Here is a 144,179-nt window from a genome sequence, read left to right on the forward strand (position 1 = left end):
TCTCAAACGATGGTCAAATTTAGTTTTCTAAATTACATGTCAAAAATACCTCCTCAATGAGAAAATGTCTAGGTAATGTCTATGTTTTTCTTTAATTTAATATTTTAATCAATTAGAATTTCAAATTAGCTAAAAAAATCCATTACTTTTGAAAAACAAAATTTCTTGGGTAGTGCCCTTGACAGCTTTGGCTGTCACCGATAGAAATGGACCTGTAGATTTATAGGGTGCATGTTGGCAAGAAAATGACAACAGGGAAGGGGCACTAGGTTCAGGCTCAGAGGGCCAACAAGGCTCCGATGTAGTCTAGGACAACGCCGACATTTTCACCTTACCCAGAGGGCAAGGAGTCTCACCCGAGGCGTGCCACGACCGAAGTTAGAGGGAGCTGGGAGGGGTATCGAGGGAATGTAAAGAACATGTAACAATCACTCATCACTCAATCTTCTTGACTATATAATACTATCATCCCATTCATATCATCATAAGAAACTATCTAGTGATTAACCATTCATTTAACATTTTTAAGAACCCATGAAGAACACATCGATAAAGTATGGGACCCAAACTGCTTCTTTCATTACTTGGAATATAGACGAGTACATGATAGAATACAAAAGGCTTACGGCCTGTTCATCAAATACACAAAGAATAATTTCATAGAATACAACTAACAAGAATGAACATAAGTAGAGCCGAGGGCAGTGCTAGCTCTTCTACAACTGATCTGGCTCTCAGGATCCTACCATGTCTCACCCACATCATTGCCAACCCTCTCTCTTGCTGTCTCTTTCCTTTTATCCTTTATTTCGCATTCCCACTCCCAGTTTTGTTTGGATGACTCCACCCTCAATTGTTTCCCCTGCTTGGCTTCCTCTGTCTTCTTCTACCACCCTTCTGCAACTACCTGTTCATTTCTTGTTCATGTCCCTTTCCTTTGGCTGTCAGCTCCACAACTTAGACCATTGTCCCCACCACCTATTCTTGAATTTTACTCTTGCTAACACTCATAATTCAAAATGAAGACCTCAAAAGACCCCGGCCATAGTTGTTTGACTCATTCCTAAGTCAATCTATTTCCAATGTTGTCGGCTTTATAGCTGCTCCTGGTGGTGTCTCTGTCATCATTGGTTGTTGATGTGTTGATTCCTCCTCTTACAGTGCTGCTGCATCTGCCCCTTACTATGTTGGTCCTGTTTCTCCTACTACACCCTGAACTTCTTTTCCAAACGAAGGCCCCAACTTCTATACTGCAACATTTGTTTCCTCGCGGAAGTGGTTATAATCTTCCAATGTCATTTGCTAGACGCTTGTAACATTTTTTGCTTGTTGGAGAAATTCAGACATTGATATGGAGTTCGATTGCTCAGATTAGGCGTTTTGTAATCTATTCGACTATTCTTCGACCTCATCATATACCTCCTGTAGTGCTCTGACTAGTTTACAGACTAGGGGCCTCAGGTCCCAAATTTTCTTCCTTGTCATAGATGCTTCCTCCCCGATTTGATGTATTCTAGCATCGAGAGAGGCGATCTCATCATCACTTTGTCTCAGTCAACCATTATCCTTGTAGGTCATGCTGTCAGCAATGCATTGTTGGAGATGTTGGTGGAGTGGTTAGACTAGCTAGTTGTTGATGGCCAAGTTGCCTGACCAATCATTGATTTGCTCCATTAGCACATACCCATCTGCCAAGGTATCAGTTAGCACAACTTTTAGGGCAGAGTTAGTGGTTATTTTCTGCTTGATTTCCATGATGTAGCTTGTATTTGGATCAAGAAGTGCTACTCTAGCCATGTCTAAGCTCTTCTTCAGTTCCTTGTTGATGGCCACAAGTTCTGTGCATGTTGTCTGAATATGGTTGCAGCAGTCGACCAAAGTGATTGTTGAAAAATCGTCAGGTGCCTCAATTACCAAATAGGCCACCATTGGCGGAATTTCTCTCAGCTTCGATGTTACCTTTTCAACCTGCGCTTGCAGCTGTTGATTGGTCTATTGAAGCTAATCTCCCTCCACCTTGATAGCGATGATTTGTTGCTTCTTATACTCGTGCTCAACGACTAGGTCATTGTGGACATGCACAACCCTCTAAGCTTCTTATTGGATAAATCAAAAGAGTTGTGCGGAGGACCAATGCTGAAGGTTTTCCAGCTACATTGTTGATGATTCCGGGAAATTGTTTTGTAGTGGTTTGCCACTAGCAATGGATTTTTCTGAGTGGCCTTAGGGGGAAAGTTACAGGTTGGGTGGACTCAAGAAACTGGTGAGTGGGAGGAAGAATGACTACTTCTGAAACAATGAGGAGATTTGAATGAAAATTGGTTTCAAAGGGTTCATTTGTAATTGATTGTGGTTGTGAAGTGATTGGTTAATCGCTCAGGAGTGGGCCCATTCAGAGCAATAGAGATATCGGGGAGGTTTGAACAACAGTATGGCCTTCACCCCTATTCACCTACTGAATGGACTGGATAACTGAGTTGACTTCCATTTCGTCTATGGCTATGCAGGTTCCTAGAGGGATCGCATTAGCCAGGATCAAGGAGGTGGAAGCAGTATGGGGGGAGGGATCCCGTGACTTCGGTGAAACTGTAGAAGTGGATGGTGGGTGTTCTTTAACAATTGTGGAGGCCAATGCTAATTGGAGTCCATCCTTGGTGAGGTCAACTATGGTCACAATAATCACTGTCTTTTGCTTCTTGGCCACTGATGCTTTGGTACATTTAGGTTGCTTGGGTTTGGGGATGAATGGATTGATCTGAGGGTGAGGGTTGCAAGGAGGTATTGCCATAACAAAGGGAGTGGTAATAATAGGATTAAATGAAGTAAACCATTGGAAAAGATTGGACTAGGGAGTCGTACTTGGTGAATCCATGAAGCTGACGATTGTCTACTTAAGGAAGCTCATCCATTGCTCCATTTGATAGACCATTGGATATAGATCCTCCTCTAGCCCCCTCTTCCTTGTGCTCCCCACCATGTCCCCTGTCTGTGGTTGTGGTTGCATGCCCCTGAACATGTATTTTCATTAGTCATATTTAATCTCACAGGAAATCCCTAGCTATGATCTAACCTTCGTGTGGAATGCCCCTTCTGATAACGTGAACCTCTGTGGCCTTATTTGTAATGTCTCTAGATGGAAACACTGTGGCTTGATATAAGTGTGGCCGTGGGTTACCCGAAACCAGATATCCTCCGAGTAGCTATCGAGAAATCCTTTGGGGATTCTCTTCGGTGCCCTTACTATTGCCAAGATCTTCTGGTACCTTTCATTAAAGCACATCTCAATGATTTCTTTGCTGTTGGGGTACCTAGACGTCCTCCATGGCATGTATCTAAGTTCCAGTGGTTGCTCATCTGTGATCTCCTAGTGGGAAAAATTTCCACATCATGAAATTCATAACGAAATATCTGTAAATGAAATTTGTGCTTCTCATGTATACATCCTCGCAAGCTTCAAATAATTAATTAAATAGAAATGTCGACCAATTGAGCACAAATCCTTCACAACCTTGCTCCGCAACAGAAATGGTTTCCAGCGTGCATTCGTTTATCAAGAAGTGTCTCATTACCTTCCCTGCAATGATGTCGTAGGCGAATTTGATGTGGTCCTTGTTTGTCAAATATATTTTGGCACCCTTTCCTCCGCGCTTGGTGTTATACTTAGTGTAATAATCATTATCCCCCTCTTTCTTGGCTCACTTTGACTCAGTCTGGAACATCATGGAGACTACATCTCCTGCTTCTAAGAGTCTAGTGAGTTGCTGAATGTATTCCACATGAATCAGATATTATTTTTCTAACCAAAGTGAGCCACAATACATCCTTCTCACCAGAATTTTAATACACTACATTGCAACAAAAGACGTCTTGAAAATTGGCAGACTCCTCAAGTTGATCAAAGTCGACCGTTGAAGTGATCGAAATGTTCCTTGATCTTTGTTTCCATTGTGCCATCACACTTCGACACTTCCTCTGTATATATTTCTCATTTGAGCACTGGGGACTGGACGCAGTCTGAAAGATTGTTATCTACTAGTGTGTCCTTATCATACTTACCATATAATGATTCTATAACTGTAATCGGGTCATCTAATTTTTCTTCTCGAACTGAGAGTATCTTCGTCATACTTTGTCGTCATTGATATACAACAATTACAGAGGGCCGATAGCTATTTCTTGAGTGACTTTGCTGAGTTTTGAACCAAGACTCGAAGAATTCTATCACCTGAATTTGAAATTCTGAAAATTCTTGCATATGATAATACAGATAGTGGGGTTTTTAGTTGAGGCTTTCCTCGAAGTATTTTCATGTCTATTGTGCATTGATTCTTCTTCTTATGGTTATATTGTTCAACTCAATTGTTCAGCTTGATCTTTAAGCTTCTGCAAAGAAAATTGATAGTAGAAGTAGGTCATAGTATTTTTCTTTGGTATATTGCATTATCGAGTTAATCTACAGTCAGATTTTCTATATGGTCTTAGAGCAAGATTTGTAGAGAATCTGCAGAATTTCTACATGGTATTGGAGCTAGCTGATCTATAAAGAAATTTCTACAATGGACTCTGGGTACCCTGACTCGTAAATGTATTGCAGGAAATTTTTGTCAATGCATCCTTACCATAACTATCCTGAGGTGAAGAGTAAATGTTTGATGGCATACAGAGCCTCGGTTAGCCGCTTGTCACTTCTTTGAATGAAAATCTACTACTGCACTGTTCAGCCAATGTATCCCAGTTGCTAGTTTGCCTCTGAATCTCTTCTTGTATATACCAAGCCCACGGGACTATACCCAGCGTGTGTACAAACATATGTACCTATAGCTCCTTTAGGATCCGTTCCTTATTTCATATGTCTATGCAACGTTCTAGGTGATGTTGGGTTTCAGAGTCCCCCTTGTATTTTACATTTTCTTGTTGTCTGTTCTCTTCCTTCTTAAACATTTCTCTCATGGCCAACCTAACTTTGTCCCAATCATGAAGGGTGTTGCGGTGAGATCCCCACCACCATGTTGGTGTTTCTTGTAGTGAAATGTTGAGCAACTCTACCTTGTGGCTTTCCCTTATGGTTCTATCAACTTTACTTAAAAATATGTCTATCGAATCTATCCCATGGAATGTAGGATAATCACTTACCTCCATCCCAATCTAGTTGATGTGAAATATTGTAGCACAATGTATTGTATTGACTTTGTATCCTCCTTGCTTCCAGGCATCCCACATAGCCTCGGAGTCCACCTCTGAGCTTTGTATACTTCTCCAGCTGACTAACCCCTCCATCATGGGATTAATGTAATCTTCCCTCCTTCTAGTTATTAATCAATATAGATGGTCTAGTGTCCCAGGTTCATCCCAGTTATCTACTAGTTCCATGAACATTAGTCATTGGTACGGATCCAGTGGTTGTATTACCCGCATCCCATCTACTTCAAAGACCATCAACTCCTTATTGATATCAATGATAACATAATTCCCATAGGCCTAGTAGATTCTAGGTAGTGATGGGTAAGGATATTTGTCCCCCATTACATCTATTACTTCAAAGTATGCGTGTGTTTTCACCCCTGTGATGTCTACTTCCACCTCTTCCAGCCTCCTAATGGGAAAAATGTAGTATTGGTTGGACATCTGTAACTGGATTGGTGAATACTCAACTGTGGCTTTCAAAATGCCTCCCATGTTTTCCTGGGAGAAATTTTAATGTTTAAACCCAGGTCCAACATTGTGTCTTTGAACTGGAATCCTGCCACTTGTGCATCAATTCGAAACTCATCTTTTTTTTTGTTTCTTCGAATTCTCCTCTTGTGCTTCTCTAGAAGATTTGTTGAGATTGCTTCTTCCCCCATTTCTTCTTCTTGTAGAAATAATTTCAGACTCCTACATAGCTCTCCTAACATCTGATTGTTGTTGATAATATGCAAGAATAGTTTGAACCATTCTTCAATCAGACGGGATACGATAGGCTTTGCTAAATTCGGTACCTTGTCCTTTTGAGGGTCCACCAAATTTTCAAACATTTTTTCTACCTTTTGATAGTATCGTTTCTGTTGTCCGGGGTTGTATTATTATTTCAAGCAAGCTACTCGAAATACTGGGGGTTACTCTGGTGTGCCTTGATCATCCCCCATATTCTTTCCTCCTTTGGTTACTATATTTATGTTAGATAGAGGGAATTTTTCTGTAGAGCTCGGTTCTGAATTGATCAAGTTAGATCCCCTTTGCCCGGTTCACTCTTCCCATCTTGTGATCAACTTGGGGAAGTCCTCTATTGTGTGTGCATTGAACTGACATTGAGAGAACCAAGGTCTTCTTGGAAGAGGACAATCTCTGGTGACATGTCCCTCCTAGTCGTAGTTGTAGCACCGCACAGGTCCCCTGCCTCCTGTTCTTCCTCTTCTTGTTCCTCCTCCCATTCCTCGCCCTTCGTGAGTGGTCTCATTTATTCTCAATGTCGACCAATCTAGCCTCTATTCTAGATCATCCAATGCTCGACACTATTCGGTGTGGTGAGTCATGGACACACAGAACTCAAAGTAGGTATTGTTCGGTATAGTTGAATATTTTTGAAATATCGGGAACAATCAAGGTGAGTGTCCATAACTCCTACAAACCTCACAGTACTTAGGTTGGCTTTAGCCCTAAAATGCCCCTTGCGATCCTATCACCGCAACCCCAGTTGTTGGCGGAGGCCCCAATGGTCTAGTAGACCCTGATGTAGGATTCGTGCCTCTTATTCTCGATCGTTCAGTTGTAACATGACCTTCAACCAAGTAGTGGGTGCACCATACATTGGGTCTCACTGGGTGGACCAACTGTATGTCTTTCAATTTCTCTATTAAGCTAGCTATCTAGTGCTGGAGTCCCATGATGGATGGATCTTGTGATCCTGCCCCACTGATTTTCATGTGGGTACGCTACCATTGCCTCAATGTGAATTTCTTGTTCCAGATCATTCTGCAAGGTCTCAATCTTTTGTTGTGTTAAGGGAATATAGGTAAGGGGTAGGAGTGCCTTGATAAACCAATCCCTTTGGTGATTGGGATCTATGGGGTAACTTAGCTTTCCGACTGCATCCTTGAACCTATGCATCAATTCCTATGTAGTCTCTCCATCCCATTGTTTTATCTCCCATAATTCTGACAACCCTTGTTGATATGTCTGTGGAAGCTTAAATTCTTGTATAAAGCTCTTCTTGATGTCATCCACCATTGGATTCAGGTTTAGCTCTGCCCATTTGATAAACCATCTCAGGGCTCTCTCCCTAAGGGTGGTCTAGAATTTGATCACCTTCACATTATCTGGCATTTGGTGAGCTCTCCATATCGCTTTGCAGAGGTACCAATGTTGCTCCACATCCTCATTCCCTCGTCCCGAGAACTTTGGATATCTAGTAAAGGATCCTACCATTTTGGCTTGAGTGCATGCTAAAAGCACAAAGCCTTGGGTCCTTGGCTATTGAGATCCTTGTAATCCTAGATTACTAATACTACTATTTCCACTACTACTATAGGTACCAAAATCTGTTTTATATCTAACATGCACACTATGTATCCGTATTTCCTTCAACAACTTAGCAACAAATTATCAAGACTGTTGTAAAGTACTAGGGGAAGGTCATAGTGAATGCTACTTGAGATTTGGGGGGTCAGATGCTTGATTTCATCTCTCATGTTATCCTCCTCAAACAACTATCTCATAACATCACACATCTCATCGTCCATCTCTTCTTCGGGATTATTATGACCACTTCCATTAAACACCTCCCCTGCGACCAAGGAGGGAGGGCTTCTATCATCTTCCATGCTTCCGCCTGGATCATATATCCCTATTCCTTTTTGTGAGTTCTCCATCATCTCGTCTCTTCCTCCTAGACCCTTCGACACCACTCCTGCTTGGTGTGGTCCCTCTACATGCACTTTCATAGCTTGCATGGCCCTTTCCTACCACTTTTCTACTATTAGCGCTCTCCCCTGTGCTCTTACTTCCCTAGCTCTTCATGAGTCTTTTACATCCATCCTTCAGAAGCATCACAATCCCTCATTAAGTGGAATTTCCTCCCTTTTATCCTAACCCATCATTGGGGTTTTACGCTACCATACTCGCTTCTTGGAGATAAATCAAGCTTTCCTCCATCATCAGAACTTTAATGCAAAGGGGCATTTCCTTCAATAACTTTCCCCTCAACCTTGATTTGAACACCGAATCAGCCCTCGAGAAGGACTGATGACTTTCTACTGTGAACTCAACCATGTATCCTTCTAGAGTAGTCTATACCCAAAAATCTATTGCTCTGGTCCGATCGGTGTCTAGATGTTGGAGTATTGAAATATCAGTGGAGCTCCACTCACGATGACATGGTTGTTGTCCATTTGGCTAATCCTTCACTTTCATTCTCCGCAACCAATTATAGAGTTCCTCTAAGAGCTTACACTAGAAGATCTCGTACTGATCTCTTGCAGTTTTTGAATACAAGATCTTTTCGTTCATCTCAGCAAGGGTTCGCCTTCGAAGGACAACTTGTTGCGATACAAACTGGTCCACTTGGTCATCCCACTAGTTTCTTATTTCTTTCTTAAAAATCCTTGATACCATATTTTGAACCCCTCTTTTTTATTTCAGGTCTCAACAATGGAACCATTTTTTGGCAAGAAAATGACAACAGGGAAGGGACCCTAGGTTCAGGCTCAGAGAGCCAACAAGGCTCGGATGTAGTCTAGGATAATGCCAAAATTTTCACCTTACCCAGAGGGCAAGGAGTCTAACCCAAGGAATTCCACGACCGAAGTTAGATGGAGTTGGGAGGGGTATCGAGGGAATGTAAAGAACATGTAACAATAACTCATCACACTCAATCTGCTGGACTATCTAAGACTATCATCCCATTCATATCATCACAAGAAACTATCTAGTGGTTAATCATTCATTTAAAATTTTAAAGAACCCATAAAGAACATTTTGATACAGCATGGGACCCAAATTGCTTCTTTCATTACTTGGAATATAAAAGAGTACATGACATAATACAAAAGGCTTGAGGTCTATTCATCAAATACATAGAGAATACTTTCATAGAATATAACTGATAGGAATGAACATAAGTAGAGCCAAGGCAAGTCCTAGATCTTCCGCAACTAATCTGGCTCTCAAGATCCTGCCATGGCTCATCAACTTCATCACCAACCCTTTCTCCTGCTATCTCTCTTTCATTTTATCCTTTATTTCACATTCCCACTGCCAGTTCCATTCGACTGACTCTTCCCTCGGTTGTTTCCCCTACTCGACTACATTTGTCTTCTTCTGCCGCCTTGCCACAACTGCACGTTCACTCCCCGTTCTTGTCCCTTTCCTTTGGCTACCTACTCTGCAAATTGGACCATTTTCCCCGTCACCTATTCTTGACTTTTCTTCCCACCAACACTCAAAATGCAAAACAAAGGCCCCAACAGTGCACCTTCGTTTGGTGCATGAACCTAATGCACTACTATTTTTGCAGTGTGTTTCATAAATGAATATGCACCAGGAAAAGATGTAAATTTTACATTGGTGTGTACATTTTTAGGTTATGCCTGGTGCGTTTATATTTACCAAATGCACCACAAATGTAATAATTATAAAATATAACTCGGTATGTTCGATAACTTGAACATTCCAGACCGGTGAGAAATGGCTATATGTATACACCGATGCAAAGTTTGAGACACACCATGATGAATATTTAAATATGTGAGCCAATAATGGTGTGTCATACGTATGGATGCACTGTATCTGGTGTAGTTGTGTTTGATAGCGCAATGGAGCTGATGCATTACTGCTTTTTAGGCTCACTAGGGATTGTTTTTTTAATTGAAATTTATTTTTCCATATTTATAAATAAATTTTTAATTTAATAAAGAAAAATGTGTTTTATGTATGAGATTGATGTATTTTATATGTGAATCATGTAGGGTAGGAATTAGTAGAGAGACAGATAACAAGAGTAGGAGAAAATGGCTGACCAATACAATATGGTAAAACCATGGGAGGCCGAACAGAGGGAGATGGATTTATTCCCTCACCCTATTAGCGCAACGACCTGAGCACTCTTGAGGAATGTAGGCCTCCTCATGTACTATGAGTAGGCTACATCCTTGAAGGTGCACTATATCTTATTGCACATATGATCCATCAATGGAGTGTCCAGGTGCAGGGTTTCCATGTCGGTCATGAGGCATGGTATAGGCCTTCTCAAGAGTACATATATTTTATCATTGACCTATCGAATAGAGGGGAGGATTTTCTCGAGTTCCTTGATGTACCCCATTGGGTTGCAGAAAAGATCCAGTTTGCCTACTCTTAGAGATATGTTGGGCCTCATGTAGTGTGTCTAGCATATTTTTAGTTACGTGGTGGACGATTAAAAATTTATTCTTTTGTTTCATAAGAGGTTAGGTTACTTTACTAGTGATAGGTAGTGCATTAGTTTACCTCTTTTATATTATGTTGATTCTTTGATTCAGGCACTAGGATGTATTAGATGGTTTTCCATTTTTTTGAGGCAGTTTCGTATGGCTTTAGATAAATGTCATGCAATGATACATGGGAGGACGAGCTTCCCTTTCACTTCAGAGCCTTTTTGTTTATTTTTGAGGTTTTTGGAGACGAGACCTACATTTGACTATCAACCTACTAGGTTGATGATTTAGGTCTAGAAGTGCATGTGGGGGCATATGATGCCCTAGAGGGGCATGCCGGAGCATTCAGCTAGGATTTCCACCTAGGCATTGGTGCTACTGGCCAGTGAGGATGACCATGTGTTTATATTGTTTTTGTTTTTGTACATAGGTATTGATTGGAGACAGTGTCCCAACACCCTCTTCATAGTGAATGAGCCTGCAAATGATAGAGGTAATATTAGCATTTTCTTTAAATTAGTCCAATTTCATTTTATTGTTTTAATTAATTAGAATAAAATTGATTTTAGCACGTTCTCCAAATTTTTTTATTAAATTTTTTAAAGAAATTGTCTAAGTATTGTTGTGTACTATATATTATGTAAACATCTGCACATTCCATGGGGACATCCCTCCTCCCCCACCGGATGGAGCAGATGAGGAGATGGGCAAGCCCCAAGAGGGTGAGGCATATCCTCATGGGGGCATGGGTGTCTAAGCCTATATGGTCGGTCTAAGATTTTATATGGACTATTATGATAGATTGTCTAGAGTTTTGGTTGAGGAGGGAGTTCACCCTGTGAGGACCTGAGACATCAACATAGATCTCAGGTTTGTGGATCTTTATGGGGAATGTTCACATGAAATGATGTTGCTTATGCATAATATCATTAGAGCAAGTAGGCTATTGGCAGCGACGAGAAATGTGGAGAATGCAATGCCAGATACGTCAGATGAGCCTTCACACAATGATACCCCATTAGCTCATGATGATGAGGGTGGTGATCATGATGCTTCTAGTAGTCCTACCCCATCAGATCATTGTCACAGTGTCGATGACCCTTTTGGTAGTACTACCCCATTGGATCATTGTCAGGGTGTCGATGATCCTTCTGGTAGTACAACTCCTCCTCATTTGCCTGATGATCATATTCTAGAGATAGAGGATGTCCATTATGTTTCTCTTGATAGAGTAAACCAACAACCTCGTCTTCCACCTCAAAGTTTGATGGACATTGAGGCAATAGTTAACCATCCATCATCTTCTACTACAAACCAACCACATCCTCCTCCACATCTGATCCGAGTTGACTCAACTCCCGGATTTAACCAAGATCTTTTACCTCTGTGATGCTATTAGAATTACATTAAAAAGAGCATACATGAACATGTATGTATGATGTAAAGAAGAGGAAACATGACAAGAATCAGCAACATAAAGCACAAGACATTGATAACGGAGTTCGTCCAGGAGGGACTACATCTCTGGGCCCCGGTGTCAAGATGGTGTAGGCTGTCGCATTAAGTGCTGGAAAGAGTGATGATGTACATGAATGTTTTTTCTCTATCATGTAAGGAATATTCCCTCACACAGGAGTGGCTCCAAGAGATGTTCCGTTGTAGGAACACTCATTCAAAAAAGGACTCCTATCAGCATGACATAATTTCACGTATGTTAATAATGAGAAACTACCCCAACATGGAATCAAAGGGATCTCAATTCAAACATACATGGCAACACATGAGTATCCCGTCAACATGATGACAAAGGGATCTCAATCGAAACATGACAATAAGCACATCTCACATCAAGAACAAAACAAGATCCCACATCGACATGAAACAAGGATCTTCACAACACAACGCATCTCAAGCAAAGGGACAAAGAAGTACATGATCACACTGCATATACCTCACAACAAGGAGTTATCTAAAGAAGAGGATGAAAAACTATTGGATCTGGTTGTACCATCAATTTCATGGCGTCAAATATCATGGAAATCACTGCTCGCACATTGAATGCTGACACCTGCACTCCACTTTGAAAAGTCGTCGAAAAATGGAAAGATCAAATGGAAAATCTAATTACACCATTAGATTCGTGGCATCAAATAGTGTAAAATCACCTGTCAAATTTTTGAATTCTTACAAACTAAAAATCTGGGGCTACAAGAATCTTTTATATTCCCCCCAGATTCCTCAAATATTCCCTCCTCCACATCATCTGAAGATCCGTTGCTCAAATCAACAAACTGATTTTTCCATTGAGATCCTTGCGAAATTTTGAGAAGAATGAGTATAAAGATGGTTGCATTCTAGATTTGGGAAAATTTAGCGTTCAAGGAATCTAAAAGATTCCCTCAAGATTCTTGAAGATTCTCCTCTGCTGCGAATCTGCAAATCTGCTGCTCAAAAGGTGAATCCAACCTTGCCATTGTGTTTCCTACAAAAATCTTAGAAAAATGTCTGTAAACTTGATTACATTCTCATAAAATGTATTTTTACCTCCCTGGAGAATCTTTGGGCATCAAAGAATATTTTGCCTCAAAATACATTTAAATCATGGTTTTGCCTCAACACTACAAATCATGGTTATGTTGTATGAAAATTTGTTCACAGCACCTTCGTTCCATTGGGTCTTTCCCCGTTCTATTCTCCATTCTCCCCGTGCAAATGAATGGCGGGTTCATATATTAAAATGTTGGTGGAGTTATCAACAAAGGCCGTTTGGCTGGTTGGTTAGGGCAGATGGTTTGAGGCAGGGACGTCGTGGGATCAAATCCTGACCCCTCCAAATATATGCATAGTTTTATTTTTTGGGGGCACTGTTTGTTTTGGACATAGATTTTTTGATGTTGTATATCCATTTAAATATGGTGGTGTTGATTGTGGGGCCACCGTGTAGGTGGGGTCGGAGGACCTGTTGGCCGTGGGTTCAACTCCCACCACGTCCGCTAACATATAACACATAACGTATGCTGAGGTTGGGTGTGAGCGGGGTCCACCGGTGGTGACCTCCCCACCCTGTAATGTTTATAATGTATGTTTGTTGGGGTAGTTGGATGGTCCAGCGGGGCCATGGCTGTCGGCCCATTAATTTATTTTTTTAAATGCGGTTGGGCCAGTGGGGGTCATGACCTGTCAGGCTTTTTTAATTAACGTTTTGTTTTAATGTTATGGTTTGGGATGGTAGTGGGGGTCATGGATCCCCACCTCATTCATATTTATTTTTTATTTTTTTATAACAATAATGTCTTTTTGGATCTTATCTAATATAAGGGATATTAGACAAATTAAGTACCCAACAAATCCGCTCGCTCCTCGGGTGCCATATTCCATGTTCGAGACTCACTCAATTTGTAGGACAATTAAGCCTAACCCACTGCCCAACGTTGACCGAAACTTTGACTGGGTCTATCTCCCTCATAATAGCTCGTATTTGAGTGTCATTCGCACTATTGGAATTAGGGTGACGAGCACTTAGATATGGTGCTAGTTTGCAAGCTATCTGGCAACTTTGAATTTTGACCCTTTCTGAGTCCTCCAGGACTTATGCATGTGTCTAGAGCCACTTGGATCAATCGTCCCCACTGAGGAGATTTTGGTCCTCCAAAATCATGAAAAATAATTTGCAACTTCTTGTACCTTATCTGCACTTGCAAGTATTTGATATGTCACCCTTCCTTCTCCTTCACCTTTGTCCTTCAGATCCATAAGTGATGAGCCGACACCAGCAACCTATGCAAACGTGTAGTACATCTCTAGAAATTACCTGCTTAGTTCACATGACCAAACAATGACCCAAGCATCCCATACTTGCCATGAGTTGATAAAACATACTCGGTGGTCAAGTTTACATCAAAATGGAAACAATAACCTAGCTATGAAAATAAGGCGAACATATCATTGTTGCTTCAACAAGTGATGGAAAACACATCATCACGACAACACATGATTTACAAAAATAAGGCCAAACACTATTGTTGCTTTGACAGGTCATGGAAACACATCACTTTCACATTTTAAAATGCATCACAAAATAATGACCAAACATCAATGTTGCTTAATAAGTGATGGAAAACATATCATCGCTTTTACATTTTAAAATGCAACAAATTATTTACGAAAGCACAACCATGACAACTAACATATTTAGAAACCATTTTTCACTTATTGATGTGAATGGGTCATCTGCCTATGGTGGTTTTTCTTGTTGAATGACTGTTTCACCTGGTTCACGCATGGATGCTTTGTCCTTGCGATGTTGTTCTGGATGGAGCCTCCAACATGTGCCTCTGATGGCCACCTCTGTTGTAATGACTACAATAAGTCTTTTTCGTCTAAATATGCTTTACCTTCTTCTTTTCCTATTGGTGAGAGGGTGTTTCACGCCTCATCCTTTTGTGTACTGCTATTCGTTTCCAACACTCAACAAATGTATGGTTATGTAATCCACAAAAAGTACATTTTTTTTTTATTCCATGATTTACATTCATATTTAACAACATTATTATAATTGAAATGAAAATTCGAATATCGAGACAAGTTATACCTTTCCTTGTTGTATTTGGTGTAATTATGGCAATGAGAGCTTGCCTCAGCTCTTTCCCTGCAATCGACACTGCCATGGGATGATGATGATGTGTTCCCATCATTCTCTTCCCTTGATGATTTCAACGATGTCTCGGAAGCATTTGACACCTTTGAGCATTCTCCTTCGGTGTATCTCAAGCCTGCAAATCGAGGTCTCTACACAACCTCCAATGTCTGAGTTATGCCTTGGTTATTAACACCAATTTCTTCTCCTTCCTTGTACCTCATCTTGGTAAGGAGCCTCATGTTTGTCCCTATAATTGGTATCTCCACATTTCCAACAGAAATCATACTCTGTGAAGATGAAACTTAAGGGAAATCAACAACTTTTACCTCCACTGTCAACTTGGAAAGAACTGATGAGGGTTTCTCATCATTTGTTGTTGGTGGTTTGCTAGCTATCTCAGAGCATTCCCCAACTTCCTTTCCAACATACCCAAGTCCTGCCTGACGGGGTAATTCCTCTACTTTGATGGGGTTTACAATCCCCTGGCCATTAATGCCCAAGCTTTTTTCTTCATATCCCATTTGCCTCAATAGTTTGGAACCAATTCCTGTGGTATGATTTTCAAAAACGGCAAAATCATCATTAGGACACATACATGAATTCGGAGAATTACTTTTTACCTCACATGGGTCACGCTGTAGCTTTTCCAAGGCCTTGTCCTTAGCTTGCAGCTGTTGTAGCAAACTATGTTTCTCCTCTTTCTCTTCTTGTAGAAGCACCTTCAATTCAATGTTATCTACTTGAAGACTCTGGTTCTTGTGCTTCAATTCTTCCAGGGCCTCTTTCGTGGTTCGCAACTGAAGCTACAATTGCTGCTCTTCCTCTATCTCTTTTTGTAAAGCTTCATACATTATTTCCATATTTTGGGACACTCTGAGCATAGTATCATACATCTCTTTGTCATCCTCCATCATTGCACGTTACATTATTCATGCTCATAATTCACATCCATGTGAAGACTGCTCTGATACAAAACTTGATCCGAGTTCACTCAACTCCCAGATTTAACTAAGATATTTTACTTCTGTGATGTTGTTAGAATTGCATTTAAAAGGGAATACAGGAACACATATGCATGTCGTAAAGAAGAGGGAACATGACAAGAATAAAAAACATAAAGCACAAGATGTTTGTAATGCCCCACTTAAATCTTATCCTACAAATTTTGTTAATATTTACATTATCTGAAAATATTGAGAAATATTGGTCTAATATAAAATTCATGATTTCCATTATTCAAATTCCCCACTTACCTTCTCAAATTGAATATTAGGTAGGATATGGTCTCCTTCCATTATTTTAAAATATATGTATTCATTTCACATTACCCAATGTACCCTCACATTTACTAAGGAGAAGACATGGTCCTCTCCATGTAATTACATCTCACATTCCCCAATGTACCCTCACATTTACTTGGGAGAAGACATAGTCCTCTCCATTTAATTATCAAAATATATATATTCACCTCACATTCCCAAATGTACTTTTCAGATTTACTTGGGAGAAGACATGATCCTTTCCCATTAAATTCTAAATTTTATATTCATGTCACATTTCCAAATGTACTCCTAGCTTACTTGGGAGAAGAGAAGTCAACTGTAAGGATGGATGAGAAATTAATGACTTTAATGAGAGGTGGTTGAGATGGAGAAGGGAAGGAGGGTATAAAAAGGGAAGGGTGAAGGAAGAAAGGGGGGTTGGGGGTCTTTCTTATGATTGTGGGGGTTGGTTGTGATTGTTTGGACTTGTTATGATTTTTGGGAGACCTTGGAAACCTATGGAGGTTTCTTGGGTTTGAGAAGAGGAAAGTATTGTTATCTGGTTTTGCACATTCTTCTTGAGGACACACTATATCTGGTTGGACTTGGGCATGGAGGGCTAGGGAACCTGTGGAGGTTTCCTGGGCTAGGAATTTATTTCCTAGTTGGCTGGGAGGTAAATCGGTTGGGTCGGTGAGAAGGAGCGTTCAACGGGAGCTATAAGACAAAGGTATCATCATCAACCATCGGAACAGGTATTTTTCCATGGACTACTCTTGTTAAGTTGATATCAATGGAATGCTCACCTTAATTTATGTTGCTTATGATAAAATGATAAGATGTTAAATGTTTAAAGCTATGTAAGAAGGTCAGTAAGCTCCTTTTATTACTTTTAAATTAGTAGGAAAATAGATCTGTTAGTGTATAATAGATTGAGGCTCTAATAATAGGAATCAGGCCCTTACACATGGTATCAAAGCTTTGGTTCAAAATCTGGACCCAAAGCCCACTAAACCCCAAAGACCGCTAGAAGGAGGGCTTGAACCTCCGACCTTGTAGCTGTTAAGCTGTTGTGATTAACAGCCTTTACCCATCAGCATCATCGCCATGGCCTTCTTTTCAACACATAGTGCTATCAATTTGACTGCACAAGTTATGATGGTTGTGAGAAATTCGCATTGCCTTACTCAAAATGACTTCAAAAAAAACTTAGCGCAGGGATCAACTCGGCCCACAAATTAGAATCTCTTTCTAGATTTTATGGATTGGTCGGATAATGGCCTATCCTGAAACTCGATCTTTCAAATGAAAATCTTGATCTCCTTCGAAAACTAATCAATTTGGCCTTTTACGATTCAATTCCTCGTTCAACTCACCACAGTTAATAGCTACTACAGTGACATGATTCCACTCTTGGCTTTCAATCAACGCGACCCTGGTGAACACGAGTATTCAGTAGTTTGATCAGCGATATGAACTCAACATGGCTTTAATGCTCAATTTTAGTTCTCGATTTAGTGCCACATCGACTTTTACGCTGATCTGATCAAGTCCTTACGCATGCACTTATTTCACACACCCAATTTATCACTACTAGCTATCAGTGATACATCTGTACAACAGTCTCTGGATGCCATAAACGACCATGATCTAATGCGACCACTATTTCCTTCAGCTCCGACTCTGTGTAGGTCGGTTCATGCCCAGCTTCTGATCACACGATCCAGGGGAATCAATGCGGCCCATCAAATATGCCTGCAGCTTCATGTACTCTCTGATCTGTTATATTGACTAGTCTGTAATATAAATTACCCGGTTATGAAATTCTGATCTAGACAACTTCCAACAATTTGTTTGGTTGATGGTTAATTCCTTTTTTCAGACGTCCCAGGTTGCCAGGAAATTGACAAGCCCATATGATCCCCTTAAGATCACTCAAATTTGGCCAAGAATCTACTTCAGAACATCTAGATTCAGTGTAACATGTTCGCACGCAGATCTTCTACATATTAGACTCCATATGTAGAATCTCGGTCTTAAAAAAAAAAACCTGTTACTTTGTCTTGGCTTGGTTGTGAATGCTAGTTTTGAGAGTGCACATATTCTAGTGGTCTCAGCTTTTAGAGAAAAATGGGCTCATTTTCCATGAATATAGCTGTTAGAAATGGATGGTTGGGGGATGAAATTGCGCCTTTTTATTAGTCTTGCCCTACTATTTTAAAGGGGGCTAAAGGATTGCGTGCCGTGGTTCATTTTTCTGAAAGAGCTGGTGGCTGGTTTCTTTTGAAGTGCACCCTTGAGGATGAGATTTCTGCTATGTGTTCACTATCGAATATGAAACTTCGTCAGTATGGGTTATGGAGTTCTCTTATTTTGGTAAAATTGTTATATTATGTTAAAAAAAAAAAAAAGAGGGACTCTCACGAGAAGCAATTCCTCGGCTGCATTTTCTCTGAGTTACGGTGAAAAATCACGTTTGAAAGGTTTCTTAATAGTTTTATAACTTATTTTCCTGCCCACTGTGGCAAGGGAATGTGAAGAAGATTTTGAGTGTGCTCAATAATCAAGGGAAGAATTGTACTCTGTTTGGATATCTCAACAAATGCACTATTTCTTTGGCCCCTAGAGTGATTTCCCTCAGCAAAATCTAGATCCATTCATCCTCATCTTAAATAAGGCACTGGTATCCTTTCTTCTCAACCATTTCCATTCTTCTAGCTTGTTTTTCAGGGGTAGAAGAATTGAGCCTGACTTGGTAAACACATCTTGAGTTTGCTACCCCATTGTGCCCAGTGCACAGCCCTTTACATGGTAACATAAATTGGGGCACTGGTTGGCACTAATAAGACCATACTTTTGCCATGTGCCTGGTCACATAAATTTATTTTGAGTGCCGAAGTATGTATGAAGGGGATATATGCTTGCATTTTGTCTTCCATTTGAGGTGGACTTGCTCGGCATTGTTATCCCTGCAACTAGGGTGCCTTAGGTGACTAGACTAGGGTGAGGGTCTGAGTCATCTTGAGCACTGATGCATGTGATCAGATACATTGTATCTTCCCTCTTCTTCTATTCTGTAAAGGAGATGCGAGTTGCACCACCATGTTGGTTAGTGAGTTTTTCGTTTGGAGCTGTTGCAATGTATTTACTTCTTTCAGTATTTGATAGAAGATAGATGTAATTGAGAGTTTAGATGTGTATTCAATGTTTGAATATTCAGCAGTATGTGTTTATAGTTTAGCATGCATGGATTTGCTATTTTCATCAAAGCTTTCAAGTTGGAGTTAGGTTATTCTTTCCAATTGCAGAATCTGATTTTCATGGTCTGGAAATTAACATGGTATAGATTTAGATCCTTGGAAACAACATCCTTAGCATTGTGCAGTTGGCCAGCCTCATGTAGCAACTCCAACACTCTCCTCATAGATGGTCGATCGATGGGAAAAGCACTGGTACAGAGAAGAGCCACTTTGAGGACTGCAGCCATTTCTTCCCTGAAGCAATCTACCATTACTCTAGAATCCAGTATGTCCTATAACCAATCATTTTTCTTCTCAATTCTAGTGCGCACCCACATTACAGGGTCTTTACTCTCCCCAAAATCCTGAATTACTGGTTGCTTCCTGTCACTAGCTCCAGAAGCACCACTCCAAAACTGTAGATGTCACTTTTCTCATTCACCTTGAGAGTGTAAGCATATTCTGAACCAAACGACAAAGTGATTAATTTTGGGTTTTGAGATAAAAACTCTAATTATAAATTATCTATTTCATTTGAATGACTTCACAACTCTAAGTTGCTTTAGGGTACTACAGATTTTACACAAGAGATTCGGTTTTCCAAGTTTGTATGTCCAAACCCTATCTAGCTCCCTCAAGGATCTAACATCAAATGTAAGAAAATTTCCCAGAGTGAAGGTCCAAACCCCCCAATGGATGCCTATGTAATTTGAAAATTTTATTTATGTGAAATACTTGAGAATAGAGAAAAATGATCCTCATTAATTCCCCAAATAATAATGACCACGTGGGTGCCAAAAATGGTGATGATTTCAGAATCTGATATCAGCAAGGTATTCATATAGGAAAACTGTAAAATAAAAAGAAAAAAAAGAAGAAAAAAAGAAAAAAAGAAAAAAAGAAAAAAAACAAACAAACAAACAAACAAACAAACATTCAACCACGAGAATGCTATTTGAATGTTGCAGATTTGTAATGTCAACAAGAGAAATGTTAATTTCACCAAATTTCATTCTGTTGGACCACAAGTGTATGCAATACAAGACGTGGAGATGATTTTGAATTTTAAATCTACTGTGAGAGTGTGCCTATGAACAGTACATATAACATAAAGTTGTTCATTTAACAAGAATTAATCCATAGTAAGCCAAGTTTGAAACATTCCACATGCAAATCATAGGACAAGGGGACCAACATCATATAAAATTGCTGCAGAAAGAGATGAATAAAGTGCTGTAGATGCTTCACTAAGAAAAACTCGCTGAAATGCCTCAAAGAATTCAAAATTCCATGACCATATTTAAATCATTTGCGACATGACAGTCCATGTATATTGTTTATTGGCTTATATCCACAGAAAAATTTAGTTCTAACATTTAGCTTGTAGGTAGGGCATACCAATGCCACTTTGGCAGCAACATTCAAGTATCAGACTTCAGTTATTGCAGTGCCGTTGTGGCACTAATTAAACCATTTAAACATTCAGTTAACTTCGACTTGAACCAATGAGCATTTTTTTTTCCAACAGGTGAAGCTTCACATATTGAACTGAACAACTGCATGCATTTCTTTCTGCAGTTTTTTTCTACTCGACTTGTTTGCAAAAATAACCAATCTAAAAATTCCTGCATGTTGAGATCATCTTCCTAGCCTTCCTATTTTCATGTAAAGAACTGATGTTCCTTCGCATGAGTCTCTGCAATCCTTCCAGGACCCTGCTCATGTGTCTCATTGTACCTATTTAGAAATATATTTAATCCAAAGAAATATCATGAAAAAAAAAAATCATCTGCTACTGTAGGCTATTTCACCTTGTCTATGTAGCAAGATCAAAATTAAATTTGTTGGTAGGGAAATCGATATTGACATGCTTTTCAAGCTCATAAGTGATTCCTTGAGTTCTCAACTATTAACTGTCCATGAACTATCTTTTCGAACTGTTACAATTAACCCTTACAGGGGTTAGTTCTGGTAGTTGGTTAGATTTCAGATTTATTATTGAGCTTTTGGCTTGCTTCGAGATTTTGAATCTGGCTATGGGAAGGTCTGAATAGCTAAAACTAGTATTGCTACCAATAATTACAATTCTTTGTATTTCTTGACTATGACTACTCTTGTAGCTAGACTCTGTCCTTGAAACAGAGTATGATCATACACATCATATATGTAGTTGTAGCAATATGAAGACTAATGAGTTACAAGTAGTTTGTAACTAAACTCAGAGATATGCCAAGCCACTTTTCTGCAATTTATTAAAAAATGTGTAATTCTTCTCGTCATGAACCTTATATGGATAGTATTGTCTATAGGAGAAGATCAGAAATGTGTTACTCATCCTTGTTCACTAAAATAAACACAGTAACTTTTATGACTGACCCAACTAAGGTTTTACTTTCTACTGTGGTTCAGGAAATATACCTATATATATATATATGTATATCTATATTGAAGATAGACTAAGTTCTAGTAGATCGCAAATTGTTGGTCAGCATGTACAGATAATTACAAATAAGAGTTAGAATTCTGTTATGGTTCTGGTCTATCCAGTGGATTAGTTTGTTGGATATAAAAACATTGTTTGCAAGAAATAAACCTTGTGTGCACTGGTTGGGTTGTCTATCGTACCCCATGTGTAACATCTTGGTGTTCAAAATTACTGTCAGAGTTGTGAGAGATTACAAAGTACTAGTAAAGTTGATCTAGGCATTTGCTAGTCACATGCAGCAAATACTAATCTAGAGTCATAGCAAACTTCTGGCTAGTTTATTGAGTAATGAGATCCCATTGAAGTAAATGTTGCTGGGTTTATTAATACCGCCTCAGGGTTAGGGTTTCCTTTGACATACCTTTCCAGGGCATTCTGCTTGTTGGTCAATGGTTGGGTTAAATCTGCTTGGTTGTCCATTAGGGAAAGTTGAAGGTTAAGGGGAATATCTTCACCTACTTGCTTGTATGCCATCAACTAAATTACATCTTGAGATATATGTATATGTATACAGAAAAGGAAAAGTATCCCAAGGGTAGGTTGTTACAAGTGGTATCATGGGCAAGGGAAAAGTCCTATCCTGGTCACTCAAACTCATATTAGGGGCAATGGTCCTAAGCTACAAACCTTTGTGGTGAAGGAAAACTGCTCAGATTCATAACAATTCCATTAAAACCAGGGGAGAGAGACCCACACAATCTTATAAAATTGACTTAATCAGATTTGAATGAGAAGGCTGCAAACATCAATAATAGAGATCGATACACAAAACAGATAGGAAATCTGTAGACCAGGTGCCCAACCTTCATTCATTATCCATGCCTTTTGATGATTACAAGTAAAACATATGTTGAATATCAAAGACAAAGATCAACTCTTTGCAAATCCAACCCCAACGCAGTCTGTTTTCCCTGTGTAAGTAAGTTCTCTAGATAATGATGGATAAAGACAAATCCACAATAGGGAGCCTGCCTGAGAGTGGTTGATCACTTGGTGTTTATGTTTACAATATACGAGTCATTGAATGGAATTAGGCATAGAAACTTATCAAATTCAATTTTGTTAATATCCAGTTAAAGTCTTACTCAATCTGACATACATTTTGTTTGTTGATATTCAGCAGTCTAGACTCTTAACAGACCTCTGTTGTGAGTTTTATATTGCATTTATAGACATAGATAAATGAAATCTAATTATTTTAATGTCCACCAACGACCAAAGCAGTAGGTCAATAGACAATAAAGATGTACACGGTGAATCTAATGGTGATGAACTAGATAAAGTAGATGACGACAACACTCCCTTGTCTCCTATAAATAAAACACCAAGGAATTCAGGCAAATCACACTACCCACATCTTAACCTAGAATCTGCCAAAGAATTTGGGTAAGTCTGTATTAGAAACGATAGTTGTCACTCCAAAATCACTACAACCTAAACCAGGAATAGTAGGCATAGATGACAAGGATATGGAAATGGCAGCGTTGTGTTGGACCTGAGCATTAGCATTATTCAACATGGCAGTAGAAATGTTATGACACCAGCACTGGCCAATACTATATCGGCATGAACTGTTACACAGTCTGGCATCTGCATCGTATTGACAGAGTTGTTACCTATGTAGAGGAGGCCCAAGCCATTACTATTCGAAGGAAATCTTGCGTTAGTCTCCAGGCCTGTGTGGAATGTTACATAGATACCAATAAGTACTTACATAATTCCATTGATAATCTTGAGGCAGAGGAATGCATAGTTAAGAGTTACGATGAGTTACATAACCTTCCAAATAAGCGAATCTAGAATGCTTGCAAAAGTCAGGCTGCAACATGTGTTACGTAATTTGCACACTAAGAATGGGGCAGTTACAAGAATAAAGAATTCAAGGTGTACAAACCTGGGCATATTGCTAGGGAATCAACAACACAAGTTAGAAGATACCAGAGCTATGCATCGTTGTTAAAATTAGACCTCCTTTTCGAGAACAGTATGCATTAAGATCCAGAGTAGAGAATTTGAAATATATCAATTCAATTCAATAATAATAGCATTCATGGACACTATCCATATAATTGATTAAGAGTCCGAGGGAAACCATGCAATATCAAGAAAAGAGAAGTTAACAATAACGAAAGTTGTTCCAGGCAGTACAATGACAGAAATGGAATATCATGGATCTAGTAGTGAAAATCCATCAAGGTGACGCCCGAGAGCACACAGATATGTATATATCACTTGAGAATAAAAATCAATGATAGTATTGATAATGAGTAGAACAGACATATTGACTCAAAGAGTAGAGTACACCAAATCAAAACCCTAGGTTGGGACAATAAGATACACAGTGCTAACTTGAGAGATGTGATCCGAGAGAAAGGAAATCACCTGGATACAAAGCAACTCAAGGAGAATTAAGACCCAGGCAGAAAAATCATGTGAAACCTAGAAAATTGGTACATTAAGGTGGGCATGGAGATTTGTAATATCCACTGAGTGATCTTACTTGAATAGAATAACAATGGAGGAAGGAAAAATTCCTAGGAACAAGATAACGAATCAACGATGGTCTTTCAATTATCAGAAATTATGATCATGTATTAGACATGTGGAAATTGAAGCTCAGGTGTTGAAGGTGCTGTTCTCAGACAAAAAAAATCAATGGGGCAACATGAGAGTTGGTGGAGACAATCCTGGAGGATATCATTATGTTGAGCACAGGACTAAGCTGGAGAAGACCCGTCCTAAGTCTCAACCTGACAGAGACTCATAACCTGATTGGTGTTATGATTGAGTTGATAAATGCTAAATATTTTTATCAATAGTTGTTTGATGTTAGTTGTAGAGACAAAGAAATAACTGAATCAAACTCTTTCAAGGAATATTTTATGTTAATTCTTATTCTTGTCTAGTCAATATTTGAAAAGGTTGCTCATGTGGATAAGACACCATTGTTGGCCAGGAAAGGATAAAACACTAAACCAAGAATGCCAAGGACCGCTTCATTATGCTACTATTTGCGAGGGGGAGGACAATGGTGTAGGAATTTACAGGGTAAGTTCCCTAGACAGAACACCAAAGGACACCGCTCACAACCAGATCGCAGATCAATACACCAGTATTTTGACGTGGTTAAAACCCTCAAAGAGGGAAACAGTCCACGGCCTGAGCCAACGCGGCCACTTCAGGCAATTTATTAATAAAATAATGAAAATTTACATATGTTTCTCTCATGCACGGATTACCCTACAAATGACCCTCCATGCGCTTTAAATAGAAATCATGGACCAATCGGGTGTCAAGCCACGGATCAAGTGTCGGTAATACCGATGAGAGAATGAACCGTCGGATCACTACATATCGTGACCGTCGGATTGTAAGTTACAAAATGTACAACTGTAAAGAAACACACTTTACCTAACTCTATACCTAAGTCTATAGTTGACCAAGTTGTACTTAACTATTTCCTATGTGTCGGAATATCCTAACATCCCCCCTTAAGAACAACTTGGTGTTATAGACATTTTTGTGCCTCGCAGCATGGAGCATGAAATGTCAATAATTACAGGGATCCTCAGTCCCTAAACATGTTGTTCTTACCCCTAGAAGAACAAGGTCAGCAAACCACAGCACTTCCCATCAGTTCTCCACCTGAAAAAACACTCAAAACAGGCTATTTTTGGATCATGTCAGCTGCTCCACTGAGCAACTGCGCTGAATGTCAACTGCTCCTCCTTGTACCTGCGCTGAAAGTCAAAACCAATGAAGGCTACCTGCGCTGGGCGAGATTGGCCAAGTGGCACAGTCATTCTGCAAGGTGTCAACTGCCCAGGAAGCTTCCAAACTGACACTTGGTTCAAGGAATTCACCCTGTGATGAGTAAGAGGTACTTGATCTCCATGTGTAAGCAAGGATCTCCAAGTGGACTCAAGAACTGAAGTTTAACTAAAGTGGGAGAGGACACTAGTCAGCTTTATGCCAGCCTCAAGCTGACTCATCCTTTCTCCAAATCTCCTATATATAGAGCTCTTCTATGAGGTCTAAGGAGGCTGGAATTTTGTGCAAAGCAAGGAAGTGCTGTTGGTTTACAGTTAGAGCTATTGGGTGATTGCTTTTATAGAGGTGAAGAGGAGATTTCTTGCTGCTGGGGAGATGCTGCTGGATTGGAGCCATTGATGGTTGTAATCTCCTCAGAACCCTTTTACTTCTATCAATAAAGCTTTGAATGTTCTCCTATATACTTGTATTGCATTGATGTATTGTATTTACTTGTATATCTGATTCACTCTAATCCATGCATCAGTTATGAGTACATGTTTCTTGTAGTTTCCCTCTCTTGTTTGTGCAAGATCTGTGTGTAGCTGGGCCGGCAAAGAGAGCAAGGAGCTGGGAACAAGAGACAAAGAGAGAGGACAGGATCGACAAAAGCAAAAGATACCGGTTGGTTAATCTTTTCTTCCTTCTCTGTACTTTCATAAAGGAAAATACCAAAGCTTTACTTTCAGTTGTTGCTAAGGACTGTCACCCTTAGAGTAGGGATAGGGTCATCCGAGTCGGATACTTTTCCCCACAACAAACTGGCGACTCCACTGGGGAGCCTAGTATCTTGTTGGTGTTTGTAGTATCTTTGCTATTCATTTCCTGAAGAAAAGAGTACCAAATCGAAAAGCTTTTGACTATATCAAAAGCGAAGTAGAGGGGCTGCTACTCTTGCTCATTTTCTGAGCAGATTCATGATTTGAAGAGCTGATCTACAAAAGACTCTTGTACTCTTTGTGATATCTTTTCATCCTCTTGATCATCCCTTAGCCTGTACTTGACCTATAGCTTTTTATTTCAGCAAAAACAGTGCATTTTTGAGCTTTTTATGACCCGGAAATCCTTGTGAACGCAACTCTCGTGTCTCAGTGCAGGCTGTCCACAGGCAGTCTGCATTTCAGCGCAGGTACTCCCTTCGGGAACTACGCTGAGAGTCAATTTGACAGACCAGAGCCTGCGCTGACCCAGTTAGGCTATGTCTTCCTGAGGTTTCCCACTGTGTCTTAGCCCTGTTTTCACTGTTATTTTGCTGCTGATTGCTTATCATTTGTACTTGCTGTAAACCAACTTTCCTTGACATTATTCCGCCTTAGTTGTGTGATGAAACTGTGAGTGTTCTTTCAGTATTTCTTGCTTCAGTTACAGTTTCGCATTGTGAAAAGCGAACCAGTATAGCAGTGACCTCTTAGATCCTGAACTGTAAAAAGTGTCTTTGTGATCTTAAGAGCTAGTTTTATTACTGTTCATGGCTGTTTGAGTTTTTTTGTTTTTCATTTTATGGTTTGAATCTATACATTTCCAGTGTCTAAACAAGTCGATATTAAGGTGTCTTTTGATTTTGGACAAACTTGTTTATTTTTCGCTTGAAATTAGATTCAAAAGTCATACAACAGTTTTCCTTTCTGTCTTACATCAACATTAAGGATAACGAAAAGAAATACATGCATTGTGCATATTTGCATTTGACTGTGTGCTTGACGATTTAGGAAAATTTGCATTTTAGTGTGTGTTCTATGATCTGTGTGAAAAGTTGTGTCTTTCTTTTCCCTCAGTAGATTAAGGTTTTCAAAGTTGAAAGATTGAAAAGTTTTGCTTCTCATCTTAGATTGCATTTAGGAAGTTGTATATATACATCTCGTGGTGATCCTTAAAGGCAAACTGCTAAGCAAGATCAACATTAAAATAAATCCAATTTACATAACAACGCTTTGTAACATAACGCAAACATCTAGAGGTCTAGGTAGAGACGTGTTCCGGCGTCGTTAAACGTAGTGACTGTCGATCTCTACGAAGGTGGGTGATTCCTCCTGAGAGTCGGTGGCACTAATACGGACTTGTGCTCCCGCGTACCGTCGCGTATATTGGGAGACCCCTATAGGCATTTATCCTTTATCCTTAGGAAGCCGTGTCGGCCGCCCTACTGATCGCGATGCAGTGAACACAGCATTCACGAAGATCGACCACCCGTACTGTAAAACGTATTCTGTGGTTTCGCGAAAGGTTTGGCACACCCTCTGCCTAGATCTCCAGAGCAGTTTCTTTTGGCCTTTTTCAAACTCTATAACTGAAAAAGTCCAACCGAGCATTTGTCACTTCGGGCTCGTTAATACATCGAAGTCGACTAGAGTCATCTTTAGCTTTTTCTCGACTCTTAAAACATGAAAAAGCAAGTTTGTGTCTAAAAGCGTCATTAATAAAATTTATTTTAAGTGGAACATAATCACCTGTTATTCCCACGTTGATCTTTCAGTTGAAAAGTATGGAGCCCACCAACCAAGGAAGTAACCTTGGCGGAAGTCCAAATCCCTTCTCCTCTTGGGGAGATATTGGTGCGCCTCATATGGCAACATTGTCACTTCCAGGATTGACAATCGGCCTACCTGTATGGCTCTTTTCAACTAATGTAGTCCAGATCGCCACTAATCCTGAGCAGTCGAATCAACAGTCAGAACAATCTAGAACTACCCACCAGCCTTCCACTTCTTACGATACTTCCTTTGATCCTTCATCTTCGCAAGGTAGAGCTGGCAAGAGTCAGCCTCCCAAGGAGAAGAAGGAAAAGAAGAAGAAAGAAAAGAAGCAGAAGGAGCCTCTGGCGAAGGCGACTGGGGGCAAGCAGAAGAAAGCTGACAAAAACCCACACACTGCACCGACCGGGCCTAAATCGCCATGTGTCATTTGCAAAGGGATCCACTTCCATCGTGATTGTCCTTGTATTCCCCGGATACTAAGGGACTGGTCCCCAAGGTTGCACAATCCGGTAGCATCAACCTCTGGTTGTCATGTTGATTGCAGTCCGTCAACTAACGAGAGTGAAGGACGAAGAAGGGGACCAAGATCACCCTGTCTATTGTGTGAAGGCAATCATGCCATCCCCAAATGTCCATTCTTAGATGAGGCAAAGAGAGTTTTGGAAGATCGCCCGGTTTCACCGTTGCAACTTCCTCCTGGATACCAAAAACTCGCGCCTAATCCCTCGATAATTGAAAATCCAGTTGACCCGCTCAAGTGGTCAGCTGAAGTGTCGGTCATTGAGAATGAACCTACTGAATCCAGACCAGACGAAAGTCTAAAGGTTGAAACGGCAGTTGACCCGGTTCTTCCTTCAGAGGTTTCATCGTCCAATGACTCCGTCATTGAAGACCCGTCTTCAAATGACACCGTCGCCGAAGAGTCAGCTTCATGCGACACCCTCACTGAAGAGAATAAGGATGACACCATCCAGGTTCTTTTCATCAGCACCGACTCTGATGAGCGTCAGGGCAATACGCCCATTCCTTTATCGCAGGAAGGAACATCATCAGGGTCATACCCGGCCGTATATTCGGTCCCACCACCAAGCAACCTGGTTGTATCCTTTGATTGGAATCAACTAGGCAGACCCCGGTTACCAGCCAGTATACCATTCAGAATCATTGTCCAGATCTATAGAATGATTATGGCTGGTACTATCATTGATGAGGGGCGTCTGTGAGTATCCTTTCCTCTGTTGCTTGGAAAGCACTGGGTTCCCCGGCACTTTTACCTGAGTTAAGAAATCTCTCAGGTTTTGATAAAGGAACCAGTCGACCATTAGGGATCCTCCCCAATGTGCCTGTTACATTGAAAGGGAAGACCGTCAATTTGAACGTGATGGTCGTCCAGGGACCCTTGGATTATAACCTACTCCTTGGACGTGACTATATTTATTGCATGGGAGCGATAGTCTCCTCACTCTTTAGAGTAATGTGTTTTCCACACGAAGGAAGGGTGGTCAAGCTCGTAGACCAACTTTCGTTTCCGGGATCTCGCATCGCAAATAGTCAAATACCATTCCTAAATGGTCTGTTCACTCAGGATTCGCCTCCACCCCCAGTCCTCCTTCCCGATGAGTGCGAGTGATTCGGGAAGAAAGACTGGAACCCAGGGGGCATGCACCCTGGTCTGCTTCGGGCAGAAGAAACCCTGGGTATAAGGTAGAATTTCCGCAGAAGAATGGACTAGTCCGTACCCCGTCCGGCGGTGGAAGAGGGGTTGTTCTAGAATAATATTCTTTTGTCAAAGTTATGCGAGTGAGATAATCAGCTTCTCGCTCCCCTTGTCTAGATAATCAGGATACCGAGGAAGGGGACCATTTGCGGTAGCAAGTAGTAACCATCTTTGAAGACAAGCCTCACCCATTAAAACATATGTTTTGAAGGGTAAGTAGGGGCAGCCTCCAAAGAAAAAGATTCTATTGCTGCAACAGGTGGTCGCCATCTTTAGTAACCTGATGATAGACATCGCCGAAGAAAGAGATTGATTTGCAGCAGCAAATAGAACCCTCTTCGGATAATAAGAAAGAGGCAAGCCTCCCTCAATAATACCAATGTTTTGTCTTTGAGTAGTGTTCTTCTCTTGTCACAAATAGCTGTTCGTTAAAAGTTGGGCCGACGGGAAGCCTGAGTACCGCGTAAGACCCCTTAAAATAACGAGAAGACTAGTATCGTTAACATTAGATTGGCAAGATGACAAGTAGCTCTGAACACCCAAAGAGAAGCAGAGGTAGGGGAGAGGAGGGGCAGCCTCGAAATTTTATCCTATGTCTGGGGGCATGCGAACTTTTGGAATGTGAGCAAGGGACGACTATTTATTTTTTTAAATTTTTAGGTCCTCCCTTTAAACCTGTAGGTCTAACCCTTTAAACTCATAGGATTAGCCGATTCCGACCTTGCATGAAGAAAGTCTGTGGGGCAAAGGTAAAAACTTGCCAAAATTGGAGCATAGCTTCGTGAGATAAAGCTCCTTAAAAAAATAGCTATCTCACAGGAGGCGTTCTTATTCTATGACTGGTATATCGAGCAGTTTTAGCACATAGTTCATGCTCGTTAAAAAATAAATGCAAGATCCGAGCAGTTTTAGCGCATAGTTCATGCTCGTTAAAAAATAAACATAAGTTTATGAGCAGGCTTTCCTTTAGAGTTCAAGCTCATTCAGAAAAAATGAACCGGTAAATACCCTTCTGAGATCGTAAATTCATCAGCCATAAAAGCCTTGGTCGTGTATGTGCACCGTCACCTCCACCGTCATTTGGCCGATCATTCACTTCCATTTGTGTGTTTACCCTTTTTGAGGAACATCTGCGAAGAGTGATTTCACTTAGCCATCCTTGTGACACTGCCGTGATTGGAATATTCCAACTTGTACCTGGAATCAGTTGCTATCCCTGTTTATCACTCGTTCCTCAAAAGACGAGTCTTCTTTGAGCTCTTTTCACTGACTCGTAAAATATGAAAAGTTTGCCGAGTTTGGGCCTTCCAGCTCGTTAAAGCGACCGGAAGAGCTATCCCTCCTCTAGATTTTAATCTTTTTGGACCTGAGGGATTATTGCACAAAAAGATCGAGCGTTTGTTTTGTTCGGCTCGTTAAAGCAATCGAAAATTCATCCCTTTTGTATTGTTTTATACTTTTTCGGACTTAAGGGATTAGATGACGAAAAAGGAATTTTGGAGTTGACTTTATGTACCTTTTCAGACTCTCTAAAAATGAAAAAGACCGAGTTATCCTTGTCGTTAGACTCGTTAAATTCGTTAAATAGCGACAAACTTGTCTTTAGACGAGAACGAGTTTCCCTATCGCTAAGCTCGTTAAATCATAGCGATGGGCTTGCCCGAAGGGCAGGTTATAGAACAAGCATATGTTATCCTCCTCAAGCTTGACAAAAATAAAGAGGTACTGGTCAGAAATGACTGGGGAAAAATTGGGAGAACATCAAAGCTTAACGGTAGCAAGTCGCTCTTGAACATGACACTTTTCTTCCGTACCATCGGGTTGGGTTGTTTCATTCACCGGTCTCATCACCATGGTCTTCGCCAAACCATCCACATTTTGGGGTAATGCTACTGATCCATCGCATCAGTGTCGTTATACGTTCAAGAGAGGTCATTCTGAAAGTGTCAACCGTGTCCCATCCACTGCCATACATTATCCTTCATCCATTCATGATCGCCACCCTGAATCATATGTCACAGTTTGTTTTCACCTCCACTAAAATCATTAGCTCCGTTCCGTGTCATTGATGTGGGATTCATTAAGGCCCTCCTTTGACGGATCGCTTCTTGTCGACTTCAGCTCATTATCCAAGGAGTTGATCTAGGAACAACCCCATCAGTACTTTGAAGCTTGCATGCCTCAATGGCAAGTTTCTCACTTCCGGCGACAGGTATACATCAATGACCTTCGACCAGAAGATTTTGCGTGGCGTTCGACACCAAGTCCTTTATTCACGCCACGTGAATTGTACTGCGGTACCTTGAGGGTCATTATCATTATCGGTGATTCCTCTCGCGCTTGTTAACGGTTTTCATCATTGACCGGTAATCAAGCGATGTCTTTCCATGTTCGACTTCAGCGAAATTCTCACATGGATCGACTTGTACTTAGAGTGAAGATCGAACGAGTTTGAAGACCCCGGATCTAGTTTCATCCATCCGGGCTGCGATACATATTCAGGAAATATAAAAGCATTTGTCATGTACATCATTGCAGCAGATGATCATCCTACTCAAAGGATGATAATTCCAGCAGAGAATTATCGGTCTACCATCAGACGATCATCTGTTCTATGTACCAAAATGTATTTATAAAGCTGAGCATGGGAATTCCCGCCTCAGCTAGATCATGAAAACAGAATGAAAAATAATGTATTGTATTGTATTGTATTACAGGGCGCCCCCTCAGCACTGGAATGAACTTCGGACCCTCTAGATAAAGCATTTCACCCGATAAACGGCCTCATACTTTAGGGGGCAACTGTTATAGACATTTTTGTGCCTCGCAGCATGGAGCATGAAATGTCAATAATTACAGGGATCCTCAGTCCCTAAACATGTTGTTCTTACCCCTAGAAGAACAAGGTCAGCAAACCACAGCACTTCCCATCAGTTCTCCACCTGAAAAAACACTCAAAACAGGCTATTTTTGGATCATGTCAGCTGCTCCACTGAGCAACTGCGCTGAATGTCAACTGCTCCTCCTTGTACCTGCGCTGAAAGTCAAAACCAATGAAGGCTACCTGCGCTGGGCGAGATTGGCCAAGTGGCACAGTCATTCTGCAAGGTGTCAACTGCCCAGGAAGCTTCCAAACTGACACTTGGTTCAAGGAATTCACCCTGTGATGAGTAAGAGGTACTTGATCTCCATGTGTAAGCAAGGATCTCCAAGTGGACTCAAGAACTGAAGTTTAACTAAAGTGGGAGAGGACACTAGTCAGCTTTATGCTAGCCTCAAGCTGACTCATCCTTTCTCCAAATCTCCTATATATAGAGCTCTTCTATGAGGTCTAAGGAGGCTGGAATTTTGTGCAAAGCAAGGAAGTGCTGTTGGTTTACAATTAGAGCTATTGGGTGATTGCTTTTATAGAGGTGAAGAGGAGATTTCTTGCTGCTGGGGAGGTGCTGCTGGATTGGAGCCATTGATGGTTGTAATCTCCTCAGAACCCTTTTACTTCTATCAATAAAGCTTTGAATGTTCTCCTATATACTTGTATTGCATTGATGTATTGTATTTACTTGTATATCTGATTCACTCTAATCCATGCATCAGTTATGAGTACATGTTTCTTGTAGTTTCCCTCTCTTGTTTGTGCAGGATCTGTGTGTAGCTGGGCCGGCAAAGAGAGCAAGGAGCTGGGAACAAGAGACAAAGAGAGAGGACAGGATCGACAAAAGTGAAAGATACCGGTTGGTTAATCTTTTCTTCCTTCTCTGTACTTTCATAAAGGAAAATACCAAAGCTTTACTTTCAGTTGTTGCTAAGGACTGTCACCCTTAGAGTAGGGATAGGGTCATCCGAGTCAGATACTTTTCCCCACAACACTTGGGATAGGATTGAAGGATTTACAAATATGACAGAATAGGAGAAGGAAGGAGGCACTAGAGCCTATCCCTCCTTAGTGACAACTTCCTGAACTCCAACCATAAATTGAAGTTTAGTGAACTTCACCTCTGTGAGAGCCTGTGTGAAGATGTCTGCAACTTGATCATCTGTTGAACAATATTGCACTTCAAGAACATGGTTGTGAATGAGCTTTCTCATGAAGTGCATGTGCAGTTCAATGTGTTTGCTGCACTGATGTTGGACTGGATCTTTGCATAGCTGAATGGCACTTTGATTATCACACCAAAGTGTAGTCGGATGCTGCTGCTTAAAGCCAAACTCTGACAGGATCTGACGAAGCCACAAGGCTTCCTTACTAGCCTCTATGGCACCACGATACTCTGCTTCTGCCGATGAAAGAGAAATGGCACCTTGTTTCTTGCAAGCCCATGTAATAGGTCCTGAACCAAGAGTGAACACATAACCGGCAGTAGACTTCCAATCATCAGGGTCACCAGCCCAATCGGAATCAGTGAAACCAACCAATAGAGGAGATGCTTCGGCACTGTAATGAATCCCAAACTGAACTGTACCTCGAACATAACGAAGTATTCTTTTAGCTGCTTTCCAATGACTTTCACGGGGGTTTTGCTTGAACCGAGCAACAAGGCCAACAGCAAAGGAAAGGTCAGGACGAGTATGGGTTAGATACAAAAGTTTTCCTACAAGTTGATAGTATAAGGTAGCATCAACTTCAGGAGAAGTACAAGTGACTGAAAGTTTGACTCCAGACTGAAAGGGAGAAGGGGCTGGCTTACAGTCTTCCATGTGAAGATGACGTAGAATATCACAAGCATACTTGGACTGGGAAAGGCAAATACCTTCCTTGGTTTACAAGACTTGAAGACCGAGAAAATAATGTAAGTGTCCTAAGTCTGTCATTTCAAATTTCCTTTTAAGGCTGGACTTCACATGGTTTATAAGGTTGGGATCACTACCAGTAAGGATAAGATCATGAACATAAAGAACAAGGATAATAAGGGAGTTGCCCACTTTCTTGGTGTAGACAGTATTGTCAGAATGACACCTAGAAAATCCATATTCTAAAAGAAAGCTATCCATTTTGGCATACCAAGCCCGAGGAGCTTGCTTGAGACCATAAAGGGATTTCTTAAGCCGACATACAAGGCTGGAGTCTGTTTTTATGAAGCCAATGGGTTGTTCCATGTAGATTTCTTCATGCAAGTCCCCATGCAAGAAGGCAGATTTAACATCCATCTGATGGAATTCCCATTTGAACAAGGCAGCAAGGGAAAGAACAAGGCGGATAGAGTTCATTTTGGCAACAGGGGAGAAGGTTTCAGTGTAGTTAATGCCTTCAACCTATGAAAAACCTTTAGCAACAAGACGAGCTTTATGTTTATCAACTTTCCCATCTGGTCCATACTTGGTTCTGTAAACCCATTTGCATCTAACAAGTTTGCGTCCCTTTGGTATCGGAGCTATTTGAGGGCCACGTCCGTTGGTGATCCAAATCTAAAGCCGGTAGAACTGCATCCGACTGCCGTCTCCTAGATCTACTGTTTCTGACTGCTTTCGGGCCGAGAGGACTACTCTGTTGTGTTGGGAGCATCTGTTCCAGTGAGGAACCCCTTTCGTTTCACGCGAAAAGGTTTCCGGTAGCCCTAGCTGCGTCATTTTTAAGATATAGAGGTATACAGTGTTTATTTGCAGTTTACAGTTATTTTCTCTCTGTTTATTTCAGTTTCGGTTTATTTAGCCTTTTTTTATTACCGGATCTATACCTTTCATTTCTGCGTATGCTCTTTGCCCTGCGACTCTGTGTGATCTAGGCAAATCAGAAATATAAAGGAAGGATTTTTTTTCTCATGCGTATGCTCTTTTCCTTGCGCCTTAGTGTGATCTCGGAAAATCAGAAACATTGAGAAAAATATTTAGTTTCCGGCTAAAGCTAACTTTGATCTGCAAGGTTCATTTTTGAAAATATTTGGTTTTTCGGCTAAAGCTAACTTCGAGCCGTAAGGTTCATTTTCTTTGCATGTCCGTGTTGGGTTTTGTGTTTTTTGTTTTGTAGGGAAAAAGAGCTTTCTCAAAGCAAGCATGCAACCCAAAGCACCCCCCCCCTCTCTCTTTCTCTCTCTCAAATTTTTTGTATAGCTCAATTGGTTCAAAGTTATTTTAAGAGAGTAGAGGTCTTGGGCTCAAGTTTCCATTTTGTGGGGGCGAACTTTTTCATTTCCGCACATTCCCGCACTTCGTCGGCAACTTCAACAACTTTTTTTCAAAAAGCCATAACTTCTTCATCCGGAAGCCGTTTTCAGAGCCGTTTTTTTTAAATCAGCCTAATTTTTCGAGATCTATCCATTGGAACACTTATTTTCAGCATATTTAGCTTCAGTTTCCGTTGAAATGGAAAGTCAATACCAAGTTACCCTTGACAGCACCAACTACTTCCAATGGTTGGCCTACATTGAAGATTTACTTAGAAGTAAAGGTCTCTACAGAATAGCCTCAGGCCAAGAAAAGAAACCGAAGGATGAAGATAAAGCTGCTAAATGGGAAAATAGGCAAGATCAAGCACGTGGATTGATAGGAATGTCTATTTCTCCAGATCTTAGATTCCATATTGCAGAACTTGATACTCCTGATGAAGCAATGAAACAAATCAATAAAGTTTTTGGGATTAAAAATGAACTTAGAGCCCATCAACTTGAAAATGAGTTGCTTACATTGGACCTTAATAATTTTTCTTGCATTGAAGATTTCTTGTCCAAGTTCAAGACTCTTAGATATCTCTTGGAAGGTGTTAAAGTTAAGAAAGAAGATAGTAACCTTATCTATTCCATTCTTACTAAGTTGGGACCAGCCTACTCTGTGTTTGTTTCCACCTTCCATTCTACAAGAGAAGCCTTCATTTCTCAAGGAACAGACTACAAGTCCCCTTCCTTTGACTCTTTTTGTGATTCTTTAATAAGAGAACAAGAAAAACTCTTACACCTTGGTCTTCTTAATCTTGGAAACTCTTCCAAGAAAGCGTTAGCCGCCCAGCAGCAACCAAATTCAAAGAATCCTAAGAAGTCATATCCTAAAAAGAATGGTCCTAAACCAAACAAGGGTCCTAAGCAATCTCAGCCTCAAAATGAAAAATCATTTCAACAAAATGATCAGACAAATAAAAACAAATGGAAGAAGACTGATAGACATTGCAACTTTTGTAATCGAGATGGCCACTTAGAATCAAAATGCTTTAAGAAGATGGAAACCTTGGAAGCAACAATGAAGAAGCATAATACCATTTGGGGCAATCTTCAACTTCAACTTCATCTTCAGGAATGGCACTTTCTGCATGTGGTTGTCAAGCATCTCGGTCTGGCTATGCATTAAATGTATCTTCTTCTTCTCATTCTCATGAGTGGCTCATTGATTCTGGAGCTTCTTATCACATGGCCAAAAAAAAAGCCATGTTTTCTTCTTTAAATGATTGTAACACCAAAAATATATATGTTGTTGATGATAGATCTCTTAGTGTTGTAGGGACTGGAACTGTTCATCTAGACAATGGTCAGTTTAATGATGTATTATGTGTTCCAACCTTATCCTGCAACCTTCTATCTGTATATCAGATAACTCATTCAGGTGAAGGTAAAATCGTTGAATTTTCGCCTCATGATGTTGTAATCAAGGACCTAAGAGATCCTAAATAGATTTTGGCTACTGGCATTGCTGATGATTCTACAAGGTTGTATAAGTTTCACAACTTTGGGTCATCAAATCTTCCCTCAGTATTTGTTGCTCATAACGATGAAGTGAGCAAACTTTGGCATGAGCGATTTGGTCACTTAAACTATCGCTCCCTTCAGCATCTATGTAAAGAAAATATGGTGACAGGTCTTCCTATGGTATCTTGCAGAGATGGTGTTTGTTCCGGATGTGTACTCGGAAAACATCATCGGGACAGTTTTGAAAAACGTGCCTCTTGGCACGCCTCAGCCCCTTTACAGCTTGTGCATAGTGATTTATGTGGTCCACTTCCTGTTGCTTCATTCTCTGGCTGCAAGTATTTCTTAACTTTCATTGATGATTTCTCCAGACGCACTTGGGTATACTTCTTAAAACTCAAGAGTGAAGTATTTAACACATTTTTGGCCTTGAAGGCCTTTGTTGAAAAACAATCTGGACATCAAATTCTTAAGCTAAGATCTGATAATGGCGGAGAATATGTTAAAAACACATTCATCAACTTTTGCACTGAGAATGGAATTCAAATGCAACATACTGTTCCATATACTCCACAACAAAATGGTGTAGCTGAAAGGAAGAATCGCACCTTAAAGGAAATGGCTAATTGTATGCTACAATCTAAAGGACTTGGTCTTATTTTTTGGGTAGAAGCAATTAACTGTGCAAATTACATAATAAATCGCACTCCTACCAAGGCTTTAAAGAATATCACTCCAGAAGAAGCATGGAACTCAATCAAACCAGATGTAAGTCACTTTCGTGTTTTTGGAAGTGAAGCATGGGCCCATATTCCAGATGAAAAGCATAAAGCTTTACAACCTAAGAGTGAAAAATGTACTTTTGTTGGATATTCTAAAGATGTCAAAGGCTATAGACTTATTCCATTTAAGTCCAAAAATGTTATCATTAGAAGAGATGTAAAATTTGATGAAAATATATCGGCCTGCGAGGCTAGTCCGGCGGATGTGCCACCTCTCCCTATCTCTTCTACTTTTGAAAACATTTCTTATTCAGATGATGAAAGTGAGGATGACAATCCTCCCCCGCCATCTCAGGATCCTCCTTCAGCTCCTCAGCTTCCAAAATGGGTTCGTGCTACAGGGTAAGTTCCTCAGACAGAACACCAAAGGACACCGCTCACAACCAGATCGCAGATCAATACACCAGTATTTTTGACGTGGTTAAAACCCTCAAAGAGGGAAATAGTCCACGGCATGAGCCAACGTGGCCACTTCAGGCAATTTATTAATAAAAGAATGAAAATTTACATATGTTTCTCTCATGCACGGATTACCCTACAAATGACCCTCCATGCGCTTTAAATAGAAATCATGGACCAATCGGGTGTCAAGCCATGGATCAAGTGTCGGTAATACCGAGGAGAGAATGAACCATCAGATCACTACATATCGTGACCGTCGGATTGTAAGTTACAAAATGTACAATGGTAAAGAAACACACTTTACCTAACTCTATACCTAACTCTATACTAGACCAAGTTGTACTTAACTATTTCCTATGTGTCGGAATATCCTAACATCCCCCCTTAAGAACAACTTGGGATAGGATTGAAGGATTTACAAATATGACAGAATAGGAGAAGGAAGGAGGCACTAGAGCCTATCCCCCCTTAGTGACAACTTCCTGAACTTCAACCATAATTCGAAGTTTAGTGAACTTCGCCTCTGTGAGAGCCTTTGTGAAGATGTCTGCAACTTGATCATCTATTGAACAATATTGCACTTCAAGAACATGGTCGTGGATGAGCTTTCTGATGAAGTGCATGTGCAGTTCAATGTGTTTGCTGCGCTGATGTTGGACTGGATCTTTGCATAGTTGAATGGCACTTTGATTATCACACCAAAGTGTAGTCGGATGCTGCTGCTTAAAGCCAAACTCTGACAGGATCTGACGAAGCCACAAGGCTTCCTTACTAGCTTCTACGGCACCACAATACTCTGCTTCTGCTGATGAAAGAGAAATGGCACCTTGTTTCTTGCAAGCCCATGTAATAGGTCCTAAACCAAGAGTGAACACATAACCGGCAGTAGACTTCCGATCATCAGGGTCACCAGCCCAATCGGAATCAGTGAAACCAACCAATAGAGGAGATGCTTCGGCACTGTAATGAATCCCAAACTGAACTGTACCTCGAACATAACAAAGTATTCTTTTAGCTGCTTTCCAATGACTTTCACGGGGGTTTTGCATGAACCGAGCAACAAGGCCAATAGCAAAGGAAAGGTCAGGATGAGTATGGGTTAGATACAAAAGTTTTCCTACAAGTTGACGGTATAAGGTAGCATCAACTTCAGGAGAAGTACAAGTGACTGAAAGTTTGACTCCAGACTGAAAGGGAGAAGGGGCTGGCTTACAGTCTTCCATGTGAAAATGGCGTAGAATATCACAGGCATACTTGGACTGGGAAAGAGAAATACCCTCCTTGGATTGCAAGACTTGAAGACCGAGAAAATAGTGTAAGTGTCCTAAGTCTGTCATTTCAAATTTCATTTTAAGGCTAGACTTCACATGGTTTATAAGGTTGGGGTCAATACCAGTAAGGATAAGATCATCAACATAAAGAACAAGGATAATAAGGGAGTTGCCCACTTTCTTGGTGTAGACAGTATTGTCAGAATGACACCTAGAAAAGCCAGATGCTAAAAGAAAGCTATCCATTTTGGCATACCAAGCCCGAGGAGCTTGCTTGAGACCATAAAGGGATTTCTTAAGCCGACATACAAGGCTGGAGTCTGTTTGTATGAAGCCAATGGTTGTTCCATATAGACTTCTTCATGCAAGTCCCCATGCAAGAAGGCAAATTTAACATCCATCTGATGGACTTCCCATTTGAAAGAGGCAGCAAGGGAAAGAACAAGGCGGATAGAGTTCATTTTGGCAACAGGGGAGAAGGTTTCAGTGTAGTCAATGCCTTCAACCTGTGAAAAACCTTTAGCAACAAGATGAGCTTTATGTTTATCAACTTTCCCATCTGGTCCATACTTGGTTCTGTAAACCCATTTGCATCTAACAAGTTTTCGTCCCTTTGGTAGAGGAACAAGATCCCATGTATCATTTGCCAATAATGAATGATATTCTTCATTCATAGCTGCTTCCCAATCTGGATGGCCTGAAGCTTCTGCAAAGGTGTCAGGATCATAATTTACTGGAGCTTGAGCCAGTAAAGAGGCTCTCTCGAACTAAGAACGTGAATGGCACTTTGATTATCACACCAAAGTGTAGTCGGATGTTGCTGCTCAAAGCCAAACTCTGACAGGATCTGACGAGGCCACAAGGCTTCCTTACTAGCTTCTACGGCACCACGATACTCTGCTTCTGCTGATGAAAGAGAAATGGCACCTTGTTTCTTGCAAGCCCATGTAATAGGTCCTGAACCAAGAGTGAACACATAACCGACAGTAGACTTCCAATCATCAGGGTCACCAGCCCTTTGGTGTTCTGTCTGAGGAAATTATTAGGGTCCAATGTAAGCAACTCATTTCAAGTTGATGGGCTCTAAGTTCATTTTTAATCCCAAAAACTTTATTGATTTGTTTCATTGCTTCATCAGGAGTATCAAGTTCTGCAATATGGAATCTAAGATCTGGAGAAATAGACAGAACACCAGACAGAACACCAAAGGACACCGCTCACAACCAGATCACAGATCAATACACCAGTATTTTGACGTGGTTAAAACCCTCAAAGAGGGAAACAGTCCACGGCCTGAGCCAACGCGGCCACTTCAGGCAATTTATTAATAAAAGAATGAAAATTTACATATGTTTCTCTCATGCACGGATTACCCTTCAAATGACCCTCCATGCGCTTTAAATAGAAATCATGGACCAATCGGGTGTCAAGCCACAGATCAAGTGTCGGTAATACCGAGGAGAGAATGAACTGTCGGATCACTACATATCGTGACTGTCGGATTGTAAGTTACAAAATGTACAACGGTAAAGAAACACACTTTACCTAACTCTATACTAGACCAAGTTGTACTTAACTATTTCCTATGTGTCGGAATATCCTAACAAATGGTCCTTCTTTAAAGGAAAACAATGCTTATGCCTCATAGTTTATGCCCTCACAGTGATATGAAAGAAGAGAAAACGTATTGGTGCATGCAAAGCAAGCTTTCCTCAGCTTGCAAATGATTAAAACTCTTTCAAATACCCATCCAATTATGCCATATTGTTGGGAAATCACAGTCGGAAACAAATGATGATTTGAGGAACCTTCCAAGGATTTGGGATTTTAAAATGGAAGCTTATTTAGTCAATAAAAGAACAGTGAAAATATTAGAACACACTCTTACCCTTATTCTAGTGTTGAATAAAAATGTCGTGAAAAATAATGTGTCTCTAGTTTTGGATAAAAGGACCCTCAACTTTCTTTGCAACTTTTGTGGTCACTGGCCACTTGTGAAAGGAGTAGGAATGTTTAGAGATGTGGTGCCATCTGGAAGGGAAGTACTAATAGTAGTAGGGCAAGGGCAATTATTCCATTCATTTAATTATTTCTCATTTGTCTGGTCATATTGTGAGCTGCATCATATATCATGAAATTGTTTTAGTACTAGTAAACAATGATTAAATATATGATAAATTTGAACCTTTTGGCATTTAGAGGACATTTCTCTCAATTTACAAAAAATAAAGTATGAAAATCATGTTGGAAATAGTTTCTGAAGTTTTGAGTCGTTTATTTCCAAGATTAACTAAATGGGTTTGGAAGATGAAAAAACCATCAAATTGGAAGAGTGGTACTTTTATATTCACTAAGGTTTTAAAGAAATTATATGCATAAAACTTATACTAACACCTTCTAGTGGAATTGATAGTGCACTAATCCGTTGCTTGCCATTATTTTGGTTTGGTACCACCTTATAGGATATCCGGGTTCAAATGCTATTTTCCATGATGGATAGTTGAATCTATTTCAACTCTAATTGTTATTGAAGGGTTCCACAAGGATGTCACATGAGCATTTATGATGCCCCTTTTAACGTAGATAGCCACCTATGTTAAGGTTCTATTTTGCAATTCCATGTTGTTATTTATGAACATTATACACATTTGGTTGGACACGTGAAAATCAATTGATGGATTTGGTATTGATGATGGAAATGTTGGATGTATGACCAAATGTGTGACTTACTTGGTTACAATTTATCTAGTGCATGACTTGTTAGAGTTATTGTTGCATCGTATAGGCTTATATAGATATGATTTATCTAATCAATGACTTAGTGAAATTATGATTTATTTGATGTAAGATTTATTTCCAGTATGAACAACAAAAATTGGCACGTGGACACTGGGCTTAATAAACATGATGTTTAAGATCATGTATCTATATCTATTTTGTGGTTGTATATATGCATGGATGAGAACTAAACTACAGGTTGGAAAGAACCGTATGATAACCAAGATCTACTATTCCATTGGGGAAGGTCGAGACGACCAATGAGGAAAGGTACGATGTACATTGTTATATTACATTTGGTATCTACTTGATATGCACTCTTATGACATGAGTAAAATGCAAATGACAGGTGGAAAGACAACCTAACTGGATTATTCGAGACAAGTCCAACCAGCTCTGTAGTGTGGTCCGTGCTCTGAAGGAGGGGTGGAGGTGTTTCCCACCGTGTATCCTCCGAAACCTGGAATCATGGGGAGGACAGCTGAACGCTCCCCCTAGACATGTGATGACGATTGCCAGATGCTTGCTGGGGAAAGTTTGGTCGAGGCATTCGACGCTCCCACCATGTCGGTTTTATCAGTGGTCAGTATGGCCTTTGCCACTGATAAGGCAACAGAGGACGGATAGGGCGGGAACGGAAGTAGGCCAGGGTGGATAGGAGGATATAGATCAGTTGGAGACTCTTGATGGGAAGAAATGTCATTGTCAGACTTATCCGATTTTATTGCTATAACTCTCTCTGGTTGCTATGCTTTCAAACTCCTTGCATCTTTTCATTCTAACTTCGGGACAAAGTTTTCTGAAGGAGGGGTGTATGTAATGCCCCACTTAAATCTTATCCTACAAATTTTGTTAATATTTACATTATCTGAAAATATTGAGAAATATTGGTCTAATATAAAATTCATGATTTCCATTATTCAAATTCCCCACTTACCTTCTCAAATTGAATATTAGGTAGGATATGGTCTCCTTCCATTATTTCAAAATATATGTATTCATTTCACATTACCCAATGTACCCTCACATTTACTAAGGAGAAGACATGGTCCTCTCCATGTAATTACATCTCACATTCCCCAATGTACCCTCACATTTACTTGGGAGAAGACATAGTCCTCTGCATTTAATTATCAAAATATATATATTCACCTCACATTCCCAAATGTACTTTTCAGATTTACTTGGGAGAAGACATGATCATTTCCCATTAAATTCTCAATTTTATATTCATGTCACATTTCCAAATGTACTCCTAGCTTACTTGGGAGAAGAGAAGTCAACTGTAAGGATGGATGAGAAATTAATGACATTAATGAGAGGTGGTTGAGATGGAGAAGGGAAGGAGGGTATAAAAAGGGAAGGGGGCAGGAAGAAAGGGGGGTTGTGGGTCTTACTTATGATTGTGGGGGTTGGTTGTGATTGTTTGGACTTGTTATGATTTTTGGGAGACCTTGGAAACCTATGGAGGTTTCTTGGGTTTGAGAAGAGGAAAGTATTGTTATCTGGTTTTGCACATTCTTCTTGAGGACACACTATATCTGGTTGGACTTGGGCATGGAGGGCTAGGGAACCTGTGCAGGTTTCCTGGGCTAGGAATTTATTTCCTAGTTGGCTGGGAGGTAAATCCGGTTGGGTCGGTGAGAAGGAGCGTTCAGCGGGAGCTATAAGACAAAGGTATCATTATCAACCACCGGAACAGGTATTTTTCCATGGAATACTCTTGTTAACTTGATATCAATGGAATGCTCACCTTAATTTATGTTGCTTATGATAAAATGATAAGATGCTAAATGTTTAAAGCTATGTAAGAAGGTCAGTAAGCTCCTTTTATTACTTTCAAATCAGCAGGAAAATAGATCTGTTAGTGTATAATAGATTGAGGCTCTAATAATAGGAATCAGGCCCTTACAATGTTGATAATGGAGTTCATCCAGGAGGGACTACGTCTTCGGGACCCGATGTCAAGATGCTGTAGGCTGCTGCATTAAGTGCTGGAAAGAGTGATGATCTACATGAATGTTTTTTCTCTATCATGCAAGGAATATTCCCTCATGCAGGAGTGGCTCCAAGAGATGTTCTGCTGCAAGAACTCTCATTCTAAAAAGGACTCTTATTAGCATGACATAATTTCATGTGTGTTAATAATGAGCATCCTACCAACATGGCATCATAGGGATCTGAATTCAGACATACATGGCGACACATGAGTATCCTGTCAACATGACGACAAAGGGATCTCAATCAAAACATGACAATAAGTACATCTCACATCAAGAACAAAACAAAATCCCACATCAACATCAAACATGGATCTTTACAACACAATGCATCTCAAGCAAAGAGACAAAGTAGTACATGATCCCACTGCATATACCTCACATCAAGGAGTTATCTGAAGAAGAGGATGATAAATTACTAGATCTGGCTATACTCTCAATCTCATGGTGTCAAATATCATTGAAATGACTGCTCACACATTGAACGCTGACACCTGCACTCCACTTTGAAAAGTGGTCAAAAAATGGAATGAGAAAATGGAAAATATGATTACACCATCAGATTCATGGCATCGAATAATGTAAAGTCGACTGTCAAACTTCTAAATTCTGACAAAGTGAAAATCTGGGGCTACAAGAATCTTTTAGATTCCCCCTAGATTCCTCAAAGATTCCCTCCTCCAGGTCATTTGAGGATTTGCTGATCAAATCAGAAAACTAATTTCACCATTGAGATCCTTGTGAAATTCTGAGAAGAATGAGTATAAAGTTGGCTACATTCTAGATTTGGGAAAATTCAACCTCCAAGAATCTGGAAGATTCCCTCAAGATTCTTGAGGATTCTCCTCCACTGCAAATCTGCAAAACTGCTGCTCAAAAGGTGAATCTAGCCGCGCCATTGCATTCCCTACGAAAAATTGAAAAAAATGATTGTAAACTTGATTACATTCCGATAAAAAGAATTTTTACCTCCCTGGAGAATCTTTGGGCATCAAAGAATATTCTGCCTCAAAATATGTGCAAATCATGGTTCCATTGTATGGAAATTATTTCACGGCACCTCCGTTCCGTTGGCTCTCTCCCCATTTTGTTTTGCCTTGGTTCTCCATTGTCCCCGTGCAAATTAATGTTGGGTTCATATATTAAAATGTTGGCAGAGTTATCAACAAAGGCTATTTGGACGGTTGGTTAGGGTGGATGGTTTGATGCAAGGAGGTCGGGGGATCAAATCACGATCCCTCCAAATATATGCGTAGTTTTATTTTTTGGGCACATTGTTTGTTTTGAGTACAAATTTTGGTGTTCTATATCCGTTTGAATGTGGTGGCATTGATTGTGGGGCCGACGCGTGGGCGGGGTCGGCGGACCCGCTGGCCATGGGTTCAACTCCTGTCGGTTCTGCTAACATATAACACATAACGTATGCAGAGGTTGGGTGCGGGTCGGATCCACCAAAGGTGGCCCGCCCACTCCATAATGGTTGTAATGTATGTTTGTTGGGGTAGTTGGACGGTCTGGTGAGGTCATGGCCGCCGGCCCATTAATTTGTTTTTTTTAATGCGGTTGGGCTGACTGTTGACTGATAAGCTTTTTCAACTCCTAATTATCTTCACATTAATTATCATTCCGGGAAAGTCTTTCTATTTCAAGAGTGTACACAGTATGTGCCGACTATTTAACTCACAGAGTAATGCTTCTAAATTACAGTATAGATCTTTTAAATACAAGAATAAACGGATGCAGCAAGCAAATTCTAATTGCAATTAAAAGAAAACTCAATCCTTTAATGAAATCAAATCCTACAACAATTCAGGCAACAACAATATGCAATTCAAGTAACAGCAGTATCAGTTAAGAGTACAACAGTGATAACTCCTCTCTTAGAAACTGATTGAATTTAAATCAAATGCATTACTCTGTAAAATAATGATGATATCAATCTGAGAGCTTAACAACGGTAGTTAATACTCATTACAGTTGATTACATCGAATAGGATATTTATCTAGGAAACTCAATCCAAAGCGAAAGGAAACTAATTGAACAACAATGTTGTAAATTATATAAAACAAAGCTATTCTGTCAACGCAAAGAAATAAGGAACAACAATGAAATAAAATAGTAGAAAGCAATAATATTATCAAACTGTCACACTTGCAATAATTGAAAATATATGACACAGGTGAAGCAGTGAATTCCACCGGAAGCCGGGTCCTTAGCCGCCATCGTAAACTGTTGATTACTTCAGATAAATGAAAAGGAACAACAACTCCTCTTATGTATTAATCATGAAAGAGTATTACAACGTATTTGCGTTCTTCGCTACAGTGAAAGTCTGTAATTAAGAATTACAATAATAATAACAACAGTCATCCCCTTTCTACTTACAATCATTGCCTTTTATAATGAGAAAGGGGTAAAAAGATAAATGATAAAAGCGATCCCTCAGGATCTCTCGATCCTGAGGGATTCACGCAATTTTCTAACTTCAAACATCTTTTGCTTCTCATGCTAATCCTATTGATTTTCTTTTGGACGTATCTAAAACCGTCGTGTTCCTTCCTTAGCCTATCGATGTTTGCTGTCTCTTCACAGGGAACAACATTTGTTCCTTTTGTTGTTTTTCTGTAGAAAGGAAGGTAATAATTAACCAAAGCGTAACTGCATATAATTTCTGTATTTCTTACTGTAATTTCTTAATAGATTAGTGCATTGGGATATAGAAAGGATAAGAATAAAGGAAAAGGATAATAAGTTAACAGTAAATGCATACCTTTTCCATGACCCAACATACTCCCCTGCTTACCCTTTTTCATGTCCTCATGAAAACCACGTAGTTCGTATGCAGAGCAGTCAAGGAATAAGCTAGAGAAGGAATGCCATAAAGCAGTTTGAAACCATGATTCTTGGCCAAGAGCTCAAAGATGTGACTTGTCTGTCCTTTAGGTAGTTCATGTATAGCCTTGTACTCCTCATCAGGATACCAAATAATAGGGCTGCAGAACTGACAGCCTAGCCAATAAGGACCTCCCCTTAAGATGAGATTACTATAAGTGACAAAGCATTCTGCAGCCAGTTTAAAATTTTTATAATTAAATGGCTCTCTATTATGTACATTTTTATTGGAAACTATCCATCTGAACTTCGCTGCGGCCAAGGAGCTTTCTTGAATGGAGAGGAAGTACTCTACTCTCTTTTGGACAATTTATTTCTAAATAGGCCCCAGAATTTTGATTACTCATTCCCTCTTCATTAAACTTTTGTGATTGGCCAGCATTTGTAACGAGTGTTTTGATTCACCTCTGATCCAAAGGTCCAGTCCATTTTCCTGCCTCTGGAATGTGTTATGAGCCTTGAACCATTTTAGTTGGTTAACAACAAATGAAATAAAAGCTTGAAATTTCACATCCCCCACAAAAGGACTAGGGTTCTTTTCAGTTTCTTCCTCTAATACAAAATTGTGTAAATAAAATTCACACAACAACCTCTGAACTTTTACCCCATGTTGTTTACAACAGTTTATAAAATCCTCAATTGTTTTCAACTCTATCGGTTTTCCAGCTTTGATAGATTTGATCTTCAAATGTAAGTATCTTTCCATCAAAAATAGGGCATAATTATTGGCAGGAGATCTGCATGTCAATATGTCAGTATATAATTAGCAAATAGTATCTATTTGACTCTTGACCTTTTCTAACATGAGCTTCATTTTCTCAGTCCTCTCTTCTACCTTTCGTATTTATCAAAGGCCTCACTTTTTGAGATGTTCATGTCCCAAATCTGCCTCTGTAATTCCTCGTATTTTTGCTGGGAGACTGTTTCTAGTTCAAGGTATTCTATGGTAAGTTGAGCCTGGGCTAAATCTACTTGAAGATTCACTATACTGGGGTCATTGCTCGTCATGATATCTTTGGCTTGGGTATTTGTCTGTGTACTCCTACTATGAGAATGGATGTTGATTGTCTATGTTTCTTTGCTATAGGAGGCCCAAACCTCTGTCTAGGTAGATGTGCTATAGGAGGGTGCCATCTCTGTCTGAATGGCTAAGTCATGAGAAAGTATAGCCTTTGTTTGGGTAGTTGTTTCTGCAAAAATTGCATGTTGTTCCCTAACAGGCTCAGTGAATATGGGCTCAGTTTGAGTCCCCGTAGCTTTTGTTTCCTGCAATTCAATTTGATGGCTACGTTTATTGTTTCCGGGGTTTTGTCTGGGACTATCCCTGCTGATAACTCCCTTATTTTTCGTTTGAGTCTCTTTACTGTTTTCTGTAGCCTCTGCTATTCCTTCTTGAGCTTTTTGATTGTGGCTCTATTCTTTTTAGGGGGAGCAAGTGTTTTGCTGGTTGTTTCTACTCCAAACGAGCTTGGTTTCTCATCTTGACTCTGCTCTAAAAGAACTGTGTCCCCAGATTGATTGTCATATTCTTGGTCTATCTCCATGTCCTTTGTTTGGTCTATATTTTCTATATTTAGGCCTATGTAGCTGGGTTCTTCTAGAGGTATATCGCTAGGTTGGCCCACCTCTTCTTGAGTGACTTCTGCCCCTGTTTCTACTTCACAGATTACATTTTCTAGTATGCTCCTATTGTGGCCAGAGTTTTCTTCTGATTGGGTTGCTCCAATGTTAAAGTTGAGCGGGCTTTCGGGCTGTATAAATTCATTCATATTGGCCAAAATCTGGGCCAATTCAATATCATGTAGTAAGTCTCGTGGGGGACTTGTATTTGGTGTTGAGGGGAGTTCTGTTTCATTTCTTTCCTCTTCACTAGAGTGCTCTGTTTCCTCCTCTTGTTCTGACTCCAGGTCATCCCGTCCTCCCAACTGTAAATATTGCTCATTTTCTGGACTAGATAGTTCTATGGGTTGGCTGCTGCTACCCTGGGGATTTTCAACTGTTCCCAAGCTTGTCCTTAATTTGGCAAAGTGTCTGCGTTTTCGCGGAATGTTTGCTGTGCGGGTAGTCGTCTTCCTTTCTAGAACAGGTAAAGCTAACCCCCCTTCTATGGAAAATATTAATTCTTCCTAGCTTGTTTGCTATTGGGCGATGTTGTAGCTAACTATTAGCCTAATTAAACAATGATGACTTACGACTATTTCTATGTGTTGGGATTTTCTTATTCTTTCAATATAATCATGTAGTAAGAAATTCAAATATGCAAGTAGGTTTACTGAACATTTTTGTTTCAAAACTACTAACAGTTTAAGTTGATGTAGCCTTACCACGTCTTTTCACCTGTCACATGTAAGGAAATTCTAAACAACTCTGGCTATTTCTCCCCACGGTTCTCCAAGGGATGATGGTCGAACTCCTTTTCCTTTGATGATCAACTCTTGCCCTTCATCTTTAAAGGCTTCAATGGAATCCTACAGCTTCAGTCGTTTATTTGTCCACACAGGTCCTTCAGCTGGTAATCCAAAAACTTCTGCAATCACAACATCTGATACTGTGATTTGTCTGCCCCTCACCATAGACTGGCCATTCTGTAAATTCTGTAGGAATTCTATGGCGATTGTTTCATTGGGTTGCTGAAATCGTGTGAAATATGCTACCCACCCGGCTCAGACTAGAATTTCTCTGGCGGCATCAGAAACAACTAGTATCAGCGGCTCCCTGCGCACTGTTCTTCCTCCCATATTGCCTGAATTCTACACACTGTAAGTTAGCACAGGTAACACAGCAATAGACAGAGCCAACGATGGAACAACAAGTTGTTATGATCGTTATATCGGATGATATTTTTCAGCATAAATACTGTTAAAGACTTGCTATTATGGATTGTCATATAGTTCTGCATAACCAAATAAAGGACTGACATGCATGCATAAGTACTTTGGGAGTCACCCTCGCCCCCCTTTGAAATGATAGGTCGCCTTCGACCGAATGAATGAAGGAAAATCATGCTGGTGGTGATGTACAGGGATGGTGGAAGTGGTAAGGTATGCCTATTTATGAAAGGATCGCAAGAGATATCAGAGTGCTGAAATCAATGCATATATGATAATTATCAATTAGTGAGGAGATGCTATGAGGTGATTTCGAAAAGGGAAAAAGGACATCTGACACAAAAAAGATACTTTACTATCATCATTCCACTTAAAGCTTATTATGATTGATTTTTTTGAAGATATCCATGCATAAAGGTTCAACATAAATTAGGAACATAATCGCTCTGTAGTAAAGATACCAAATAAGGAAAGGGACTTATCATAACTATTTATATTGGAAATATGACTTCAATACTATCAGCAGAGCTTCTATTGCCTACAAGCATCTATAGCCTCAACAGAGTTGCTTTCTAACCCTTTGGAACCATGGTCCTTTATGTAAAATAGGGAAAGTACATTATAATATCAGAGTGGAGACCAATGTGCTAGCTTGGTGACCAGATGAACACATTGCCATTCACTAGGAAGGAGCAAATGGTGGGTAGGCCAACTTGTGATGAGACCTCTTGTTCCAAGGAATTTTTATTTCTTGATTCATCCATTGGATCATATCCCTGGTGTGGTGACCATAGTGGGAATGCCACTTTGCTGCTTCCTCATGATCATGGTAGGCTGGCTCGTGATGAGACCCCCTATCCTCCATCTGTAAAAAAATCAGACAATTGTTAATAAACATATGTATATCTTTCTTTTAATTTTTTTTTAGAACAACACTTCCTATTTATACATAGAGGGTGGCTCAACACTCCTTAGGAGTAGGAATGGCGGAAGAAATCTAAACATAACAAAAGAATAAAGTATGCCCTTAACCTTATTTGATGATAACGAATAGAGAGAGTTATAGGGTTTAGAGAAGAACCAGCATGGTGCAAGTAATCAATCACTTTGATTTATAATGGAAATGAGGATAGTGAAGTGATATAGATGGTTGTGTCCTTTCTTTTTTGATCAATACAAAGCAATCTTGTTTAAAGATGATAATATTCAATACTTTCTTGTTCCAGTAATCCTCAGATTTGTATCCTTTCATATATATTTGTACCCTTGTGCCTGATAAAGGATCATAAAAAGTGAAATAATATTCACAAAGTGCTTATTTCCTAAAGAAAACCTCACACAAAGAGTGTTTTTCCTTGTAGGGAACAACAAGAAAAGACACACAAAAAGGTGTTGTTCCTTAAAGGGAACAATAGTTGTTCCCTATAAGGAACAATGAATGAAAAATACACGCAGATGGTGCTGTTCCATGTCGGGAACAACAAAAGGATATATACATGATGGTGTTGTTCCTTATAGGGAACAACAGCTGTTCCTTAGGAGGAATAGCAAGAAGAAAAACTACACACCGAAACTGCTGTTCTTTAGAGGGAACAACAGTTGTTCCTTAGAGGGAACAACAGCTGTTCCTTATAAGGAACAATGAAAAGAGAAAAATAATTGGACGCAAAATTGTTGTTCCTTAGAGGGAGCAGTAGTTGTTCCTTAAAGGGAACGACAGCTGTTCCTTAGATGGAACAACGGAAAAACAGATGCAAACAAAATTGTTGTTCCTTAGAGGGAACAGTGGCTGTTCCTTAGAAGGAACAACAACTGTTCCTTAAAGGGAACAACAACTGTTCCTTAATGGAAATAACAAGAAAACAAATCCAAAAGAAACTGTTGTTCCTTAGAGGGAACAACAGTTGTTCCTTAGAGGGAACAACGAGAAAACAAATCCAAATGAAACTTCTGTTCCTTAAAGGGAACAACAGCTATTCCTTAGAGGGAAAAACAACTGTTCGTTAGAGGGAACAACAAGAAAACAAATACATGAGAAACTATTGTTCCTTAGAGGGAACAACAACTGTTCCTTAGAGGGAACAATAACTGTTCCTTAGAGGGAACAACAATTGTTCCTTAAAGGGAACAACAAAAACCAAATATACAGGGAATTGTTTTTCCTTAGAGGGAACGGCAACTCTTCCTTAGAGGGAACAACAATTGTTCCTTAAGGGGAACAACACAAAAATCTGTACACAAAATTGTTGTTCCTTAGAGGGAACGACAACTGTTCTTTGGAGGGAACAACAACTGTTCCTTAAAGGGAACAGAACGAAGAAAATCCATAAGATCATTGTTGTTCTTTAGAAGGGACAATAGTTGTTCCTTAAAGGGAACAACAGCTGTTCCTTAGAGGGAACAACAAAGGAAAAGTAGAAAAAAAGAGAATTTATATACAATTTATACAAGAAAATTCAATCAAAATAGAAAGAAAAATTTATGTACAAATTTCAAAAACAAATGAATTATTCACTGGGTCAATGCTAAGGATGGGTTGCCCTCCTCAGCAAGAATTTGTATGGTGGAATCTTCCCGTAATTGTTGGAAAAAGGACTCCCTAGTAAGCGGTTTGTGATAGAGTCGTACTCGATGTCCATTCACTTTAAAAGAGTAGCCAGACCCATCAATGGTGGCTAATGTGAGGGTTCCATTATCATGCACCTTTTGTATCTCATAAGGTCCTAACCATATAGTCTGGAGTTTTCCCGGGAAATCCTGGAACCTAGAATCATAAAGGAGTGCCCAATCTCCTTTGTGGAAGATCTTCTTTTTGATAAGGGAATCATACCATTTTTCTCTTTGTTGTTGGATCAGTCCAGTGTGCTGAAGAGCTGATAGCCGAATTTCATCCAATTCATTGATTTGATGTAGCCTATTAATCTATGCTTTGTTTAAGTCCAAGCCTACCTCCTGAGCTATCCTCAATGTCTCGATTTCAAATTCAATTGGGAAGATAGGTTATTTGCCAAACACTAGTTGATATGGGGAATATCCTATGGTATTTCTCCATGTCGTGCGGTATGCCCACAGGGCTTCTGGCAATCGGGTAGCCTAGTCACGTCTATGTGACGCAACTTTCTTTGTGAGTATTGCCTCGATTACCTTATTGGTGCTTTCTACTTGTCCATTTTCCTGCAGGTGGTATGGAGTCATTATTTTGTGCATGATATGATGATTCTTTAATGTTGCAGCAATCTTATGGCTTATGAATTGTGGTCCTCCATCGATAATTACCTCTCTGGGCAAGCCATATTACATGAATAGTTGGAAAAGAAAGTGGATTACTGAGTCCTCTGTTTCCCTTGGTAGTGCCTCTGCCTCCACCCATTTAGTCACATACTCTATTGCAACTAATATATATGTCTTTTTATTAGATGATGGGTTTATTGGACCGATGAAATCTAACACCCATCGCTCAAAAGGTTCAATGACTATCTGTGGGTGCAGGGGCATCTCATCAGACTACCCAGGGTGTCCTATTCTTTGGCAACTGTTACATGCCTGGACAAACTTCTTGGCATCTTTAAAAATGGTGGGCCAATAATATCCCATCTGTAATACTTTGAGGCTAGTCCTGCGATCTACAAAATGTCCGCCGCAAGGCCCATCTTGGCAAGCTTTCAGTATGTTGAAGATCTCATCTTCCTTGACGCATCTTCTAATGTGCATATCAGCCCCTTTATGAAATAAATAGCCTCCGATCCAAGAGAATTGCGTGCTGCGCTGTACTATTTGTTTTCTTTCATTAGGCGTCAGGTGCTTGGGTAACTTGCCCACTACCAAGTAATTTGCGACATCCGCATACTATGATGTTTTCATAGTTACAACAAATAAATGTTCATTAGGAAACTGGTCTTCTACTGCTACTGAGTCATTTGTCTTCGGCATTCGTGAAAGGAAGTTTTCTACTGGATTTTCTTTTCCTCGTTGATGTTTGATATTGATATCGAATTCCTACAAAAGAATCAACCATCTTGTCACTCTTCCATTTGTAATAGGTTTATTAGCTAGATATTTAATAACAGAGTGATCAGTGTATAAAACCACATGGTATCCTGTTATATAATGTCTGAATTTATTGATAGCATAGATTACAACCAAATTTTTTTTTCAGTAACAGTATAATTTAATTCAGCAGGAGATAGATTTTTGTTGATATAGTATATTGCATATGGCTTTTTATCTTCCTCCTGGTCGAGAACTACTCCAATGGCTGTGTCTGAAGTGTCGGATGAAATCTGGAATGGCAAATCCCAGTTTGGGCCCCTTAATACTGGGGTTATTGATACAAGCCGTTTTAAATCTTCAAAAGCACTGTCACATTTATCAGTCCAAATGAAATCAATATTTCTTGTTAATGCATATAGTGGTGTAGCAATTTCAGAAAAATTCTTTATAAATCTTCTCTAATAGCCAAAAAATCCCAAGAAATTGCGTACCTCAGTTTGTGTGGAAGGGGTAGGTATTAAAAGAATTATCTGAATTTTTGCTGGATCTACCTAGATTCCAGCTACTGAGATATAGTGACCCAAGATGAGGCCCTCGGTCATCATCATGTGGCATTTTTCATGGCTTAAACAGAGTCTGGTGGTAATGCATCTTTGTAGAACTTTCTCTAATGTTTGTAACACTGGCTCGAAGTCATCTCCGTAAGGTGTAAAGTCATCCATGTACACCTCGAGCCCTTCATTTATCAGATTTGAAAAAATGTTGAGTATAGCCCTCTAGAATGTGGCAAGTGCATTGCACAACCCAAAAGGTAAGACCCTGTAAGCAAATGTTCCCCAAGGGCAGGTAAAGGTAGTCTTATCCTAATATTTAGGGGCAATTTGAATTTGATTATATATGTTGAAGCCATCCATGAAAGAAAATAATTTTTTCCCTGCCAATGTGTCCAAGACCTGGTCAATGAACGGAAGGGGAAAATGGTGTTTTTGGGTTGCTTTATTAAGCTCTCTATAGTCAACACATATATGCCACTTTCCATTCTTTTTTGGCACCACTACTAATGGAGAGACCCATTTGCTGTCAGATATGGGATAGATGATGTTTACATCTAACAATTTTTGTAGTTTAGCTTTAACAATATCTTTAAGATGAGCATTTAACCTCCGTTGAGGTTACCGAATGGGCCTGACATCTTTCTCTATACAAATGTGGTGCATGCATAATTGGGGATCAATCCCTTTCATGTCTGGGTAATCCCATGCAAAGGCCTCTTTATATTTTCTCAGGAGTTGAACAAGCTTCTGCTCTTGGTCAGTAGTCAGATTTTTGTTAATATTCAAAGTTCTTCCTCGCTCAATTTCTATGGTTTTGCTGTTATAAACAGAAGTTGTTGGTATTGATTGATCGTTAATATCTTTTAAGGGATCTTCTTCTATTTCTTTATCAAGGTCTTCTTCGATCATGTGACATTTTAGATGGGATACAACATTTGGTTGGTTAATGTAAGTGTTAATGATGTCATATTCTGTTTGATCCTTAAATTCGAGAGCATCTTCTGTGGTTAGCGGTGATCTAATGTTTTCAGTTAGATATGATACAGGTTGTTTTCTGGTTTTGATTATTGTTAAACTTGGCTGAGTTGGAGGATAGAAGGTTAAATTCTTCACATTGATTCCTCCTACTATAGTCATGTTTCCTGTTCGACAGCTTATGTAAGCATCCGCGGTTGCTAGCCAAGGTCTACCTAGAATTAGGGGATGTCCATCGAGTCAGTTTCTAGGATTGATGATCAAAAAATCTGCTGGGTACTCCTAAGAGTCTATAGACACCATTACATCCTATAATGTGCCTTCTAGTTTGACTATCGATCGGTTAGCTAGTTCCAACAAGGTCATGGTTGGGTCCAAGGATGTAATGCCAAGCTTTTGACAAGTTGTGGTTGTAAGAATATTGATTGCTGCTCCTAAATTGACTAACGCACTGGGGAAGGAGCATCCATTTATTTTCATAGTGACTATAGGATTTCCTGGGTCCTCATACTTTACAGGCGTTTCTCTACCTGATAGTATGTCAGATAGGGTACTGATTACATGGACAGTTGGGGTTGTTTTCATTTTCCTCTTTGGATTTTTCATACACAATTCCTTAATAGTTTTTGCATAAATTGGAATTTCTTTAATAGCCTGATGGGGTGGTATTTTTATACCCAATTTTTTCAATTATCCCAGAAGATTAAAATCGGGATATTCAAGTGGGCGTGGTATGATTAATCTTTCTAGGAATGGTGGAGAAGAGGTGATCGTTTGATCATGAGTTTTATGTTTAACCATGTTCTCCACTTATGGTGCTTGTTCTACAAGTAACTGATCTTAAATTTGTTTATTTTTATCCTCCTCTGATTTTATTATCCACCCAGATATTAATTGAAGCTCATTGCACTCCCTTAACTCGGTTTCTAGCTCTGGTCCTTCAATATTTTGCATAGATTGAACTGGTCTCTTTTTGGGGTTCGGGTTGGGTTGGGCTGGGAGCTGTGGTCGTAGGTTGGTCTAAGGGTTCTGTTGCAATGTGTAGGGTGCTGGCAGTGTGGGTTTAGGTAGGGGGATTGTTCCTGCTGGCTGATTTGTAGGTCTTTTCTAGCTTGACTGCCAGTTCTGGTTCTGTGAAGTCGAGGGTGGCCATTGGGATTGATATGCATTATTCTGCCAAAACGGTGGGAAGTAAGAGGAATTTGGCCAATTGTTATTTTGATTTGATTGGTTGGGCCAAGGTGGCATAGGGAATGGTTGTTGTGACCAATTGGAAAAAGGTGGTTGATTCTGCCACATGGCTCCTGGGTATTGTTGCAAATTATATTGCGAAGTTTGAAAGAAAGAAGATGGATCAGTCGGCGTACCTGTTTGTTGTAGTTGCCATTGGCGACACTAATTTAGCAGGTAGACTGGTTCGGTTTCTTCCTCTGCCTCCTTATAGACTACATTTAGCCTTGGAAGTGATGGGCAGCTTTTTGTAGCGTGATCTTTAATACATATGGCACAGGTTTGCACCATATCTAGCTGGCATTCTTTATGACTATGCTTCTTCCTGCATCTAGGAAAGAATATCACCAAGTTTTGTTCTGCTTCCACCTGATTTTGTTTGGCTTGCATAATGTCCAATTGCGTTTTTAGAGTTCCAAAAATATCTTTTTTGAAATCCTCTAGTAGGTTGCCAATTTTTGCACCAGTTATACCTCCACTAAAGATTTTGTTGTCCCTAGTGGTCATGTCGCGTTCTATTGGTTTCAATCTCGTACTGCCTCTTGAGGACCTGATACAAAATTTAATAATGTCATCATATTCTTCTTGATATATATCACCTTTTCCCATAATATTTAATGTTTCTATCCATTGTTCTTTCATCCCTTTAATCAGTGTAGTTTTTAGCACATTATCAGGTAAAGGCAGAGTTGCATAGGGAGACTGCTCGAGGTTATATTGAAATCATTCCACATATTCTTCTAATGTTTCACTGGGTCTTGCTACCATTTAGAATATTTCGTCTTTCAATTCCATAGATCTGCAATAGTCCTGATATTTTTTTAGGAAAGCAGTTTTCATTTGTTCCCAATCATTTATTGTCCCTCCACCTAATCCCATAAACCATCACAAGGCTACTCCTTTCAATGTATAGGGAAACAACTTTAGTTTTTCGGGGTCGACACAATACATCAAACTCAAACAAGAATGCGTTTTCATCCTCTGATGTCAGTCCATGAAAGGTAGGAATATTTTGGAGATGGATGGCTTTCATGGGTGCGTTGACAGCTGTGTCAATGATGGGATAATGCAATGTAGAGGTTTGAGGTGTTTGTGGGTTGTTGGCCATTTCATCAAATATGTGCCAATACCCTTCTAGGATCTCTAGACAGTTATTCCTAGGGTGATTAGAAGGGGTGGGGATGATCTTAACAGCACTCCCTCGATCTGGGATACTAGGTGTTCCTTATTGAATTACTACCTGAGGGGATCTTGGTTCCTATGTTTCCCTTGTTTCTCCTCCTCCTTCACGAATATTACAAGAATTCCCTTCTTGTGAGGAAATTGGGTGCGAATTTTCAATCTCTTGAAAACTCTGCTCAGTTCCCACTATTTTCTTGTGGACCTCAGCGTAGGCTACAGATGGTGAGCCCGTGGCCTGAAGGGAGACAATAGGTTGTCTGGAAGCAACGTTACTAGGACCTATTGATGGCTGAGATTCGGTCTTCTTTAAGATGTCATCTATGAACGTTGATCATCCAAGGGTCACCAGTCCCTTAGATCTGTCTGGTTTGGGTAGTGGAATTAGATTGTTTTCGGGTTTTTTCTTCTTAGTCATTCATGCAAACAATTCAAATGTCTATCTCTACCCTAAGTTCCTAACAATTCTGCTGGAAAGCGGGCGAGGGAGCAGGCATTTTATGTTCTCTGTACACAAGTTCTTACCTTTCGCTTTTCATACCCTGTTCTCTCCCACCAAATAAGCAGCAAATACCTACTTCAGATCTCTATAATTGTCCCTGACAACGGCGCCAAAATTTTTACTGATAAAAGGTGCCTTTTCAACTCCTAATTATATTCACATTAATTATCAATCCAGGCAAGTCTTTCTATTTCAAGAGTGTACATAGTATGTGGCAGCTATTTAACTCAGAGAGTAATGCTTCTAAATTTTAGTATAGATCTTTTAAATACAAGAGTAAATGGATGCAACAGGTAAATTCTAATTGCAATTAACAGAAAATTCAATCCTTTAATGAAATCAAATCCTACAACAATTCAGGCAATAGAAATATGCAATTCAAGTAACAGTAGCATCAGTTAAGAGTACAACAGTGATAACTCCTCTCTTAGAAACTAATTGAATTTAAATCAAATGCATTACTCTGTAAAACAATGATGATATCAATCTGAGAGCCTAACAACAATAGTTAATACTCATTACAGTTGATTACATCGAGCAGGATATTTATCTAGGAAACTCAATCCAAAGCGAAAGGAAACTAATTAAACAACAATGCTGTAAATTATATAAAATAGAGCTATTCTGTCAATGCAAAGAAATAAGGAACAACAACGAAATAAAATAGCAGAAAGAAATAATACTATCAAACTGTCACACTTGCAATAATTGAAAATATATGACACAGGTGAAGCAGTGAATTCCACCGGAAGCCGGGCCCTTAGTTGCCAGCGTACACTACTGGTTACTTTAGATAAATGAAAAGGAACAACAACTCCTCTTATGTATTAATCATGAAAGAGTATTACAATGTATTTGTGTTCTTCGCTACAGTGAAAGTCTGTAATTAAGAATTACAATAATAATAACAACAGTCGTCCCCTTTTTGCTTTCAATCATTTCCTTTTATAATGAGAAAGGGGTAAAAAGATAAATGATAAAAGCGATCCCTCAGGATCTCTCGATCTTGAGGGATTCACGCAATTTTCTAATTTCAGACATCTTTCCCTTCTCGCGTTGATCCTGTTGATTTGCTTTTGGATGTATCTGCAACCACCGCATTCCTTCCTTAGCCTATTGATGTTTGTTGTTTCTTCATAGGGAACATCATTTGTACCTTTTGTTGTTTTCCTGCAGAAAGGAAGGTAATAATTAGCCAAAGCGTAACTACAGATAATTTCTGTATTTCTTATCTTAATTTGTTAATAGATTAACGCATTGGGATATAGAAAGGATAAGAATAAAGGAAAAGGATAATAAGTTAATAGTAAATGCATACCTTTTCCATGACCTAAGACTGGCGGGGGTCACGGCCCGTTGGTCTTTTTTAATTAACATTATGTTTTAATGTTATGTTTTGGGATGGTGGTAGGGGTCATGGCTCGCCACCTTATTCATATTTCCTTTTTAATTTTTTATAACAATAATGTCTTTTTGGATCTTGTCTAATATAATGGATATTAGACAAATTAAGTATCCAACAAATTCGCTGAAAGATTCCCTCCTCTAGGACATCTGAAGATCTGTTGCTCAAATCAGCAAACTGATTTCTCCATTGAGATCCTTGGAAAATTCTAGGAAGAATGAGTATAAAGTTTGTTGCATTCCGAATTTGGGAAAATTCAGCCTCCAAGGAATGTGGAAGATTCCCTCAAGATTCTTGAAGATTCTCCTCTCCTACGAATATGAAAATTTGATATTCAAAAGGCGAATCCAACCTCACCATTGTAGTCCCTATGAAAATCTGAGAAAAATGACTGTAAACTTGATTACATTTTGATAAATATATTTTTTACCTCCCGGGATAATCTCTGGGCATCAAAGAATATTATGCCTAAAAATACGTGCAAATCATGGTTTCACCTCAGCACTGCAAATCATGGTTCCGTTGTATGGAAATCCATTCACGGAACCTCTGCTCCGTTGGCTCTCTCCCCCTTCTGTTCTTCCTTTGTTCTCCATTGTCCCTGTGCAAATGAATGTCGGGTTGATATATTAAAATGTTGGCGAAGTTATTAACAAGGGCCGTTTGGCCAGTTTGTTAGGTCAGATGGATTGAGGCAGGGAGGTTAGGGGATCAAATCTTGACCCCTCCAAATATATGTGTAGTTTTATTTTTTGGGCGCATTGTTTGTTTTGAGCGCATATTTTTTGGTGTTGTATATCCGTTTGAATGTGGTGGCATTGATTGTGGGGCCACCGCGTGGGCAGGGCCGGTGGGCCCATCGGCCGTGGGTTCAAATCCCACCGGTTCTGTTAACATATAACGAATAACGTATGCAGAGGTTGGGTGTGGGGCGGGTCTACTGGAGGTGGCCCGCTCACCCCGTATAGTTGGTGGACCCGCCCACCCCATAATGGTTATAATATATGTTTGTTGGAGTAGTTGGAGGGTTCGGTGGGGTCATGGACTCCGACCCATTAATTTGCTTTTTTAAATGCGGTTGGGCCAATAGTGGTCATGGCCCATCGACCTTTTTTAATTAACATTTTGTTTTAATGTTATGGTTTGGGATGGTGGCGGGGGTCATGACCTGGCACCTCATTCATATTTTTATTTTTATTTTTTTTTATAACAATAATCTCTTTTTGGATCTTGTATAATATAAGAAATATTAGGAAAATTAAGTATCCAACAAATTCACCTGCTCCTCGGGATCCAGATTCCATGTTCAGGACTCAGTCAATTTGTAGGACCATTAAACCTGGCCCACTGCCCAACGTTGACCGAAACTTTGACTGGCTCTATCTCCCTCATACGATCTTGGATTTGAGTGTCGTTCACACCATTGGAATCAAGGTGATGAGAAATTTGATATGGTACCAGTTTGGGAGCGATCTGACCACTTTGAATTTTGATCGTTTCTGAGTCCTCTCGGACTTCTGCATGTGTCTGGAGCCACCTAGATCAACATTAGAGTTTGAAAAATGTTGAGGCAGTAGTTGACCATCCATCATCTTCTACTGTAGACCAGGATGGAAAGTTACTACATTTGTCGTATCAAATATCTGATTGCAGTTATTTCACTTGTTTGTATATATATATATGTATATTGTATTTTTTTGTTCATGTTTATGTACTTAATTTATATGTTGGTGTTGATGTGTATATTGTTAGGTCATGCTAGATATGTTCATTTAATGTGCTTGTATATAGATGTGTATGGGATAGAAATTATTTAACATGAAATATATATTAATTTGAAGATGTGTGTGGTGATGATGTTATATTACAATGTTTGTGTTTTATTAGATGTGATCACGATGATGATGCCCTGTTAGATGATTATATTTGTGTGCTAGCTAATGATGTTTATATGTGCTAGAGTTGTATATAATTAGATGATGTTAGTGAATTTGGATGTGTATCTTAGATAATGTTTATGTTTGTTAGATGCTCATCATCATGATGTTTATTTTAATGATATAATACTTATTATAGATTATGTATTGCTCAACTTATATCCAAATTTTATATATGAAATTGCATGCAAAATGACTTACCTTAAAAAAGATTCAAAGATATTTTTATAAATTACAAAGTTTAGTATGGTTGAAACTATTATTGTAAAATTACAATACATATTTTTCTATTGTTCAGAAAGTCCATTCATTTAAGTATTGGGGATTTCGCAGTGCATTATATTAGATATCATTTTTTGGGATTCAAATGCGGTAAGTCATTCATCTATGACCATTTCCATGAGAGGTAGTCGTAATTGACTAATTTCTCATGATTTTTGAATAGTCCACTTAGTAGTCATTGTATTGGGTGATGCTCACAGGGGTGAAGAAGTGGGATTGAAACTAGTGAAATAAATCACATAACGTCAATCATCACTTCTGGGGCTTGCACCCAACAACTAGGACTTCCTAGGAGGTTACCCATCCTAAATTTCCTCTCACTCAAGTGCGCTTAACTGTGGATTTTTCCCCACAATCAAGCCCACTTAGCTTGCTATCCCATTTGCAAAACCTTAGAAAGTATTGCACCTCATGAACCATTCAAGTAGAGTTCCCTTCACTCTTTTGAATTAAGTATTGGGTTTTTTTGCAGTGAATTATATTAGATATCATTTTTTGTGATTCAACTATGTTAAGTAAGTCATTCATCTATGACCATTTCCATGAGAGGTAGTCGTAACTGACTAATTTCTCACGATTTTTGAATAGTCCACTTAGCACTCATTGCATCGGGTGATGCTCACAAGGGTGAAGAAGTGGGATTGAAACTAGCGAAATAGATCACATAGCGTCAATCATCACTTCTGGGGCTTGCACCCGATAAGTAGGACTTCCTGGGAGGTCACCCATCCCAAATTTCCTCTGGCTCAAGCGCACTTAACTATGGATTTTTCCCCACAATCAAGCCCACTTAGCTTGCTACCCCATTTGCAAAACCGTTGCAAGTATTGTGCCTCATGAACCATTCAAGTAGAGTTCCCTTCACTCTTTTGAATTAAGTATTGGGGGTTTTCGAAGTGCATTAGATTAGATATAATTTTTTGGGATTCAACTACATTAAGTAAGTAATTCATCTATGACCATTTCCATGAGAGGTAGTCATAACTAACTAATTTCTCAGGATTTTTGAATACTCCACTTAGCACTCGTTGCATCAGGTGATGCTCACAAGGGTGAAGAAGTGGGATTGAGACTAGTGAAATAAATCACATAGCATCAATCATCATTTTCGAGGCTGGCACCTGGTAACTAGGACTTCTCGGGAGGTCACCCATCCCAGATTCCCTGTAACTCAAGAATGCTTAACTGTGGAGTTTTCCCACAATCAAGCCCACTTAGCTTGCTACCCCATTTGCAAAACCTTAGCAAGTATTGTGCCTCATGAACCATTCAAGTAGAGTTCCCTTCACTCTTTTGAATTAAGTATTGGGATTCAACTACGTTAAGTAAGTCATTTATCTATGACCATTTCCATGAGAGGTAGTCATAACTAACTAATTTCTCACGATTTTTGAATAGTCCAGTTAGCACTCATTGCATTAGGTGATGCTCACAAAGGTGAAGAAGTGGGATTGAAACTAATGAAATAAATCACATAGCGTCAATCATCACTTCTGGGGCTTGCAGCCAGTAAACAGGACTTCCCAGGAGGTCACCCATCCCAAATTGCCTCTGTCTCAAGTGCATTTAACTGTGGAGTTTTTCCCACAATCAAGCCCACTTAGCTTGTTACCCCATTTGCAAAACGTTAGCAAGTATTGTACCTCATGAACAATTCAAGTAGAGTTCCCTTCACTCTTTTGAATTAAGTATTGGGGGTTTTCGCAGTGCATTATATTAGATATCATTTTTTGGGATTCAACTGCGTTAAGTAAGTCATTCATCTATGACCATTTCCATGAGAGGTAGTCGTAACTGACTAATTTCTCACGATTTTTCAACAAACACCCAATCATTAGGCCAACAAACACTCTAACTAACCAATCATGAACTGACAAATTTAAACCAATTAGGTGAGGCCACTTGGCAACCTATTATTGGCCTAAGAAATAAAGCCAACTTGTCTAGTCATCTTGCCCAGTTAGGAGTCCTACACCTAACCTGCAAAAATTTTACCTATTTGGGAAACAAATTAGAATGTGATATTAGGAGCATATGGTATCAATTTTGAGCAATTCAATTTGTGTTAGATTCATGTCCACGAAATCTATGTTTTGGCACTAGTTTCGAGCACTTTTGAACACTTTCATTTGGAGCACTTTACTAATCCCTTAGATCACTCCTCCCACTAGAAGCTTTTGGACTTCCAATGGACTATTTTTCAGTCAAACAATAGATGAGATTATTGTTCCCTCACCCTTCCAATCTCAATCCATTTGGATTTTCTTGGATTTGTACCTTTCAGCCCCACAAAAAGGTACTCCTCATTCCATCTTCTTGAAGTTCTTGATTTTTTGTTAAGGATAGTATTTTACTACAATTCTTCAAGAAATTCAGGAGAGAAATATTCTATTGAAGGATTGCAAACATTCTCTCCTTGATATTTAATCTTAGGAGGCTCATTTAATCTCATATTCTCAACATTAACAACTACATACATTTGCATATATGGAGGAAAACCCAACCGGAAGGCATTATTCCTAATCTTTTCTAAAATTTTAAAAGGTCCATATCTAATTGGTTTTAATTTTTCACCTTCTCCTTGAAGCCTCTCCTTGCTAATGTAAAGCCAAACTTCATCTACGACCTAAAAACTGTGGTCAACACGGTGCTTATCATTCCTTGTCTTGTAGTTGGCTTAACTCTTTTCCAACCGTTCTTAAACCACTTGATGCACCAATTGAACTTGTTCAATGAATCACTTGGCCTTATCTATGTCACTATGTCCATCAATAGCAACATGATTTCCAAAGATAAAATCTAAAGGAGATTTTGGTAAGTATCCAAAGTGTTGTAGATCTAACCCAGAAATACTATAGATTTGATATAAAAATATGAGATACTGCAAATAACCCAGAAATAAGATGAAATGATTCTTTATTTTCAAACCCTTAAGGTAGGGCAACACCATACATTCACTCCTTAAGGAAGGAGAACACTCCACAAGCCATATGCATGTTCATACAAGAATATTTCTCTTCATCTTCATCTCCTCCATGTGGAGTCTCTAGCCTTTATATAGGCCTCATACATACAATACCATGTACCATTACCATGGTTTCCTTATACCATCAACTAATACCATGGGCCCCTTACATTATTATTAACTACTTGTGGTCCCTTACACGACATGGGTTAACCACCTTATTTATTACTATGGCCCATCCCATTATTACATTATTACCTTGGGTACCTCCCTTGGTACCCCATATTATCCCCCCTAGGTACATAACATTCCACCCCCCTAAACATGTTTCGTCCCCGAAACATGGGAAGAACATAAATAATAAGATCTACTCAAGAGAGTAGTCCATTGATACCATGCACGTGCATCTAGCCATCCAAGAGAAAGGTGAACCCTCGATCTCGCTGGTGCCTCGCTCGCTTGAGATGGAAGTTGACTGCGGTAGCTCTTCTATGTGGAAGTGTAGTAGGTGGATCTTTGTTCCTCTCGATCTGTCCTGTCGGGCTTGTTGTCCATGTGGCTAATTGGTTGCCATCTTGATGGTTGCCTTGCTGGGTGATGTGGGTGATGATATGTTGAAGTTTTAACCCACGATGGCTTGTTCTTTACTTCACCCTGCTGTGGTGCCTGTTGTGGTGGCTTCTTTTTCAATATGACTTCAACCACTGAACCCTCCTCTGATGTATCATCACCTGTAACCTTTTCTTCTGCAGCCTCTGTTTGTGTTTGATTGTCGATCATCAAAGGCTCATCATCTGATATGTCAGTCCCTTGAACATCTTCTGCTTCAGCCTCCATGTGCTCTACCTGTTTATGGATGGAAATATCCTGTAATGTAATTTTCTTCTTTTTATACCATAGCTTCAGGAATTTCTTCTGCACATTAATATTGATAGTATCCACAGATTCCATCCAAGGATATCCCAAAACAACATCGATATTATCCATCTCTGAAGCATAAAAATCACCATGAAACACATACTTATCCATAGAAAGCTTCAAATCCTTATAGACTTGAACATCCTCATTATCAACCTGTGTATGTTCAATTTGTTTTGCTGGGACTTGCAATTTTTTTGCCAAATTAACACTGATAAAATTATGTTTACAACTAGGATTGATAGAAACAATGATCTTCTCTTTCTGAAGCAATCCATGAATCTGAAATAAGGATATACCAGTAGGAATTAACCCCTTATGTGTCTCATTCTCCTTTTTCCTAGCCCGAGACCATTTGTCTAAAAGGACTTTTTCAAATTCTGCATCTGAGAGTTTGTTCAACTGTTTGTTATCAAGTGAGAAATTCCATTTTTGAGCCTCGCCTCTCATATTAAACAGAATTTGTAACTTCCAAAATATCCCATATGTGGACTTGTATCTTTGTATGCATTCCTCAATAGTGGGACCATCATCTTTTCCTGTAAAATATAGAACCTTGCTAGAAGCCATGAAGAGTGTTTTGAAAAAAGTCACTTACTTGGCGAAAATTTTGAAATGGCCACAAATCCGTCAATATTGCTCAGAATTTCTATTATAACCTGTTTTTAGAAATGGAAAAATCATTCTGCATCTGCCCATGTGATAGAAATCCTGATTCAGACACTGGAATTTCAGATCTGCGCTGCTACTCTCCCGGCGTCACCCAAAATTTCTGCAAAAAGAGCTGATTTTAAATCAGCGATATCTCCCTCATCCGGACTCCGATTCGACTGATTTTTTTTTTGAAATCATGTGTTTTTTCCCAAATATTCCAGATCTATAATTAGATCTTGTAGATCTGGCACCAAGACTTCTAGATCTGCGCCGCAAAACTTGCTGCCCTGAAAATTGTCTGCAACCCCACTGATTTTTAGATCAGCGATATCTCCGTCATCTGGACTCCGATTCGACTGATTTTTTTTTGAAATCATGTGTTTTTTCACAAAGATTCCAGATCTACAATTAGATCTTGTAGATCTGACACCAGGACTTCTAGATCTGCACCGCAAACTTGCTGTCCTGAAAATTTTCTGCAACCCCACTGATTTTTAAATCAGCGATATCTCCTTCATTCGGACTCCGATTCAACTGATTTTTTTTTTTGAATTTGGGTATTTTTTCACAAGGAATATAGATCTATAATTATATTTTGTAGATCTTGCACCAAAATGTACAGATCTGACCTGCAAAGTCGCCGCCCCCGAAACCCTGCAAAAAAAAAAAAAAAAAAAAAAAAAAAATCTCCACTGTTTGCCCAAGAAAGTGCTCCGATACCACTTGTTGTAGCTCTGATACCACTTGTTGTAGATCTAACCCAGAAATACTATAGATTTGATATAAGAATACAAGATAATGCAAATATACCGAGAAACAATAAGAAACCCAGAAATAATATGAAATGCTTCTTTATTATCAAAACCCTTATGGTAGGGCAACACCATACATTCACTCCTTAAGGAAGGAGAACACTCCACAAGCCATATGCCTGTTCATACAAGAATACTTCTCTTCATCTTCATCTCCTCCATGTGGAGTCTCTAGCCTTTATATAGGCCTCATACATACAATACCATGTACCATTACCATGGTTTCCTTATACCATCAACTAATACCATGGGCCCCTTACATTATTATTAACTACTTGTGGTCCCTTACATGACATGGGTTAACCACCTTATTTATTACTATGGCCCATCCCATTATTACATTATTACCTTGGGTACCTCCCTTGGTACCCCATATTATCCCCCCTAGGTACATAACACAAAGCATGCCTCAAATGGAGATGTTTGAGTCGATGAATGGTTGGCCCGGTTGTAAACATGCTGAATGTGGTGTAAGTGTTCATCCCAAAGCTTAGGATGTTTGCTGCAATAACCACGAAGAAGATGTAATATTATTTTTTTCACCACTTCTGTTTGACCATTGGTTTTTGGATGGAATGATGTGCTCTTCTTCAACTTGGTTTCCATGAGTCCCCATAAGCTTGACGAAAATTTCCCAACAAATCAAGAATATTGATAAAAACTAATAGATGTGGGCAACCCAAAATGCACCCATACATTTTGAAATAACATTTGTGTAGTCTATACAGCTATAACCTGCTTCTTACAAGGCATCAAAATACACATTTTTTCTAAATTGATCCACCACAACATAAAGATAATCATGAATTTTTCAAGACATAGGTAGCCCCCCTACAAAGTCCATAAAAACACTTTCCCAAGGACGAGAAGGAACTGGAAGTGGAGTATACAATCCTAACTTTGTTAAGTCCCTATACTACTAGTCTAACCCCTTATTGTTATTTTTGCAACCCCTTTACTATATTATGTAGGTTTTAGCCCCATACAGAAATTACCTTCATACGAATTCTAAAACACAAAAAATAAACAATGCGAGAGCATAACACATAAAACACATATACACAGAGATTTTCCCCTGGATCCCAAAACCGGGACTACCAGCTTGATATTTTTATTATGTTCCTTTCGATGCTACAATACATATTTATACATGTTGAAGAATCCAATACCATGGACCAAAAACCATCGCGTCCAAAACCATGTGTGAAAAATCATGCACAAAACCATAGGTAGGTCCGCCCAACCTAATATAGGGTCCAGGAACTAAATTTTCTGGGGTGCTGCCCCGGACCCCATAGAGTGGGGTTACCTGCACCCTTCAAACCCCTTGTGACCCCCCCTACTACGCAATCAGTGCAATGAAGGGGGGGCTTCGCCCCCCTTCTAAACCTCGGTTAACTATGTGGGCTAGTCGTGGAAAGAATATAACACAACCCAACATTCTCCAACTTGTTGTTTTCTTTCCACAGGGGGCCACAAGAGAGCTTAGTCATTTATCCAGCCCTCCAGTGCGCATTATTTCTTTACATCAAGAGAAATTCTCATAGCTCACAGATTTTGTCAATGCATCTACAGTATTCTTCAAAGTGTCCACCTTTACCAGCAACACCTTTTTGTCTTCTATCATATCCCTCACAATTTGATACTGAACATCAATGTCCTTGGTCTTTGAATGATATGCAGGGTTCTTTGCCAAGAAAATTTCACTTTGGCTGTCACAGTCTATGCTTATAACTCCCTGTACTAACCCCATACTTGAACACAATATCTACAACCAAATTGCTTCCTTGCTTGCATGAGTGGCTGCCATGTATTCTGCCTCTATAGTTGATAGTGCCACTACAGATTGTTTCTTACTCATCGAACTAACTGCACCTCCAAATAGGTTAAACACATACCCACTTGTATATCTTCTTTGATCTAGATCTCCAGCCCATTTTGCATCAACAAAGCCATGAATATCCAACACTATGACCAATCCTGGTCTTCCTTGGTAGCACAAACCATAATCACTAGTGCCACACAAATACCTGAAAACCCGCTTCACTGCTGTCCAGTGCTCCTTCCTTGGTTTTGACATAAACTTGCTCAATACTCCCACTGCATGTGCAATGTATGGTCTAGTACAGACCATCGCATACATCAGGCTACCAATTGCACTCAAATATGGAACACGTGACATGTCCTCTTCCTCTTCTTATGTCTTGGGACACTGTTCAATAGATAACTTTACACCTACAGGAATAGGAATCTTCACTGGTTTACTATCCTACATATGAAACCTCTACAATATTGTCTCTACATACTTCCTCTGGTTTAACCAGAGCTTCCTCTTTGTTCAGTCTCATTTAATTTTCATGCCCAAGATATAGTTTTTAGCACCAAGATATTTCATGTCAAATTTGGAGGACAAATGGATCTTCAAATCCTGGATAATTTCTTTGTCACTTCCAACCAGCAACATATCATCCACATACAAGACTAGATAAATAACACAGTCACCAATTAATTTAAAATACACATAGTGATATTCTTTTCTTTTGGTGAAGCCAAGTCCCCGTATAAATGTATCAAATTTCTGATACCACATCCTTGGTGACTATTTTAACCCATACAGAGACTTCTTTAACTTGCATACTAGTTCTTTCTTACCCTTCATCGCAAAACCTTCAGGTTGCTTGATGTAGATCTCCTCTTCTAGGTCCTCGTGAAGAAATGATGTCTTCACATCCATCTGTTCTACCTCAAAATAAAAAGCAACAAAAACAGATAGAAGTAATCTAATAGAAGTTACCTTGGCAATAGGAGAAAAAATATCACCAAAATCAATTCCCGACACTTGGGAATAACCTTTTGCTACCAATCGAGCTTTGTATTTGTCGACCTTTTCTTCTCCATTTGTCTTCTTCTTGAACACCCATTTTCTTCTAATGGGTTTCCTTCTAGCCGGCAACTCCACCAGATCCCAAGCCTCATTTTTGTGCAAAGATGCCATTTCATCAACCATGGCCACTTTCCAGAGTTTGCCATCCTCTGAATCTACCACTTCCTTCATAGTTCTAGGATCATCGTTAGTAATAGATAAAGAAAATTTCGAACAAACAGCAGATGGACTATACCTTTCTAGCTGCCTTCTTTCTCGAACTAATCTTCTCGCACCTGAAGTTTGTGGCTCTTCCTCTTCTGATTCCTCTTCTGCTGTAGAGTCTGATTCTTCCTCCTTAAGCTCAAACTCTATCTTCTCAGGTTCCTTTGGTTGGACTTCATGTTTAATAACATCTTTTACCTCTCAGAACACCACATCTCGGTTGTACAAAACCTTCCTTGTTACTAGGTTCCAAAGCTTATAACCCTTTAAACCATCCTTATACCCAATAAAGATATACTTTTTAGATTTACTATCCAACATGTTTCTTTTCTCCTTTGGGACATGTACATATGGATCACATCCAAATACCCTCAGATGTGAAAGAGAGGGTTTCTTAATATTCCATACCTCTTGTGGAGTCTTATCCTCCCACCATGATGAAGGTGATCTGTTGACCAGGTAACATGTTGTCTCTACCACCTCTGCCCAGAATTCCTATCCTAACCCGACACCAATGAGCATGCTTCTTGCCCTTTCCATCAACATCTTGTTCATTCTTTCTGCAACTCCATTTTGCTCAGGTGTGTATGGAATAGTCTTCTGCTGTGCTATACCACACTTCTTATAGAATTCTTCAAATTCCTTACTGCAAAACTCTCCACTGTTATTTGTCCTCAACACCTTTATCTTCTTCTCTGTCTAGTTTTCCACCAGAGACTTAAATTATTTAAGCCTATCAAAGACTTCATATTTATTTTCAAGGAAATATATCCCATGTATTCCTTGAGAAGTCATCTATAAATGAAACATAGTACACAGACTTACCTAGTGATGGAACCTTCACAGGTCCAAACACATCAGTGTCCACAAGCTCTAATATATGTTTCGCCCTCTTACCACTAGAGGGGAAACTCACCCGATTCTTCTTCCCATATACACAATTTTCACAGAAATTAAAATCTAGAGAGCTATTAGTCATACCTTCTACCATACCTTTACCATGAAGTATTCGAAGGCCCTTCTCTCCAATATGTCCAAGACTTTGATGCCATAGCATGGTCTTTTCTCTAGAGACCAAAAGATTTTTTGCTCCACTTTTAGGAACCACAAAACTGTTGCATCCATCAATAATAGTGCTACCTCGCAGCTTGTATAGAGTTCCAATCCAAACTCCTTGCATCAATACCAGTGCTCCTTGAACCATTTTGCAGGTATCCTTTTCGAATACTATTTTTACACCTGCATCATCCAACTTGCTTACGGAAATTAGATTTCCGGCCAATGCTGGAATATGTAGAACACCCAGAAGTGTTCTAACCCTTCCACCTTGCAACTTCAACTTTACTTTTCCGAAACCAACGATTCTAGCCTTCTTGTCATCCCCCAAGAAGACATCACCACCATCATATTTCTCATACTCGCAGAACCACTCTCTATGGGGACTGAAGTGAAAGGATGCACCTGAGTCAATCAACCATGTCTCATGATCTAGATGTGTACTTGAAGAAGCTAAGTACACATCCCCACCTTCATCCGAGGTGGTTTTCGCCTCTGCAGAAGGAGCATCATTAGATCCCTTTCCTTTATCAGGAGCTTTAGATATACAGTCCCTTTTGTATTTCCCTTCCTTTCCGCATTTCCAGCAAACCACCTTTACAGGTTTTCCTGGAGATTTAGATCTACCTCTAGATTTAGATCTCCCACTCGATGAATTATTTTTTTTTGTTCTGGGACTGTCCTCGTATAGACAAGGCATCACCATTCGGGCTCTCCATATTTTTCCATCTCATCTCCTCCGTCAGCAACGATGAGACTATTTCATCAAACTTCAAGGTAGTTGTATTGCTACCTATTGCAATAACCAGACTATCCCACGAATCTTGTAGAGAACACAACAAATTGATGCACATATCTTCTTCTAAAATTTTAATATCAACAGATAATAGCTGACTTACCATAGTATTAAATGCGTTTAGATGTTCTATCACCAAGTCTCCATCTTTCATCCTCAGGTTATACAGCTTTTTCTATAGGAATAGTTTATTCACCAAAGACTTAGATTGGTAAAAAGTCCCTAACTTGTCCCACAAAGACTTCTCCATAGATTCCCCTAATACATTCAGTAATACTGAATTTGAGACACATAATTGTATTGTGCTCTTAGCCTTCTGATCCAACTTCTTCCATTCTTCATTGAACACTCTGTTGGGTTGTGTTATATTCTTTCCACGACTAGCCCACGTAGTTAACCGGGGGGTTAGACGGGGCAGCACCCCAGAAAATTTTGGTTTTCGACCCTATGTTAGGATGGGCAGATCCACCTATGGTTTTGTGCATGATTTTTGCACATGTTTTTGGATGCAATGGTTTTCGTCCATGGTATTGGACGCGTTGGTTTTCGGTCCATGGTATTGGATGCTTTGACATGTATAAATACGTATTATAACATTGAAAGGAACATAATGAAAAATCAAGCTGGTAGTCCCGATTTTGGGATCCAGGGTAAAATCTCTGTGTATATGTGTTTTATGTGTTATTCTCTCACATTATTTATTTTCTGTGTTTTAGAATTTGTATGCAGATAATTTATGTATGGGTTAAAACCTACATTTGGTATCAAAGATGTTTTGGCCTCAAGGGGATGCCTTTGTTGCTGAGGGGTTTTGCTCGGGCCTATGGGAGATCTACGAGATCGATTCTAGTGGTAAAAGAAGATGGCGAGCAGTGGAAAGATAGAGATCGAGAAATTTAATGGTCAAAGTTTTGAGTTGTGGAAACTCAAGATGGAGGATCTGTTGATGGATAAAGATCAGTGGATCGTGGTAAATCTGGGTACTAAACCAATGGGAGTGTCCGATGAAGAATGGAAGAAGTTGGATCGGAAGGCAAAAAGCACAATACAATTGTGTGTCTTAGATTCAATATTAATGAATGTATCAGGGGAAGCTACGGCGAAGGCTTTGTGGGACAAGTTAGGGACTTTGTACCAATCTAAGTCTCTGGCGAATAAATTGTTCTTGCAGAAAAAGCTGTATAACCTAAGGATGAAAGATGGAGACTCGGTGACAGAGCATCTGAACGCATTTCATACTGTGGTAAGTCAGTTAGCATATTTTGATATTAAAATTTTAGATGAAGATAAGTGTATCAGTTTGTTGTGTTCTCTACCAAATTCGTGGGATAGTCTGGTTCTTGTAATAGGTAGCAATGCAACTGCCTTGTAGTTTTATGAAATAGTCTCATCCTTGCTGACAGAGGAGACGAGATGGAAAAATATGGAGAGCTAGAATGGTGATTCCTTGTCTGTACGAGGACAGTCCCATAATAGAAATTAAAATAAGTCAGCGAGTGGGAGATCTAAATCTAGAGGGAGATCTAAATCTCCAGGAAAACCTATAAAGGTGGTGTGCTGGAAATGCAGAAAGGAAGGGCACTACAAAAGGGACTATAAATATAAAGCTCCTGATAAAGGAAAGGGATCTGATGATGCCGCTTCTGTAGAGGCGAAAACCACCTCAGACGAAGGTGGGGATGTGTACTTGGCTTCTTCAAGTACACATGTAGATCATGAGGCATGGTTGATTAACTCAGGTGCATCCTTTCACTTCACTCCCCATAGAGAGTTGTTCTATGAGTATGAGAAATACGATGGTGGTGATGTCTTCTTAGGGAATGATAGGAAGGTTAGAATCATCGGTCGCAGAAAAGTAAAGTTGAAGTTGCAAGGTGGAAAGGTTAGAACACTTCCGGCTATTTTGCATATTCCTGCATTGGCCAGAAATATGACTTCTATAAGCAAGCTGGATGATGCAGGTGTAAAAACAGTGTTTGAGAAGGATACCTACAAAATGGTTCCGGGAGCACTGGTATTAATGCAGGGAGTTCGAATTAGAACTCTGTACAAGCTACAAGGTAGCACTGTTATTGATGGGTGCAACAGTTCTGTGGTTCCTGAAAGTGGAGCAGGAAATCTAGTGGTCTCTGGAAAGAAGACCATGTTGTGGCATCAAAGGCTTGGACATATTGGAGAGAATGGCCTTCAAATACTTCATGGAAAAGGTATGGTAGAAGGTATGAGTAATAGCTCTCTGGATTTTTATTTTTGTTAAAATTGTGTATATGGGAAGCAGAATTGGGTGAGTTTCCCCTCTAGTAGTAAGAGGGCGAAACAGATATTAAAACTTGTGCACAGTGATGTGTTTGGACCTATGAAGGTTCCATCATTGGGTAAGTCTGTGTACTATGTATCATTTATAGATGACTTTTCAGGGAATACATGGATATATTTCCTTAAGAAGAAATCTAAAGCCTTTGACATGTTTAAAGAATTTAAGGCTCTTGTGGAAAATCAGACAGAGAAGAAGATAAAGGTGCCGAGGAAAGATAATGGTGGAGAGTTTTGCAGCAAGGAATTTGAAGAATTCTGTAAGTGTGGTATAGCACGACAGAACACTACTCCATATACACCTCAGAAAACTGGAGTTGAAGAAAGAATGAATAAGACATTGATGGAAAGGGAAGGAAGCATTCTCAGTGGTGTCGGGATAGGACAAGAATTCTGGGCAGAGGCAGTGGATATTGCATGTTACCTGGTCAACTGGTCACCTTCATCAGCGTTGGAGGATAAGACTCCACAAGAGGTATGGACTGGTAAGAAACCCTCTCTTTCACATCTGAGGGTATTTGGATGTGATGCATATGTACATGTTCCAAAGGATAAATTAACCAAATTGGATATTAAATATGAAAAGTGCATCTTTATTGGGTGTAAGGATGGTTTAAAGGGTTATAAGCTTTGGAACCCAGTCACATGGAAGGTTGTGTATAGCCAAGATGTGGTGTTCAGAGAGGTAAAATATGTTATTAAACATGAAGTCCAATCAAAGGAACCTGAGAAGATAGAGTTTGAGCTAAAGGAAGAAGAATCAGACTCTACAGAAAAGGAGGAATCAGAAGATGAAAAGCCACAAACTCCAGGTGTAAGAAGATCAGTTCGAGAAAGAAGGTAGCCAGAAAAGTATAGTCCATCTTCTTTCTGTTCAAATTTTTCTTTATCTATTACTGATGATGATCCCAGAACTGTGAAGGAAGCAGTAGATTCAGAGGATGGAAAACTATGGAAAGAGGCCATGGTTGATGAAATGGCATATTTGCACAAAAATGAGGCTTGGGATTTAGTGGAGTTGCCAGCTGGAAGGAAACCCATTGGCAGCAAATGGGTGTTCAAGAAGAAGACAAATGTAGAAGGAAAGGTGGAGAAATACAAATCTTGGTTGGTAGCAAAAGGTTATTCCTAGCTGCTGGGAATTGATTTTGGTGATATTTTTTCTCTCGTTGCCAAGGTAACTTCTATTAGGTTACTTTTAACTGTTGCTGCTACTTTTGATTTTGAGGTAGAACAGATGGATGTGAAGACAAAATTTCTTCACAGGGATTTGGAAGAGGAGATCTACATGAAGCAACCTGAAGGCTTTGCAGTGAAGGGTAAGAAAGAAATGGTATGCAAGTTAAAGAAGTCTCTGTATGGGTTAAAACAGTCACCAAGGATGTGGTATTAAAAAATTGATACATTTATATGGGGACTTGGCTTCACCAGAAGCAAAGAAGATCATTGTGTGTATTTTAAATTAATTGGTGATCGTGTTATTTATCTGGTCTTGTATGTGGATGATATGTTGCTGGTTGGAAATGACAAAGAAATTATCCAGGATTTGAAGACCCAATTGTCCTCCAAATTTGACATGAAAGATCTTGGTGCTGCAAACTATATTTTGGGCATGGAAATTAAAAGAGATCGGGCAAAGAGGAAGCTCTGGTTAAACCAGAGGAAGTATGCTGAGACAATACTGCAGAGGTTTAATATGCAGGATAAGAAATCGGTGAAGGTTCCTATTCCTATAGGTGTAATGTTATTTGTTGAATAGTGTCCCAAGACACGAGAAGAGAAAGAGGACATGTCCCGTGTTCCATATGCAAGTGTAGTCGGTAGCATGATGTATGTGATGGTCTGTACTAGACCATACATTGCACATGCTATGGGAGTATTGAGCAGGTTTATGTCAAAATCAGGGAAGGAGCATTGGATGACAGTGAAGTGGGTTTTCAGGTATTTGCATGGCACTAGTGATTATGGTTTGTGCTACCAAGGAAGACCAGGATTGGGTAGAGTGTTGGATATTCGTGGCTTTGTTGATGTGGATTGGGCTGGAGATCTAGGTCAGAGAATATTTACAAATTGGTATGTTTTTAACCTATTTGTATGTGTAGTCAGTTGGATGAGTAAGAAACAATTTGTAGTGGCACTATCAACTATAGAGGCAAAATACATGGTAGCCACTCATGCCAGGAAGGAAGCAGTTTGGTTGCAGAGATTGTGTTCAAGTATGGGGTTAGTACATGGAGCTATAAGGATAGACTGTGATAGCTAAAGTGGAATTTTCTTGGCAAAGAACCCTGCTTATCATTCAAAGATAAAGCACATTGATGTTCAGTATCACTTTGTGAGGGATATGATAGAAGACAAAAAGGTGTTGCTAGTAAAGGTGGACACTTTGAAGAATACTGTAGATGCATTGACAAAATCTATGAGCTTTGAGAAGTTCTCCTGGTGTAGAGAAACAATGGGCATTTCAGGGCTAGAAAAATGACTAAGCTCTCTTGTGGCCCCCTGTGCAAAGAAAACAACAAGTGGGAGAATGTTGGGTTGTGTTATATTCTTTCCATGACTAGCCCACGTAGTTAATCGGGGGGTTAGAGGAGGGGGTGGAGTCCCCTTTCGTTGCACCAATTGTGTAGCAGGGGGGGGTGGGTCACAGGGGGTTTGAGGCATACCCATAACCCCACTTTATGGTTTTGGTTTTGGTTTTGGACCCTATGTTAGGATGGGAAGACCCACCTATGGTTTTGTGCATGATTTTCACACATGTTTTTGGACATGATAGTTTTCGGCCAATGGTATTGGACGCGATTGTTTCAGTCCATGGTATTGGATGCTTCGGCATGTATAAATATGTATTATAACATTGAAAGAACATAATGAAAAATCAAGCTGGTAGTCCCGATTTTGGGATCTAGGGGAAAATCTCTGTGTATATGTGTTTTATGTGCTATGCTCTCACATTGTTTATTTTCTGTGTTTTAGAATTCATATGCAGGTAATTTATATACAGGGTTAAAACCTACACACACCTATTGGTTTAGTACATGGATCTACCATGACCCACTAATCTTTATCCACCAACAGATCCTCCATCTTGAGTTTCCATAACTCAAAACTCTGACCATTAAATTTCTTGATCTCTATCTTTCCACTACTCGCCATCCTCTTTCACCACTAGAATCAATCCCGTAGATCTCCTGCTGAACACGGTCTACCACAGGCCGGAGCAAAACCCCTCAACAACAAAGGTGTCCCCTTGAAGCCAAAACAACTTTGATACCAAATGTAGGTTTTAACCCCGTACAGAAATTACTTGCATACAAATTCTAAAACAGGGAAAATAAACAATGTGAGAGCATAACACATAAAACACATATACACAAAGATTTTCGCTTGGATCCCAAAACTGGGACTACCAGCTTGATTTTTTTATTATGTTCCTTTCAATGTTACAATACATATTTATACATGCCGAAGCATCCAATACCATGGACCGAAAACCATCGCGTCCAAAACAATGTGTGAAAAATCATGCACAAAACCATAGGTAGGTCCGCCCAACCTAATATAGGGTCCAAAAACAAAATTTTCTGGGGCACTACCCTGAACCTAATAGAGTGGGGTTACCTGCACCCCTCAAATCCCCTATGACCCTACCCGCTACGCAATTGGCACAGCGAAGGGGGGGGCTCCGCCCCCTCCTGACCCCCCGGTTAACTACGTGGGCTAGTCATGGAAAGAATATAACACAACCCAACATATTATTGTGTCCATATAGTCTCCAGGTTGTTATTATTATGCCCCACAGAAGCCCACTTGTGTTATTGTTGTGCCCCTACAATATTATTGTTATGTAGGATCTGATTGTATTAGGACCCCTTAAAGTCCTATATATAGAAAGGAGGTCTTGTCATTTGTATCATCCAAGAATTTTTCATTTGTGTAATGTAAAGGAGGTTTCTCCCTCGGAGAGGCTAATTTTTAAGTTCTTGATCTATCTTTTCTATCTTTTTGTGAGCTAGTTTCATAACATTTGGTATTAGAGCTTTGGATTCTAGGGCTTTGCTACTCCAAACAGGCCATCATGGAATGTTTGCTATAACTTTTTCTCTACGAAGTTTCAGAAGCTAAAACAAAATCCCCTTTAAGCCAAAATCATTCGAAATCTCATGTACGAATTTCAGATCTTGTCTCGCTATATTTTTGGAGATATGATTTGATAAAGTTATGGTCTTTGAACACTCCACAATTCCATCTCAAATAGGTCATCGTGGAATTTTCTCTATAATTTTGTTTCTACAAAGGTTCTGACTTTGAAATTAAAACCCATTTGAGCCACAATCTGGGTGACGCTCAGGCCCAAATTTCTGATCTTATTTTGATACAGTTTTGGAGATATGGTCCAAGACATTTACGGTTTTTGTAGGCTTCCGAATTACATCCCAAACAGGTGATCTTGGGAAAAGCATCATAACTTTCTCTCTGAGCATCAAATTAAAATTTAGTATAAAGTTACAAAAAGAGGACAGATGGTACTTCTCTGTGTATCATGTTTAGGTGCGATGATGTAAAAAATGAAACTTGAAAAGTTGTACAAGTTCACTCTACTGAAAAATTATATAATGATGTCATATTGGGAGATTGGGCATAAATATATCTCGGAGAATCCAATTTCGATCAGACTTGTGGCATGGAAGGAGGACACTGAGGGCTATCGTAGGTCGCAATTCCAGAGCTTTGAGATCCAAACTTGAAGAGATACAATAGATTCAAGATCACAATCCTAAAAACAAGAAAAAAAAATGACTCGAATCAAGAAAATAGACACACCTAGTAATCAAAATTGGATGGATGATTCAAAGAATGCAATTGAAGCTAAGATAAATAGTTTTATCTATGCCATGGAATTTGATATCAATGGTATGGATGCATGTTGGAAGAAAGGAATGGAATATTTGAAGAAATACATGGAAGGTTTAAAGGAAGGTGGGACAAAGCTGCTACAAGAAAGGCCTCCTAATGGCGAAAAGGTAGTAGAGGAAACTCATGATGAGAACAAAATTAATGTTAACCATCATTTCATAGAATCTAATGTTGGATTGAAGACCCAACATATTCCAAATATAGATATGAGGAAGTTTGATGGCAAGGATCCCTTAACATGGATAGTACATATGGAAAAATATTTTGATCTACATAATGTGGAAAACACACAAAAGGTACGCATTGCATCTTTATATTTAGAACCGAATCAGTTTGTATAGTATAGAGGAATTTTTTCTTGTAAACAACTTGTCAACTAGTCAATTTTCATGGAGGAAATGATAACACATTATGAGGACACAAAGAGAAAAACCTTCTTTAGCCAATTGATAAATCTCAAACAAAAGGGTTCAATAGTAGAGCACATTGAGGACTTCCAAAAATTGAATATAAGGGTAAATTATATTCCAGAGAAGCATAGAAATGAAGTCTTCATAGGGACATTAAATGATAACATCCAACATGAGGTTCGCCTTTGGGAACCTGATTCATTGGAGAACATATACAGGTTGGTAAGAAAAAATGAAAGCAAAATTATGGCAACAAGGAAGCCTACCACTCATACCTATAAAGATGGAATTGTTGTTACTCGTAGCCTTTCACCACCTACAAGATTGACACCAAAACAATTGGAAGAAAAAATAGAAAAAGGGCTTTGTTATAATTGTGATAGAAAATACACTAAAGGTCATAAGTGTGCCGAGAAGAAATTAATTTACATAGATGGGGAAGAGGAGCAAGAAACGGAACAAGAAATGTCAAAATAAGAGGATATACACGAGGAACCAATCCCAGATAAAGAAAAAATGAATCTAATCATATCTTGTAATGCATTGACAAGAATTACTACTCCTCAAACTCTCAATATAGAAGGGCATATCAAGAAGAAGCATGTAATAGTGTTGATTGATTCTGTTAGTACCCATAATTTTATTCATTGTAAGATAGCTAAGGAATTCAATTACTTCTTATATCTAGCTCCACAGTGCCAACTAATGGTTGCAAATGGAGGAACTATAAATTTCTCTAGAAAGTTCCATAATATAAAGCTATCCATGGGAGAATATGTCTTAAATAGTCCAAAGCTTTGCATTCCAATGGGTGGTGCAAATGTTGTACTAGGAGTCCAATGGCTACAATCTTTGGGTATGATAGCTTTTAATTTTCAAGAACTTTTCTTGAATTTTTTTTGGGAAGGAAGGGAAGTTTAATTAAGGGGTATCACAAGGAAGCCGGAAAAGATAATCAACTCTAATAGCATGAAAATGCTTCTAAAGAAAGAACAATGGGGCACAGTTTCACAATTATGTTCACTAGAGGTTCCCACATCGAAATCATCTATTTCTCCATATCTCCAAAACTTTTTGGACAATAATTCCAAGGTATTTGAGACTCCCAAAGGCCTCCCACCTATTCATGATCATGATCATGCTATTCATTTGATTAAAGGAAGTGTTCCCCCAAACATTAGGCCTTACATATATCCATATGCCCAAAAGAGTGAAATTGAACATATGGTTGCAGAAATGCTAGAGGTTGGTATAATCCAACCTAGTCAAAGTTATTTCTCTTCTCCAGTGGTATTGATACACAAGAAGGATGGATCATGGTGCACGTGTCCAGATTATAGGGATCTCAAAAAGCTTAATATTAAAGCTAAATTTCCCATTCCTGTCATTGATTAATTATTGGATGAACTACATGGAGAAATTTACTTTACCAAGTCGGATATTCATTTAGGATATCATCAAATCAGAATGAAGACTAAAGACATTCCGAAAACAACATTTAGAACTCATGAGGGTCATTATGAATTTTTGGTCATGCCTTTTGGCTTTACCAATGCATCTTCTACATTTCAGGTTTGATGAATTGTATTTTCAAACCCTTAGAAAATTTGTGTTAGTATTTTTTGATGATATACTAATCTACAAAAAGTCTTGGAAGGATAATGTTCAACATGTTGACAGGGTGCTCAAACTATTGGAGGAGAAATAATTATATGAAAAAAGCTCCAAATGTTTCTTTGGAGTACAAGAGGTGGCATATTTGGGTACTCAGTTAGCTCATAGCTCATCTTATCATCCTCAATCTGATGGGAAAACTGAGATAGTGAAAAAATGTTTGGAAGGATATCTTTGTTGCTTTGTATCTCATAAATAGACACAGTGGGTCAAGTGGTTGCCTTTGGTTAATTACTGGTATAACACTTCCTTCCATATTGTAGCAAAAATGTCCCCATTTATGGAACTTTATGGATATCATCCACTGTCCATCACATCATCTTTAGAAGAAAATTCTAAGATTCAAGAAGTGGAAGATCACATCGAGCATCAACAAAAAGTTCTCAAACTCTTAAAGGATAACCTCACTTTGGCACAAAATAGAATGAAACAATAGGCAGATCAATATCGCAGCGAAAGAAGATTCAATGTAGGTGACTGGGTATTTCTATGACTACAACCATACAAACAAATGTCCCTCAAGAAATATAAGAAGGATAATAAATTATCACCAAAGCATTATAGTCCATACAAGGTCTTACAAAAGATTGGTACTATGGCATACAAATTGGAGCTTCTTGCATCTTCCCGAGCACACCCAGTTTTCCATGTTTCAGGCTTAAAGAAGGTTATAGGTGAGAAGATCCCAGTTCAAACAATATTGTGAGAACTTTATGAGGAAGTAAAATTCATATTGGAATCAGAAGAAGTCACAAAAAAATAAATCGATAGCTACAAAATCAATGAATTTTAGAGTATCTCATCAAGTGGAAGAACTTACCCACTGAAGGTTCCACATGGGAGGATGAGAATTTTATACAGAAGCATACAGAACTACTCAAGTGTTGAGGACAACACTTTTTGAATGAGAGGAGCATGCTAAGTCCCTTTACTATTAGTGTAAACCCTTATTGTTATTAGTGCAACCCCATTATTGTATTATTGTTCCCATATAGTCCCCATGTTGTTATTATTATGTCCCATAGAAGCCCACTTTTGTTATTGTTGTGCATCTACAATATTATTTTTATGTAGGCTCTGATTGTATTGGGACCCCTTAGACTCCTATATATAGAAATGAGGTCTTGTCATTTATACCATCCAATAATTATTCATTTTTGTAATGTAAAGGACATTTCCCCCTCGAAGAGGTTGATTTTTAAGTCGTTTATCTATCTTTTCTATATTTTTGTGAGCTAGTTTCATATCAAATTTCTTATTTCTAAGCTTACTAGTAGCACACAAAGAACATACTCTTACATATCGTGACACACTTTCATTGATATAAGGCCAATAAAAATACCTCTGTAACTGTGCCACCATCTTGCCTACACCAAAATGGCCAGAAATAAGAGAAGTATGCGCTTTGCTTATGATGTTGAATCTTTCACCCTATGGAATGCATAGCTTCGCTAAAGTTTTGCGAATCCATTATATATTTTTACATGTATGCTAATGGATAATTTTATTTTCTTAGTTCAACAACAAAATCATTCCAAGAGGATAAATCCTTACCAATTTTCTACATGTCCTCTTGAGTTTTGACCTCCCACCAAGTGAGTGCTACACTTTCCAACCTAAGAGAAGAAAAATGGATTTTGGTTGCATCATCCTTGATTCCTGTTATCCTGAAATACACTTCAATCAAACAAACCCAATTATCTAATTTCTCGGCATTTACCTCTCCATTGTACATAGGAAATTCAAAATTTATGTCAAGCTTTAACAAAGGAGTTTTACCATGTCCCTTTGGAGAATGTGGAGGTGTTTGTGAAGGGGTTGAGGTAGAAGAAGATGAGGGTGAGGATGGAGGTGAAGGTGGTGTCTTGTCACCATCCCCTCCATTCCCTTTTGGAGGTTTGTCTCCATTTCCTCCATTTCTTTTTGGATGTTTTCAGCTCTCTCCTTGCAACCTTGAGTTCCACTCCTCATAAATAAATTTCACCATTTCAGACATTTCAAAGAAATTTTTTTGAAAGTTCTCTCATTCCCGGACATCCCTTCATGACCTTATTCATGTGCCATGACTAGTGAAGCTTGAGATATGTGTGGCTTCCTTTAACCCACTTGAGGATTTGTCTCTACAAGCACTCCTTCTCCTCTTTTAAGCTTCAACCTTGTTAGCATCAAAAAAAACTTACACACAAAATCAAACCTTCAAAATAACCTTGAGCTCCGATACCAAACTGATCTGTATTACAAACTTGAAGGTGATAGGAAATATGAAAGTAGAATTTTATGTCTTTTAGGAAATGGATCACTTTGCAAAAGCACATAAAATAGTGGTTTTAAAACTCAACTTGCAACATAAAAAAATAGAGACAAATATACCATATGCAGTAACACAAGACAACAAAATGATAAAGAAGTTCACCTCTCTTGGGCTACATCTCCTAGTCTAGCTTCCAATGTTGGGCCTCTTTCATTAAGTGTTGAAATTTGTGTTTGCATAGATTTATTGTGCTCATAATATAAAAATAATGTCTCGAATGGCTTTAGAATAGTAAAAAACCCCTCAGTTGTGATGTTGTTGGGCTAAATTTTGGAAAAAAATGAGAAAGTTATGCTCTTGAGAAGTTTTTCTACTAACTTCTCTACAACCTAGGCTTCCCTGCTAGCTGTTCTACAAATTTTGCTTTTTTCTGGAACTGCCAAGATACATTTTCGCTTGGTGCCGACAAGATTCACATCATTTCACATGAAAATGGTCAAAAGGTTTAAATGCCCAATGACCCCTATTAACGGGAAAATAGGGCACATGGGCCATATGCCTAGGGGCTAGGGCTAACCATCTTCCCTCACTGACATAGGCCACTCGACCTTTGCTTCATTGGTTTTAGGGTTGGCCACGTAACCTTGGGGTGGCTCCAATTCTTTGTGGCCCTGTGGATCCATGTTGTCATATGACCTGTGCCTAGGCTAAAATCTAGCCCCCGCCTCTGCAAGTACCTATTTTGTTGGCCTTGGTCTCGTGAACACCCATATGCCCTTGAACTGGGCCTAACCCTAGGCTCCTTTCCACAAGTGCTAATTCCTTTCTTTTGTGGTTATATCATGATTCTCATGACCTAGGGGATGGGGCTAAGCCCAAGTCCCTGGCCCTCTGCCTGCGGTATCATGGGAATGGGGTGAACAGGGCCCATCCGCCATATACAAACCTTTGAAAACTTAAATAATGTTTTGCTCCATATGGTGTTAATAACTACCCGACAGCGTAACGACAAGGCATTGTGCTAATTTATCAGAGGTCATGCATTCAATTCGCCCAGAAACCAGTTCGATCATTACAAAAAAAATTACAACCTTAGGGTGGCATGTGGTAGCCCATGATTGGGCCACGTGGTGCCCAATCATTGGGCCAACAAAAACTCCATCTAACCAATCATGAACCTACCAATTCAGACCAATCAAGTGAGGCCACTTGATATCTTGTCATTGGCCTGGAAGCTATAGTCAGCTTGTCTAGTTAGCCTGCCCAGTCTGTGTATGGATTGCACAATCATCAGTCCTGCACCCAACCTGTAAAAATATTACCTGTTGGGAAAATGATAAGAATGCAATATCGGGATCATACAATATCCATTTTTAGTGATTCGAGTTGCATTGGATTCAAGTTAACGTGATCTATGTTTTGGCACTGATTTCAACACTTTTTAACACTTTAAGTTTTGAGCACTTTACTGATCCTTTGGATTAATTATCTCCATGAAGAAAAAATTAAAACCTCTCACACATCCATGTAAGCCCATTTTATGGTGCATAAAAATATGTAATCAACATTTTATACATGCATAAGACCTCCTATTAGTTTGCATAATGTTCCAAGAACTGTAATTTAAATATCGTAAACATGACTTTACCTCTCATGTCAAGAATTTAATCTTACATATCAATACAAAAAATTTCATTTTTAAAGTCCTCATAGAGTTAACAGTACATGATTTATATTTATTTTGATCTAAACAAGAAAAAACATGTGAATTGATTAATAAACTAATAAGTATCTAAATAGAGAATAAATCTTCAATATTGTTTCTAAATTCACTATTTTCTCATTTTGGTTATATTCTCCTCATTTTCCTATTTGAGAAGGATTGTGACCTTGAATCCTTATTAACATAGATAATGTATACAATTGGAAATACTTAATTTTAAGTGTAAAAATGTTTCCACTAAAAAAACCATGTAAAAACATTTATGAATCTTCATCGTCGTCCTCTATGCAAAAATGATGTCCATATGCCCACATAGATGGGAACAATTTCTCCTATAAAAAAAGTGGAAAAATCACAGTGTCATGTTTAATAACCCTAATATAATTAAAAATATAAAATATATATAGATGTTACCATTCAAAGGTACAATATGAAGTTAAAAATGTACAAAAAGATATTATAATTATCGAGTTGTTGCACCCAATCCATATGTTTAGTGCATCTTCTTCAACACATGGGTAATGACTAGATGTACCATATTTCTCTCTAACTTGATCAACAAGACAACTATTAGGGAATTTCATTGGCATATTTTCTTTTAAATGATCATGATAAGGTACACTTCTACCATTCAACTGTTTGAATTATTTCTTGTCACCATCCCATTTCCTCCTCTTCTTCTCGTACAATGCGACCCACGGTTGTGTCACTTCCATATTGTAAAGAATGACATTGTTTACAACATAAATTTCTGAATTTGCTGATGAAATAAAACCAACATATATATACACATGAGATCATAATAAGCATTAATATGAAGTCCAATGTGAATAGTTGCTGTGTAGAAATTTGATAAATGATAAGCCACTTACTCTTTATCATGCACCTCATTTCGTTTGTTTCAAAAAGCTCCCCTTGTCTTTTCTCTTCACCCCTTTCATCATCCAAATTTTCTGCAGCTAGTGTGTTGTTTATCTACTTGATGTACTCACTAACGTAATAGAAGTACTCATATGATATATACCCTTCTTCCGTATACCCCTCAGGTTTTTCCCTTTTTTGAATAGAACCTTTGAATTTCTCCATGTACCTCTCTAAGAGGAACATCCAACTACAAGAAACTACCCCAACTAATTCAACCTCATCTACTAGGTGAATTAGAAGATGAACTTGCAAGTCCATGCAATTCATCAGAAGTTCCTTCTCAAACATACAAGTAATCTCAACTATCTTTTAACACCACCATTGAATGCTAGCCATATGAATCTCCTTTGATGTGATCCAATGTACAAATGCATATAATTTAGATATGGCATGTCGTAGGTCTTGAGGGAAGTCATGGTTCACACACCCATGCACGAGCAAAGTACAATAACACTACATAGTAAATAGTACATTATATAAAAATTAATTATAAAATATTCCATTGCATAAAAATAAAATAAAAATAATAAAATCATGTTTTTGACATACATACTCTTAGAAGGTTCAAATGATCATGTGATTTCAACCCCTAAAAATGGTCTTCCACATTGAAGGAGTGGCATAGTGAAGACCCCGATAAAAAAGGCCCATATAAAGAAAGATCATAATATAGCCTCTATAAAGAAGATGAAACATTTTTAAATATATGCATGGGATATAGTAAGTGGGAAATCTTAATATGCTCCCAATATGGGATCTCATAAAATATAGATTTCATTTTCATTCCAATGGACAATTTCTCAACATAGGTGTCGAATAATTCTAGATCAATTAACACAAGCTCCACATTTGAATCGAAAATTTTTGCAAACTCCTCCTTCCCTCTCTCATATTCTCTAAACCATTCAACTAGTGTCATTATTGTAGGCCTTTGCGTTCTTTTTGGTTTACAATTGAAAGCATATATTTCTCTTCTGTAAGGGTGTTCTTTTGGGAGGAATACCCTAGACCAGTCATACACTAGCTTTCATAGGTGGTCGGACCACCTAGCCTTCATAGAAAGTCCACAAAATTTACATCCATGACACCATTTTGTTACAAGACCTGTGAAATTATTGCATACACGCTAACACATTAGCAACCTTGAAGGTCAGAACAATTGCATCAAATTAAATTAATATGAAAAACAATATTGTTACTTATATAAAAAATCAATAAAAATGTAATTATCAGAGCAAACTCCTAAGCTTGGATAATCATGTATGGTGTAAGCAAATATTCCATGCAATGTAAAATTACTCTCTATTTCAATGAGTATTGATACATCATACAAAAGTATCCCTTCCCATAATTCCTTTAATTCATCTATCGATGGTTGTAAGTATGTTATAGACATTTTTGTGCCTTACAGCATAGAGCATGAAATGTCAATAATCTAAGGGATCCAAAGTCCCTGAACATGTTGTTCCTACCCCTAGAGGAACAAGGTCAGCAAACCACATCACTTCAGATCAGTTCTCCACTGAAAAACACTCAAAAACAGGTCAATTTTGGATCAAAGCAGCTGCTCCACTAAGCATCTGCGCTGAATGTCAAAAGCTCTATGGTGTACCTGCGCTGCATAGCAAGTGCAACAAAGGCTACCTACGCTGGGCATACTTTGACATGTGGAGGAATCTTTTCTCAATGTGCCAGTGCCGAGGAAGCTTCCAAAATGACACTTGGATCAGAAGATTCGCCTAATGATGAGTTAAGAGCTTCTAAAACTCCAAGTGGAAGGTAGAAACTTCGAGTGGACTCAAGGACTGAAGAACAACTGGAGTTGAAGAGGACAACAAGTCACACATCAAGCTGACTTATCTTCACTCCAAAACTCTATATAAGGATCTCATCCCATGGGATCTGGAGGCCGGAATTTAGTGCAAAGAATTGCTGTTGGTTTACAGTTGTGAGTATTGGGTGATTGCTTGAGGGAGGTGAAGAGGAGATTTCTTTCCGTCGGGAAGGTGATGCTGGATTGGACCTCTCACGGTTGTATCACCGCCTGAACCTTACTTCCTTATATTAATAAAGCATTTGAGGTTCTTCTATCCGCATGTGTTTCAATGGTGTATTGTCTTACTTGCGTATTTGATTTATGCTAATCCTTGAATCAATTATGAATGCATGCTTCTTGTAGTTTCCTTTTCTTGTCTTGTTCGCAGGATCTCGTGTAGCTGGGCCCGTGAGAAGACTTGGAGCTGGGAGCAAGCGGCAAATAGAGGAGATTGGATCGACCATTTGCGCAAGACATCGGTAAGTGGATCTCTTCCTTTCGTCTCTTGCATGTCATAAAGAAGTAACTTTAGATAGCTTTGCTTCAGCTGTTGCTAAGGAACTATCACCCTTAGAGTGGGATAGGGTCATTCCGTGTTGGATACTTTTCCCCACAACAGACTGGCGACTCCGCTGGGGATCGTGTCTTGTTGGTAGCTTGTGTTTCTTGCTATTCATTTCTTAAACAAAGGGAGTACCGAATCGAACTGCATCCGAATCCTTCGAATGCAAAGTAGAGGGCAGCTACTCTAGCCCAGTGCTGGGCATGTTTATGATTTGAAGAGCTGATCCACAAGGACTCTTTTTAGCTCTTTGTGATAGTGTTCATCTTCCTTAATCATCCTCTAGTGTATACTTGGCTGATAGCCTCTGATTTGGCCAAAAACCATTGATTTTTGAGCAAACTGTGACCCGAAATCTGAGAGAGACGAGAGTTGTCTCTTCAGTACAGCTGCAGCAAAGGCTACCTGCGCTGCAACGCAGGTCCCGAAGGGGCTACCTGCGCTGCATGTCAGATTGACAGTGCAACACCTGCGCTGATCCAGTTTTGCCTTGTGAAACTGGGGTTCCCTCTTGTCTGTTGCCTAGTTTTCAATATTGTTTTTGCAGCCTGTTGTCAACCTGTATACCCAGCTGAAACTACCTTTCTTTGCCTTCATTCCGCCTCAGTTGTATGAAGAAACCGTGATTGTTCTTATTGTATTTCTTGCTTTCATTCACAGTTTCCCATAGCGAAAGTGAACTAGTCTTGCTGTGACCTCTTGGATCTAGACCTATGAGAAAGTGTCGTTGTGATTCTAAGAGCTAGTTTATTGCTGTTCATAGCTGCTTGAGCATTTGCTTTCGTTATATGGTTTGGATTTCAGTATTTCTCGTGTTTGAAACGAGTGAATCTTAAGGTGTTCTTTTGATTATTGGACAAAAACTTGTTTGCTTTCGCTTGAAATTGAATTCGAAATTATACAACAACTTTCTTTTTGTAATACATCAACATTAAGGAAGAAGAAAAGAAATACTTGCATTGTGCATGTGCATTTTGACAGTTTGCATGTCGATTTAGGAAAGTGCATCAGTGTGTGCTCTATGATCTGTTTGAAAAGATGATGTCTTTCTTTTCCTTCAGTAGTTAAGATTTTCATAAGTTGAAAGAATTGAAAAAGCTTGCTTATCATTCTTAGACTGCATTTAGGAGTTGTATCATACATCACGTGGTGATCCATAAAGGCAAACTGCTAAGCAAGATCAACCTAAAAAGAACTGAATTTATCTAACAACGCTTTGAAACATAACGAAACACAGTAGAGGTCTAGGTAGAGATGTGAACCGGCGTCGTTAAACGTAGTGACTGTCGATCTCTACGAAGGTGGGTGATTCCTCCTGAGGGACGATAGCACTAATACGGATTTGTGCTCCCGCGTACCGTCGCGTATATTGGGAGACCCCTATAGGAACAAAGCCTTTATCCATAGGAAGCCGTGTCGGCCGCCCTACTAATTGCGATGCAGTGAACACAGCATTCACGAAGATCGACCACTCGTACCGTAAAATGTATTCTGTGGTTTCACGAAAGGTTTGGCACACCCTCTGCCTAGAACTCCAGAGTAGTTTCTTTTGGCCTTTTTCAAACTCTATAACTGAAAAAGTCCATCCGAGCATTTGTCACTTCGGGCTCGTTAATACATCGAAGGAGACTAGAGTCATCTTTAGCTTTTTCTCGACTCTTAAAAATTGAAAAAGCAAGTTGTGTCTAAAGCGTCGTCATATAAAATTCATTCTAAACGGAACATAATCACCCCTTACTCCTACGTTGATCTTTAGGTTGAGAACGTGGAACACACCAACCAAGGGATTCCACATGATGGAAACCCTAGCCCTTTCTCCTCTTGGGGAGAAGTTGGTGCGCCCCACATGGCCACGTTGTCGCTTCCAGGACTGACAATTGGCCTTCCAGTTTGGCTATTCTCAACCACTGTAGTTCAGACCACCATGGTTCCTGAACAGTCAAGTCAACAGTTAGACTAGTCTAGAGCCACCCTCCAGCCTTCCACTTCTTATAAGCCTTCCTCCGATCCTTCTTCTTCGAAAGGTCAAGCCACCGAAAGCGGAGCTCCCATAGAAAAGAAGAAGGAAAAGAAGAAGAAAGAAAAGAAGCAGAAGGAGCCAAAGGCGCTTGGGGGCAAGCAAAAGGCATCTAACAAAAATCCACACACAGCACGGACCGGGCCCAAATCGCCATGTGTCATATGTAGAGGGGACCACCTCCACCGTGATTGTCCCAGTATTCCCCGGATACTAAGGGACTGGTCCCCTCGTTTGCACAGTTCGGAAGCGTCAACCTCTGACAACCAAGTTGAATGCTTACCGTCGACCAACAAAAGTGAAGGTTCTAGACGACGAAGGGGAATGAGATTCCCCTACGAACTGAGTGAAGGCAATCACACCCTCCGCCGTTGTCCCTTTTTAGACGAAGCAAAGAGAGTTTTGGAAGATCAACCGGTTGCATCGTTGCTACTTCCTCCTGGATATCAAAAACTCGCGCCAAGTCCTTCGTTGGTTGAAAATACAGCTGCCCCGCTCATAGGGCCAGCTGAAGTGTCAGTCACTGAAAGTGAACCTACTGAATCCGGACCGGACGAAAGTCCAAAGGTCGAAACGGCAGTTGACCCGGTTCTCCCTTCAAAAGTTTCATCTTCAAATACCACAGTCACTGAGGATTCATCTTCAGCTGACACCCCTACCGAAGAGAGTAAGGATGACACCGTCCAGATTCTTTTCATCAAGACCGATTCTGATGAACATCAGGGCAATGTGCCCACTCCTTTATCGCAGGAAGGAGCATCGTCAGGATCATACCCGGCCGTATATTCGGTCCCACCACCAAGCAACCTGGTTGTGTCCTTTGATTGGAACCAACTAGGTAGACCCCGGTTGCCAGCCGGTATACCATTTAGAATTATAGTCCAAATATACAAAATGGTGATGGCTGGAACTATCATTGATGAAGGGGCATCTGTGAGTATCTTGTCCTCTATTGCTTGGAAAGCACTGGGTTGCCCAGCGCTTTTGCCTGAGATAAGGAATCTCTCGGGCTTTGACAAAGGAACCAGTCGACCATTAGGGATTCTACCTAATGTGCCTATTACATTGAAAGGGAAGGCTGTCAAGATGAATTTGATGGTCGTCCAAGGACCCTTGGATTATAACCTACTCCTTGGACGAGACTACATATATTGCATGGAAGCAATAGTCTCCTCACTCTTTCGAATAATGTGTTTTCCATACGAAGGAAGAATGGTCAAGCTCGTAGACCAACTTTCATTTCCGGGATCACGCATCGCAAATAGTCACATACCTATCCTGAATGGTCTATTTGATCAAGAAAGGTCTCTACCTCCAGTTCTTCTTCCTGATGAGTGCGAGTGATTCGGGAAAGTAGGGCCGGAACCCAGGGGGCATGCATCCTGGTCTGCTGGGGTCAGAGAAAACCTTGGGTGTAAAGTAGAATTTCCGCGGGAGAATATGACTAGTCCGTACCCCGTCCCCTCCTTCATATTCGTAAAACAGAAGAGCCGGCAAGAGCTCTCATGCAGAAGAAGGGGCAGTTAGGAATGGGGTTGTTCTGGAAAAGGATTCTTTTGTCAAGGTTACTTGTTTGACAAAGGTCATTCACCTTTGTCTAAATAAGTAGGCTCTGCCAAAGAAGGGGATCCGTTTGCGGCAGCAAGTAGTAACCATCTTTGGGTAAAAGGCAAGCCTCACCCATTAAAACAAATGTTTTAAAGGATAAGTAGGGGCAGCCTCCAAAGAAAGAGATTCTATTGCTGCAACAAATTGTAACCATCTTTGAGTAACCTAATGATAGACATTGCCGAAGAAAGTTTCTGTTTGAAAGGATTAGCAAAACGATCTTTGGGTAACCAGAAAGAGGCAAGCCTCACCCGTTGAAAACAAAAGTTTTTAAACGGAAAAGTAGGGGCGACCTTGAAATTAGACTTTACACCTGGGGCATGCAAACCTCTTAGAATGCAAGCACAGGCGGCTATTTAGTTTTTTAGTTTTTTAGGTCCTCCCTTTAAACCTGTAGGTCTAACCCGTTAAACTCGTAGGATTAGGCGATACCCAGCTTGCATAAAGAGAGGATATGGAGCAAAGCGTAGGGAGATGAAGCTCCTTAAAAAATAGCAATCTTCCAGGAGACCTTCCTACTTTATGACTGGTAAAAAACGAGCAGTTTTGGCAGAGTTCATGCTCGTTAAAAAATAAACGCAAAACCGAGCAGTTTTAACGCGGACTTCATGCTCGTTAAAAAATAAACATAAGCATGTGAGCAAGCTTCCCCCAGAGTTCAAGCTCATCCAGAAAAAATGAACTGGTAAATAACCATTTGAGACCGTAAATTCATCAGCCATAAAAGCCTTGGTCGTGTTTGTGCACCGTCACCTCCACTTTTCATTTGGCCGATCATTCACATCCACTTGATTGTTTACCTATTTTGAGGAACAGCTGCGAAGAGTGATTTCACTTAGTCATCCTTGTAATACTGCCGTGATTGGAAAATTCCAACCTGTACCTGGAATCTGCTGCTATCCCTGTTTATCACTCGTTCCTCAAAAGACGAGTCTTCTTTGAGCTCTTTTCACTGACTCGTAAAATATGAAAAGTTTGCCGAGTTTTGGCCTTCCAGCTCGTTAAAAGGACCGGAAGAGCTATCCCTCCTCTAGATTTTAATCTTTTTGGACCTGAGGGATTATTGCACAAAAAGATCGAGCGCTTGTCTAGTTCGGCTCGATAAAGATATCGAACATTCATCCCTTCTGTATTGTTTTATACTTTTTCGGACTTAAGGGATTAGATGACGAAAAAGGACCCCTGGAGTCCACTTTATGTATGCTTTTCAGACTCTCTAAAAATGAAAAGGACCGAGTTGTCTTTGTCGCTAGGCTCGTTAAAAATATTGAATAGCGACAAACTTGTCTTTAGACGAGAACGAGTTTCCCTATCGCTAGGCTCGTTAAAACATAGCGATGGGCTTGCCCGAAGGGCAGGTTATAGAACAAGCATATGTTATCCTCCTCAAGCTTGACAAAAATAAAGAGGTACTGGTCAGAAATGACTGGGGAAAAATTGGGAGAACCTCAAAGCTTAATGGTAGCAAGTCGCTCTTGAACATGACACTTTTGCCTCCGTAAATATCGGGTTGGGTTATTATCATTCACCGGTCCCTTCACCATGGTCTCGCCATACCATCCATACATGGGGTAATGCTACCGATCCATCACATTAGTGTCGTTATATGTTCAAGAGATGTCATTCAGAAAGTGTCAACCGGGTCCCATCCACTACCATACATCATCTTTCATCCTTCCATGACCGCCACCCTGAATCATATTTCACAGATCGTTTTCACCATCATCACTAGCTCTGTTCCGTGTCACTAATGTGGGATTCATTAAGGCCCTCCTTTAACGGATCACTTCTTGTCGACATCGGCTCATTATCCAAGAAGTTGATCTAGGAACACCCCCTCAGTACTTTGAAGCTTGCATGCCTCAATGGCAAGTTTCTCACTTCCGGCGATAGGTATACGTTAATGACCTTCGACCAGGAGACTTTGCGTGGTGTTCGACGTCAGATCCTATATTCACGCCACGTGAATTGTGCTACAGTACCTTGAGGGTCATCATCATTATCGGTGATTCCTCTCGCGCTTGTTAACAGTTTACATTATTGACTGGTTGTTATAGACATTTTTGTGCCTCGCAGCATGGAGCATGAAATGTCAATGATTACAGGGATCCTCAGTCCCTAAACATGTTGTTCTTACCCCTAGAAGAACAAGGTCAGCAAACCACAGCACTTCCCATCAGTTCTCCACCTGAAAAACACTCAAAACAGGCTATTTTTGGATCATGTCAGCTGCTCCACTGAGCAACTGCGCTGAATGTCAACTGCTCCTCCTTGTACCTGCGCTGAAAGTCAAAACCAATGAAGGCTACCTGCGCTGGGCGAGATTGGCCAAGTGGCACAGTCATTCTGCAAGGTGTCAACTGCCCAGGAAGCTTCCAAACTGACACTTGGTTCAAGAGATTCGCCCTGTGATGAGTAAGAGGTACTTGATCTCCATGTGTAAGCAAGGATCTCCAAGTGGACTCAAGAACTGAAGTTTAACTAAAGTGGGAGAGGACACTAGTCAGCTTTATGCCAGCCTCAAGCTGACTCATCCTTTCTCCAAATCTCCTATATATAGAGCTCTCTCATGAGGTCTAGGGAGGCTGGAATTTTGTGCAAAGCAAGGAAGTGCTGTTGGTTTACAGTTAGAGTTATTGGGTGATTGCTTTTATAGAGGTGAAGAGGAGATTTCTTGCTGCTGGGGAGGTGCTGCTGGATTGGAGCCATTGATGGTTGTAACCTTCTCAGAACCCTTTTACTTCTATCAATAAAGCTTTGAATGTTCTCCTATATACTTGTATTGCATTGATGTATTGTATTTACTTGTATATCTGATTCACTCTAATCCATGCATCAGTTATGAGTACATGTTTCTTGTAGTTTCCCTCTCTTGTTTGTGCAGGATCTGTGTGTAGCTGGGCCGGCGAAGAGAGCAAGGAGTTGGGAACAAGAGACAAAGAGAGAGGACAGGATCGACAAAAGCGAAAGACACCGGTTGGTTAATCTTTTCTTCCTTCTCTGTACTTTCATAAAGGAAAATATCAAAGCTTTACTTTCAGTTGTTGCTAAGGAACTGTCACCCTTAGAGTCGGGATAGGGTCATTCCGAGTCGGATACTTTTCCCCACAACAAACTGGCGACTCCGCTGGGGAGCCTAGTATCTTGTTGGTGTTTGTAGTATCTTTGCTATTCATTTCTTGAACAAAAGAGTATCGAATCAAAAAGCTTTTGACTATATCAAAAGCGAAGTAGAGGGGCTGCTACTCTTGCTCATTTTCTGAGCAGATTCATGATTTGAAGAGCTGATCTACGAAAGACTCTTGTGCTCTTTGTGATAGCTTTTCGTCCTCTTGATCATCCCTTAGCTTGTACTTGACCTATAGCTTTTTATTTCAGCAAAAACAGTGAATTTTTGAGCTTTTTATGACCCGGAAACCCTTGTAAACGCAACTCTCGTGTCTCAGTGCAGGCTGTCCAAAGGCAGTCTGCATTTCAGTGCAGGTACTCCCTTCGGGAACTGCGCTGAGAGTCAGTTTGACAGACCAGAGCCTGCGCTGAACCAGTTAGGCTATGTCTTCCTCAGGTTTCCTACTAAGTCTTGGCCCTGTTTTCACTGTTGTTTTGCTGCTGATTGCTTGTCATTTGTACTTGCTGTAAACCAACTTTCCTTGACATTATTCCGCCTCAGTTGTGTGATGAAACTGTGATTGTTCTTTCAGTATTTCTTGTTTCAGTTACAGTTTCCCATTGTGAAAAACAAACCAGTATAGCTGTGGCCTCTTAGATCTTGAACTGTAAAAGTGTCGTCGTGATCTTAAGAGCTAGTTTTATTACTGTTCATGGCTGTTTGAGTTTGTTTGTTTTTCATTTTATGGTTTGAATTCATACATTTTTAGTGTCGAAACAAGTACCTGTAAGGCGTCTTTTGATTTTAGACAAAACTTGTTTGTTTACGCTTCAAATTGAATTCGAAAATTATACGACAGTTTCCTTTTGTCAACATCAACATTAAGGGAAAAGAAAAGAAATACATGCATCTTGCATTTGCATTTTTTGATAAGTTTGCGTGATTGATCTAGGGGAAAGTGCATTAGTTTTTGCTTTGTGCTCTGTGTGGAAAGATAATGTTTTTCTCTCCCCTCAGTAGTTAGGATTTTCAAAGCTAAAAAGATTGTAAAGCTTGCTTATCATTTTAGCTGCATTTAGGAATTTGTACCAATACATCTCGTGGTGATCCTGAAAGACAAACTGCTAAACAAGATCAACTTAAAATATATTGAATGAATCTAAAAACGCTTTGTAACATAACGCTCACAATAGAGGTCTAGGTAGAGACGTGTTCCGGCGTCGTTAAACGTAGTGACTGTCGATCTCTACGAAGGTGGGTGATTCCTCCTGAGGGACGATAGCACTAATACGGACTTGTGCTCCCGTGTACCGTCGCGTATATTGGGAGACCCCTATAGGCATTTATCCTTTATCCTTAGGAAGCCGTGTCGGCCGCCCTACTGATCGCGATGCAGTGAACACAGCATTCACGAAGATCGACCACCCGTACCGTAAAACGTATTCTGTGGTTTCGCGAAAGGTTTGGCACACCCTCTGCCTAGATCTCCAGAGCAGTTTCTTTTGGCCTTTTTCAAACTCTATAACTGAAAAAGTCCAACCGAGCATTTGTCACTTCGGGCTCGTTAATACATCGAAGGCGACTAGAGTCATCTTTAGCTTTTTCTCGACTCTTAAAACATGAAAAAGCAAAGTTGTGTCTAAAAGCGTCTAATAAAATTCATTCAATACGGAAACATAATTCCCCTTTTTGTATTTTAGTTGATCGAGTAATCCGCAACCGTGGAGGAAATTCAATTAGAACTTCGTCGTTCGAGGAGACTCGCGAGTCAACCGTCTTTGTCTCCGGAATCGAGAGTAGTACGGACGAAGCAAACTCGCTTGACCGGGTCAAAATCTCCCATTAAAGTTAGAACAACAGTTCCAACTACATCTGAGATTCTGGTCACTCCTAATATTTCTGGAATCCCTGCCTCTATTGAAGAAGTTCAACAGCGACAGAGGGACAGTTGTACTGATCCTAGTCTGAGAACAAGTACTTGCATAACTGAACCAGTTCCATCTGAAACCGGTCCACAGAGTCTTGTTGCTCAAACAACTGTCGCTGTCGAAGCAACCCCTTCTTCGGCACCAGAAATCTTTTACGGACCTGACGGTCTTCCTCTTCCTCCTGGTCTGATTGCAATAGAGCAAATCGTAGAGGACCAGCAAGCAAATACTCCAACTCATTTTGGAGTAGGCATCACTCTTTTTCCTTCTGCATCAGAAGTTTGTCCATCGCCAGTGGAAGTTCCTGTAGAATCGTTAGGCAGTTTATTAGATAGACTTAAAATGTCTGAGCAACCGTCGACATCTAGGACTGTGCCAAATGACACAGCGACAGCAGAAGCTCCTGCTATCACTCCGACGATGTTTACTGGCATACCAGCTGTCCCGACTAGCTCTCAACAGCTAGAAGGAGTCCACCCAGGGACTATTATGACAACTTGGTCTGTTCTAGTTTGTTCTTCCGGTATAATACCCGGTAATTCTTATGTTGAAACTAGACAAATTGATCCCTTTGGAAATCAGTTTGGACCATCCAGTCCTCAAAGGCAATCTATAGCCTTGAGCTCCGGATTGTTACCGTATGGGGGGCAATATGCCCTTTCACTTCCCCCTCCGGGAGGATACCCATACGGCAGTTTTCAACCGCATTCAGGTTTGACTGAAGTTACGACGAGTGGTTGGGTGCCTATGTTGCTCCAACAACCGAGAGTTGTATATTCCATGCAACAATGTGTACTTATGTCTAGCATCCCGACGACGCCAGCAATTGTAACCGTGTCGCAAGTTCAATCGATGCCTGTTATATGTCAACCCCAAGTTGTAATGCAACAGCCCCTTGACCCTGCAACACAACCACAATCGCCAACTGCCGGGACGACACAGATACAAACGGGAACCATAACCCCGCATCTTGGTCCGTCGGTTAGTATCGCACAGCAAAACATGGCTTCGCAGCCATGGATGATGCAATACCAACAACCTCAGTTTCAACAGGTGTACCAGGGATCTGAGCGACAGATCTTTGCAAATAGTGGGCAACCCTATATTCAGAACGGGTTAAATCAACCACTTTACAGTGGCCAAGCCCACCAGCCATATCAGTCCTATCAACATCAGTTGCATTATGCTGGTATCCAAAGGCCTACTGCTCAGGCGATTCCATCGTATCCTGGGTACACCTCGCCAAACCTAAATCAGCAGTTGCCATTCGTGGCGACTCTAGAATTACCAGATTTACATCGATTGACGAATGATCCAATCGCCTATGCCCATTGGTGGCCAGCGATTCCTCACAAACTTCCTTCGGACATTCCTAAATTCAATGGAAATCCTGGCGAAGACCCGTCGAATCATGTGATGACTTTCCATCTGTGGTGTTCGTCGAATACCTTGAATGATGATTCGATAAGGCTTCGCCTTTTCCAGAGGACATTGACTGGTCCGGCGGCTAAATGGTATATTGAATTACCTAGAGCCTCTTTCGACAATTTTAGTTCCCTAGCCACGACTTTCTTAACACACTTTCAGTTACCTATAAGGTACGAAACTGGAACCGAGATCTTAACCAATTTCAAGCAGACAACGGCCACACATATATCAGATCATATACATGAGTGGCGTCGTCGTCACAGAATGGTAAAGACTTATGTTCCAGATCAGCTTTTAGCTGAGTGGTTTATAAAGTCGCTTCTTCCTGCTATAACAGAAGATGTGGCCAAGGGAGGCGTCGTAACAGAGGAGCAAGTTATTGCTCATGCCCAGTATTTAGACTTAGTATATACTCAGTCTGGCACGCTCTATGACAAGATACCTGACGCCCCTAGACCGGAATTTTCAATTCCTCCCCCTCCTGGATCAAATAGTGACTCTCATGCCGGTGATGGTGTGATTGGCACTGCAAATGCAAAGTCAACACGGGATTCGTCTAAGAAAACCCGTAAGACTTCGAATCAAAATGCAAATGAAGGACTTCTTGCCTCGGAAGTAAGTGCCGTGTCAGACGACAAGGGCAAACAACTGAAGCAACCAGGAGACAAGAAGAAAAAGAAAGGGAGAAAAGGGAAACCCCCTTCGGGGTGTCATATATGCGATGAGGATCATTGGACAGCAGATTGTCCATGCAAAGCTGAGCTTAAAAGATTCTTTAAGAGTCCGAAAACCTCAGCTGTGTTGACTGATCCGTTTCCTAATCCTGGTCAAAATCTGGTTGCTAATCAAAATGCTTCCCGATCCCAAGTGCTTATGTTGTCTACCTCAAAGCAGCAGAATAATGCTTTGACAAGGAATAAAGATTACGGGAATCCATGGCTGTCAAATAACAAGGCTAATGAACAACCTAGTAGTTCGACGACAGCTTTGACCAAAGTTGTGCCACCCATCATTCCTAAACCAATGATAAAGTTGCCAAAGGGAGTAGTACACAAATCGACATTTAATCCTAGTGCCAAAATAGCACAGAATTATAATATAATAGAGGACCTGGCCCAATCGCCGTCCGCTATGTCGACACTTGAGGTACCGCAAAATTGCCCCTCCCAAGAGCAAACTTTATTATCAGCAATAGGTGGGATTAGCCCAATGGATTCCAATCTTGTGGCCTTTGATCATAAAGGATATGACCCTAACTTACCAGCTCAACTAGCTTTCCTTATTCAAGTGAAAGCCCTCAACAAAACTGTTCATCGAACAATTATTGATGAGGGGGCATCTACATGTCTTATGTCGATGAGTTGCTGGAAAAATTTAGGCTCACCACCCTTGTCGAAATCGTCGACGATGTTAAAAGCATTTGATGGACGATCATACACTCCATACAGGATTTTAAGTAACTTGCAAGTTGAACTAGGGGGCAAAACAGTAGGAATTGATGTTGAAGTAATTGATGGAAACCTCGATTACAACATCCTACTAGGAAGGCCCTGGATATATGCCATGGCCGCAGTTGTGTCGACCTACTTCAGGAAGATTGCATTTCCCTTTCAAGGAGGAATTACAGTCATCGACCAACAAACTTTCCTCCCCGACAGTTCACAAGTTACGGGAAGCATTCCAATGATCCATGGAAGCAGTCATTCGCTTCCAAATATCAGAGTAGGTCTCCTAAAAGACCCTGCCTTAATGGGTACTTTTTCCCTACCGCCTGCAAGTGATCTAGCGGAAGTGGCCACAATGGAAACCTACAATATGAAATCTTCTATATCTAATGGATTCGGAAGATTCCTAAACATTTTGTCAGCATGGATCATCGCCCTAATGGAAATACTGTAAATACAGTGGGCTCCGAGGACAGTTCTTATCTCATGTCAACCTCGTTAAAAAATGAAACAAGGAGTCACGAGGATAGTTCTTTTACTATGTCAACCTCATTAAAAAATGAAACAAATACCCTTTTCAAAATTCAAAGGTAAACCTTCATTCCAACCACCAAGTTGAATGCAATGAAGCTTGGGGGACACCCTCCTTTGACATGCGTTATTATGATGCTGGGGGCATGCAAAAGATCGAGCAGTTTTAGCACATAGTTCATGCTCGTTAAAAAATAAACGCAAGATCCGAGCAGTTTTAGCGCATAGTTCATGCTCGTTAAAAAATAAACATAAGTTTATGAGCAGGCTTTCCTTTAGGGTTCAAGCTCATTCAGAAAAAATGAACCGGTAAATACCCTTCTGAGATCGTAAATTCATCAGCCATAAAAGCCTTGGTCGTGTTTGTGCACCGTCACCTCCACCGTCATTTGGCCGATCATTCACTTCCATTTGTGTGTTTACCCTTTTTGAGGAACATCTGCGAAGAGTGATTTCACTTAGCCATCCTTGTGACACTGCCGTGATTGGAATATTCCAACTTGTACCTGGAATCAGTTGCTATCCCTGTTTATCACTCGTTCCTCAAAAGACGAGTCTTCTTTGAGCTCTTTTCACTGACTCGTAAAATATGAAAAGTTTGCCGAGTTTTGGCCTTCCAGCTCGTTAAAGCGACTGGAAGAGCTATCCCTCCTCTAGATTTTAATCTTTTTGGACGTGAGGGATTATTGCACAAAAAGATCGAGCGCTTGTTTTGTTTGGCTCGTTAAAGCAATCGAAAATTCATCCCTTCTGTATTGTTTTATACTTTTTCGGACTTAAGGGATTAGATGACGAAAAAGGAATTTTGGAGTTGACTTTATGTACCTTTTCAGACTCTCTAAAAATGAAAAGGACCGAGTTTTCCTTGTCGTTAGACTCGTTAAAATGATTAAATAGCGACAAACTTGTCTTTAGACGAGAACGAGTTTCCCTATCGCTAAGCTCGTTAAATCATAGCGATGGGCCTGCCCGAAGGGCAGGTTATAGAACAAGCATATGTTATCCTCCTCAAGCTTGACAAAAATAAAGAGGTACTGGTCAGAAATGACTAGGGAAAAATTGGGAGAACATCAAAGCTTAACGGTAGCAAGTCGCTCTTGAACATGACACTTTTCTTCCGTACCACATCGGGTTGGGTTGTTTCATTCACCGGTCTCATCACCATGGTCTTCGCCAAACCATCCACATTTTGGGGTAATGCTACCGATCCATCGCATCAGTGTCGTTATATGTTCAAGAGAGGTCATTGTAAAAGTGTCAACCGTGTCCCATCCACTGCCATACATTATCCTTCATCCATTCATGATCGCCACCCTGAATCACATGTCACAGTTTGTTTTCACCTCCACTAAAATCATTAGCTCCGTTCCGTGTCATTGATGTGGGATTCATTAAGGCCCTCCTTTGACGGATCGCTTCTTGTCGACTTCAGCTCATTATCCAAGGAGTTGATCTAGGAACAACCCCATCAGTACTTTGAAGCTTGCATGCCTCAATGGCAAGTTTCTCACTTCCGGCGACAGGTATACATCAATGACCTTCGACCAGAAGATTTTGCGTGGCGTTCGACGCCAAGTCCTTTATTCACGCCACGTGAATTGTACTGCGGTACCTTGAGGGCCATCATCATTATCGGTGATTCCTCTCGCGCTTGTTAACGATTTTCATCATTGACCGGTAATCAAGCGATGTCTTTCCATGTTCGACTTCAGTGAAATTCTCACATGGATCGACTTGTACTTCGAGTGAAGATCGAACGAGTTTGAAGACCCCGGATCTAGTTTCATCCATCCGGGCTGCGATACATATTCAGGAAATATAAAAGCATTTGTCATGTACATCATTGCAGCAGATGATCATCCTGCTCAAAGGATGATAATTCCAGCAGAGAATTATCGGTCTACCATCAGACGATCGTCTGTTCTATGTACCAAAATGTATTTATAAAGCTGAGCATGGGAATGCCCGCCTCAGCTAGATCATGAAAACAGAATGAAAAATAATGTATTGTATTGTATTGTATTACAGGGCGCCTCCTCAACACTGGAATGAACTTCGGACCCTCTAGATAAAGCATTTCACCCGATAAACGGCCTCATACTTTAGGGACATTTTTGTGCCTCGCAGCATGGAGCATGAAATGTCAATAATTACAGGGATCCTCAGTCCCTAAACATGTTGTTCTTACCCCTAGAAGAACAAGGTCAGCAAACCACAGCACTTCCCATCAGTTCTCCACCTGAAAAACACTCAAAACAGGCTATTTTTGGATCATGTCAGCTGCTCCACTGAGCAACTGCGCTGAATGTCAACTGCTCCTCCTTGTACCTGCGCTGAAAGTCAAAACCAATGAAGGCTACCTGCGCTGGGTGAGATTGGCCAAGTGGCACAGTCATTCTGCAAGGTGTCAACTGCCCAGGAAGCTTCCAAACTGACACTTGGTTCAAGAGATTCGCCCTGTGATGAGTAAGAGGTACTTGATCTCCATGTGTAAGCAAGGATCTCCAAGTGGACTCAAGAACTGAAGTTTAACTAAAGTGGGAGAGGACACTAGTCAGCTTTATGCCAGCCTCAAGCTGACTCATCCTTTCTCCAAATCTCCTATATATAGAGCTCTCTCATGAGGTCTAGGGAGGCTGGAATTTTGTGCAAAGCAAGGAAGTGCTGTTGGTTTACAGTTAGAGCTATTGGGTGATTGCTTTTATAGAGGTGAAGAGGAGATTTCTTGCTGCTGGGGAGGTGCTGCTGGATTGGAGCCATTGATGGTTGTAACCTTCTCAAAACCCTTTTACTTCTATCAATAAAGCTTTGAATGTTCTCCTATATACTTGTATTGCATTGATGTATTGTATTTACTTGTATATCTGATTCACTCTAATCCATGCATCAGTTATGAGTACATGTTTCTTGTAGTTTCCCTCTCTTGTTTGTGCAGGATCTGTGTGTAGCTGGGCCGGCGAAGAGAGCAAGGAGTTGGGAACAAGAGACAAAGAGAGAGGACAGGATCGACAAAAGCGAAAGACACCGGTTGGTTAATCTTTTCTTCCTTCTCTGTACTTTCATAAAGGAAAATATCAAAGCTTTACTTTCAGTTGTTGCTAAGGAACTGTCACCCTTAGAGTCGGGATAGGGTCATTCCGAGTCGGATACTTTTCCCCACAACACTGGTAATCAAGCGATGTCTTTCCATGTTCGACTTCAAGAAATTCTCACATGGATCGACTTGTACTAGAGTGAAGATCGGACAAGTTTGAAGACCCCAGATCTAGTTTCATCCATCCGGGCTGCGATATATATTCAGGAGATAAAAACATAGACATGTGCAGCAGATGATCATCCTACTAAAAGGATGATAATTAAAAGCAGAGAATTATCAGTCTATTATCAGACGATCGTTTGTCTATGTACAACAAATGTATTTATAAAGCTGAGCATGGGAAATGCCCGCATCAGCTAGATCATGAAAAGAAAGTATGAAAAGATAATGTATTGTATTGTATTTTGTTACAGGTCACCTCCCGACGATTGAATGAACTTTGGATCCTCCTAATAAAGCATTTCACCCGATAAACGACCTCATACTTTAGGGGGCAACTGTTATAGACATTTTTGTGCCTTACAGCATAGAGCATGAAATGTCAATAATCTAAGGGATCCAAAGTCCCTAAACATGTTGTTCCTACCCCTAGAGGAACAAGGTCAGCAAACCACATCACTTCAGATCAGTTCTCCACTGAAAAACACTCAAAAACAGGTCAATTTTGGATCAAAGCAGCTGCTCCACTAAGCGTCTGCGCTGAATGTCAAAAGCTCTATGGTGTACCTGCGCTGCATAGCAAGTGCAACAAAGGCTACCTGCGCTGGGCGTACTTTGACATGTGGAGGAATCTTTTCTCAATGTGCCAGTGCCCAGGAAGCTTCCAAAATGACACTTGGATCAGAAGATTCGCCTAATGATGAGTTAAGAGCTTCTAAAACTCCAAGTGGAAGGTAGAAACTCCGAGTGGACTCAAGGACTGAAGAACAACTAGAGTTGAAGAGGACAACAAGTCACACATCAAGCTGACTTATCTTCACTCCAAAACTCTATATAAGGATCTCATCCCATGGGATCTGGAGGCCGGAATTTAGTGCAAAGAATTGCTGTTGGTTTACAGTTGTGAGTATTGGGTGATTGCTTGAGGGAGGTGAAGAGGAGATTTCTTTCCGTCAGGAAGGTGATGCTGGATTGGACCTCTCACAGTTGTATCACCGCCTGAACCTTACTTCCTTATATTAATAAAGCATTTTAGGTTCTTCTATCTGCATGTGTTTCAATGGTGTATTGTCTTACTTGCGTATTTGATTTATGCTAATCCTTGAATCAATTATGAATGCATGCTTCTTGTAGTTTCCTTTTCTTGTCTTGTTCGCAGGATCTCGTGTAGCTGGGCCCGTGAGAAGACTTGGAGCTGGGAGCAAGCGGCAAATAGAGGAGATTGGATCGACCATTTGTGCAAGACATCGGTAAGTGGATCTCTTCCTTTCGTCTCTTGCATGTCATAAAGAAGTAACTTTAGATAGCTTTGCTTCAGCTGTTGCTAAGGAACTATCACCCTTAGAGTGGGATAGGGTCATTCCGTGTTGGATACTTTTCCCCACAACAAAGTACACATCTATATTCTCCATTTGTCTTCTGCTAGGGACTATGTGAGCAAGCATAAGATGTTCATTCTTCATGAAAAACCATTGGGGGATATTGTTATTGATCACTACTATAAGCCAAATAGAATAGTTGGTGTTTTGGAGGAAATATTGCAGTGTTAGTGATTTTATTTAAACTCGCAGCACCGATGTGTATTGTTTGTATATACGCACTAGTGCGCTAAGGATATAAAAGAACCATTGTTGTTAATTTTAATAGTGCACCAAGGCTGGAAATAATATTTTGTAGGATCGGGGTGTTATTTTTATGAAAGCACTAGCACATCAAGAATTGCAATGCACCAATGCATTAATTGCAAACAATATCAGTTCTTGAAGAAATAAACACCTTGGTGTTGACATTTTCAAAAAAGGAATCGGTCATGCAAAAAAGATGTCATCACAATGCTTTTATATAACACAAAGCACTAGTTCATTTTTATGTTATGAAAACACCAACTTTTTGTATGAGATTTTCTTTTTTTTGGAAACATCGACCTATGTGAGTGCAATTATTGTAACTTTTAAATCCCTTATTCATAAAAAAATTGACATATATCTTATAATAGTATTCATATAAATTAAAATTTGATCAATGCATTTGTATATGATGTTTGGATTAATCTGTTATATTCGCAAATTTCACATGTCTTCATTATAATATTTAATCATCCATATATTTAATCAGTGCTGTAACGTTTAACAATGACATTTTATAACACAATATAATAAATTAAAATGTATTTTATGGTATATCAATAAACGGCTCTTTGTCATACAAAATGGGATTGTTACTGGTAACCCCTTGTCTTTCAATTGGGACACTATGTCCATTACATTAAAAAAAATGTTTGATTTTGACAAACCATTATTTCAAAAAATAAAATAGGTAGCATTGATATCTAAATAGATCATTCATTGTCCGAACTGTTGTCAATGTTGGAGCTACCTCCTTGACTTGGGTTATTTGGACGAATGTTTTGTTGATTGCATCAATTAATTTCATCTGCTTGATATTATTTCATCTACACACACAAAAATAAAATATAATGAGTGTATCTAAAGTGGTGAGAATAATGAAAATTGAAATAAATAATATACATCAATGTAAATTGAAGTGACTCATAAACTGTACATGTGGTTTCAAAACCAAGTCTCATGCCTCGTTGCAACAAGTATTCTACTTGCATAGTTCCATACTTTTTTTCCTACATGTTTTAAACTCAATTATAAATCATAGATTTAATATAAAAGTTTTTTTTTTCTATTAATTATAAACTCACATAATTAAAACAACATAGGTACTTACAACTTCTCCAATTAATTTTTTATATGACAACATATGCTCACATTTAACCCAATGTCAATAAATTCTTCCAATGGCTCTTCTTTGTATGTTAGCAGATATTTGAAGACATTCAAGGATGGTCTCTATAAAACAACATAAAATATACAAAAATGAAATCTTTAGTTGTTACAAGGAAATATTAACAATTACTCACAAAATTTGATATCAACCCTTTTCTTTGTCAGCCTGTTTTATGTGTTGAATGTGTTCCACTTCGTTTTCATTTCTGCAAGAAAATACTTGAAAATTAATATTTAATGCTAAATTAATTTTTTATATGTACAAAATGTATCATTATTACATACATTTGAAGCACGTTGTTGTTGAGATGAATCCTCTTGTAATGCAATTATGTCCATTTCTTTCACCATCTCCTTGTACACTTTTTTGGATATTTTGGTTGGTATGTTTCAGATATCAACTTGTTGATCATTTGGGATTTTCATAATCTCCCTTTAAAAAGTAATAAATTAGTTTTATATTAATATATGAAAACTAAATACAACAAATTTGATATTAATAAATGAATGGTTTGTCGTAATATATACATATAATTCTAGAAAATCATTTTAATTAGGAATATTACATTTAGAATGATCCTTTTTTATTGTTGTATGTTTTTTCTATTGTAAGTCTGACATGTCTCATTTACCATTTATTTGAAAATGCTTCATAGAGTTTATATATAATTTGGTTCCTGGAATCATTGAAGTGATTTTTGTATTGTAAGTGGAAGTATGTTTATACGTTCGTTCCACTAGATCCTTCATAGTTTTGTAAAAAAATTCCCCCCCTTCATTAACCTCCAACACCATTCCAGATGAGCTAAGGACCAATTCATCGTCATTTACATGTTCTATAAAAAACAAATCTTAGAACAACATTGATCTCTTCCTTCTTTGTTGCTCCCTATAGAACATTAAACATATATGAATTAATAGTTAGTTTGAAACAAGTTATCTAATATTATTAAGTATATTATTAATGAAAATTCAAAAAAAAAAACCTCATATTGAATAGTATTTTTTTTATTCCTCTTATTCATCCTTCTGCAATTCTTCTATCGAGCTTTTATACTCTTCTGCACTTAGATTAGAAACAATCTTATAGACCTTCTTCATTTTGTGGTTTTGAGTGACACACACTAGCCAATACATATTAGATAAAATTACATAGAGTTCAAACATATTAATTTTGTAAATGACTTTCCTTCTCTTCTTTTTTCGATGTGTTATCACTGTGTCGATCAATATTTTTGTTACTTGACACCTTCCCAAAAACTTTTTATCAATATACAATATGTACCATTCAATACAGAAGCCATTCAATATATTTTATAAATAAATCAAATAATTTTCATCCAAAAAGAGCTTTGGTAATCAGTGTGTTTATTTGAATAAAAGAACTAGTGCATCTATGCCATTAAACCCACCGGGCATTTAATTGTTCGGCACCATCGACGATTTTTTATTTATTTATTTTAAATTATGACGGTGATATTAATAATGATAAATGCATCGTAATGAGTTAACAATGCTACTTGATAAAGGCTTGTGAATGCATTATATTACACCAAGAGCCCTAACCAACAAACTAGACAAAACCAATAATGTTAAAATACATTGGTGTGTTGCAATACAGAGGGCGCACATGTGCATTATATTACATTAGCGCACAGTGAGACATATATCAATTTTTTTAAAACAAACAAGGCTCATGAGGTTTGGATCTAATTCAATAAGTTGCACCCCTACTATACATGTCAAACTCCCTATATATAGTAAGTACAAAAACCCATTAAATCTAAAATTCCTCAATTGAAAAACATTAATTGTGAAGTGGTAGAGGGAGTGAAATAGTAAGGTGAAATTTTGTAGTCACATAAGCAAGAAGAAGCAAGGGTTTAATGTAAGTATTGATTTTTACTATTTTTTTTCTAAATTTTAATTAAAGTTAAATAGAAACAAAGATCATAAAAAAATTTACTAGTAAAATCAATAATAATTTTTTATTATACAAGGTTTTTATTTTTTATTTTTTTAATGAATTGTGAATAAATCTAACAGAAATTGTAAAACTTTTAATAGTAATTTTTTTTTTCTATGAAGGTTTTGTGTGAATCACCATACCTTTCAAATTCTAATATTTCAAAGGTTCCAAAATATTTTGTTGCTCCACAGTGCTTCGAGTATGTCTCTCTTGCAAATGATCTCTCTTTTAACTAAACCCTAACAGAATTTGTAAAACTTTTTATTAGTAAAATCAACAATAAAATTAAAAAAAATTATTATGCGGGGCTTTGAGTGAATCACCATACATTTCAACTTTTGATTTTCTGAATAGTTACGTTTCTCCAGAGTATTATGTTGTTGCACAGTGCTCCTGGTCTGTCTCTCTTCCAAATTGCTCCTTTGAAATTTTGGGAAAAATAATGAAATAGTAAATAACTTTTTACTATTTAAAATAATTTATGAAATTAGATTTCAAAAAATCAATTGTCGCTCATTTTTTAATTTAAAAAAGAAAATAAAAAGGCACATTTTTGTTTCACTTTATTCAAACATCAATGTGTTCAAAGAGAATCGATGCGTTTACAAGAAAAACCCACCAACATTGTTGGGGAAACAAATTTTTTGAATGCACCGACATGATACAATTTTTTTCTCAAAATCCTGAAATGGTGCGATTAATATTTTAATGAAATGACATAGTTTGTATTTAAATGCATCAGTATTGTAATTATTATAAGAGCACCAGGATGGTAGAATTCATTTTTATTTTCCAAATCTCAAAAATAGGTGCATATCAGTGTTGTTTTTATTTAAACGCATCAGCGAGGTTTTGTACAAAAGCACTGATATGATAACATATTTTATATATTTTGAAATGTCGAAAACCAGTGCAGGTATTATTTGAACACCCCAGTGTTGTTATGATTGAAATGCATTGATGCGAATTGTTCTGATAAGTGCACCGGTAGGGTTTAAAAGCTATATGAAATTTTATTTTCACATAAAATGGAATATTAATCTCAGATTATCTTTTAGGATGCATCCATATGAATTATAGTAGTTCATAGTATACATTTTTAGCTTAAAGTCTCCTTATTCTTGAAAAAGGGTTTGAAAACTATATTGAAATTCAAATTGTGGTTATATGGTTCTCGAAACTAATTTTAGATATGCACACAATTTTGTTTTTCTGTCAAATGCAAGGACAAAATCTCAATAATATCAAATGGCCAATTCTTCAAATTGCAGCTCGTTCCATGTTGTCAATTAAAGTCCTTCACAGAGTTCTGACTTTCCATCTCTAGTAAGTTCATATTTTATTTATATTTCAATTATCTAATTGAATTTAAATATTTTTAATCCATGTCGATTTGAAGAAAAATATATCCATATTTGAAGTATTTTGATTCATAATCGAGTTTAGACGCAAAAAATATTCCTCCATTTCAAAAATGTCGGAAACTCATATCAGGAGAACCATATTGCAAGTAGTTGGTAGATGAAATTGGACAATCTCTTCACCTTTCTAGTTGAAACATGGCAGCATCAAGTTGCAATCCTAGATAAACGATGATAATAATGATTTGGTATAATGTAATTTCAACAAACCAATTTCATTGACATGCTTACTAATATCATTGATATTATATTAATGACATTTAACATTTTTTGAAAATAGGATTCTAGTGATAATGAGTGACCCACCTACCATCTTTTGGTGCACCCAAATGTAATGTCAACTGAAGAGAAGGTTGCATTAAGAGAAAGACTCATAGAGGAAGCATACAAAGAATGGTTGAATTAACCACCTATTCAATTCCCACTACTTCTAAATTCACCAATTAGGAATGACTACATCAATAATAGTTCTTCATCACAAGTTAGCAAAGGAGGCAATCAAATAGAGGTTGGTATAAATGATTAGTTATGGTATATGACTGCCATGGAGGAAATGTTGTTAGATGCATTCCAGAGTGATGAGCTAGGGGATGATGCTCATATCATTGATAACTTATTCAAAAGCCTGAAATATTCTTCCACCACCCCATTTTTTGGACCTGACAACAATTAAAAGTCTACTCAACTAGGGACAATGATGTTTCTATACAACTTGAAAAAATAAATTGGCATGTCAAATGCATGTTTTTCAACAATATTGAGCTAATTCACTTGTATGATCCATCAAGTCCCTTATATTTTGATAAATCTTATCACATAATCAACATTAAAAATGGTCGATTTTGTGAATGTTAAATATTAACATTGGATATTTATATTCCCCACCAACTATAAGTTATTCAAAGATAAGGTTATTTAGACTGATTATGTCTTGCTGGGTATCTGCGAAGAGGCAAAGAAGTTGTTGAAAATGTTGGGTATGGGTATTGAGTACATATCATATCATGAATGTATGAATTATTGTATTCTATATAGAGGAGAATATGTAGGCAAAGAGCTATGTCTAAAATGCGAGCATGATAGGTATCATAATTAAAAAAGAGAACAGGTAAAACACATGGTCCTCCTCATAAGATATTGAGGCACATTCCTATAATCCCAAGAATTCAAAGCCTATTTCATTGCAAAGAACTAGCTATGTTGCATAGATCACATGCCTCATACAAAAGCGAGTTAGGACTTATGTGAATCCCAACATATTGAGTAGCCATGAAGCATATAGAGGATGCATGGCCTTAAAAATTCAAAGATGAAGTATGAATTCTACGACTCAACATAGCCATGGATGCCATCAACCCATATTTCCTCCAAAACACCAACTATTCTATTTGGCTTATAGTAGTGATCAGTAACAATATCCCCCAATGGTTTTTCATGAAGAATGAACATCTTATGTTTGCTCTCGTAGTCCCTAGTAGAAGACAAATGAAGAATATAGATGTGTACTTACAACCATTGATAGATGAATTAAAGGAATTATGGGAAGGTATACATGTGTATGATGTACGATGGTACATCATACACATGTATCCCTTCCCATAATTCCTTTAATTCATCTATCAATGGTTCTAAGTACACATCTATATTCTTCATTTGTCTTCTACTAGGGACTACGAGAGCAAACATAAGATGTTCATTCTTCATGAAAAACCATTGGGGGATATTGTTACTGATCACTACTATAAGCCAAATAGAATAGTTGGTGTTTTGGAGGAAATATCGGTTGATGGCATCCATGGCTATGTTGAGTCGTAGAATTCATACTTCATCCTTGAATTTTTAAGGCCATGCATCCTCTATATGCTTCATGTTTATTGAATATGTCGGGATTCACATAACTCCTAACTCACTTTTGTATAAGGCATGTGATCTATGCAACATAGCTAATTCTTTGAAATGAAATAGGCCTTGAATTCTTGGGATTATAGGCATGTGCCTCAATATCTGATGAGGAGGACCATGTGTTTTACCCGTTTTCTTTTTTAATTGTGATACCTATCATGCCCACATTTTAGACATAGCTCTTTGTCTACATATTCTCCTTTATATAGAATACAATAATTCATACATTCATGATATGATATGTACTCAATACCCAACATTTTCAACAACTTCTTTGCCTCTTCGCAGATACCCAACAAGACATTATATCTCGAAATAACCTTATCTTTGAATAACTTGCAGTTGGTGGGGAATATAAATATCCAATGTTAATATTTAACATTCACAAAATAGACCATTTTTAATGTTGATTATGTGATAAGATTTCTCAAAATATAAGGGACTTGATTGATCATACAGGTGAATTAGCTCAATATTGTTGAAAAACATGCATTTGACATGCCAATTTGTTTTTTCAAGGTGTATAACAACATCATTGTCCCAACTGAGTAGATTTTTAATTGTTGTTAAGTCAAAAAATGGGGTGGTGGAAGAATATTTCAGGCTTTCGAATAAGGTATCAATGATATGAGCATCATGCCCTAGCTCATCACTCTAGAATGCATATAACACATTTCCTCCATGGCAGTCATATACCGTAGCTAATCATCCATACAGACCTCTATTTGATTGCCTCCTTTGCTAACCTATAATGAAGAAATACTATTGTTGTAGTCATTCCTAATTGGTGAATTTAGACGTAGCGGGAATTGAATAGGTGGTTAATTCAACCATTCTTTGTATGCTTCCTCTATGAGTCTTTCTCTTAATGCAACCTTCTCTTGAGTTGACATTACATGTGGCTGCACCAGAAGATGGTAGGTGGGTTGCTCATTATCACTAGAATCCTATTATCAAAAAATGTTAAATTTCATTAATATAATATCAATGATATTAGTAAGCACGTCAATGAAATTGGTTTGTTGAAATTACATTATACCAAATAATTATTATCTTCATTTATCTAGGATTGCAATTGGAAGATGTCATGTTTCAACTAGAGAGGTGAAGAGATTGTCCAATTTCATCTACCAACTGCTTGTGATATGGTTCTCCGGATATGAGTTTACAACGTTTTTGAAATGGAGGAATATTTTTTGCATCTGAACTCGATTATGAATCAAGATACTTCAAATATGGATATATTTTTCTTCAAATTGACATGGATTAAAAATATTTTAATTCAATTAGATAATTGAAATATAAATAAAATATGAAATTTCTGGGGATGGAAAGAAAGAAGTCTGCGAAGGACTTTGATCGATAACATGGAATGAGCCACAATTCGAAGAATTGGCCATTTGATATTATTGATATTTTTTCCTTGCATTTGACAGAAAAAATAAAATAAAATTGTGTGCATATCTAAAATTAGTTTCGAGAACCATATAACCACAATTTGAATTTCAATATAGTTTTCAAACCATTTTTCAAGAATAAGGCGACTTTAAGCGGAAAATGTATACTATGAACTACTATAATTCATGTGGATGCATCCTAAAGGATAATTTGAGATTAATATGCCATTTTATGTGAAAATAAAATTTCATATAGCTTTTAAACCTTACCAGTGCACTTATCAGAACAAATCGCACTGATGCATTTAAATCATAACAACACTAGGGTGTTCAAATAATACCGGCACTGGTTTTCGATATTTCAAAATATATAAAATATGTTATCATATTGATGCTTTTGTACAAAACCTCACTGATGCGTTTAAATAAAAACAACACTGATATGCACCTATTTTCGAGATTTGGAAAATAAAAATGAATTCTACCATCCTAGTTCTCTTATAATAATTACAATACTGATGCATTTAAATACAAACTGTGTCATTTCATTAAAATATTAATCGCATCATTTCAAGATTTTGGGAAAAAAATTGTATCACGTTGGTGCGTTCAAAAAATTTGTTTCCCCAACAATGTTGGTGGGTTTTTCTTGTAAACGCACTGATTCTCTTTGAACACACTGATGTTTGGCTAAAGTGAAACAAAAACGTGCTTTTTTTTCCTTTCTTTTTTAAATTAAAAAATGAGAGACAATTGATTTTTTGAAATCTAATTTCATAAAGTCTTTTAAATAGTAAAATGTTATTCACTATTTCATTATTTTTCCCAAAATTTCAAAGGAGTAATTTGGAAGAGAGACATACCAAGAGTACTATGCATCAACATAATACTTTGGAGAAACATAACTATTCAGAAAATCAGAAGCTGAAATATATGGTGATTCACTCAAAGCCCCGCATAATAAAAAATTTTAATTTTATTGTTGATTTTACTAATAAAAAGTTTTACAATTTCTGTTAGGGTTTAATTAAAAGAGAGATCATTTGCAAGAGAGACATAATGGGAGCACTGTGGAGCAACAAAATATTTTGGAACCTTTGAAGGATTAGAATTTGAAAGGTATGGTGATTCACTCAAAACCTTCATAGCAAAAAAGATAAATTTTACTATTAAATGTTTTACAATTTCTGTTATATTTATTCACAATTCAGTGAAAAAATAAAAAATAAAAACCCTGCATCATAAAAAATTACTATTGATTTTACTAGTAAATTTTTTTATGATCTTTGTTCCTATTTAAATTTAATTAAAATTGAGAAAAAAAAATAGTAAAAATCAATACTTACATTAAACCCTTGCTTCTTCTTTCTTATGTGACTGCAAAATTTCACCTTAGTGTTTCACTCCCTCTACTACTTCACAATTAGTGTTTTTCATTTTAGGAATTTAGCTTTAATGGGTTTTTGTAGTCACTATATATAGGGAGTTTGACATGTATAGTAGGGGTGTGACTTATTGAATTAGATCCAAAACTCTTCGGCCCTGTATGTCTTAAAAAAATGGATATATATCTCACGGTGCACTAATGTAATATGATACACATGTGCACCCTCTATAATGCAACACACCAATGTATTTTAACATTGTTGGTTTTGTCTAGTTTGTTGGTTAGTGCTCTTGGTGTAATATAACGCATTCGCAAGCCTCTATCAAGTAGCATTGTTAACTCATTATGATGCATTTATCATTATTAATATCACCGTCATAATTTAAAATTAAAAATAATAAAAATCGTTGATGGTGCCGAACAATTAAATTCCTAGTGTGTTTAATCTCATAAATGCACTATTTCTTTTATTCAAACAAATACACTAATTACCAAAGCTCTTTTTTGATGAAAAATGTTTGATTTATGCATAAAATATATTTAATGGCTTCTTTGATGATGATGATGATGGTGGTTAACATCCACTGAGACCAAATTGGTCTATTGGACCTATAATTTTCTTAGTTTTTAATTGTCTGGCTCCTCGCCTTTCTTGGCGAGATTAGTGTTGCAGCTTTCTTTTTTTCCTCTACGGTCTTCCAACTTCCTTTATCTTGCATCTCCTCTATCTCCTCTGGTTCTTGGGACATTGGTGTCTTAGCTTCACGATCTATTGTGTTCGTCCTTTTGAAGATAGTCGGAGAAGGAGTTTGGTCTAGGAGATCTGCTTTGCTATTAAATGAAGATTTTTGTTGGGCGGGGCTTTCCCCCTGCTTGTCTTGAGAGTTGTTTCTTTCTTGCCCAATTTCTTGTGATTTAGAAGTTTCTCGAGAGTATTCTTCTTTGATGATAGTGTAGTGTTCTTTTTGTGCTCCTTCCCACCATGTAGATCTGTGTTGATTTTTTCTAGCAGAATTTTTTTGGGAGGCTTTGGGGCAATTTTTGACTAGATGGCCTGTCTAAAAGCAGGATCGACATCTGAAGAGGACACTTTCATAATCAAGTTTTTAGTTCCACACATAGTCTTTACTTGTTAGGTGTATTTCAGCTGGGAATCCAGTGCTGAAGTCCATTTCCACACAGATGCGTGCATAGGTGGTTCTGACATATTCCTCTATTTCTGGGCACCTGCAGTAAAATTTCCCAATTGCATTTCCAATGGCTTTGAGTGAGGAGGAATCACAGAGATGCAAGGGTAGGTTTGGAAATCTCACCCAAACTGGTGCTGAAGTTATGATTGTTGTTGAGGGATCGAATGATGGGTTCCATGGCTTCATGAATAGGCCTAAGTTTTCCCAGAACCAAGGGCCAGAATCTTTAATACATTGTCTGCTTTCAAGGTTTTCAAAATATGATATAAAGAAACCCCTAGCACAAGGGTAGATATTAATTGCATTAGAAATGACAGGCTTCCATACCTCCAAGATCCAATTGTGGAGAGCTGTCAGTCGCGGCCAAAAACCATTGAATCAGTAGATTAGGGCACTTTCAGAAAAATTCAAAGCCTCATCGAGTGAGGCCTGGTCCACCTAGATAGTGGAAGATGGGGCTTCACTAACGATATGGGCAGGAGCTTGCCTCCTAGAGGAGGATGGATCTGAGCCAGTAGCTATTTTTGCAAAGCTGGGAGCCATCTGGAGAATGCTCTCCTACGTAGTATAAAAATGTTTTTGAAGAATTTTACAAAAGGGAGCCACACACACCATTCAAATCTGTGTCTTAGATCTGCAAATCTGGAATATGCAATCCACTGGCCGAAGGTCCCACCAAAAGGCCGCAGAAGAAAGAAGAAAGAACCCTAGATCACCGTAGTAATAAGTTGGCTGCAGAAGAAACAGAAGGGCTGCAGTCATGCTGGCCGCAGAAGAGACCCTAGATCGCCGCAGTATTATATAGTATATAATAGGGTATTGCCGTGGTTGGCACTCTACCGCTTAAGGCAAAGCACGCGGGCAGAAAAGCATGCCAGCTGTGACCGGTACAGAGCATCGATCTAGTCGATGGCTTTAAGCACGCGAAGAAAAGTATGCTCACGGATATCGTATCAGATGAGTGGGTTTTACCAGAAGAAATACAAGACATCAAACCTGCTCTCTGACAGATAAGGGAAAAAAACGAAAGGATTCATTCCAGTGCCGAGACAGCGTGAGCAGATTCATTCACCCGAGCAAGAGCAGAGCAGTGCCGAGATCATCATCGCTTGAAATGAATGGGAATTAAAGCCCAGAGCAGTGCCGAGACAGCGTGAGAGCTGAGAGCAGTGTCGAGACAGCGTGAGCAGACCCATTTTGAGCAGGAGCCGCAGCCGCAGTAAAGGAAAAAGGAGCCGCAGCTGCAGATCGTCGCAGTATTACTACAAATCGCCGTAGTAAGAAAAGAGACTTGATGATAGACAGTGTGAGCAGACTCGTTTTGAGCATGAGTGTGATGCAGGAAAGTGTTCCCTCTACAAACAGAGGTAACCCCTCTAGCCCTAGAGTGGGTCTAGTCACAAACAAGGACAGATCAACAATAGCTTTCCTTAAACAGTCATAGTTGGAGGCCTACCTCAACCAGTGGTCAATGGAGTTTCGTTGTGCTGCTCCAGCTTCTACTTCCTTCTCCTAATGAGTGATCAACTTGAAACAATGCAAAGGAAATACAACAAAGCACGTAACTGAAAAACATCAATGATCTATTTACTCACAAAGTCAAAAAGTCATGAGCTATCAAGTAAATTACATACAAGACATAGGAAAACATCATTGATTTTATTAATAATGAAATGAGAGCAAGCTTACAACCAAAGTCTTGACATCGCAAGCCTTCTCAGAGGAATCTAGCCAGCATGTTCTTCAAGCATTCACTCTTTGAAGATGGATCTCCCAACATACAAAGTTCTCTCTTACTCATAAGTTTTACACAATGTTAAGGGCACTTCACAACCTTCCACAAGCTATCAAAAATCCCACACTTGTCACACTCACACCAGCTACCTAGCAAACTCACAAAAACTAACAATAGTGCTCAATCTAAGGATTACCAACTAGCCAAATATCCAACTATCCAAGCTAGCAGTGCATAGCAATGGTGAGAGTTTAAATAGGAGAAGGAGTCTCCATGAAAGGTGGAAGAGTGAGCTTATCCCCAAGGAAGGTAGCATAATTGACGGAACTACCATACCAGAGAAGGAAGGGTGACACAACCTATGCCAACAACCAGGTCTGGAGACATCCAGAAGGCCGACTGTTGGAACGAATTCACCCAATCTGGATCATCACAGGTGAATAACTGAGCTTTAGCGTCGACATCGCTAGTGAGAAATGTAGCTAGTCAGATCATCGCTAAATATAATAAGTAACCTCGCGTTGGAGCATGAAATCGGATCATCGCGGGAATCAGATGTACTTCCACACTGACAACATGGCTGGGCTGTTTATGAGTGCCCTTCAGTGCATATATTAAGTCCATAGTTGCAATGAGGTAGATAACTTAGGAAAAGTGGGTCATTTGGCAACATCAGGGAGCATTTGTTCAGTATGAGCATGTTTAACTTGGACACATGACACAGTAGAAGGACTGGGGTGAAAGCAGTGACAAATTACTGTGTAACAGATGCCCCCTAAAGTATGAAGCCTGAGAGAATGGGAGGGGTGAAATTCTTTTTGAAATTGACTGAGCTGGAACTCCATCTGGAAGAACCTGCATGCAAGTACAACTGATATCTCTGATAGTGAAATACATGTAGTCTAGGCATGGGCGTAGCCATCCAAAAGACATACGAACTAGGTCTGGGGTATGGACACACCCATCCAGCTAATAAGACCATGATAGTAATAAAGGTATGGTCGTAGCCATCCATGAAGACTCAGGTATGGTCGCAGCCATCCATCAATGATTCATGTAATCACAAACTAATCCACACAGCCCGAACATGTGTAATCTGAGTTCGGGGTTTTGAACCCAACCGATCATAGTACAAATTCTAACATGTGAATAGATGTGCTGAGGTTGAGCATGATAGAAAATCGCTTGATTATCGGTCAATGATGAAAACTGTTAGCAAGCACGAGGGAAACCACCAATAATGCCAATGGTTCTCAAGGCACTATCTAGCACAATCCACGAAGTGTGAAGAAGGAGCTGAAGTCGAACACTCGTGGAATCACCCAATCAACAACTAATGATGAGAGTCGATTGTTAGGTGTGAAGAACTTGACATTGGGGTATACAAGCTCTAAGGTACCAAAGGGGATCTCTAGATCAATCTCCTGGATAATGAGCTGATGTCGATAGGAGACGACCCATCACAGGAGGGCCATAATATTTCCCCCATCAACGACACGAGATAAGGAACAAGCGGTAGATGGTGAAACAGAGTATTAGAGGAGGCAAGGATGTAAACTGCAAAAGGATTATACTCTTGAACATGTCGGCAACACGACTTCGGAGGGTGGCAGCATTCAGGTACCAAGGGATCAGAGGCTCGATGAAGATGGCGTGAATCGGATGGAATGAGGCTAAATGGCAACCCAAACCCTTGGAAGGCCAAAGGATGATGTATGGATGTTCCAACCCGACAAGAAGCAAAAGTGTTGATGTTCAAGAGTGACTAGCTGCCAATGATGATTTCCAAGTTCCCCCCACCATTGTTGGCGAGTACCCCAATTATTTTTGAAAACAAGCTTGAAGGGGATAGCATATGCTTGTAATGTAAGTTTGACTGTCGGTCGAATCCAACCTAGTGATAGTTTAACAAGCCCTAGGGAGGAGAAGCTCGAGTCTCATCATGGTGATGAGTCCAATGTCGTCAGGGTTTAATGAGTCCGAGATAGGTAAAATTCAGAGTCTTTTTCATGTTTAGAGATTTTGAAAAAGACACGGAAAAGAAAACTCTAGGGGGGTCCTTTTTCGTAGATTTGTGTCTCTCGAGCCCGAAAAAGTATAGAATGATACTCGAAAGAACCACTCGACCATTACGATCGAGGAGTACCTTTCGTGATTAGTGACTTCGACCTGAAAAAGTAAAAAAGTGATCAAAATCACGTCGTTTCGTAACCAATAACGAACCCGAAACGACAAAGGCCCGACAATCTTTTCGTGTTTACACGGTCGGAAAAGAGCTTAAGGCTGACTTCCTCTTATTTCATTTAACAAGTCAAGAGGAATAACTCGGCTATCTTTTCATCTTTTATGAGTAAGAAAAGAGCTTAAAGGGGACTTCCATTTTTATTCTCTTTAATGAGTCGAAAAAGGAAAAATACTCTGCAATCTTTTCATATTTTACGAGTAAGAAAAGAGCTTAAAGGAGACTCGTCCTGGAGGAACAAGTGGTATAAAGGGTAGCAACTGGTTCTGACAATGGTGGAACTGCTCAAAACATGTAATGGTCAAGAGGCTGGCTAATAAAACCACTCATCGCTGCGGTCCCTCAGGAAAGGAAAAAAAACCAAGTGAAAGCATATGATCGGCCAAAGAGATGGTGGCAATGGAATGAAACAACCAAGGCTCATCTAGCAGAATTTAGCGGATAACAACAGCAATTATGAGGTGTAAATCAGGTATGGGTTGATTTTTACACAAGCTTGAACCATGGAGAACTCTACTTGGAATCGGTTTCATGTTTACACAAGCTTGAAACAAAAAACTATGCTTGTTATAAGTTCGCATGCCCTCATCATAATGATACAAATCGAAGTACATGCCCCCCAAGCTTCATTGCATTCAATGAGGTGGATGGAATGAAGGTTCACATTCGAGATCCTGGAAAGACTTGATTTGGATTTTACGAGATCTTAATCAAAGACTCGATTTGGAAAGGGGAGTTGTTTCATTTTTTAATGAGGTTGACATAGTGAAAAAGAACTATCCTCATAACCCTTGTTTCATCTTTTAACGAGGTTGACACAGGAAACGAACCATCCTCAGGACTCCTTGTTTCATTTTTTAATGAGCTTGACACGAGACAAGGAACGATGCTCGTGACACCCGGTTTCATTTTTTAACGAGGTTGAGACAGGAACAAACTATCCTCGTACACTTGGTTTCATTTGCCATATGAGAACATGGCTCCCAAGAGGTCGTCGCGGGATGGAAGAAACGCACTCTGGGAGGAATACATGTCATGAGGCACTAATGACTGATCGGGTTCCAATGCCCCCAGTACATGATGTACAAGACTATCTACATGATCGTCAGTAGAGGCAGAGACAGAATGGGTAGCCACATAATTGACCTGTGGCAAGGAAGGTACTGCTTGCGAGCAAGAATCGATAGGGGACGATGGCTACATAGGAGGCACCGGGGACTAAAGAATGATAATTGATTGATGGTCACCATTCTTCCATCGTGTGGAAAAAAAACCACATGGAAAAGTGAAGAAACAAGAGCTCCCATGGCATAAACATAGTCACGGCCAAGGAGAAGCCTGAAATCTAAACCACCTTGGGCAATCAGTATGTCTATATAGACGGTTTTTCCTCCCAAAGTAATAGGGAACTTCGGAAGGATCCCTAACGGTTGACTGGTTCCTCCGTCAAATGCTAACAGATTCTGTGCAACCGGCACAAGCTGTGGGGAGCCCAAAGCTTGCCAAGTAGTGGAAGGCATAAGACTGACAGATGCACCCTCATCCAAGATAGTGCCAGGTACTGCCTTATCATAGGCATGTACTGTAATCTGGAAAGGCACATGGGATGGAAGGTGGAAGGTGGTCAAATGACTCCAGTCGAAGGAAATGACTGAACTACTTGGTGGGGGAATCGTATGATTGCCCCCCTGCTCTACAGGAATCGAAGAAGGACTCTTGTGATCAATAGGGATAGGAGGGTCGTTCTTGGACTCAGGAGAATCTGACAAGATGAGAAGAACATGAGCATGACACTCTTCCAAAACACAGCGATCAACAGGTGCTGAACCCAAGTCGACACTCTCTCCGACCAATGGTTGGTCCAGAACAGGTTGAGCACAACTAGGCTCAGAAGGAGGAGGATGGACAAGAGAAGAATCTAAGTCAATGTCTTTGTCAATGGGGAGAGGGTCTGAAGAGAACCTCTAATAACCAACGGGAAATTGGGGTGAAGAATTTGTAAGACTTTCCAAAATGGCGGAAGCTTTATCCATGAGTGGACAAAGGTGAAGGGGATGGTTGCCTTCACATAGCCTACAGGGGAATTGAATCGTCCATTTCTTCTTACTGTTGCTAGTTGATAGGGTGGCATCATCATGAGCTTCAGAGGACGATAAGGGAGGAGCTGGATCATAAGACCATACTTCTAAGATCCTAGAAATGCCAAGACAATCACGAAGAAGATGGTCGCCCTTGCACAATTTATAAGGAAACTTAACCTTCTGCGAAGGAGCAAATGGTGGTCCGACCTGAAATTTACTTGGAGTAGTAGCTGCACAGGGGGCCTCACGTTTATCGGACTTCTTATTCTTAGTCTCTTGGTTACTAGATATGGAACTTTCACCAGGCGAAGGAGGAGAGGAGGGTGGAGAAGCAGGGGAAGAAGGCGCAGGCTTAGCATTGGAATCAAAATTTCGTGGTTCAGATGAAGGAGATGGTGGAATAGGAGTCATGACACTCAGGACCACCGAGGTTGAATAAAACCACACAGGAAAATAGATGGTTATCCCAGGCAAAGACAATGTTGCCATATATGGAGCACCGACATTTCCAAAGGGCGGAAACAGACCAGGATTTCCATCTAGGGGAAAGACCTTGCCTGGTAGACTCAGGGGAGGTTACCATCGGGAACGAACCTGAAAAACACTCTTATCACAACCAATAACTCGAACTGTTACCAGGAATATTTCATGGGTAGTAAATTTTATGACGCAGGAACAAAAATGGACCTTTTCATGTTTCAAGAGTTGAGAAAAGGATGCAAAGACGACTCTATCTCTTTAGAGGTTTAATGAGCCTGAAAGGACAAGTGCTTAGATGGACCTTTTCTTTTAGGGAGTCTGAAAAGGAACAAAAGTGACTACTCCAGAGAACTAAGCAAAAGGTTTACCAAACAACCCGTAAAACTGCATATACACCTTGGCAGTCATATGAAAACGAAGGACTTTCCGTACGGTAGTCAATCTTCCCGAATGTTGTGTTCGGTGCGTTACAGTTTACAAGGTGGTAGAAACTGCTTCCTAAGAATAAAGAATGATAACCTAGTGGGGTCTCCCAACATATATGTGACGATACATGGGAGCAAAATTCCCTACTAGACCGCTATTGAGTCACAAAAGGAGGAATCACCCAACCTTGAGTGCAAACAATAGTGACTAGGTTTAACGACGCTGGAGCACGTCTCTAGCCTAGACCTCTAAATGATGAGCGTTATGTTCCAATGTGTTGTTAGGTTTATTCAGTTCATTTTAGAATTGATCTTGAATTATGTTTCAGTTTCTAGGCCCTACTGTATGTATATCAAAGAACCTAGGATGCAACTAGAATGAGTAAAACATCTTTTTACTTCAATGAACACCTACCTATAGGAGGGTAGAGAGATCATTCCCAAACGAAGAAAACCAAGATAAGCGAATGCAAACACTAAGAAACACAATGCATCAATACACTAATCTCATGATGCATCGATACTACTAATGAAAGATTTAAAATTCGCTTTTCAATTTCTCAAACATGAAAATTCGTAATGCAAATGTACTTTCACTTTCGTATGCTAAATTAAAGCAAACTTTTGATTTTGATGTCTTTAAATCTAGAAGAAACAAATAAGCAAACAAACAAGCATGGAAAAAACCGGTTGATCCAAATAATTGTAATCTATGTTCGATAGTGAAAAGAAATCAAATCAATACCAAGGATTGGTTCAATAACAGTCACTAAACAATCAACCAAAGACAAGCAATGGGGAAGGCTCAATCAAACCAATAAAAAGCTACAAACGAACCTTGAGCAAAATAGTAACCAAGCCAATTGATTCAAAAGACTTGAAATAATGAACTAGGTCACATAGGCGAAAATGCAAGATTCATTCAACAAAGCTAACGAAAGAGTGCCTTAACCATAAACAGTGAAAAAGAAGCTACTGAGCAAATGAAAAAGCAAGGGACCACCAGGACTGATGGACTCAGGAGGCAGAATTGAGAAAATCAATTCTACAGGAATCAACGCGGGTAATACACAAGCAACTAGCGCTGATAAAGAACTAATTGCAGCAACAGAGCGATGTCAGTGTGGAAGTACACGAATTTTCCACGATGGTCAGATTTTTAGAACTGTCGCGATTATGTGACGTTTTTACGTGACGCACAAGATCTTACAAAAGGGTGAGCACGATGACAGCGCAACTGTTAAATTTTAATCTGTGATGATGTTCAAAACAATGACAGGCGAACAAAAACTCCCAAACCAAAAATAGTCAATCCTTCAATCAGATAGAGGTATTTCCTAGATCAACCCAGGAAACTCAAAATACTAATAGTTAATCCCCAAACTTCAAGAGAGACCAAATCAAAATCAAAATAAGAACAAACAAGAGAAGAAAATAAGATAGACTCCGCAGTGGAGTCGCCAATTTGTGATGCAGGAAAGTGTTCCCTCTGCGGACAGAGGCAACCCCTCTAGCCCTAGAGTGGGTCTAGTCACAAACAAGGACAGATCAAAAATAGCTTCCCTTAAACAATCATAGTTGGAGGCCTACCTCAACTGGTGGTTGATAGAGTTTCGTTGCGTTGCTCCAGCTTCTACTTCCTTCTCCTAATGAGTGATCAGCCTGAAACATTGCAAAGGAAATACAACAAAGCACGTAACTGGAAAACAACAATGATCTATTTACTCACAAAGTCAATAAGTCATGAGCTATCAAGTAAATTACATACAAGACATAGGAAAACATCATTGATTGTATTAATAATGAAATAAGAGCAAGCTTACAACCAAAGTCTTAACGTCGCAAGCCTTCTCAGAGGAATCCAGCCAGCATGTTCTTCAAGCATTCACTCTTTGAATATGGATCTCCCAACATACAAAGTTCTCTCTCACTCATAAGTTTTACACAATGTTAAGGGCACTTCACAACCTTCCACAAGCTATCAACAATCCCACACTTGTCACACTCACACCAGCTACCTAGCAAACTCACAAACACTAACAACATTTCTCAATCCAAGGATTACCAACTAGCCAACTATCCAACTATCCAAACTAGCAGTGCATAGCAATGGTGAGAGTTTAAATAGGAGAAGGAGTCTCCATGAAAGGTGGAAGAGTGAGCTTATCCCCAAGGAAGGTAGCACAATTGACAGAACTGCCATACCAGAGAAGGAAGGGCGACACAACCTATGCCAACAACTAGGTCTGGAGACATCCAGAAGGCCGACTGTTGGAACGAATTCACCCAATCTCGATCATCACGGGTGAATAACTGAGCTTTAGCGCTGACATCGCTAGTGAGCAATGTAGCTAGTCAGATCATCGCTAAATATAATAAGTAACCTTGCGTTGGAGCATGAAATCGAATCATCGCGGGAATCAGATGTACTTCCGCGCTGACAACATGGCTGGACTGTTTATGAGCGCCCTTCTGTGCTGACAACATGGCTGGAAAAGTGGGTCATTTGGCAACATCAGGGAGCATTTGTTCAGTATGAGCATGTTTAACTTAGACACATGACACAGTAGAAGGACTGGGGTGAAATCAGTGACAAATTACTGTGTAACAAGGAGTCACAGCTGCAGTAAAGGAAAATGGAGCCACAGCTGCAGATCACTGTAGTATTACCACAGATCGCCGCAGTATTACCATAGCCGTAGATTGCCGCAGGTTATGGCTTAAGATCATATATCCTTCATTATACTAATCCATCCAAAGTTGTATAGATAAACTGTGATTGTGCAAGGGAGTCATGAGACTTGATGATAGACAGTGTGAGTAGACCCGTTTTGAGTAGGAGCCGCAGCCGCAGTAAAGGAAGAAGGAGCCGCAGCCGCAGATCACTGCAGTATTAGCGCAGATCACCGCAGTAAAAACCCAATGTAAGAGATCACCGTAGTATTACTGTAGATTTTCGCATTATTACCGCAGCCACAGATCGCCGTAGGTTTCGGCTTAAGATCATATATCCTTCATTATACTAATCCATCCCAAGTTGTGTAGATAGACCGTGATTGAATGGTACATGTTGTATATTGATAAAAAATGTTTGAGAAGGTGTCAAGTAACAAAAATATTGAACGACACAGTGATAACACATTGAAAAAAGCAGAGAAGGAAAGTACTTTGTAAATTCTTTACAAAATTAATATGTTTGAACTCTATGTAACTTTAACTAATATTTATTGGTTAGTGTGTGTCACTTAAAACCACAAAATGAGGAAGGTCTATAAGATTGTTTCTAATGTAAGTGCAGAAGAGTGTAAAAGCCCGATAGAAAAATTGTAGAAGGATGAATAAGGGGAATAAAAAAAATATTATTAAATATGACGTTTTTCTTTTTGAATTTTCATTAATAATATACTTAATAATATTAGATAACTTGTTTCAAACTATCTATTAATTCATATATGTTTAATGTTCTATAGGGAACAACAACGAAATAAAAGATCGATGTCATTCTAAGATTTGTTTTTTTATAGAACATGTAAATGATGATGAATTTGTCCTTAGCTCATCTAGAGTGATGTTGGAGGTTAATGAAAGGGGGAATTTTTTTTACAAAACTATGAAGGATCTAGTGGAACGAACGTATAAACATACTTCCACTTACAATACAAAAATAACTTCAATGATTCCAAGAACCAAATATATATAAACTCGATGAAGCATTTCCATATAAATGGTAAATGAGACATGTCAGACTTACAATAGAAAAAACATACAACAATAAAAAGATTCATTCAAAATGTAATTTTCCTAATTAAAATGATTTTCTAGAATTATATGTATATATTACTACAAACCATTCATTTATTAATATCAAATTTGTTGTAGTTAGTTTTCATATATTAATATAAAACTAATTTATTACTTTTTTAAGGGAGATTATGAAAATCCCAAATGATCAAGAAGTTGATATGTGAAACATGCCAACCAAAATGTTCAAAAAAGTGTACAAGGAGATGGTGAAAGAAATGGACATAATTGCATCACAGGAGGATTCATCTCAACAACGTGATTCAAATGTATGTAATAATGATACACTTTGTACATATAATAAAATAATTTAGCATTAAATATTAATTTTCAAGTATTTTCTTGCAGAAAAGAACACAAAGTGGAACACATAAAACAGGTTGACAAAGAAAAGGGTTGATATCAAATTTTGTGAGTAATTGTTAATATTTCCTTGTAACAACTGAAAATTTCATTTTTGTATATTTTATTTTGTTTTACAACAACCATCCTTGAATGTCTTCAAATATGTGCTAACATACAAAGAAGAGCCATTGGAATAATTTATTGACATTGGGTTAAATGTGAGCATATGTTGTCATATAAAAAATTATTTGAGGAATTTGTAAGTTTCTATGCTGTTTTAATTATGTGAGTTTATAATTAATAGAACAAAAAAATATTTTATATTATATCTATGATTTGTAATTAGGTTTAAAACATGCAAGAAACAAATTATGGAACTACCCAAGTAGAAGACTTGTTGCAATGAGGCATGAGACTTGGTTTTGAAACCATGTGTACAATTTATGAGACACTTCGATTTACATTGATGTTTATTATTTATTTCAATTTTCATTATTCTGACCAATTTAGATACACTCATTACACTTTATTTTTATGTGTGTAGATGAAATAAGATCAAGAAGATGAAAAGAATTGATGCAATCAACAAAACATTCATCCAAATAACCCAAGTCAAGGAGGTAGCTCCAACACTGACAATAATTCCAACAATGAATGATCTATTTAGATATCAATGCAACCTATTGTATTTTTTGAAATAATCGTTTGTCAAAATTAAACATTTTTTTAATGTAATCGACATAGTGTCCCAATTGAAAGACAAGGGGTTACCAATAACAATCCCATTTTGTATGACAAATAGCCGTTTATTGATATATCATAAAATACATTTTAATTTATTCTATTGTGTTATAAAATGTCATTGTGAAATGTTACACCACTGATTAAATATATGGATGAGTAAATATTATAATGAAGATATGTGAAAGTTGTTAATATAACAAATTAATCCAAACATCATATACAAATGTACAAATCAAATTTTAATTTATATGAATATTGTTATAAGACATATGTCAATTTTTTGATGAATAATGGATTTTAAAAATTACAATAATTGCACTCTCACAGGTCGATGTTTCCCAAAAAAAGAAAATCTCATACAAAAAGTTGGTGTGTTCATAACATAAAAATGAACTAGTGCATTATGTTATATAAAAGCGTTGTGACGACATCTTTTTTGCATGACCGATTCCTTTCTTGAAAATGACAACACCGGGGTGTTTATTTATTCAAGCACTAATATTGTTTGCAATTAATGCATTGGTGCATTGCAATTCTTGATGCACCAGTGCTTTCATAGAAATAACACCCCGATCCTACAAAATATTATTTCCAGCCTCTGTGCACTATTAAAATTAACAACAATGGTTCTTTTATATCCTTAGCGTACTGGTGCGTATATACAAACAATACACATCGGCGCTGCGAGTTTAAATAAAAGCATTGACACTGCAATATATTTTTGTATGCCCCGGTGTCGTTCCTTAAAAGAATGCCTCGGGGCATTTTTTTATATATATGCACTAGGGCAGTATACATTTCAGTCACCAATGTTCTTTATATTCAATGCCTTGGTGCTTTTAGTTATGTATGCAACCTAAATTATTTTATATATGTAGCGCACTAGTGCTACTTGTTCCATGAATTGCACCGCAAAAAAAAAATGCTAAAACTTGCGACCGCCTAGATTTTTTTAGCTGTGATGAAGTTTTGTTATAATTTCCACTAAAACATACACTATTGCAAATGAATGTTTTAGTGTATGGTTTTTTGACAAATTTTCTAATTTTATAACACTAAAAACCTCTGTTATAACCTCTCCTAGAAGGTATTTCCCTTGTAGTGATTTTTTCATAAATATAAAGTAATGGGGCAAGGTGACTGTGGATGTGTGGTTGAAATGTTTAGGGCGAACTCCAAGGAGGATTGGAATTTAGTTCATAAAGTGTATATATTAAACTACTAAAATCAGGATTGAAGAGAGGAAGATTTTTGAAACTAACTAAAGATAAGAATCACGATGATCAAAACCAAAAATTCAGGAAGAAAGGAGATGATTTGCATTAAAGGAGAATACATAACTACAAGGGATGGGTTTAGAATCTTGTGAGAATTCTTGTGGATCTTTAGAGGTGGAGATGTCGCTCTCTATAGATTACTCGGGATGATAATATTCATAGGTGGTTACGTAAGAGTAAATATTTGAAACTCTTTGGACCAAATATACACAAAAATTAAGAATTCAAGTCTAATCAATGTGGGCTCTTAGCACTACTTCTACCTTCCACATGAAACCATAAACTTTCTCTTCTTATTGAAAGACTTAAGAAAAAGGAACTAGTTATTGTGGTGTAGAAGATCATACATAAAACAAAAGGACTTCATAGAAAGCATAAATTAATTATTTTTTCTTAATAACACATAAATATAACACTTAAATTGTAATTTTGATTGAACTTTACTTTGGAAGATAAAACTATTGAAAAAAGTGTAAAATAGAATATGACACTAACATATGTGAAAGGTTCATATTTTTTTCCAAACACATGTTTTCCATCCACTACCAATTAAAAAATAAAATAATTTTAAACTAAATTTTTTTATAAAAAGATTAAAATCATTGGGATATGAAGGACACATTTACTTAGATTCTTTCCACCTTTAAATAGGTTGCATTCTACATGAATACCATGTGTCAATACCATGGGTCATCATAAATATGGAGATCCATACCATGGGTTCTCATGAACCTAGAGTTCAAATACCATGGGTTCTCATAAACCTGGATCTCCTAAAAAATCATATAAATTCAATATAAATTAATAAAAAATTATATAAATTCAAGAGTGACATGAAATTCAAAATAAGATAATGGATCCAATATATATTTAATGAAAATGAAGCTAAATATTAATTTGATTTTTATTTTAAATAATTTGACTGAGTCAACGTAACATTGCATTCACAAAAATGTTGACATACTTATATTATGCATACACATCTCCCTTATACTGGGCTATAGAGTTCCTATAAGCAACAAGTGCCATATACAGTAAATTATAGTTTTTTAGACATGTGGTACTGATAAGCCATGGAATTGGCCCATGGTATTGTAATAAAGCAAACTCCATGGTAATGTGAGAGTGAATCTCGATGGTCAAGAATCATTTTACATGTTTTTTTTTAATTTGTATATATGCTTAACTAATATAACAATAATAATAATAATAATAATTTAATTAGTTTTTATGATTTTTAAAATCATGGCGAAATAGGATGTATAATGAAGTAAGTATTTTGATCATTATCATGGATTAATGCCTATTGGCATTCACTAGCCATTTAATTTATATGGTCGTGGTAGGGATATGTTGAAGTGTTAATGACGGTTTAAGAAACACATTGAAGAAGAGAATATTGGTATCATAATAACTAGCAAAACCACATAAACTAAATGGTTGGTAAAATCCCATAGGCATGAAAAAATTACCTCATGATACAACAATGTAAACTTTGAAATGAGAATCGTAAACTCAAAACAAGAACTCTAGCCAAAAAGCCCCCAAAAAACTTGAAAAATAACTTGAAAACGAAAAATGTTGAAGCTGGAATAATGATTTTTTTACAACATTTTTTAAAAGTGGTAGTAAAAACCAAAAATTTTTGTGCAAAAAACATCCTGAAACAAAAATTGTTGATGTTGTAATAACGTCGTTTTTTCCAAGGTAAATTTTCAACATCTTTTAGCAATGAAGTTGAGGATAAAATATCATGACTCAAAAAACCCTTAAAATTTTTACGATTTTTCAACCATGAAATTAAAACCGAAGATCATATCTACAAAAAACCTTCAGTTTTCAACATATTTCAACCATGGCACTATGAAAAGAATTTATAACTGATTTTTTTTTAAAGTGAGGACCTGAATAAAGGAGTCATTATACGAAGAGTAATTTTGTTTCAAATGCTAAAATTATAACAACTTTAAAATTTTAGCCTAAGACAACCTGTCACAATACAACAAAAATTTAAATATCAACCATGAAATTGAGATGTAGTGTAGGTGAACTGATGAATTGTAATGAAAGCTTAAAGACCAACCATGAAATTGACACATTGTGGAGTCAAACTCATCTATTATAACAAAAACTTTAAAATCAACTATCAAATTGACACATAATGGGATCGGGTTGCTAGTCGAGGATCAACATGGACCTTGTAGGAAAAAATAAAATAAAACAAAATAATAAATAAATATATAAATAAATAAAAATGAAAAATACAAAAGAAAATAAAAATTAAAACATTGAAAAAAAACAAAAAAAAAAACACAAAAAGTTTAAAAAATAATAACAAGTAAATAAAAATATATATTAAAAAAAACCATGACTAAAAAAAATTAAAACATTGAGAAAAATAAAAACTAAAAAAAAATAATAATAAATAAATAAAAATAATTATTAAAATATAAACAAATAAAAAATATGGCTATATATATATATATATATATAGACAAAAAAAAAGAAAAAGAAAAAGATTAAAATGTAAAAAAAAAAACAAAAATAACTTATACATGATAAGAAAATTAAAAATTATATTTTAAAAAACCAAACAATATATATATATATATATATATATATATATATATATATATATATATATATATATATATATATATATATATATATTTCCAAAAGAAAGATAATTTAAGAAAAAAATAAAAATAAAAAAGGGATATTAGATAATTAGAAATAAAAACCAAATAAAAAAAAAAAAAAAAATTAGTAAAAAGAAAAAAAAAAAAAACATAAAAAATACATATTGAAACTTATTAAAAAAAATTCAATTAAAAAAAATAAAAACATAAAAAAAATTATAAAACATAAAATTTAAAAAAAATTAAACAAAAACAAATTCTATGTCCCACGCTCTCGCTCCCATGGTCCAACAGGCCGAGTGGCTGGAGGAACCATTCTCGGAATCTGTCGTCCACCTTCTGGGCCCATTGGGTCGAGGGGGTGGAGCCCAATTCTCGGAATTAGGCCTCCACCCGCTGGGCCTATAGGATGTTGCACTATGGGGGTGGGGAGGGACGCATTCTCACGAGAATCGGGCCTCCACCCCTTGCGCCAGTTGGGCCGCGAGGGTGGGGGGAAGGGAGTTCCGTGCATCTCCCTCCCCGCCCAGCTTCAAAACCCAACCGAGCCAGGGCTCGCTCTGGCCCCCACCCCCGTAGTCCAACTGACCTCCACCCCCTAAGTGGGTTAGGCCTTGTGGGTGGGGGCCTAGGCAGAGGAATTCTTTTTATTTTTATCTTTTATAAATATTTTATGCTTTTTATTTTTTTAATTATTTTTAATATGTTTTTTTAATGTTTTCTTTTGTTTTTCTTTTTTTTAGTATTTTTAAATTTTTTAATTATTTTTTATGATTTTTTTAAATGTTTTTTTATTTGTTTAATTATCTAATATCATTTGTTTTGTTATTATTATTATTTTTTCTTAAATTATGTTTCTTTGGAAATATTTTCTTATATTTTTTAATTTGTTGCTTTTTTTAATATAATTTCTAAAATTTTTATCATCTATAAGTTAATTTTGTATTTTTTCACATTTTTATGTTTTTTTTCTTTTTTGTTTGGTACTTTTTATATATTTTTAAAATTCTTTGTCATGTTTTTAATTTGGTTATATTTTAATATACATTTTTATTTACTTATTATTTAATTTTGTATTTTTCACATTTTTATGTTTTTTTTTTCTTTTTTGTTTGGTATTTTTTATATATATTTTTAATTTTTTTGCCATGTTTTTAATTTGTTTATATTTTAATATATATTTTTATTTACTTATTATTTTAAAAATTTTTGTGTTTTTGTTTTTTCAATGTTTTAATTCGACAGTTGATTTTAAAGTGTCAAACATATGCCTTAAAAAGAAATATTGATGCGTTTAAAAATCCACATGAAAATTACTAAATTTTTTAAAAAAATATCCACACCTAATACATTAGAAAATTTTTAGTGTGAAAAAAAAGTGCTTTGAAAAAGGGGTTGATGCCTCATCAACACATTTCAAAATCAATGTGCAAATCATTAACATTAATAAAAATGTTCATAAGAAAATTTAAAGTGTCAAAATTTTGCTCCAAAAAAAGTGTATTATGAATTAGAACTTTTCAAAATCGGATGATTTTTTGCTACCTCAAAAAAAAGGGTATTCAATACAGTTCCCGTTTCAAATTTTACATTGTTATACATTATTTTTTCATAGTAATTATGACACTCACCTCATTGCTAATCAACTAGTGGTAACGGTTTGGAAGTTTACTAATGCCCGTGGGTTTTGGTGTAAAGGAAAACCTCAACATGGTATCAGTCTTTTTGGCTCAATTTCGATTCCTTGAGTTGCATTTGAGAGGGGATGCTGAAGTAATTGTCACACTCACCTCATTCTTTTTGGCTCAATTTCGATTCCTTGAGTTGCATTTGAGAGGGGATGCTGAAGTAATTGTCACACTCACCTCATTGGAAATGAATTATGTTGGCTAACCCCCATCACCACTCCAAAATCAACATGCCTTAGTAAAATGCCAAACCCTTACCATTAATTAATTCCCGATGAAGTGAGTGTGACAATTACTCCAATACATTTGACATTTCCAGTATTTTGAAAAAATAATAAAAATCAACTAAATTATAGATTTTTATTTTAAATGTATTATTATTAATATTATTACTCATAGAAGCAATTAATATATAAATTGGTTGTTGTTATTGTTGTTTTTTTTAATGGAGAAATATCCAAAGATATCACCCCGAAGGTATCAGATCCCACCAACTTTTTAGCATAGCCTAACCTCAAGGGTTTTGAGGAGAATTGACCTTGTGACCTCCCATTAGCGAGGTGCTTTTAACAACAGGAACTTTACCAATTGAGCTAACCCTCTTGGTTGACTAGTACATGAGTTAAACATACACACATTTAAAAAAGCATGCAACAAGGTTTTTAACCATGGAGATTCACCCCACTTTACTATGGAGATTGCTCACCTATAAATAGGTTTTGTTACAATATCATGAGCCAATACCATAGGCATCAATCCATAATAAGCATCAAAATACTCACTTCATTATGTTACTTCTCATGTTTTTAGAATTAAAAAAATAGTAAAAAATAACTAAATTATAACTTATTAATTGTGTGTGTGTTTATGTATATATAAGTTAATTATAATAAATTTAAAAAAATACATTACAAGATTTTTAAACAAGTAAATTCACTCCCCACATTACCATGGATATTCTTAATCTATAAACATATTTTGTTACAATACTATATCTTATAAATGCCACATCCCAAAAATCTATAAGGCATTTTACATGACACTTGTTCATATGATTTTTTTTTTAATTAATGAATTTAATTAAATGGGCATAACTACTTTGGACATAAATCTCAACCTTTGAATTGTGAATACGACTAAGAATATTCTAGAATATGTCATGGAGTTTAAATCCCTACCACCCACTTAATAATTATTGATAATTAAATTAAAATTCTTAAAGACCTTCCAAAACAGACACACCTATTAGCAAACTTAATTAATTTAACTAAAAGGGGTGGAAAGAGCATAACTACTTTGAAATAAATCTCAACTTAAAATTCTAGATTCCCTGTTCCAAAATAGACACATCTAATGGTATAATTATGAGAGGGGAATGAATGACACATCCCCTTCATACAACACTATTTAATACACCTCTTAGTGCAATCAAGATTTACCTCCACTTTATCATGAGATTCTTAATCTTTAAATAGGATTTGTTACAATAACATAGACCAATACTGTGACTTATTAATATCACATGCCCAAAATACCATAACTCATTTCATATGACACTTTGTCCATATGACCTTTTTATAAATTAATGAATTTAATTAAAGGGAAAAAATGACATAACTACTTTGGAAATAAATCTGAACCTCTAATTTGTGTATACTACTATGAATATTCTAGAATATTTGATGAAAGTTAACTCCCTACCATCCACCCAATAATTATTAATATTCAATTTTCAATAATTATTAGGTGCATGGCAAGGGTTTAACCTCCACACAATATTATAGAATATTTTTAGTAGTATACACAAATCAAAGGTTGAGATTTATTTCTAAAGTAGTTATGTCTTTTATGCCCTTTCAAAGTAAATCCATTAACTAAAAAAAGTGTTATATGAACAAGTTCCATATGAAATGAGTTATGGTTTTTTAAACATGTGGTATTGCTAATCCATAGTTTTGGCCCATGATATTGCAAAAAAGAATATTGAGAGATTAATATTCACCATGACAAAGTGGGGTTGAATCTACATGGTTAAGAATTTTGTGACATGATTTTTTTTCATGAACTTAATTAAATTAGCTCAAAATTCCTTCATACATGAACAAAAATATCATTGTTCACGCAATGTTCGGTCTCAATCTTCCTCAAGGGAGACTAGATCCATTAACCATGGACAAGAGTTCAGATAATATAATATAATAACTACTAACACTAAGAAACTTCAGACAATTATCATAACTCAACTATAGAAAGTAAACAAAAATTGCCAAGTGCTAGAGCATGACATCAAGAGTCAAATGAGGTAATTGGGGTTGGGTCTTGAGAATTTTTTCTAACTGGTATAGGGGGTTTCAATTTAAATTTTAGATGGATTTCAAGGTGAGTTGTTTTAGAATCCAAAATATTGACATGAGAACATTAGTAGCAATACACTTTCTTGATTTCATTCAGAGAAGAAATAATATCATTCTGCTCTTGATGCTTCTCCTTTATGACACTGCTCAAGAGTGCCTTCATCTACCAAGGAAGGGTAAAATAATTCATGTAACATGTTTCTATTCCCTTGGTGTGTCTAGGGCTAGGAAATATTTTAGCGGTTACAACCACCGTCCAAAAGTTTTCCTTTGCTTCGTTCTAGAGCATCCCTCCTCAAAATCACAACAACTATCCTGCAGTGATCAGGTACTTGTGTTTACTTGATTGCATTTGTCGCTTAACAACTTGTGTTCACTCACTTGTCTCATCAGTCAACCACAAGCACACCTATAACTTGGTTCACATCCGGTCAGTCGGGTATTGGGAAAAACTGTGCAATCATGAGGGCAGTCTGTCTTCCCCTCAGAAATTGTGCAGAGCAACCCAACAACTACCCTGCACTCAAAAAATTCATAGAGCAGGACAACAACATTGCTTTGGAAAAATGTGTAGAGCAGGCCAACAACAATGATCAGGAAAAATGAGTAGAGCAGGCTAGCATCACTGCTCTAGAAAATTCTGCAGAGCTAGCTAGCCAGCCTAGGCCACTCATCCCAGAAACAACACAAAATCTTTCCCTGAGTGGATATCCATCGCATGTGTGGGTAGGTTTCTCGGTTCCCTTCGGAACTATGCAATCCTTCATTGCATGTCAGGTAGTTTTTCCTAAAAAAGAGAAAACCAAAAAGCAAAAAAAATCCCTAGATTTTAGGGATCTATTTTTAGTAGTGGCAGTTTCATGCAAAGTCAATTTAGAAACTCCCCACCTAGTGTCACTTTTTCCTAGATTTGCGGCATGCACGTCATAAACCATAATTTCACAAAATCAATTTAAACGGCACCTCATAGCTCATTCTTCACAATCGATCTTGGAGGTCTGGAATCCTTGAGGGATCTAGGAACCTTCAACACAGTCGACACAACTTCTTTGGGTAAGTTTTTCTTTTATTGCCTTTTGTCGCTTTTTCTGTCGCTCTTTACTTTTCAGCTTGCATGAATATTGTTTCCTTTGGTTTATTGAATGAACACTTGCATTTCAATGTGTTTTAGATTGTATAAGTGTTGTTTCAAGTTTTTCATTACCTTTCCTTAGTGTCGCATGCATAACACTATTTTTGCACTAACAGTTGTCGTTGCAGCGACTCTCTTCATGAGCTTCTGGGTTTTTTAATTTGACCGATTTTTGCACCTCCTTGAATTGCATGCATTTCTATTAACTCGTATATGCACTAGCTTTGCACACATGCTCAATCCTTCATGTTTTCAGGTTGTCATTGGGTAGATTCGGGCTGTCCTGGCCCAGATCTTGTTTCTCATAGCATGCTCTATGCATTTATGGTAGTCAAGGCTCTAACTTGCCTCTAGAGATTGAGCAGAGGCTACCCAAACAAGCTCCTAGCTATGCTCTGGACAATCATAGGAGTCAGTGCCCCATTCCTGGACACTGGAACTATGCAATGTGCAGTTCCAGCCAGTAACTCAGCTTGACTGTTTCGCGCATTGCGTGGTTTCAGTCAGTAGTAAGCCTCAATGGACTGTGCATTTTGTAGTTCCAGTCAACAGTAAGCCTCACTGGTAGCTGATATTGTGTAGTGCACAGTTCCAGCTAACAGTCTCCTAGCCTCCTGCAGTGAATGATGTGCAATATTTCCCACTGGTCACTTGTTTGTTTCTATATTGATTCTCGAGTTGCTTCATGTTTTTTAGTTGATTTTATCTTGACATGAGTGTCTTATCTGTCTCCAGGTAGCACAGGCGTTGAGTAGTTTCTCAGTAGTACAAGTATCATGGCCTCCATGAGAGCTAGATCAAAAGACAGTTGAAAGCAGTACTAGAGATGTGGTTGAGCAGGGGTCTATGAGCTTGTCTGTGTAAATAGACACACACCTATTCATTGGGAAAGATATCAAGGTCACATGGAGAGACATCAACACTATATTCATAGCTTTGAGGAGAATTTGGAAGACCGACAGGTCTATGTCAATATTCATAAGTTAAGATTGTACAAGGTTGCATGCAGGTTTCCTGTATTCCCATGCATAGATGCTATCCAATGGATTGTCTCACACACTGATCCTGAGAGAATTATACTAGGCAGTGCCAGTGGAGTAAAGCTTGCTTCCCTCAGGATGGAAGATTATCAATAGATGTATCATTTTCCACTACCGATGAGCAGGATGGATGCACTGTTCTACACTCCCAACAGTAGCAAGAATACAAGAGACATCTTGAAGCATTGGGTAAGGGAGCCAACAAATTTTAGGATGAAACCGAACTAGATATACAAGATGAAAACATTTAGGAAGGCTTACCAATTCTTTGTCATCCTCGCATGTCGCTTGTATGGCTAAGGGAGTACGAATACCTTCCCGTAAAGTTGGGTTACTGTGTTGGATCAGCTAGCAAGTGAAGGAAAACCTTTCAACTAGTCTGACATTTTGGATCTCTAGCTAAAAGTGCATGTATCCAATGCCTGAAGTCCTCCCAAGGATTAGCAATAAATATTCTTCATGTGTGCCTAATTTCTCGATGCAATCTGTGTCCGTCAATAGTTTCTTGGCATGGGTTGGGCATGGACACCTTCAGAAAATGTTGTGAATGTATATTGTAAGTTTCTCTTAGACTATAGCTATCAAGGAGTAATGGCCAAACTATATGATGATTTGATCACCCCTCTGTACATAATGATCTTTTAACAAGATCCGCCTTGCATGTCCTAGGCTGCAATGGAGTTGTTGCTGAACATTGTAGATTGGTACGCCTCACTCGATGGCACCTTCATCAGGATGTAAAGTGCAGAAGTTTGCCACAGATAAGCTAGTCATGCAGGAGGTTGCATACCACATCTCAACATGGTTATTAGCTGGATTTCATAGAAAGAAGAAGGCACCATGTCCTATGCTTCCTTTGGAAATTGGGTTGTACATGATCCAGAGTTTGAAAGAAGTAGATTTTGAAAGAGAGGACTTCAAGAAATTTAAGTTCGGCACCAAGGGTTTCAATCCATACGATCAACCTAGCTTATGCAGGGACCACTGTGCGAGAGTGCACTATTCTTGGATCCACGGGGCATGTCATTGTCTAGAGGAAGACCCATTGAGATATTGTTGTAACTCCTCTCGGCTTAATGAACCGGTCAGCATGGCAGTAGAGTGGCTAGTAGCACTCAAGGCAACAGCACCATATGGAGCATCATCAACAACAACAGTGAGTAGCAAACTAATGCAAGGCCAAGGCAAGAGGAAGGTTACCGAAAGCACAATGTTATGTAACCAGCTCAAAAAATAGAAGAAAACATAGATCAATGACTTCAAAATCAACCTCTTTGATGGGGCAACCTCCTTTACATTACAAAAATGAACAATTCTTGGATGATACAAATGACAAGGCCCCCTTTCTATATATAGGAGTCAAAGGGGTCACAATATAATTAAAGCTGACATAACAATAATAATGTAAGGGAACAACAATAACAATAGTGGGCTTCTATGGCACATAATAATAACAATATGGGGACAAAATGGGCACAAAAATTACAATAAGGGGCTACAATGACAATAATAATCAGGGAATATACTAGTATTATAGGTGATAAGCTCCAATTTGTATGCCATAATACCAATATTTTGCAACACCTTGTACAGACCATAATACTTTGGTGATAATTTGTTATCCTTCTTAGCTTGCTTGAGGGACATTTTTCTGTATGGTTGTAGCTGTAGAAATACCTAATCACCTACATCAAAAATTATTTTGCTGTGATGTTGATCTTCTTGTTGTTTCATTCTATTCTGTGCCAAAGTGAGGTTATCCTTTAAGAGTTGGAGAACTTGTTGTTGATGCTCGATGCCATCTTCCACTACTTGAACCTTATAATTTTATCTTAAATATGATGTGATGGATGGTGGATGATATCCATAAAGTTCCATAAATGGAGTCATTTTTGTAGTAGTATGGAAGGAAGTGTTATATCATCATTCAACCAGAGGTAACCATTTGACCCATTGTGTCTGTTTATCAAATAAAAAGCAACAAAGATATCCTTCCAAACATTGTTCACTATCTCATTTTCCCCATCATATTGAGGGTGATAAGATGATCTATGAGCTAACTGAGTACCCAGACAAGAAAACAATTCTATCCAAAAATTTCGAGTGAAAATGGGATCTCTATCGCTTACAATAATCTTTGGGTTTCCATGTAGCTTTTGAATTGTTTCCATAAATGCAGTAGCAACTGTATTGGCTTTAAAGGGATGAGATAATGCACAAAAGTGTTCATACTTGGTAATTTTATCAACTACCACCATTATGAGACTCTCTCCTTCGGACTTGGGTAAACCTATGATAAAATCCATTGAAACCTCCTCCCAACGTTCACTTGGAATGGATAAAGGTTGTAATAGACCTGGGGCCTTGAATGTTTCAACTTTATTTTTTTGGAAAACCAAACATTCCACCACAAACCTTTGAATATTATATTTAAGGCCTTTCCAAAAAAATTCCTTCTTAACCCTGTGGTAAGTTTATAAAAATCCCGAGTGCCCTCCTAAGGGAGAGGTGTGCAATTCCATAAGCATATTTTGTTTGAGTTGAGAATTCTTATAGAGGTATAAGTGATCTTTGTACCATAACAGATCATTTTTCCAGCTAAATGTATAAGATGTACTAGGATATTTTTGTATCTTTTGAATGAGAGCCCACACTTCTTCGTCATTCTTCCATTCATCCCTTTCTTCATTTATCCAATCTGGTTGGATAATAGAAATGGCACAAAGTAATGCTTCCACATCCTCATACTTTCTTGAGAGTGCATCTGCAACAACATTTTTCTTCCCTTTTTTGTAGATGATTTCAAAGTCATAACCCAACATCTTTGTGACCCATTTTTGATGAAGACAATATTTGTTCTAAACAGTAGTTAAGACTATCATGATCCGTTTTTACCTTGAAGTGTCTTCCCATTAGGTAAGGTTGCAATTTCTTAAGCGCATGTAGTATTGCCAACATTTCCTTCTCATAAATAGCTTTGTGTAAATATTTTCCTTTGATTAGATGAATTTCAAAATAAATGGCTATTTCTTCTTGCATTAAAACAACACCAATTCCATTTCCTGAGGCATCACATTCCATAATAAAGGTTTTTGTGAAGCCTGACATAGCTAAGACCAGTGCTTGGTACATTGCCTCTTTAAGATGTTTAAAGGCCTTCATTGATTCTAAAGTCAAAGAAAATGCATATTTCTTCAATAATGTTGTTAGAGATGTTTTTATTCTCCCATAATTCTTAACAAACTTGCGATAATACCTTGTCAACCTAAGAAATCCTCAGAGATGCTTTATGGATGTGGCGATTTTCCATTCCTTAATGGATTTAATTTTGGTAGGGTCTACCTTAACACCTTCATGAGATAGAATATGACCCAAACATTCCACCTCTTGTACTCCAAAGAAACATTTGGAGGTTTTTTCATATAATTGTTTCTCCTCCAATAGTTTGAGCACCCTATCAACAAGTTGAACATGATCATTCCAAGACTTTTTGTAGATTAGTATATCATAAAAAAATACTAACACAAATTTTATAAGGAAGGGTTTGAAAATGGAATTCATCAAACCTTGAAATGTAGAAGGTGCATTAGTAAGGCCAAAAGGCATGACCGAAAATTCATAATGGCCCTCAAGAGTTCTAAATGTTGTTTTCAGAATGTCTTCAGTCTTCATTCTGATTTGATGATATCCTGAATGAAGATCCAACTTGGTGAAGTAAATTGATCCATGCAATTCATCCAATAATTCATCAATGACAAGAATAGGAAATTTATCTTTAATATTGATCTTGTTGAGCTCCCTATGATCCGTACACATGCGCCATGATCCATTCTTCTTGTGCACCAATAATACTGGAGCGGAGAAACAACTTTGACTAGGTTGAATTATACCAGCCTCTAGCATTTTTGCAACCATACATTCAATTTCAGTCTTTTGGGAATAGGGATATCTGTAAGGCCTGATGTTTGGAGGAACACTTCCTGGAATCAAATGAATAGAATGATCATGATCAAGAATAGGTGCGAGGCCTTTGGGAGTCTCAAATACCTTGGAATGTTTGTCCACGTCTTTTTAGAGATCTAGATAAATAGATGATTTCGATGTGGGAACCTCTAGCGAACATAATTGTACAATTACGCCTCATTGTTCTTTTTGGGCCTGATGAAGCTACATGTAAGATGTTGAACGAGATGAGGGCTATGTATCCTTCATTGTTTGCTAATTGAGGCAAAGTTGTTTTTCTATGGTGTTTGGTATGTGTCTTTCCTATATGCATATATGTATATGGATGTAAATATCGCCATGAGCTATGTTATAAAGCTCCAATAAGCGGTATGAGTGTCATGTTAGTATAGTTATCATGTACTGATGATGTCATGTTGGTTTTCTTTTAGCAACGTGATCATTGTAAATACTACATCGAGATATGTTATAAAGTTCCATGAGAAGTATTTTTTCTTTCTAGCGATTTTTCTAAGATATATGTGTCATTGAACATTGAGGATGGTGTCCCGCAAGGGGAAGGGTTATGTAACAGTCCTAGTGCAAATTCCATGTAATAAAATTTAAAAATAATAACCACGGTTGATGGGAAACTTATTCCAAGGTAAATGTTGGGCAAGATATTATGGCTAAGGAAAGTGGCAAATGAAATAGCTAAAGCTTTGGAAAGGAAAAATGGAATTTTTGGCACAATTATTTATGAGAACAATGGAAATTAGGTGAAAAGAAATGAGAAACATCACAGGTTGCATGTGAGGAGGAAATTAAAGGAAAATAATGAAAAATGATGAAAATAGAGGCCTAATTGATAAAAAGACTTCTGAGGATTAGTTGGTACCTTTGGTCAATTCAGTTTTGGAGCTCTCTCATTATTCTCTCTCTCACACTCTTGGACACTTAGAGTTTTCTCAGAGCACTTTGGCATTGGATAAAGAAAAGAAAATAAGGTAAGATGAAGCAAATATCAAGTAAGGAAATGCAAGATCAAGCAGCTACAACATGATTCTTTGTAGGTATTGATTTGCACAAGTGATTTCCTTGCTAGATTTGGAATGCATGGTATTTCATGTGGATTTTTTCTGTCATGGAATGGGTTTTTCTGGGTGTGACAATGTTCTCCACCTAGCCTTACCATTTCCCAACAACCGTGATGAGATGGGTTCACATACTTTGGTTGAGCTGGATTGTCGAGTCGATTTGAAGGTGAGTGGCGTGGATCTTTGAAATGACAAACACATGGCCTAGTGGTCCCTGAACTGGACTATGGATCATGGTAAATCCAATGGCCTAGTGATCTGAAAAT

This window comes from Pinus tabuliformis, chromosome J, assembly GCF_031772625.1.
Source record: "Pinus tabuliformis cultivar Carrire ecotype Pingquan chromosome J, CPIR1, whole genome shotgun sequence".
Classification (NCBI taxonomy): domain Eukaryota; kingdom Viridiplantae; phylum Streptophyta; class Pinopsida; order Pinales; family Pinaceae; genus Pinus; species Pinus tabuliformis.